A 144179-nucleotide genomic window follows, 5' to 3' on the forward strand; every position below is an offset into this window, starting at 1 on the left:
AGGGATGAGAGGGTCCGTATCATTGCATGGAGGCAGGATAATGTCCCTATCAACATGATTTGTGAACGTATTGGACGCACAAATTCGACCGTCTTGAAGATTCTTGCTGCAGCACGCGGCCTGCCACCTGATGTTGTACCAGAGCATAAGCATGGCGGTGGAAAGAGGAGGACGATTTCCAGAGGTACAGATATGCTTCTGAAGAGGGAAGTAATCAAGAATCCTCAACTGAGAGCAGCAGAATTGAAGAGAATGCATCCCCAGCCGTTACAAGACATCTCAATTCAAACTATCCAACACTGCTTGCAGAAGGAGCTGGGTTTGCCAAGCCGCACCATAGCCAAGAAACTGCTTCTCACTGACTGCATGAAGAAGCAGCGCATTCAGTTTGCCAAGAAGTTTGTACACTGGACATCGGATGAGTGGAGAAAAGTTATGTTTTCCAATGAAAGACATTTCAAGTGTTCCAGGTGTGTTCTGCCAAGGTTCGTTGCCCTGCCTCCCCTAGTCGATGTGACTCTGCTTACGTGGTGCCGACTGTTAAGCACCAACAATTAGTAATGGTATGGGGGTGTTTCTCAGGTGAAATGGGAAGGGGAGGCCTCTACTTTCTTCCTAAGAACTTGATGATGAATGGTGGCTGGTACATTCAAGTTCTGAAAGATCATTTGTTAAACTTTTTTGCTATTCATGGGTGCGACTTTTTCATGCACAATTCAGCTCCATGTCACAAGGCAAGAAAGGTGACAAAATGGCTTCAGGATAATCGGATTGAGGTCCTCGACTGGCCTGGCAACAGTCTGGATCTAAATTCAATAGAAAACTGCTGGGCAAAGATGAAGAAAATCATGGCAGAGAAGAAGACACCCAATCTGGACAACCTCAAGACTGAACTGACAAATGTTTGATGCAAAGAAATGTCCTTAGATTACTTTACAGATCTAAGAGATTCCATGCCAAAATGCATCCAAGTGGTCCTGAAAAACAAGGGAAACATGATTTCACATTAATGAATGGCATTTCATGAACAAACATTATGATATACTATGATTTCTGTGTTTTTTTAATACCTTGTGGGGGGGAGGTCCTATGTCAATTTGCTGTAGCTGTACAGTATACAGTATATATACAGTACTGGATATGTGTGCATGACATTACAGTACTCTGAATCATGCTCTTTACTTACAGGAACACTTACAAAAGGTGGTACGATGGTGGCGTGAAGAATGTTGGCTAGGAGGACGTGATTCTCGTTTAGCATGTGAGGTGCGGTGGAGTTGTTATGAGAGGCTGAGACTGCTCGACACTTACTGTTGCTACCCCTTGCTGCTGCTTACCTTCGAGCTGCTTTTTTGCCCTGAAGCTGGCCACATCCCAATGGTAATAGCACTGCAACATTGTGACAGTGTTTTCAGTGTTGCATCTCCCACCTTTCACTCCAGTATTATTGTTTCAGCAGTTACTGCTGTTATGAACTTTCTGTTCTAATGCTCCAGTTACTGAGGGCATGCAGCACCCATCAGGTAATACACTTTCCCAGTACTTCACAACATGCGGGTGATCAGCTTTGGAACTGTCTTACCTAATCTATATATCCCTGTGCCTCTGATTTCCATTCTTTTGAATATAATGTGTCCAGGCATCTCATATTAAACAGATATTAATTTTGGTTCCATTATTTAGTTTTTTCATAGAAAAAGATGAGAAACTTTGTGGCATGTACAGTACGGTACCTTTAGTTTTTTTTTTTTTTTCTTTTTTCCCATAATCAGTAGATATACACTCAGACCTCGATTTATGGGACCTCCATTCAAGGGATTTCGGATTTAAGGAACTCCATATTCTACCTGACGGACGGACAAGACCATTCAAAAATGATACGTAATGTCTAGATTTTAGACATTAATATGTTTCTGTATACAGTACCCTTAAAATAATAATCATATAAATAAGTAAGATAAGTGAAACATTCATTGCGTTTCATAATAAGATTTTCTTTACATGTGGTAAAACAATGGACATTTTCAAGTAAGGGACAAGTTGATTCCCCATTTAGTTCCTTAAATCGAGGTTTGAGTGTACTGTATGTATATATATATATATATCTATCTATCTATCTATCTATTGCCAGACGCCTCAATCCCGTTTGGGGTGGCCACAAACAAATCGCCTCCAAGTCGCCCTGTCCCCCGCCATTTCACTACCCTGCTCCCAACTCACACCCCCCTCTCTCATATACCTCTCCACCCCATCCCTCCATCTCATCCTCGGTCTCCCCCTCCCTCTTCCACCCTCCACCTCACTCACATACACTCTCTTCGTCAGTCTTTCACCCTCCATCCTCTCCACATGGCCAAACCACCTCAGTGTGTTCCTCACAACGCTTCCTATCACATCCACATCAACACCACAACGCTCCTTTATATCCTCATTCGTCAGCCTGTCTCTCCACGTGACTCCACAAGCTCCTCTTAAATAACTCATTTCCACTGCTCTCACTCTTGACTTGTGTCCTTCCAACAACGTCCAAGCTTCACTTCCGTAATATATATATATATATATATATATATATATTTATATATATATATATATATATATATACTGTATATATACACACACACACACACACACACACACACACACACACACACACACACACACACACGGAGGTAAAATATAAATGATGACGTTTAGTGCTAGTGGCAGTACTGTCAAAGCAATGGGAGTGTATCCATGTGCAGTTTGCAACAAGGGTGTGGGAAGCAACTCCATCTTGTGCAGTGTTTGTGGTAAGTGGATGCATAAGGAATGTAGCAGTATTAGAGGTAGACTGTGAAATAATGCTGATTTCATATGTGCATTGTGTTGGCAAGAGCATGTAGAGACTCTCAGGCATGAGAAGACTGATCCTGCTGGAGAGTCTCCTGAGTGTGTGAAGGAATTTTTTTATTTGGGGGACATGTTATGTGCTGGAGGTGTGGCTAGGGTAAGGAGTGGTTGGAGGAAGTCCTGGGAGCTGTTGCCTCACCAAACATTGAGAGGGCTCTCCCTCCATGCTAAGGGATCTTTGTATGTGGCATGTGTTAGGAGTGTAATACTGTATGATAGTGAGACCAGGACAGTGAAAGAAGAAGATATCATAGGTTCAAACATACAGAAATAGTAGTGATTATTCAGATGTGCAGTGCATCTTTGAATGTAAAGCCTGTGAGTGGGCTGGAATTATGATTGAAGAGGAGAGGAAGGATGGGACTGGAGTGTATTAGTGTTGTGATGATGAGGGGTAGATTGAGATGGTTTGGGCATGTTGAGAGGATGGAGAATGACATTTGGGTGTAGAAGGTGAGAAGGGTGAACGTTAGGGGTGGGGTTGTGAGAGGCAATCCAAAAAAGAGCCAGGATGAGGCTATAGAGTGTGACCTCTAAGATGAATTTCTGAATAGGGAGGCTGTCATAGATAGAGCAGCATGGAGAGCTATCTATTAGGTGACCAAGGTTGACGCATGCAAGCATGTTGGAGCCTTTATAAATGATACAACATGAACGAATGCCATACTACCCCATAACTCTTGTACAGGGGGTGTAACCCCCTACAAAACACTATACAGTTTCCCTCATTAACGACAGGTTATGTTCCTAAAATGACTGCCCCGCTTGCACACTCTGTTTCCTTTTCCCTCTCCCTCTCTTCCTGCTGTCTCAGTCACCCAGTCTTGAACCCAGGTGTGCTCTTGTGAAAATCCAATGTGGTCCCCATCCTTTTTTTTTTTTTTTTTTTTTTTTTTTCCCCCTGTCCTTGGGTGGGAAAGGAGGTCCAGATGATGATGGTGATTTTTTATTTATTTATTTTTTTATTTATTTATTTTTTTTGAGGAAGAAGGAACCAAAGGTCGGAAGCCCACAAGATTATTCCTTCCAAGAAAAAAATAAAAACAGAATAACAGAGGCAAATTTAAGATCAGACACATTGTGTTTAAAAGACCGAAGGTCATAGGCAGTTGAAAACACAGACAGAGGAAGCCAGTTCCAGAGCTGATGTGTAGTGGCTTCTGCCTGCCCTACACTGGATACTAATGGAGGTAGAGACAGACTTCGGTGGGTTCCCATGTCACTAGAACAAAAAAAAAAAAAAAAGAGAGAAAGAGAGAGATTGTGAAGACTTGACACCAAAGATCATGTGATTTACATAGTTAAGAGGTACAGCATTAATGAGTCTCACTGTCCACACCATACATAAGAACAGAGACAAAATAGAATGATCTGTGCAACTAGCAGGTGGCCAGGATGTTGGGAACCACTCTTAGGTGGAGAATCAAGTGCTGTTGAAAACCAAGAAAGTGATGTACAAGTACTTATGTGCCCAGTGTGAGCTTAATATGGCTGTGGACAGTAGTGCTGTTTGCTGAAAGGCTCCTTAGATCTATGGGAAAATGTCTCAGGTAATGAAAGAAAGGAATCCCCTGCCCTTCATGGCAAGCAAGGGCTGGTTCACTAAGTTCTGTGCCCGTATGGAGCTGCACTATGCATTGCACTGTCCCTTGTCATGGTAGGTGATCACCATGTTGTACACTGTAGTAAACTCATTTTTACACCCAGTGATGTTCCTATAAGATGTGTGTTGACTACATTGAGTGGTAAGTATAATTGTGGGAGTGAGGGGGGGGGAATTTTCATGAGGGCTAAAATGGGGACTTTGGGGAAAATTTTCTATTTCACCATAGCATTTAGACATGTAACAAGAATTTCAGGGGTACCATGTGTTTGGTTCAGTATGCACAGTAAAATTCATTGATGCATTACTCGCTTAAGTGGAGGGGTCGGGTATGTACTGTATATAATGCAATAAATGTAAGTGCTGATGGTTCTAGAGTTCTGAAAAATGTGTGAATATTTGTGTGTCCCTTTTCACTAGGCATGCTGTTGATAGTTCTCCCACTTTTGTGATTTCCATTTTTCTCCTTTGTTTGAGGGTTGTGCCTCACTCCATCTTTGGGTTAGATAAAGGTTGATGTACGGTAATGATGATGGCTCCCACTTCTTTACTATGTCTTTCCTTATTTCAGAATCGTACGTAATTAACGCCATTCCTAGATGAGGAAAATGATGATGATGATGATGATGATTTTCCTACTATTATGAGTTCTCTTTCTTTGTCTCGAGACCAAGAATAATGCTGCTGCTGCTGCTGATAATGATGCCAGAGATGAGAAAAAAAACATAAAATTAATATCCTCATTTTTCCACAGATAATGAGGGATATGTCAGTCCGCCATTGTGCAGCATATGGGCGATTCCTCTCAAAGTTGCAGCCTTTCTCAATCACCAAGCTGTATACAAGTTCCCTCAACTTCAGCTGTCCCTCCATCATTGCAACGATCTGCAAATTCTCCCCAATGCTCAAATTTGTGCACTTGAAGATTGAATTTGCAGTTGGAACTCTTTTGAGGGAAATGGGGAAAGTGACACCAAACCTAGAAACTCTTATTATACTTGTGAAAGAGATTGAGCAGTTCGATTCAACTTCATCAACTGTGAATATTGTGATTTCTGCAGGCCCAGATTTTGAAGATGAATTATTTTTTGGATTCTTTGATGGTCTGAGCAAAAAGGACATTGCAAGGAAGATTGAGCAGGGGGAGATGGAAGATATTCAGCTATCCTTCCCACAGCTAAAGTACCTTGATGTAGGGAGCCATAGAGATGTGAGAGATTTCCTACATTATCTCCTTCACCTATATCCTGATATTCATAGCATTAGTTGTGATGGGGAAGGCTGGAATCTTAGCAAATATTCTATGTCATTTTCTGCTGTGACCCCCTCAACATTAGGGAGTGGCCCAATGGCTCTTAAAGGCAGTAAGAAGGTCTACAATCTACGAGACATGAGTTTCTCCTCTTTTTGTTTGGCTTCACAGCTCACAGCAATCATGGAAAGGTATAAGAATCTGGAGCACATTAATTTACATCTCCTAAAGGGTCCTTGGAGGATAGAGAGCACGGGGCAGTTGGCACGGGATCTTTTAGTTTCTACCAGGTGTCGTTGCCTCACAGTATGTGTTGATGTGTACATGAGTAGAAGTGAGTTAGTCAGCCTTTACCGACCAACACTAAGAGCCATCGGATCTCTCGTGACAGTTCTGCAATTCCATTTAACAAATGAGGTAACATCTGCCGCTATTCGTCAGCTTATCAACATGTGCCACTCACTTCAGGAGCTTGCCATTGTGTCCTCCACTGAGCGGTGTGAGGTGGCTGAGTATGATGAGGGAGAGAAGATTGTATCGCTAAACCAATTGCTAGACTTGAAATGCCTTGGAATATCTAGTCAGTACAATGTAACTATGTCTCTCTTTAATCTGATCATGGACCTGTTATCAGTTTCACCCAACCTAACAACTTTGGACCTTGAGTTTGGTGGTCGGAAATCCATAGAGTGGCTGTTGGACACTGGGGTGGCCCAAAAGTTCACCAAACTCAAATGCCTCCGCTTGAGCTTAGTGCATTGTGTCCCTAGTATGGATTATGTGAAGGAACTCAACAAGCATGATGTGAGCACAGTTTTTGAGCCAGTCATTGCCACCGCCCCAAGGCTGACACAGTTGTTGCTTGGGAAAGGCTGTAAGTGCTTATTAAAGGCCCTTCAAGAGAGGTACAGTAATTCGAGACTCCAGATCATTGCAAGAGATCAGCCTTATGTGGCATTCAGAACTTTATCCACAAGGTGTTACTGACTGTGAGAGGAATTACCCACTGAGTCCAGAATGTCTTCCCCCCCCCCCAAACTGGAGGCCAGAATATTCCCAGTCAAAGAGAGAGAGAGGTCCTAAGGTGAATAAAGTAGTGTGGTAGTAGCAGGAGTAAACTAACAGGGCATCATAAGAATTCAACAAGTCATTGGTAACTGTTTAAACACTCAGGCTCCTTTGACTTATTCTCCACTAAATACAACCATCTGGTGTTAGTTGGAATAGAATAATGTACTTGATTTGTCTTAGCCAGGAGAGGTTTTGTGGTATCGTGATTTACACTCAGAATCCTTTGACTCACGCTTGAGCAAAATAATCTGATGTAAGGTAGAACTGAATACTAGAATTGTCTGAACTTGAGAGAATTATGATACCAGTATTATCTCTCTGGCTTCTGCAACTCATATTCAAGTCAGTAAAATCATCTGACATTAGGTATCATGGAATACAGTAGTAGATTTGTCTTGACCAAGAGAGGGCTGATCCATCCATCCATCCATCATCCAATCCTACATTGCCCCATGAGGAGCGTAGGAGCGCGGGCTAGGCAGTAGGTCTCGACATTTAAGATGAGAGTGACCAGACTTACTCATCCCTGAGTGGCATTACATGAGCAATCAACCCCAACCATCTCTTGGATATAAACCTTCACCGGCTCAATCCGACTGGAGCGCAATAATTACCCACTAAACCACCAGGTGCCAAAATTTGGCTATATGATTACCACCCAGCATAGTAAATAGTTTCCTGGTGTACAGGAAACCATTTGACTTGTCACTCACTGTAGAGTCACCCACAGGCAGAAGGAAAAGGAAAGAATGAAGGAAAGAAAGACTGAAGAGGGCTGGTAATAGTAGTATTAATCCCTGTAACCTGAGTAATGTCCTTAGTTTATTCCTGCTGCAACAGAACAGTTTTATTTTGCTTAGGAAGGGCCTTTTATTGAAGTTAATAATGAAGGGTATATCTAACCCCTCCATCTCAAAGGTCTCCCTGAACTTGAATAAAGTCATCTGTGGATAAAATGAATAAATTTTAAAATACATCGCCAGATTGAAGGGGTTACCATTCAGGCTTATATGACTGATTGAGCTGAATAAAACTGTGTGACAGAACACAGGCCACAAAGTATTGCTAAGTTGATCAAGTAGATATATAATCTTGGTAATTTTTTTTTTTTTTTTTTTTTTTTTTTTTTTTTTGACACCTCGTGGTTTAGTGGTTAAAATGCCACAGTCAGATTGACATCTTGCATGGATCTAATCCACAAGAGGTGACTGAAGGTTATTTGATCATATAGTGCCACCAAGGAAAGTGAGCTGGTCATCTGTCCTCAAATGTAGCTTAAGGACTGCAATAGACTAGGCTGCAGCTCCAACGCCTTGAAAGGGGTGATATGGGATTGCTTGCTGCTGTTCCCATTTTTATCATTTAAGTTCACAGGAAATTATGAAAGAATTGCTTATGAAGGTTCCATTGTTATCCTGTAAAATTGATTTACAAGTTTTCCCCAATTACAGTACAGTATGAATTGTATTGTTACTACAGTAAGCCCTTGTTTTGGAGGGTTTCATTCATATGTACCATGATTTGCACAATACTGGAGCCATTCTCATGGCAACCAGCTCAATTTGTTTGATGACAGAGGTTGAAAATTTTATACTAATTTTCACCTCCTCTACTGACATTCAAATTTCCTGTAGGTTGATGTGGCACCATTATCATGACCAAAACTCCCTCACCCTCACCTGTGTCCCTCCATGATTGCTGTGGCCTTGAGCTGCCCACATGTTTCTGTCCTGTATAATCCAGTCACTGTGCAAGGAAACCACTGATCTTGTTCAGCATGCCTTCTCCAGGCACCAGCCCATCCCACCTCTGTTAATAGAGGCAAGAAAGTTGTTGTCACCCTTGATAATAAATAAAATATATATAAATAAATAAGATGGAGAGATATGGTGGATGAATGTGTGAGGAAGAGAGGTTTGAAAGTCGGTGAGACTAGGGAACTGACAGGAGATCGAGTTGGCTGGATGAATTTTGTGAGGAGATATGCATGATCAGGGATTTTTGGCACCCTTTTTTAACGTGGCAGCGTCTGGATTGACACTGTCGGATACGATATATGAAGCTACAGAACGTGGTGAATGTTTTTGGCGTATCCGATAGAGCCAGGATTCCGGGGGCTTGAATGATGAGTGAATGGAAGCGTGACCCATTGGATTGGGCAATTTTGGGCTGTCTGGACATCGCTACTCCTTACCCTGCCCTTGAATGGGAAAGGAGGTCCGGATGATGATGATGATGATGATAAATATATATATATATATATATATATATATATATATACAGTAAAATCTCGAATTTCGACAGTTTAGAATTCGATGATTCAAATTTAGATGCATTTTGGAGTGGTCTGCCTACTTCACTTTTCGATGGAAAATCACGAATTTCGATGCTGTCACGGGCTTCATAAGCAGAAACAGTCAAAGATTATCACCTTCTTCAGGCCAATTACTAGGGTATTGCAAGATATAAGGATCCAAGGTGAGGATGATGATGTTGACACTGCAGATGTCCAGATACTCAAGGATGATTTTCATTTTGAGGAATTTGGGTTGGATACCTCCACAGAGGAGGCTACTTCAACTAAGTGGTCCACCCCTGCCACACACCACCAACACCAACCAGCCAAGTGATAATATTCCATAACCTAAGGTTAATACTGTACTGTACAGTATGTTGTAACTACTGTAATAAAAACTGTGATAGGATACTGGCGAACTGTAACAATTTTGCTGTATTCTGCACTACAGTACAGTATGGCAATACAGTGCAGAACTACAGTTACTTAACCACGTTTATAGTTCATAAAGTTTACAGGGAGTGTGGGCAAAAAATCATGATTGTACGTAGAGAACTTGGGAGGCCCTGGACCCAAATTGATTTTTCCCATAAGAAGTTCAGTTTAAATTTTGATGTTTTGAATTTAAATGCAGTTTTTTGGTACATATGTCCATTGAAATATGAGATTTTACTGTATATACTGTATATATATATATATATATATATATATATATATATATATATATATATATATATATGCAGAGACTTCACTTCACCATGAAGATATGTATGCAAACTAACCACAGGAGAAATGAAAGGAGCGACAGTGAGTACTTTCGTATATTACATCTTCAGACAGAGTGAGACAGAAACGTAAAGGGTAGAGGTGATCACCATATTGACTGGACAGGCTCCAAGATTCTAGCAAGATCAAAAAGCTTAGATGAAAGAAATGTAATAGAATCTTGTCTAATTTCTGGCACATATGAAAAGAATGCAAACATGAGCTATGGTTATTTTAAGTGTGATAAATTGTTAACTGAATTAATTTTAAAGCAGTATCCCCCAGACTAACACGTGATTGTTCCCTGTCATCTCCTGGTGGTGTAGTCACACCTGTGTAGGACACACCAAGCATTAATCCTCTAGGTCTTAAGTTAAGCAGCAGTATTTATCCCCTCCTCCCTCCCCCCTTCCCCCTCCCCCTTCCTCCTCCCTCCCACTCCCCTTTCCTCCCCTCCTAATCCCTTCTCCTTTGTCACATGCATTTTTAGATTCAGGTCATCCTTTGTTGTGTTCCACTCCCTGCTGCAGGTGACCATAAGTTAAGCTGCAGGAAAAAACTCAGGTCATCCATTGTTCTGTGTGCCACTACCTGCTGCGGGTATGCATAAAAGACCTCTACCCTTTACGTTTCTGTCTCACTCTGTCTGAAGATGTAATATACGAAAGTACTCACTGTCGCTCCTTTCATTTCTCCTGTGGTTAGTTTGCATATATATATATATTTGGTAGGTGGGGGTGCTCACCATCCACTCACTCGATGTAGTGCTGCTCTCGGGTGTCTGTCCTTTCCTCTCTTCCATCCTTCTTTCCTTCCATCCTCTCTTTCTCTCCTTCATTCTTTCCTTGTCCTTCTGCCTACGGGTGACTTTACACTCCCTCTTCTGTCTTTCTTTCCTTTATTCTTTCCACTTCCTTCAGCCTGTGGGTGACTCTACACTGAGTGACAAGCCAAATGGTTTCCTGTGCACCAAGAAACCATTTACTACGCTGGGTGGTAACCTTATAACCAAATTTTGGCGCCTGGTGGTTTAGTGGGTAATTATGGCGCTCCAATCGGATTGAGCTGGTGAAGGTTTATATGCAAGGGGTGGTTGGCGTTGATTGCTCATGTAATGCCACTCAGGGATGAGTGAGGCTGGTCACGCTCATCTTAAATGTCGGGACCAACTGCCTAGCCCCGGGCTCATACGCTCCTCATGGGGCAATGTAGGATTGGATGATGGATGGATATATATATATATATATATATATATATATATATATTCTTTATATACATTTGTATATACCTGGTATATATATATATATGTATGTATGTATTTAAATATACATGTATTGTGTAAATATATATACGATTATGTGAAGCTACAGAAGGTGATGAATGTTTTTGGTGTATCTGATAGAGCCAGGATTCTGGGGGCTTGAATGATGAGCAAATGGAAGCGTGGCCTATTGGATTGGGCAAATTTGGGCTGTCTTGACGTTGCTACTCCTCACCCTGCCCTGGGGTGAGAAAGAAGGTCTGGACGATTATGATATAAATATACTATATATATATATATATATATATTTATATATATTTATATTTATTTACAGTATATGGAGCCTCTGTGGTACGGTGGTAGAGTGTGCTTCTTGCACACTGGCTTGCCTCCCGCCAGAGTTGTAAAAACTTTGAGAAGCGTTCACTGAGCTACTTACTGCTTTGGCAGACATAACAGGTGCCATGGTTGAACCAGTGTTGCATACTACAGTAATATGCTTGCATCCAGTCAGCTTAAGGCAGGCCGATTACCCGTGGTTCACAGACTACATTCACATCCAAAGCCACTCCAACATTACAATCACACTCACAAGCACTTCTCACCCTACATACAGTCTCTACCAGACAGCCTAAGCCACTGGGTAGAGATACATTGGCTGTATCATCCCTGCTTCAGTAGGGATAGGCCGGTCCTGCAGTGGACCCTCAACAGCTGATGATGATGATGATATTTTCAGTATATACAGTATACTGTATATATATATATATATATATATATATATATATATATATATATATATATATATGTATATATATATATATATATATATATATATATATATGTATATATATATATATATATATATATATAACAGGGATGTGTCATGTCCCCATGGTTGTTCAATCTGTACATGGATGGGGTAATAAAAGAGGTACAAGGTAGGGTAGTGGATGTTGGAGTGGCCCTGGTGAGAGAGGATAGTGTTTGGAAACTCCCTGTACTGTTGTTTGCAGATGATACTGTGTTGTTGAGTGAAGACGAAGGGGAGCTGCAAGGCTTGGTGGATGAGTTTGAGAGAGTGTGTAAGAAACGGAATCTAAAGGTGAATGTAGGGAAGAGAAAAGTGATGGTCTTTGAGAGAGGTGAAGTCAGTGAATGTACAGCGAGGTTGGATGGTGAGGAATTGGAAAATGTGAGTACGTTTAAGTACGTGGGTAGTGTGATGAGTAAGGATGGAGGTTTGGAGGGTGAAGTGCTTGAAAGGGTACAGCAGGGAAGAAAGGTTGCTGGTTCTTTGAAAGCAGTGATAAGAAACAGGGAAGTGAGCATGGAAGTGAAAAGTTACTACATGACAGTATTGTGATACCAACTCTAACGTACGGAAGTGAAGCTTGGACATTGTTGGAAGGACACAAGTCAAGAGTGAGAGCAGTGGAAATGAGTTATTTAAGAGGAGCCTGTGGAGTCACATGGAGAGACAGGCTGACGAATGAGGATATAAAGGAGCGTTGTGGTGTGGATGTGGATGTGATAGGAAGCGTTATGAGGAACACACTGAGGTGGTTTGGCCATGTGGAGAGGATGGAGGGTGAAAGACTGATGAAGAGAGTGTATGTGAGTGTGGTGGAGGGTGGAAGAGGGAGGGGGAGACCGAGGATGAGATGGAGGGATGGAGTGGAGAGGTATATGAGAGAGGGGGGTGTGAGTTGGGAGCAGGGCAGTGAGATGGCGTGGGACAGGGCGACTTGGAGGCGATTTGTTTGTGGCCACCCCAAATGGGATTGAGGCGTCTGGCAATAGATAGATAGATAGATATATATATATATATATATATATATATGGAGGGTGAGAGACTGACAAGGAGAGTGTATGTGAGTGATGTGGAGGGGGGGAGAGGAAGGGGGAGGCCAAGGATGAGATGGAGGGATGAGGTGGAGAGGTATGTGAGTTGGGAGCAGGGCAGTGAAATGGCAGGGGACAGGGCAACGTGGAGGCGATTTGTTTGTGGGCACCCTGTATGGGATTGAGGTGTCTGGCAATAGATAGAAATATATATATATATAGGTATACTGTATATATACACCTGGATGTGAAGAAACAAGTGATAGACATTGCCAAGAGTTTAAACTTGACCTAATCAACAGTGTTCTGGGAGTGGTGTAATAGTGTGATATCAAGAATGCTGTCATCAACATTATATCTACCTGGAGAAGTGTTACCAAGCAAGCCATTCAATGTACTGTAGTTGGAGGAAGTGCCTCCCCATGTCTACCTTGCTGTCTTGGCCATTCCATTCTCAAATGTTCGTAAAGAAACAGCCAAGATACCCAGACAGTTCCCAGTGAAGGCCCTGCAGATGTTGCCAGGGAGGACATCATAAGACTCATTGACAAAGGACCTGAGATTTGCAGATGTAACCAGGGAGGACATAATACTCATTGACAAAGGACATGAGATTTCATTTGATGAACTGATTCACGAGGTTGAGGAAGAGGAACATCAAGCACCACCAGAAAAGAGGAGACATTGGCAACACTAGTTGGACAAGTAGGACAGGACCAACATGGGAGCTCAGTGTGGCGTTAGAGTTGGGTATTTTATCAGTTGAAGGAAGCATTGCTTAAAATTATCCTGAACACATACTTCAGGCATTGCATTCAGTTATCAGTCAAGCAGTTATTGACCAAAAATTGCAGTTAATAAAGTAAATCAGTGAGTCTACCCAACAGTTGATCACTGCTTTCATGATTCTGACTCCTCCCCTGCCATCTCTGTCCTCCCATCCTGACACACTCACACCACCAGTCTCCCCCCCAAAAAGCCTCTGACAGCTCCATGGGGAGTGCAGTTAAGGACTTTGAAGATTAATATCAACCCACGAAGAGCTAGCGGCACAGCTCACTCCCCTTCCTTTGACCACTCAGCCTCGAATTCAGCTCCCTTGCAAAACAGTCAAACGGCACTTCTTCACCTATGAAGGTAAATGAGAAATCCCACTTATGTGCCATTTAATATCATTATATTTTTGTTCATTCACTGTTTTCTTATGTCAAATGATAATGATTGGGTTTTATTATGTACAGTTTATCATCCAGCTCTCTTCAGTTACTAGTACACTACCAACTTTATTTGGGTTTGATGGAATAACTTGACGACATGTGCCCTGCTTGTAAAATAGACCCATACAGTACAAGACACATAATGGAACACTGCACAGCACATGCCATAGCAGGTGCAGACACAGTATAAGTGGTATAGGGAGCCAATGGAATGACCCCTTAGGGGCAGTTAATAACTCAGTCGATGATCTGCTGGGCCAGGCATGACCAGTGCTGTGCATCAACAACAACCACACACCACACTATATATCATGCGTGATATGTACTGTGTGGGAACATTTTTCAAGAGACCAAAATAGAGACTTTGGGGAAAACTTTTAAAGCCCTTAGCCACAGTGGCCAAATAATGGTGGTTCTAATGGGGGAGCCTAATTTATGCAATGCTGTGTGTGTTATATTAATTATTTATGTATTATTGTTTTTAAATTACATTTCTACTACACAGAATGAGGATCCACTCTGTAGTGATATTTGAAACCCATTCCTTACTTCTAGTGAGGACTGCCTGTGAACCTTGAGTAAGGGATATACTGTGCTATAATATTCTGTGGTAAAATTTTGCACACACTAGTGGACAAAAGTGTATGTAGGAGATGCTGACCATAAATATCCTCATGTACTGAAAACCAAAATTCAGCGAGTCCTTGTTATAGGTTGCATTTATTTTATCCTCTTGCTTGGTATTAAGTTCACAGTAAATTACAGAGAAATTACCTGTCACAGTTCCATATGTAGCTCTAAAACTGATTGGCCAATTCTTCCACATTTATAGTACCTGTCATGTGAGTAAAATTGTATATTTTTATTTTACCTTGGTCTACATTTGCTGGTTAGTACTTGGATGGGTGACCGCCTGGGAACACCAGATGCTGTTGGCATCCCTACGTCAAGTGGGGTTGGTGGAGGATTAGTGCCCCTCCCTGTAAAACAACTAACTCTAAGCCCTTGGCCACCCTGTCTGGGATACATGGCGTCTGGCAATGAATGAATGAATGAAACATTTGCCATCTCCATCATGAATGTTGAGTTGTAACAATAGATTAACAGAAATGACAATGATTAGATGGATGTGCAGTGCGTTTGTGTGTGCAAGACCTGGGAGGGCTGGGTTTACAATGGAAGAGTTGAGAGGTAGGATGGGACTAGAGTGTATTGGCATTGTAATGAGGAGAGGTAGATTGAGGTGGTTTAGGCATGTGGAGAGGATGGTGGATGATAATTGTGTGCAGAAAGTGAGAAAAGTTAATTTTGGGGGTGGGGTTGCGAGGGGTAGACCGAAAAAGACGTGGGACAATGTCATTAAGTGTGACCTCTGGGTTATGGGACTGAACAGGGAGGCTGCCATAGATTGAGCAGCATGAAGAGCTGTCATTAGATGATGAAAACCGATGCATGCAAGCATGTTGGAGCCTTCAGAAACGAAATGATGGTGCTAGTTATGAAGAAATGTTGTCCACCAAGTTATTTGAAAAAAATCAGTAAAAGAAAAAAAATTTGGTCCAAGTTGAGGAGAAAGAACTGCAGGAGAATATACAGTACCTGGTATCCTGAACAGCATATGGATGAAGTAGAGGGGAGGAGACAGGATGTGGTGGAGTGATAGGATGGAGAGGTATGCAAATAAATGTTGTGTAGAATGGAGGAAGAGAAAGAAAGATTGGAACTGAGAATGAAATGGAATGACTGGGTGAAGAGATATATGAATGAGGATGGTGTGAAATGAAGAGAGGACTACCTGATGGCAGAGAACAATGTGATATGGAAGGGTTTTGTGGTCACATCCTTATTGAATAAGATATCTGGCTATACCCTAGATAGATAGATTCACAAACAGGAAAATTCAAGCATTCTTGTGGTTGCTTAAGATAGTCTTCAACATCCTAAGAGTAAGAGCTGAATTATCTCATACCACAAACAGCATAAAAAGGCTGCAACAAGCCTGAGTAACTAATTTAATAAATGAAATATCCTTATAAGCATGATTATTATTTTGCAAAATTGGTGGAATCCGCTATGTTAGAAAGCATCCTGAGTTTGGGAATGGGGAGACTGGGCATGCTGATGGCTGCTGGGCTTGGCTGACCACTGGCATCACTGCTCACTGCACTCTGAGATATGGGACATGCACTTTAGCTTGTATCTCCATGGTTTTATCTTCAGCAATTTTTTTTTCTTCAACCTCTTATCTATCCGCCATGTATTGTCAAAGTTTCATCTTGTACTGCTCAGTAGTATATCCTCCATCCTGCATCTCATATAATTTCTCTTGTTAAATTCTAACACACTTTCATAAATAATTATTTTCTCTTCATTTTGTGTACTAGCTTTATAAAAAGAGCCACAGCATAGAACTCATAACATGAACTGTAGGTCTATATAGGCCAACAGGATGATGTAGAGCTTTCTGGTGCTCTTGACTCCGTAGTGCTGATTTTGGGTTGCTAAGATTTTTATAAATTATATCTATCAATCTATAGCCCGACGCCCTAATCCCGCAAAGGGTGGCCGCAGACAAAACGCCTCCAAGTCGCTCTGTCACCCACCATTTGACTACCCTCCCCCCAACTCACCCCCCCCTCCCTCATATACCTCTCAACTCCATCCCTCCACCTCATCCTCGGTCTACTCCTCCCTCTCCCTCCCTCCACCTCACCTACATACACCCTCTTAGTCAGTCTTTCATTCTCCATTCTTTCCATGTGTCCACGTGCTTTTGAAAACTAAGATCATACTATCTAAATTTTTGTTGGCAGTCAGGGACCTCTATAGGAATTACTGTCTGATATTCCCACAAACTGTGATGTAGTCAATATTTCTATCAGCATCCAGTGTACTGAAAGCACAATTAATAAAGTCCACTTGACATGGATTCCTGCCCATGTTGGATTGCCCCTCAGTGAAAAGGCTAACTATTTAGCTCATATAGCTCACTTCTCTATTTGTTTTCATTTTCATTTATAAAGGCTCCAAAATGCTTGCATGGATCAGTCTTTGTTGTCTAATGGCGACTCTCCGAGCTGCCTGATCTATGGCAGTCTCCCTGTTCAGTCCATTATCTTTGAGGTCACAAACTATGACCTCGTCCCAGGTCTTTTTCGGTCTGCCTCTTGCAACCCTACCCCTGGCATTCACACTTCTCACTTTCTGCACCCAACTGTCATTCCCCATCCACTCAACTTGCCCAAATATCTGTCTATCCCACCTCGTCACAACACCAATACACTCCAGTCCCATCCTTCCTCTCAACTCTTCAATCTTAAACCTAGTGCATTCAAGGATGCACTACACATCCACCTAATCATTGTCATTTCTGTGTGTTTGAGCCTATGAATATCCTCTTTTTTTTTACTGCCTAGGTCTCATTACCATACAGCATTTCACTCCTAACACGTGCTGCATACAAAGATCCCATATCACAAAAGGAGAGCATTCTCAATGTCGGGAGAGGCAACAGCTCCCTGAACTTCTTCCAACCACTCCTCATTCCAGCCACAGAGCTACCTCCACCCCCATCTCCAGCACATAACATGTTTCCCAAGTAACAGAACTCTTCCACACACTCAAGAGACTCACCAGCAGGATCAATCCTTTCATGCTTGACATTTTCCACATGCTTTTCCCGACACACCGCACACACAAAATCAGCATTATCTCACACTCAGGCTCTAATACCACTACCGTACATCTCTTATGCACCTGTTATCACAAATATTGCACAAGCTGGAAATATTTCCTCATGCCCCTGTAGCAAATTGATCATGGCCACTCTCCCTCATTTTTTACTGTACTGCCACCAGCCCTATATATCATCACTTGTTTTGTTTGTGCCCCATACCATCTCTCCTCATCCTAAATCTTTCTTGTGCCTCTCTTTCATTCTCTGCAATCAGCACCAGGTTAGCATCACACAGCATCTCCCATGGGAGTCCATTTCTGAAATTCCACGAGAGGCTTGAAGCACCATGAAAAACATGAAAAACAATAAAGGGCTCAAGACTGAACCCTGATGGATGGCAGTATTCACGGAAAACTCATTACTCAATCTCCCTTCACTCTCACATGGGTACAAGCACCCACATAGATAGCCATAACCACTCTGACCAGCCACTCCTCGATCCCTAGCTTCCTTATGGTCCACTTCACCAGCTACCTTGAGACTTTGTCAAAGCCCTTCTCCAGATCAATAAAAACAAAGTACAGATCCCTTTATAATTTTCCTGAAACTGTCGAACAATGAATATAGCATCAGTGGTCCCTTTGCCTGGCATAAACCCAAAATGGATCGCATCAATACAGTATTCACTCTTTCTCTAATCACACCTATCCATTACCTTCATTATCTGGTCCAAAAGTTTTATGCCTGTATAGTTTTCTCTTTCTAGGGCATCACCCTTCCTCTTTTACATATTTACAGTCACGCTTTTCAGTCATCTAGTACAACACGCTCATGTAAAATTGTATTTATGAAATCAGTAACTAAACCCACTCCTGTATCATCTAAGGCCTTCAGCATTTCAGCAGTCAACCCAGACACACCTACCTCCTTCCCCAACTGCATCCTGCCCATGGTCCTGCTTACAGTAGCAGCATCAATCAAAGGCCAAGGGCTAAACGTTGGATCTGCTGACCCTTGCCTTCCCTGTTCCCGTCATACTTCTCATTCAGGAACTGGTTATAATGCTTTTTCCCGGCATCTTTCATATCCTCACTGTTCACCACTACCTTTCCTTCATCATTCTTCACACACGGCTCCCCTACAATATCCCTTTTTTCCTTCTTCATCAGATTTGCCACCTTAAATGTTATATTCTTCCATTCAGTGCTATTTAGGTCATCCAGTAAAAGTCTCTGAGACTCAGATTTTGCCCTGTATTTCTAGCTCTATGCATGGCAGCCAAGTACAGTATTACCTTTTGTTACCACCCCTTTTCCATTCCTGGAAAAGCTTTCTTTCCTCCTTAACTGCAACGTGTGCACCCTCATCCCACCACCATGGTACCTTATGTTTTGGAGGGCCCCTTTTCCATCCACTCTCTGAATCAGTAGCTCTCAGTGTTATGGTAGGGCAGTCCTGGTCTAGTGGGGTTCTTCTAAACTGGTAGGAACACAAAGCAAGATTCAACACACCTTAAGAGTACAAGGTAGGCATGTAAACTCGAGATAACTCTCCAATTATTTTACTCTATTGTTACAGTTGATCTGTGCACTCCCTTCATACAACAGGGGGAGAGTTATGTATATATAGGAAATGCATGGTCAGTCAGGGGACATGGGACCTGGGACATGAGTCTGGAGGTAGATGTCCCTGGTGGAGTACGAGTGATTGCCACTGGAGTACACTCTGGAAAGGAAGGGGCTGGGATTCGATGCCACATCTGTAAGGGGTGTTGCGATGTGTGTGAATAAATTAAGGTAGGACTAAGGGGGAGATAGGCTATGACTCTGGCTCCTAAAAGCAGAGGCCTTGTGACTGGCTCTTTCTCTCTCCCAGTGTGGGGATAGAGGTAAGTATGGTATGTGCCTCGAGTGGGTCTGTCAGGGAAGTTGGAAAGGATCCAGGATAGCTGGGACAGCAAGACTGGTCTGTTCTGTTAGTCCCAGGATTCCTTTCCTGGGGTAGGAGGGTGATATCTAAGAATGTGAGGGGAGATCAACTCCAGAGGCTGTGACAAGGTGGGGTAGACAGCCCGGTTCAGGGGAGCGTTGTGGCCCTTGGCTCCCTGGACTAGCCTCAGTGAGTCCTCGGGTTGAGGATGAGGTTAGGAACTCCTTCTGCATTGCCGAGCCACTTCTAACAAGCTCAGTTGTGCCGCCTCTAGCAGGCACGGGAGGGTACAGGAACTCCTTCTGCGTTGCCGAGCCGCCTCTAGCAGACACGTGAGGGTACAGGAACTCCTTCTTCATTGCTGAGCTGCCTCTAGCAAGCTTGGTTGTGCCATCTCTAGCAGACACAGGAGGGAATGGGAACTCCTGCGTTGCCAAGCTGCCTCTAGCAAGCTCGGTTGTGCCACCCCTAGGAGACACAAGGGGATCCTTCTGCATTGCCAGCCGCATCTAGCAAGCTCAGTTGTGCCGCTTAGAGTAGGCACTAGATTGACGAGCTCCTACTGTCGGTGGTGGCTAGGTGGTGACTCTGGGCTAGAGAGTCTTCGCACATGGGCTTCTTGTGTCCCTCTGGTTCTGACACACGTACTGTGGCTATCCAGTGGTGCCTTCTTGTAGCGCACTGAATTTCTGTGGTCGCAGTTGGAGCAGGGACTGAGGTACATCTCGTCATTATTATCCCGGGCATTTTACCACCCACACCGTCTTTCAAGCCGCGTCCTCCTGGCAGGAGGTCGAATACTTGTTCTTGGCTAGGAACAGTGGGTGGTTTGAGGTCTTTGAGGAGGTGGTACCAGGAAATAAATCATTCATCGGGTTCCCTGGTGGGGTCCCTGATGAGGATCAAGGAGCTGGAGTGAGGGTAACTGGTTAGTAGATTGAGTAGATAGTGAGGTTTCTGGGTCCTCATTTGTTGTCCGGCATGGGAGATCCAAAATGCGCAGTGGATGAACATGCTGACTTGGGTCGGTTGCGGTTGAAGAGAGGAGATGGTGGCGATGGTGGTGGTTGCAAGGGTGGCAGGAAGGTGGATGGTGACCTTGGACCCTGGGGCAGGCTTGAAGTAGGTCGGTGCAGACGCAACAGTACTGCTGGGAGGGGTGGAGGCAGGAGTGTGGCTGGATGGGTAGGATTTTGTGTTTGTGAGGGATCTGATTTTGGGATGTTTTGGCATTGTGTGTGGAGTGGGGATGGTAGTTGGGGTTAGAGGAGGTGCAAAGAGGTGGTGTGACATGATCTGATGATAGTGGGGCGCTATATCTATTTGGTGGTCATGATTGCCTGCCTGATCTAGTAAAGACTGGGATACAACTCTTCCTGTTAACCAGGTGCGAGAAGGAGAATGTGGAGCTGATGGCTGACTTAGTGCTATGGGGTGATGTGGAAGGAGTCAGGGAGGGTTGTGGGGATGGTAGGGATGCAGGTGAGGTGATATTGCAGGTGAGAGATGAGTGAGAACATCCAGGTGAAAGCACAGCATGGGGTGGAGTGGCAGCGGGTTGGGAAGGGGATGAAGCTGTGTGCTGTGATGCCATTATCTTAGGCTGTTGGCAAGTGCGGCTGTGCTGTGCTTCTATACTGCTTTGGCGCTACTTCTCTCTCCTGTATGTAATAAATTATATCTTATAAATTCCTTTACATTTAATAGCATATGTCATACCTACAATTTGCTAAAGGGCATGTGGTTACACCCACAATTTTAACCAGTGACTGTATATATCTGTATTTTTTGAAGAAGGTTTTTGGCAAGAACCACCACCTTCTTTTGTTGTATATGTGCTTTGTATACCTTTACAACAATATATATTTCAGATTAAAATACCCTGGGGCCCCAGCATGACAGGTTGAAAGATCTACCACAGTTCCGGCTTAAAAGGGGGCAGGAGAAAATGTGTACAGCCACCCCTGAGTTGCGGGGATATGAGTGTCCATCCAGGACACAGGGAGCCGGCACACCTCGAGGCCAGAAGTCTCTCTAGCCCGTAGCCGCCACACCGCCCATATCACTGATCGAGCCACCAGGACCAGTAGTGACAAGGGCTTGTCAACTTAGTGCTTGCTAGAGGTGGACAACTGGGCTTGCTAGAGGTGACTTGGCAATACAAAAGGAGTTCCAATGTTCCAGTGTGCATGCTAGATGCAGCACCCCCGAGCTTGCTATAGGAGGCTTGGCAATGCAGAAGGAGTTCCAGTGTTCCAGTGTGCTTGCTAGATGTGGCACCCCCTAGCTTGCTAGAGGTGGCTTGGCAATGCAGAAGGAGTTCCAATGTTCTTGCCAGATGCAGCACCCCCAATTTGCTAGAGGCAGCTTGGCAATGCAGAAGGTGTTCCAGTGTTCTCATGTGCTTGCTAGAGGCTGTTTGGCAACGCAGGAGTTCCAGACCACATGCTCCCCGGAGCCTGGCAGGCTTCCTTAACGTGACGTTGAAGTTGGAGCAAGCCCCCCACACACTCTCACATCCCCTCCCACAGGTAGAGAGTGCACTCTTACCCCTGGAAAAGGAATCCCGGGCTTGGTAACATAAATTTATTGTCCTGACTGTCTTGGGTCCCTTCTAACATCACCGCTAGATCTACTCTGGGCACAAACCATGTAATGGTGCCAGTAGGGGTCATTTATAAGTTCTGAGTAAAACTTTTCCCTTCACTCACTTCTTGCTTAAAATAGGCATAATAATATTTGCACTTTAATATTAAGGTTCCATGAATGTAATCGGCGTGAGATTGGATTCGAACTGCCCGCCATCCTTAACTCAAATACCCGTGAACCTGACGTCACTGTTCTTCCGGTGTGACGTAACTTTGCGCTTTCCCCTCATTTCCCTAAAATCCTAATAAAACTGAATTATTAAAAGCAGACGAGAGCTATTTGGTGTCTCTGAAAGAGATGTTTATAACATTTTTGTTACCTGGGTCAGATTTATGTCATTACAGTGGGGGGAGATAAACTTATGGCCAAAGAAGGATATTGTTCAGTTTTATGCACCACATGATTTTGGTAATAAGTTCCCTGGAACAAGAGTTATTCTTGATGCAACTGAGATCCCTGTCAGGAAACCAGAGCTTCCTTTAGCACAACAGGCAACTTTCTCTAATTATAAGAACAGAAACACACTAAAAGCTGTTGTTGGATGTACACCAGGTGGTATGATTTCCTATGTATCACCAGCTTATGGTGGAGCTGCTAGTGATCGCAGCATCATAGAGAGGAGTAATATACCACAATTGTGTGATAAGGGTGACAGCATTATGGCTGACAAAGGTTTTGAAGTTCAAGATTTGTTTGCACCATATGATGTGATGGTTAATATTCCTACTATGTTCAAGAAGACAAACAGATTATGTGCCAATAGTGTCCTGAAAGACAGAAAGATTGCCAGTAAAAGAGTCCATGTTGAAAGAGTTATTGGTTTGGGCAAAACATTTAAGATACTTACAGATCCACTTAATAACGCAGAGGCACAATTAGGTTCAGATATTATATTTATTTGTTATATGTTATGCAATTTTCGAAAATGTATTGTTCCATCACATGCCTGAGAAATTTTCCACACTCCTATTTATCCATCTTTTGCCTCAGTGAGTGTAGGTGGTGGCGACCATCATCCACTCACTTGATGCAGAGCTGCCTACTTCTTCCTTAGCCTTTATCATTCTTTTGCTGTGTCTGCTCTTCTCTCTTCATATTTCTCCCATCTTTCCTGTCACTTCTTATTGCTCTTCTTTCCTTTACAGGTGGCTTTACATTGAGTGACAAGCCAAATGGTTTCCTGTAAGCCAAGAAACCATTTACTACGCTGGGTGGTAACCATATAACCAAACCATACGTGCTCCCTACGTGTCAACAAGTGGGTTGGTGGAGGATTAGTGCCCCTCCCCGTAAAACAACTAACTCAAAGTTAAATGGCCACCCCTTACGGGATTGTGGCGTCTGGCAATAGATAGATAGATAGACGAGTGCACGATAACAGTTCCAGGTAGAAGCGCGACGGCAGGCACCGTCCTCATCAGGGAGAAGATGGCCACTGTACTCCTTTCTTCTACCACTCTCTGTAGGACCGCGGCAGCGTCCACTGTACCCGCCAGGGAGGGAACAGCCACGTCCCTCCCTCACCTGCAGCCTCCACTGGGAGCAGAACCATGGCGACAGCCACTGTCCTTGCTGGGGAGAGAATGGCCACCGTCTTTCTCTCACCTACCGTCCCAGGGCATGGCAGAACCACGGTGGTGTCCACTGTACCCGTCGGGGAGGGAACGGCCACTATCCTTCCCTCATCTGCCGTCCCCACAGGCACAAGCAGAACCACGACGGCGCCCCCTGTGCCTGTCGGGGAGGGAATAACCACTGTCCTTCCCTAATCTGCCGCCTCTACAGGGAGCAGGACCACGGTGATTGCCATTGTCCTCGCCAGGGAGAGAACAGCCACCGTCCTTCTCTCGCCTGCTGTTCCAGGGTCCAGCAGAACCGCGGCGGCACCCTCTGTGCCTGTCGGGGAGGGAACGGCCACCGTCCTTCTCTCGTCCGCTTCCCCTGTGATGCCCCTCAAGGGTAACGTCCCTTGCTCACCTCACCCCTCCAGAGGCCGAGTGGGACACCCCTCTTACTCTCCCCACAGAGCTAACCCCCCAGCAGAGTTGCAGCTGGAGAGGATCTGGAGCAGCACCGTAGTGTGCCTGGGGATACGCTCACTGCAGCCAGTGCCCCTACATCACCCCTCGCTGTCCATCTGGAGGAAGAGACGCTGCAGGCAGCCCCTGATGGCCTCCCAACCAAAGCGAGGCAGCAGCCCCCAGCCACTCAGGGGCGTCCCCAGGACTCCAGGACGAGACCTCCCCAGCCCCACCGACGAGCAGTCCTCTTCCAGGATCAGGTGCAGGGAAGCGCACCTGCTCGCTCTGTTCGGCCCCAGTCCTGAGGGCTGACCTACCCACCGAGGCTCCACCAGGGAAAGGCCTCCCTCTGCACTGCCCAGCAGGCCACATCGGACGACCCGGCCCCTGACGGTGGTCCCGTGCCTCCTGTGAGAGAGCATGCCTGACGGGACCCCTCCCACACCTGGTCGACACCTGCAGTTGCCCATTCACCGGTAGCCCAACCCGGGTCCTCTGTGTCTCTGAGAGTGTATTTAATCTGTACATTGTATTGTATCCAGCATTGTATATCTTTGTGGTTGGTTGGTTGACCCGAGTTTTTATGCCCTGTTCCTCTAGTTGCATGCTCTAGACCCGGTCTTGAAGGGAACCCCAAACCAGTCGCTCGTGCAGAGAGAGCAAGGAGTTGAGCTCTGAACACGTAGCATAACAACATCCATCCTCCACCGATGTGGAGAGGATGGAGAGCGAGAGACTAACGAGGAGAGTGTATGCGAGTGAGGTGGAGGGGGGGAGAGGGAAGGGGAGGCCGAGGATGAGATAGAGGGATGGAGCGGAGAGGTACGTGAGAGAGGGGAGTGTGAGCTGGGAGCAGGGCAGTGAAATGGTGTTGGGACATGGCGACATGGAGGCGCTTTGTCTGTGGCCACCCCTTACGCGATTGAGGCGTCTGGCAAGAGACGTACCGATGGTAAATTTACGTATGTGTACGATAATTATCGTACACATCGCAACACTGCTGTGGCATTTAAGAGCAGCTGTGCTATTACTTCTATCATTCTATGCTATTCTGATGCTACTTTTTCTCTTCCTACTGACTGTGTATAACCACTGACTGTATGTCTGCTGAAGACTGTGGCAAGACCACTGGGCAAAACCCACCACTTCCTTTGGCTGGATGTGTATTGTAAATATTTCAGTCAATCTGTGTATCTTTTTTTTCTATTCCTTTAGATTTCAAGGCAAGACCCACCACCTCCTTCTATTGTATATGTATTTTGTAAATCTTTACAAAGGCTCCTGTCAGATGAGTAGGAGGGTCGCTCAGTGGTGTCATCAGTGAAAATAATACTTTCTCATCATAAACATACCCCAGATTAATCGGATATTTCCTTGTGTTTCATATTATTGATACTTTATTTTAGAATATAAAATTCGATTAACAGTAAGAGTATAGTGAAATAGGGAACTATATAATAATGGTGAACCTCATTTGATCCCAGAGTATTGTTTTGTTTACCTTTACCGCTTGCTGTCAGCTGTAATTATAAACATGTAATTAACGTTATAACTAGTGAACACCAGCCAGTCCACCATGGTAAGATATAAATTAACGTTTTTTAAGCACTGTCGGGGATAATAAAATATTGTTTAATATTATATAACACGAAAATATACATTACTGCGGTAGCCATTGAACCCAGACTTTTTTTTTTTTTTTTCCCTTTAACTATGTGATTCGTTTATTCAGCCATGGTTACACATTTCGAAATGGCAGGGTCAGATACAGCCCTGATGCCCGTATGTATAATTTTTTTTTTAAAGTTGGATAAACTATTAATACATTACCCTATGGACACAGGTCTTCCCAATTTCCATTTCAGATGAGTTTCATAGGTTGATTAGGAGAGGTTAGGTTCGAAATTTTGGGCAGATATGAATTTGAGGCTTCTGTTAGATTTCATAGCAATCCTAGATGGTTAAAATTGTAGGGGCTGGGGGGCAAAGCCTCCAGTTAGGGTGTTAGGTTAGATTGACGAGACCATTAGTAAAGAGACTTCTTCGTGCATCCAGGTGGCCTCCTTAAATACCCTAAAATAGGTAAAATTAGTTATTCTTACATTTTGCTTCTAAATTCAACAAGCAGTTGTTGATGTTGCATATTCTACAATGGTATGAAATTACTTTCCTTAAGAATGTGAGAATGTAAAAGGACAGATGGAATTGCCACACCTGTGTGGTAAAGTTTACCAAACTATTTTGGTAGAAACAGTATACCAGGTACAGTAAACCCTCGATATACCAAACCCTCCTTTAGGCTACCTGGTAATGAATTTTGGTTTTAACAACCACCTTGAGCTGGCTGTGTTTTGTTCCTTTAACAAATTTTGTGTGATAAAAGAATGGGCATGTGGGAAACATTGACCAGTGTTGCGTCCCTACACACACCTGCTCTCCTTCACATCCCGCAGAATGCTGCATCAGTCTCTGGGTGGCCAGCATCATGAGAGGAGCGATAAATAGAGCATTTAATGAGAAAAAGAGCCATGTAGACCTCCCTTAGCTGTATGTTATTGTGTATGACAGTACAGCCAAGCAATAGTATATTTGTTTGGTAAAAGCCACGACGCCTGGGAAATTACCGAACAGCATGTTGTTTGGCTTTAACAAACTATTGGCCTTTCTGTCAAGTGTTTGATACCAATTACTGTAGTTTGATATATCAAGGGTGTACCATACAGTGCTGTACAAGAAAATTATTTCATCATGATTCTTAGGGTTTTTGCCATCATACCATAAGTCAATCTCATAAGATGTGCCTTCTGGCATTCCTGGTTTTCCTAGTTGTATGTACACGTCTGTCGTGAAAACTTTTACCGGCAGTGAGTTTAGTGACTTGTGATGAAGTGTAATGCATGTGTGTATTGTGTGTTCTAATGTTACAGTTGTTGGGAGTTCAGTAAATGATTTTGTAATCGCTTGTGTTGCTTAGTGTGTGAGGTATATTTATGAATTTGTATTACCCCTTGTGTGATTTCTGTGCATGTTGGCTTCCTCTACTGAGAGTTGTATCTCTGCTGCAAATTTTTAGAAGGATTACATTAAGTTAAAGGAAGAATTTCTCAGATTAAAATGGGAGGTACAAGTTCTCAGACAGAAATCACAAATGAGGGAATTGTTGGAGATGTTGAAGGAGAGAGAGAAGAAGGTTGAAGGTTAGACATTTGCTCACAAGGGTGCAATAGAGTCCACCCTAAAGAAACAAGCAGAGATAAAAAACACAAATGCATTCGACTCGTTACATGACGAATGTGATGGGGAGACATAAAGGGCAATAGAGGTGGAGGAGAGCAAGATTGCCATTGTAAAGGTATATATACAGAAGTAGCTACATTTTAGAGCATTTAGAAGATGTGTTAGTAAACAAGGAAAATACTACACCCAGTGATACAGTATGAAGGATAGAGGGACCAGGCCTTCTGCAGTGCAGTATGATGGCATCAGAAATTTATAAATGCTGAAACCAGCAGGTTAGGTCAGATTGCAAATTAGGTTAGGTTGGGATGAGTTTGATTGGGTAAGGTTAGGCTAAGGTAAAATAGGTTAGGTTAGGTATGGGATAAATTAGGTTAGATAAGGTTTGGCATAGATTTAATAGGTTAAGTTATGAAAATTCAGGTTAGGTACTGTACCTACATCAAACTGTCAATTGAAATGAAAAAGTAATCTGCAGGTAGACATGGGACCACTGTATTTTGTAGTTTTCTTCAGTTTTTCATTACAAAGTCCTTCATGTGATTTTTTTAGTTATGTTTCTGAGTGTTTTCAAGTTTTAAATGTTTTTTATTTCATTTATGAATAGTGAATACCTTTTATAACAATAATTTGTTTACAGTTGAATTGACATTAAAGACAGGCAAATAACATCTTGTGTGCGAAAGACAGTCGAGGGCTATCTTGGAATGCTGCTTCGGCACTTACCTACATAACTTCATCAGTGCTGATTTATCCAAACCTAATCCCAATTACGCTAACAGTTTCCAACAACTGTTGGGAAATAATTGCATGGTTTTGGCACTTGGTATAGTTTCCAGTCCATAGAAAACATCATGTGTACCATGACCAATCTCATCGGAGATATTCTTGAAAAGGAAACTTGGCATTATTTTTGTGTTTCGCATTTACAGTATGTATGTATGTATGTATTCCCAGACAACACTGGTGTCCATCCGTAGTGGTCGGAAGTATCGCAACCTATACATCTCCTTCATAATTGTCTTGGTGGTGGTGGTGGCTCTGCTGGGATGTCTGCAGGTAAGAGGGTAGTTCACTGACAAACATATTATTAGCCTGATGTCATAACTATAATTTGCTATTGCTGGAAGAACATAAATTGCTGTTGATATCAAACTTGCTGGTAGCAGATCACAGGAATGATGGACTATGGTTAATTTTTTTATGTGATGTATGTGACAATAATAATATGCTGAATGGATGTGGAGAGAATGGACAGTGAGAGGTTAAGTATAGTGCTGTAGCCAAATTGATCTGCTGAACCAATATACTGCAGATTTCTGCATTTTTGCTGATACCAAACTGATACAAATACCGTGTTATTTCATTGTATCAGCAGCTTGGATATAAGAAAGAGTGCTAATGTACATTTTTTTATGGATTTTGACAATTGTTTATTGTAACCTGTCTGGATGCTGTTGCTGATTATTTGCTCACTACATTATTGATTAGTTTTATTAATGACCAGTATGCTACTCTTAAGAGTGTGTGTTGTGATGTCTTCCTGCCAAATCACATGACACTATGGCTAGAAGGCAGTAAGTCAGTTGCTGAGAAAGCTTGTGTATTTTGTTACATGAATCATCAATTGATAACTAAATCTAGTAAATATGTCAATATTCAAGCATATAGTAAGACAAAAAAAGACAGATTGTGTAAAAAATACAGATAGCTTATAGATTACAGATGAACAAATTACAGTAAATATTGCTTAGAGTCAACTGATAACTAAATCTAGTAAATATGTCAATATTCAAGCATTTAGTAAGACAAAAAAAGACAGATTGTGTAAAAAAATGCAGGTAGCTTATAGGGTACAGATGAACAAATTACAGTAAATATTGCTTAGAGTCAGATTGAAGTTATTCACAGTAGTTGTTTCCATATCCATAAATGTAAGTGCTAGAGTTTTTAAAAGGTTTCTTGCATTAGAAAACTTGCTTCAGGTAGTCCAATATTAATGATATTAAAATAAATACAGTAATTCATTTCTGATGTATCAGTACAAGTGCTATCCACAGTATAAATTTTCCCATGATCTACCATCCAGCTTAAAAGGAGGAAGTTGAGGATGTTTGATATCACTGAAATTTAAGTATTTATAATGGTCATCATTAAAGCTAGCACTCAGACCTCAAATGCTCTCATTCATTCATTCATTCATCATCTAATCCTGTGTTGCCCCATGAGGAGCTTAGAAGCCCGGGGCAAGGCAAGTTGGTCCGGACATTAAAGATGAGTGACCAGCCTCACTCATCCCTGAGTGGCATTAAATGGGCAAGAAACCCCAACCATTCCTTGGATATAAACCTGCTCAGGCTCAATTCGACTGGAGAGCCTTAATTACCCACTAAACCATCAGGCGCCATTATTTGGTTATATGGTTACCACCAGGTGCCAAAATTTGTTTATATGGCTAATAACCAGTGTAGTAAATGGTTACCTGGTATACAGGAAACCATTTGGCTTGTCACTCAGAGTCTCTTGCAGACAGAAGGAAGAGGAGTGTATTTAGTTCATTGACTTCTAGTTAGTGGTAGGTGGAGGTGACCATCATCCACTCACTTGATGTAGTGATTCCTACTTCTTCCTTAGCCTTTATCACTCTTTTTCTGTGTCTGCCTTCCTCTCTCCCTATTTCTGCCATCTTTCCTGGCACCTCTTATTGTTTTTCTTTCCTTTACAGGTGGTTTTACATTGAGTGGCAAGCCGGATGGTTTCCTGTAAGCCAAGAAACCATTTGCAACGCTTGGGGGTAACCATATAACCAAACCATACATGCTCCCTACATGTCAGCAAGTGGGTTGGTGGAGGGTTAGTGTCCCTCCCTGTAAAACAAATAACTCAGAGTCAAATGGCCACCCCATATGGGATTATGGCATCTGGCAATAGATAGACTTCCAGTTTCATAAAATAATGAATGTACACCTAATAATTACAGTGAAAAGAGTAATATATACAACAATCAGTGGTGTAAGGATGATTGAGATTTTTCATCATATCAAGCCAAGATCTTCTTTCAACCCCAATCTGCTGGTATTTTATGTGTAGCTTCTCATGATTATTGGTCATTATCACTTGCTGGATGTTTGCTGGGACTGAACAGAAGAGGGTAACAGCCAGTGGTTTGGAGTAGAAAAAGTTGGGAGTGGCCTTTCTTCAATAGTGGGCTGATGATGATGATGATTTCAGCCACCATGATGTCACAGCAGTCAGAAAGGGGAAGAAGAAACTACTAAAAAGCCCAACATATATAAACAGACTTCACCTGTAATGATTTAATGAAGCATCAGCTGCACCTTACCTGTTGTGTATTGCCAGTCTTTATGTTACACTGATAATTGATAGCAAATTATAAGAAATTGTGGTATGGCAAGAGAATATATGTATGGTTAAAATTTATCTGAAATGTACACACAGCTCTTACACCACCAACTTCAAAAGTGACAGGGGATGGGAGAAATAAAAAGGGATGACAGCAGACACAAAAAGAATGATAAAGGTGAAGGAAGAAGTAGGCATCACTATATTATCAAGTGAGTGGATAATAGTTGCCACAGCCTACCATCAGTTCAATTTGTTAATATCAGATAAAACTCTTGTTTACCATCAACAATAATGGACATATTTGGTACGCTGGAAAACAGTATTACAGTTCATACTGGTTTGTGTATGTTGTAGTCTACAGAAAGAACCACATAAGAAGCCTATACCAGTTATCAGCAAACTTTACCACTCTGATTCTGATGTTATTATTCAGTCATCCTCTGCATGCTGATTTATAGCTCTGATTAAGTAGGAGAATGTATGTCAGTGGAGAGGACGAGGGAAACTGAAAATGGGATGGAGGGATAGGGTGAAGAGGTATATGAATGAGGGTGGTGTTAGTTGAAGAGAAAGAGGAGAGGGTGACTGAGGATGAGGTGAGGGATTGAGTGGACAGACATGTGAATGGGGGATCTGTGTCAGTTGGAAGGAGGGCAGCATAATGGCAGAGACAATGGAGGCAATTTGTTTCTAGCCACCCCATCTGGGATCATGGTGTCTGGCTGTAGATAGATCAATAGCTAGATGATGATTATGTTGGTGACAAGCATGTTGATGATGATGTTTTTTCAGATGGCAGGAATAACTTTAGGTGGAGGAGTGTCAGGTGAGGCACGATTGAGTCTGATGGCTGCGGGAGGGTGGGAGGAGGTGGTTGTGGGAGGGGATCAGCCCACACCACTACCCACACCAACACGACCAGATTGCCACTACTACAACTGTTTCAATGTTTATCGCTGTGGCAGGAGTGGAAACCAACGACTCTCTGTGTGAGTAATTAAGCCCCTAGCGTTATTGGTGGTGGTGTTATGGTCCTAGGAGTATATGAAGGTGACAGACTAAAGTCTGTTGTCCTTCTCCTGCAACCCACCATTGTTTTTTCACGAGATACCGGTAGGGAAGGAGTTGAGGGATGCTTGTACAGTATGTGTGTGGTGGAATTGCTCATTTATATCAGTACCATTGCAATAAGTCATCCCTCACCAGCACCACATACACTTAACCCGCCCTGTCCCGTCGACGTATGGGTACGTTGCAACATTTTGCATTTGCCAGTCCCGACGATGTACTGGTACATCGTGCAATTGCAAGGTCCCTAATTTGCACAATTTTCAACTTTCGCGCGTGATTTTTCTTACGTATACATGGGACACCTTCCTCTTTTCCTCTACAAGATGCCAAGCAGGTACAATGCCTTACACCGCATAACCTCCCCCCCTCCCCGCACGCCATTGTCTCGGCAATTCACCTGTTACCAGTGACCTGGCCAATAAAAACATTCAGGGCCAGAGTGATTCCTCAGTCGATGACAGTGTGGGGGACAAAGTTTACATAGGATTAGAGGAAGAAACAGTCAGAAATGATGATCAGGTAATGTGGCAAAAGAAGGTCAGGTATGGTGATGAGTTAGTGAGTGAAACAATGCTTATAATGCCTATGTTACTGTTTGAAAACCAATATACTCTCGTACTACATATAAATTCGTACCAAGTAAATAAATAAATACCGTTTATGAGTGGTGTGAAATAGTTACCCTCCCATAGAACTCGTTTTCTTTGGTGCCAGCTTGTTAGAAAACCCAGTCAGGTAAGGAGGTACTGCTACCTGGATCAAGTATTTTAAACCTCAGGTGAGCGATTTCTCTATGAAATTTAAATGTTTCTCACCAAAAGCGGAAGTTTTAGCCAAAATTTTTTTTTTCGAAAATACCTCGGGATTGGGGGGTGTCGGAGGTGTGAAATAGCTCGGAACGTGATGGGTTAAAGTTCAGTAACATCTTACTTTATTCTTATTACCTTATGATGGTTATTTTTTTCAGGTATCTTTGTATTTTTGGTGTTAATGTAGGCATTATAGGCACAAGTATATATCTCATATCACAATGTGCAGTATGTAGTCTCTGCTGGAGACGTACAAAGCTTCACACTAGGAGTTTCAATCCACATGTTGTATATCCACAATCCTGTTGTCCCAGACCATCGAGAATGTCTTAACACATGATGTATTTCAAACAATCTCTAGTCCAGACGACCAAGAATTTCACGACGTATTCAAACACGTGGGGTACCAACTCTAGTCGGTTAGTTCATGCTAATGGAAATTTACCAAACTCTGTCGGATAGATTCCCCTCAGGTCAGAAGGAGTCAGAGAGAGCCTGAGAATACGATCCAGGGCAGAAGGCAGGAGATAGGGTCAGCAAGGAGGTTTGCTGTCATGCTATGTTAAGCTGTCAATTACTTTTCGATAAAACTGTACAATAAACTTCGTAACCAAGGAGTGCTCTGTGACTCACCTCATTTATGATACACAAAAGGGGAAGGTGAGAAAGAGAGGGACCTACCTATTCACTCTGCTCGACGATGCACCACTTTACTAAGCAGTGGCTCACGTAACACTCCACTGTAAGTATGGCAACTGTGCGGGAGTGGCGGGCAGCGCCGGCGAGCTGGCAACTCACCCAGATGCCACCTGCCGGGCTAGGCCACGTAGGTGTTCATGGGCAGATTTGCATTTGCAGAAGTGCTTCTGCAAATGCAAAACCGGAAATTTGCATAGAATTTGTCACAAATGCAAATCCGGAAACGAAATCACACTTCCACAGTTGCGGAATTTGCTCTTTGCAGGAGTGATTGTGTAAGTGCCTAACTCTGAAATACAGTCCATGAACTTTCCACTCTACATTTCAGGTAACGCTGCCCCTAACACCTCAGTTCACTTCATGCACCTCACCCTCGCAACAGAGACAATAACTACAGCAGAACTTTAGCAGAAAAATTTCTGAGAGTGCCTGGTTGAAGTATCTGGTTTCCCACAGTCTGCAGAGTTGTTCATGTACAAATCAATCTGAGGCCACAACAAAAACAGCAATAACATATGCTACTGGTACACGTTGGTATTTTTTTCAGGCCAGCACCTGATAGTTTTTCCAGCTTGGGAAAAATTGTAGGAGATAGCAAGGATAATACAAGTCCCATTTCCTTCTTTCCTCATTATTGTATTTGTGCCCCTTCATTTTTTTTTTTTTTTTAATCTTTTTTTTCTTACCTATTTCCCTGGATATGCTGTTGATTGTTCTCCCACCTTTGTACACATTTTAATCCTGTCTCATTTCATCTGGAAGTGGTGAGGGGAAAAAAGTTACAGTGATGATGGTGATGATGATGAGGAAAAAAAAAAATGGTGTGGATGATGATGAGGTGGAAAAAAATGGTATGGATGATGATGATGATGATGATTATTTAGATGCACATTACAAACATCTAGCATGTTATTCAGTTATACTGTACTGTAGCCATTACTGGTACTGTACCATTCTCCTTCCAGGTATGTATGCCTGTTAAAGCATGATGATAATGATAGCTCTTCCACCTGTATGCCTTCTTTCATGCTTCTGGATCATACCTCACCCCAGCTCTAGATGGGAATAAGGATAATGATGTTGATGTTAATGTTATAGCTAGGTGCAGTTTACAGGTACTTATTTAGTTATATGATATTACCTCCCCTCCTTCCAGCTATGTGTACCCATTGAAACGCTACGTTGACGAAGATCGTGTTGAAATCAAACCAATGTCTCGGGAATTCTATGAGATTCTGGATACAATACTGAATTCTGAATACTACACATCAGACCCCCAGGATGCTTGTCTTTTCATCCCACCCATTGACACCCTGAATGAAAGCAACCTCAGGAAGGATAAAATTGCCCAGTCCCTGGCAACCCTGCCATAGTGAGTTTGAGCTTTTTGTTTGGTACCATTTAATCTCTTGAATTCAAGTGATTTCATTTTTAGTCTATTCTTGCTGCTGCCAGGCAGTTGTATTCAGTTTGTGAGAACCCTCTGGTTGTGAAGGAGTTAATTTAGTTCTATCTAATTTCCACTTTGAAAAATCTCTCATAACCAACAAAATCACCTGGTGAGAGCAAGAATGAAATTTAAAATATACCACTGGATTGAAAGGTTCAATAAATTCATTATTGTACCCATACTTTGGTTTTTAAGTGTTTAGGACAAGGAGCTACTGAAGAAAACTGTCATCCTCAAGGCTAGTTGTTTGTCATCATGTGGCACAGATTTTTGTCGTTTTGCAGTATATTTCTCCAAAGTCATTGGCAGAATATGAGTGCTATGGCTATTCATTTTCTCGGTAGCACTTCTTTTGTGATTGCTGTAGCACCATTTTGTAATTGATAGGAAACTATATTAGAAAGATGTGTGAAAATGTAAAAATGAGGGTGAGAAAAAGTAAGAAAGTGAGAAATGAAAATGAAAGAATAATAACAAATGGAAATGTAGTAAGGTGCAAATGGAGAGAATATTTTGAAAGGCTGATGAATGGGAATTGTGAGAGCAGAACTGTACTAAACATGATTGGGTTTGGTGGTGTGCAAGGAAGGAATGTGGGGCTGAAAAGTGTGACATTGGCAGAGGTGAAGATGTGTGATATTGAAGAATGGGAAGATATTGGGTGCTGATGAGATGTAGAAATACTGGAGAGAGTGGAATGAAGTGTTTGTTAGTGATACATAAGAAAGCTTGGATCAGTGGAACTGTACCAGTAGAGGGGAAGAGTGTTGTGATTTTGCCATTGTACAAAAATAAAAGTGCTCTAAATGAATGAAAAATTACCAAAGTTAAAGTCTGTTGATTGTTGTAGAATGGCATATGGAGATATTATCATAGAAAAGCAGTTGAGTATATCAGTAGGCCTGGTGAGAGATGAGCAGGGTGACTTTAGGAGTGGTATAGGAAATATGGATCAGATATCTACAATGATGCAGATAGTGGAGAAGGCTTGTGATAAGGACTCTTGGGTTTTTATGGCTTCATGAGTAAGAACAGGGGCATTTGTCTTCTTAGTATAATAGGAAAAGTGTATGGTAGGATACTTATTGACAGAGTTAGAGAAAGAACAGAGAAATTAGTTGGAGAAGAACAGGGAGGCTTTAGGAAGGGAAGAGGTTGTGTAGAGCAGATATTCATCCTTAGATCTTTAGTGGAAAAGTTTCTAGAGAAGGGAAAGAAGTTGTATGCGGCTTTCATGGATTTGGAGAAAGCATATGGCAGGGTGGATAGACAAGGATTGTGGAAGTGTTAAGAATATATGGAGTAGATGGGAAGCTGTTGAATGCTGTGAAGAGTATGTACGATGGTACGAAGGCTGCAGTGCGTGTGGATGGTGATCTAAGTGAATTTTTCTCTTTGAAAGTTGGGTTGAAACAGGGATGTGTCATGTCTCCATGGTTGTTCAATCTGTACATGGATGGGGTAGTAAAAGAGGTACAAGGTAGGGTAGTGGATGTTGGAGTGGCCCTGGTGAGAGAGGATAGTGTTAGGAAACTCCCTGTACTGTTGTTTGCAGATGATACTGTGTTATTGAGTGAAGACGAAGGGGAGCTGCAAGGCTTGGTGGATGAGTTTGGGAGAGTGTGTAAGAAACGGAATCTAAAGGTGAATGTAAGGAAGAGTAAAGTGATGGTCTTTGAGAGAGGTGAAGTCGGTGAATGTACAGCAGGTTAGATGGTGAGGAATTGGAAAATGTTAGTACGTTAAAGTACTTGGGTAGTGTGATGAGTAAGGATGGAGGTTTGGAGGGTGAAGTGCTTGAAAGGATACAGCAGGGAAGAAAGATTGCTGGTTCTTTGAAAGCAGTGATAAGAAACAGGGAAGTGAGCATGGAAGTGAAAAAGTTACTACATGACAGTATTGTGATACCAACTCTAACGTATGGAAGTGAAGCTTGGACGTTGTTGGAAGGACACAAGTCAAGAGTGAGAGCAGTGGAAATGAGTTATTTAAGAGGACCCTGTGGAGTCACATGGAGAGACAGGCTGACGAATGAGGATATAAAGGAGCGTTGTGGTGTGGATGTGGATGTGATAGGAAGCGTTATGAGGAACACACTGAGATGGTTTGGCCATGTGGAGAGGATGGAGGGTGAGAGACTGACGAAGAGAGTGTATGTGAGTGAGGTGGAGGGGGGAAGAGGGAGGGGGAGGCCAAGGATGAGATGGAGGAATGGGGTGGAGAGGTATATGAGAGAGGGGGGTGTGAGTTGGGAACAGGGCAGTGAAATGGCGGGGGACAGGGCGACTTGGAGGCGATATGTTTGTGGCCACCTCAAATGGGATTGAGGCGTCTGGCAATAGATGAGTAAGAAAATAGCGTATGACAGTAAGTAGCGGGATTGTGGAAAATTTTGCGTATTTACAGTATGGTGTGGTTGGAAAGGTACTAAATGATGTTTTTTTTTTTTTTCTCCTGTACAGTACACAGGTTAGAGGGTATCTAAATGAGTGGTAAATTATCAGTGTTGGCGTGATACAGGGATGCGTGATGTCCTCATGGCTATTCAGTATATAGAGGACTGGAAAGAGAAGTAAGGAATAGAGTTTTGGTGAGAGAGATGTTGTTAGTAATGGATGATGAAGGATAGAATGTGTTAAGGTTGTTGCATGCAGATGATGATGTGCTACCTGACCATAATGAAAAAGAGTTTTGCAGACTGACACTTTTTTGAGTGTGTCAGTGAATGTTGGGCTTTGAAAGTACTGTACAGTATATTTAGATAAGAGTAAAGGATGGTTTTTGAGAGAGGAGGGTACACCCAGTGTGATGTGCTGGTAAATGGAGACCTGAACTGATGAGGGAGTTTAAGTACTTGTGTGGGAACAAAGATAACGCAGCCAGTGATAGTTAGAGTGCTACTTGCATCAGCCAATGACGTATGGCTGTCACGTGTTTGTGTGAGGTGTTGTCACGGTCCATTGAACATTCCTGTCCCAGTTGAGCCTACCCTCTCCACTCGGTCTGGCTGCACATGTGCTGTGTGTGATCTTTGCTCCTTTTTTTTGGCCACGGAACTCCATTCCACCTCCCCCCAGCAAGTCTACAACCTCTTTCATTCAAGGTGGGGAATCCACTACTGTTTCTGTGTGATGAAGCCTTTATTAAGTAGGTAAATGTCCTGGAAGAATAATCTGAAAAATGCCCCAGAAGGTGAACTTGAGGCTGGCTTGGGTACCATGAAACCCTTTAACATGTAAACATATGGCCCTATAACGCGGAATTTTCATGAAAGAAAGAGAGAAGAGGAAGGAAGGAAAGATGGATGGAGAAGAGGAAAGGGCAGACATCTGAGAGCAGCATATATATATATATATATATATATATATATATGTAGCAGCCTTGGCTCAGTGGGTTAGAGTGCTTCGCTCTGACCGAAGGGTTGGAGGATCGAGTCCACCCAAGGGTCATTGGTAGACATCAGGAAGGGCATCTGGTCATAAAATGCTACACGCTCCAGTCCAAAAGTCTTCTACCCAGGGGCAACGCCTTAGCCCTTCGGGGATACCTGGCGTAAAACCAAATTATTATTATTTTTTTATTATATATGTATGTATGTATGTATATATGTTTTTCTTTGCTCATGTGACTACTGAAATCTTCACAAGCAAATTAGAATGAATAGTATAGTGTCAAATACAAAAAAGCAAAACAATCCACAACAGTAATCAAATGTTGTGGAGAGTTGTTTTTTCCCTTAATTTAGTTAGGATCCTTTAATAGCACAGCCTTTAGGTGCTTTATTCATTGTAGGGGAGCATCCCAATAGTGACAGGAGCATTGATGGTTATAGTCAACCCCTCCAGCTTGAAAAGTTTGTCCTGACCTAAAGAAAGTCATCTGACATTTGCTAGAACAAAACTGAACTGACTTCCACACACAAGAATGAGAGTTGATTGTACCAATCCACCTTTCATTAGCAGAAGATTGACTAGGAGACTGTATGTGAGTGAGGTGGAGGGAGAGAGTAGGAGGAGGGATGAAGGGATGGGATGGAAATGTATATGAATGAGGACTGTATGAGACTGCAATGGTGAAGAACAAGGCGTGATTTAGGTACAGTAGAACCTCTTTAGTCCGGACCCCTTTAATCCGGACTTCTGTTAATCCGGACAAAATTTAAAAATAATAAGCTCCAAAAATATGTTGAAAGTAATTCTAAAGGCATTTTCAGTATCGGCGCGGAAAGCGATCGTCATTCGTTTAGTCTCAGATCACTCTAGGTCGGTACATGGGCGCCTGTTTAAACACAAGCTAGCATTCGTTCCATCAACTAGTTCACCAACCATTTATATTTTTACGCTGTATTTCAAAAGTTAATCCTCCTTACCATGCCCCTTAATGCAAGTGTAGCTTCTGTAATGAATAAAGTTGTTAAAAGGAGGAGTTTGCTTACACAAAAATGGGTCAGAATATTCTGCAGCGTTTAATGACTACTGTAGGTTATTTTTTGTACTTAAATGTGCTTTACTTGTACATCAAACATTAGCTTCTTGCCCATATGGGTGTTATCAATATGCCAAAGACGACAATGTATTTTTTGCCTACGTAAGTTTTATTTTTATTCCAAATATTAGTTAATTAATTAATTTATTTTTTTGCCTACACGGGCCTTAGTCACTTACTACAATTTAAAATGTAAGCTGGTTTCTTGTCATGGCCTTACCTGTAAATTATGCAATACAAAACTATCTTACATGATTAGTTTTGTTATTTTAGTACCGGTAGCCTTTCATCTTTTGCAGTTACGTAGGGTTGACATATGCCACATATGTTAATAATTAACAAACATACCATATGTAGATAGAGTTTGTATGAACTGAAGATTACCCTGATGGTCCGGACAATCTGCTAATTCAGACAACCCTTCCCCCCATATAGTCCGAATGAGAGAGGTTCTACTGTACTTTGTTTGTGGTCACCTTCTCTGGAATGTAGATATCTAGCTGTAAGTAGATAAATAGGCCAGAGGCAGTTTGTTTGCTGCCACCCCTTCCTAGATTAGGGTGTCTAGTTGTAAATAGATGAATAGATCTCTTTTCTAACCTCTTCCACACATTTCAACAGCTGGAATGAAGGAGAAAATCATCTCCTATTCAACATGCTCCCCGGAACCGCCCCACTGTTTGATACTGAGTTGGGGGTGATGCGAGGGAAGGCTTTAGTTGCGGGAGGTGGCTTTTCCGCACTAACATACCGACGTGGGTTTGATATATCTCTGCCTGTATACAACCCAGCGCACCAGGATGCCCCACTTGGGACAAAATCAGCGTGAGTATAGATCAGTGTCATCATCACCACCACTACCATTACCTCCTATCATCATCATGCCTGAGGAATTTTGAGAAGTACTGTACCAGTAGAAAAGAAACTAGAGACTGATCTAGAGAGAAGGATGTAGTGTTTTAAATGTAGAAGAGGCAGAGAAGGATTTGTTAACCACTACACTCCAGTGATATGTTTTTCTTTTTCATAGTGTTCTTGCTGCCTCCAGACAGTTTTATTCAGATCAGAAGAAATTTCTAATACTTGAGAGTTGAGAGATTACATGCTTACCGTAAACTCTTCACTAAAAGAGATCTCATTTAAGGCTAAATGAGATTATTTGGAAGTGGCCAAATTTACTCCTTCTGTACCAAGAAGCCCCCTTGAAAGTAAATATACCAGTCTTCATCCATGCCAACTGGATCCAGATTCTGGTGGGGATACAATAATCTCTGGATCAATGTCCATCACATTGTGTCACATCTTTTTTTCTGCTGTCAGTAAAATGAACATTAAGTAGCATTTACCCACTTCCTGATGAAACCATCCCAGTCACTGAGCTCCATAATCTCCAGTCATATCACTTGTTTTCAGGGTTGAAATTGGTATTATAATCATGTATAGAGACTGTGCACATCACTGTATCACTGTGTATGAGAAAGATGCTCTGTATCACTGTCTGTTGGAGTATTTTATGCCATGTTAGTCTCACACTGGTACAGACATAACTGGCTATAGTGGTGGGTATTTTAGCAAGGATTAATGAGTCAGCAGGTGGTTCCCCCCCCTTCCAAAATAAAAAGATAATGATAAAAGATGGGGCAATGAGGATTACCTGTATCTCATAGACATTGAGAAAACCTTTGATGAAAGTACAGTATAAGACATTTCATGTTTAATTTTGTGATTATGATGACATCACAACCTGTTGTATCCACAACAAATGACCAGATACCATTACATGGGACTAAACCAAGTTCAAGTATCTGTTTCCAGTGTACTGGTACTTCCATTCATTACAGTACAGTATCTTATATACGATACCAGTCTTGCATAGGATGGACCCAGTAGAACTTTGTTGTTGGCATTTTTCATCTTCCTGATGCATGCATGACAAAAATATTTTTGATGCAGAAGGGGTTAAGGTGAAAAATACATAAGATTTAAGGGGTTTAATGCCTGCTGTATGCAAGGCACCCCCCAGCCAAAATATAAAGAATATGATTATCAGACAGTAGTCAGAAGGAAATACTAGAACATAGGACATGGTGTATCAAGCTATCTGTAGTCATACATAATCCCAGAAGGTATGGGCACAAAAAATTGCCTCCTTATCATCCTGTCCTCCACTTTCAGGCCATCATCCCTCCAACTCGTACCACCCTCATTCATATACGTACTCCATCCCTCCACTGGCATGTTGTATATTTTATACTGTTGTATTTGTCTTTCTTTGTTTTCCATTGCTTTTTATTGGAAATAGAGTTATGATACTTATGGTAATGATAATTGTGTGGTCCATTCTGCTGGGCATGCTGAATGATAGTACTCTTACTCCATGCATTGTCTCATCTTTGTGTCTGAATCCCACTGCACCCCATCCTTTAGTTTGGAAGTGGGGGTGATGGCGATGGTAATGATGATGATAGCACTCTTATGGCTATGCTCGCTCATCCATGGTTTCTGAATCCCACCTCACCCCATACTTTAGTTAGGAAGCAGGGGTGGGATGATTTTTTTTGGTAGTGTTAGGCAGGGGTGCTCACCATCCACTCACTCAATGTACTGCTGCTTTGGGTGTCTGCCCTTTCCTCTCTTCCCTCCATCCTTCCTCTTCTGTCTTTCTTTCCTTCATTCTTTCTTCTCCTTTCTGTCTGTGGGTGACTTTACACTCCTTCTGTCTTTCATTCCTTCATTCTTTCTTCTTCCTTCTGCCTATGGGTTGACCTTATACGGATTGACAAGCCAAATGGTTTCTTGTCCATCCATCCATGCATCGTCCAATCCTACATTGCCTCATGAGGAGGGTAGGAGTCTGGGGCTAGGCAAGTTGGTCCTGACATTTAAGATGAGAGTGACCAGCCTCACTCATCCCTGAGTGGAATTATGTGAGCAGTAAACCCTAACCACCCCTTGGATACAAACTTACATTGGCTCAATCCATTTCGAGCGCCATAATTATCCACTAAACCACCAGGCACCATAATTTGGTTATATGGTTACCACCCAGCATAGTAAATGGTTTCCTGGTGTACAGGTAACCATTTGGCTTGTCACACTCAGTGTAGAGTCACCCATAGGCAGAAGGAAGAGGGAAGAATGAAGGAAAGAAAGACAGAGGAGGAAGTATAAAGTCACCCATAAGCAGAAGGATGAGGAAAGAATGAAGTAAAGAAAGACAGAAGAGGAAGGAAGGAAAGAAAGTAGGAGGAGAGGAAAGGGCAGACACCCGAGAGCAGCACTACATTGAGTGAGTGGATGGCTAGTGCACCCACATACCAGGAAACCATTTTCTACACTGGGTGGTAACCTTATACCCAAATTTTGACACCTGGTGGTTTAGTGGGTAATTAACGTGCTCCGGTCGGATTGAGCCTGTGTAGGTTTATATTCAAGGAGAGGTTGGGGTTTATTGCTCACATTATGCCATTCAGGGATGAGCAAGGCTGGTCACTGTCATCTTAAATGTCATGACCAACTTGCCTAGCCCCGGGCTCCTACGCTCCTCATGGGGCGACATAGGATTGGATGATGGATGGATGGAATGATCACAAGTCAACTTCCACTATGAACACCTTTTTAGTTATGAACTAGATGGGAGTATAGGTTGGGATGATGATGATGATGATGATGATGATACTTATCCATCTCTTATACCTTACTTTCGTATACTCTGTTTCTGGATCATATTACACTCCATCTTTAGGTATGAATAAGGATGACAGTGATCCATCTGTTTATCATCTAGTCCTTTTTTGCCTCATGTGGAGCACAGGGGTTGGGGCTAGGTCACTCAGGCCCAACATTTGAGGCAGTTCTCTTGTTTCCTGTTTCTTTCCAGGTCGTTGCGTCAATGGCTGCTAGTCTCATCACAAGTCAACCTCCATCGTGAACACCTTGAAGACCTTGAGGCTCAACTGTCAGACCCTTCAGTGCGACCCAATGATCTACTGGTGCTGTCAAAGTGTCATGATCATGCAAATTTGACGCGTCGTTGCAGAGGATCACATTTCTATTATTATCCTGCCGTACTTGGAGTGAGTTCTATGCTGCCTTTGAAATTGTTTGTTACTTATGCCTGGTTGTCTAGTGGTTAGAGTGCCCTAGTCAGAATGATGGACTTGTGTAGGATTGATCCCAAAGAGATGGGTGATGGCTTTTCATTTTCAGTCATGTAACCTAATGTCATCGATTGAAGTGGGACTACAGTCAGCTTTCAGAAATCCAACATACTTAGGATGAAGATCTTCCCAGATTATTAAAAAATTGAGATTCTTAGTTTGTAAATTAAGGAATCATAATGCTATATTTATGATGGATCCTAACCAATTTTTATGATGGAGAAGCCTCCAGGAGTTGCTTTGTTTGGTCTGTTTCTTAATGTTATTCACTCTAGTGAGACTAAGATGTGTTTGACACATGTATGAGTGAGGGTAGAAGCATGAACAAATGTAGCTTAGCTGTGGTTATTGAAATGGACACTCATATAGGGCTACTGGTAGTAAATGAAGGAAAGTACTGTATGGTGTTCAGAAATTGCAGTCTTTTATTAGTTGATAGAAGTTAAGTCTGTAAAAGGAATATTTGAGTTTCCATTATATTCCCTTGCCACCCACACTCATTCAGGTGGTCATAGAGGATGCAGTGTATTCCCAGTGTATGTATGCATGGACCCAGGTACACAGACTTATGATTAGTTCACTAAACCAACTCATTTTTGTTTTTGTTGTTAGGACAAGGAAAGGAAAACACTGAATCACCTCATGTCAGTCACGGTTGTCAAAAGAGATTGATCATATGGTTGTTGGTGAATCTGTTCCCTGCCCATGCACTAGCCACCACTGCCCTTTATTCTGACCCCACATACGCACACCCTGCTGTGATCACTTACTGCACTTTTTCTGCATGTAATTTTGTAAAAAGCTGACAGACACGTGTTGAAAATCGTGACCAGGATCATTTCCAGCACAAAGCTTCAAAATGTTACCTTGCTGCATCTTGATGTAATAACACTGTAGAATTCATAATGCTATGTCTATCGCAGTTTGTGCACGAAAATACTTTTGTCTAATTTTCTCACGATTTCAGCCTTTTGCAAAAATTAATAGTAATAGCTATGCTTTACAAAGAAACCTCATTTTATGATCAACCATCATGCAGCTATTTGCTTATATGAACTTAAGATTTTAGCAGCATTTTGAACGATTGCCATTTTCAGTTATACATTTTGCTGTGATTCCCTGCAGAGGCCCAACAGTTGTTGCCACCCAAACCTACAGTCATTTGTCTGTTCTGAGATGGCCTTTGAACTTGGTCAGTCTCAGGTGTGTTTATATCAGTGATTGAACTATAATGTGGTGTTGGAGTTCAAGCAACGTAATGAACCACACGTGATGTGTGTTAGCAGGCTTGATGATGATGATGATGACTTCTTAACTGAGACTGGTATGCTTCCCATTATTTTTCTCCAGGATGCTAAGTTCTGCCTGGTTGTGCGTGGTGGTAGACTAGGCCAGACAGCACTCTATGATACCATGAGAGCAGGCTGCATCCCAGTTGTGGCTGCTGACCAGTATGTTATGCCATTTTCTGAGGTAAACTATCTAGTTATCTGTCTGTCTTCTGAATTAAAGTATTTTATTGACAATATATCTACGACCAGACACCATAATCCTAGAGGGAGTGGCCACAAACAAATCACCTCTGTGTCACCCGTTCCTTCTCTGTCAGGCTTCTGTCCCTTCAATTCATACCACTGTCATTCATATACCTCTCAGTATTTCAACCTCATCCACAATCTCTCTCCTGTCTCCCCTTCCACCACACTCACAAACACTGTCCAACTCAGTCCTTCAGTCACCATTTTCTCCCATATGGGTGAACCATCTCAGGGTGAAGAGAATAATGTGACCCCAGGGATAAGGGACTGAATAGGGAGGCTGCCAGAGATCAGGCAGCATGAAAAGCCGCCACTGGATGACCAAGACCGACACGTGCAAAGCATGTTGGAGCCATTATAAACAATTCTATATAGTACTTCATCGTAGTAGTGGCAGACTTAGTTGGACAGCAGTCTGTAGTCAGTATGTGATGCTTTCCTCAGGAAGCAAGTTTCATATTCTTAACCCTTTCAGGAGGAGAGATGGCCTAACAGTAGTTCATTCACCCTAACCTGGCAGAGGTTTGTTATTTTACAGCTTATTTCTTGTAGCACACTGTCAGAATCAGACAGTACTATGGCACTGCATTATTTTCACAGGACTTCAACATGATACAGTGGTTATGCATCCATTCCATACCATTTTTCACAACAGGTACCGTATTGTAGTGTTTATCTCGTTAGCTATAGCTCAAGAGTCAGCACAGAGAGATGGCAATGTTAGACCAGATTAAAGTAGACTGAGTATATATTTAATTTGGCATTTGTTTAGTATATATGAATTGATGCTAGTCACTTTAGAATGGTTAGGTGTTCATATAGCTACATAAATTTGTGGCTAAATGTATGTACAGACAGAAAGTTTCATTTACTCTTAAGCTTTAGGATATCTAAATGTTGTGCCACCTATGCACCTAGGTACAAATGCTTGCTGAGTAGTCATTCCCGTCTGCTTCACACTTAGGGCACACCTGTTACTTTCCTCCCTGATGCATCATATCAGTGAGCATCATCTATAGCCAGAGAAACATACCACGCCCCTCTCTGCTTAGGAGTGTTAGCTAGCCGGAAAAATGACAAGAAGTAGGGTTGAGTCATTATGCAGAGTTCAGTATATGTAATAAGAAAAACATACCAAGCCTGTCTCTGTAGTTATACTGTATTAATAAAGGAAAGTAAGAGGGAGAGATGTTTTGTAGGAATAGGCAAACATTTGTAATTTTATTGTCAATAGAATTAGATGTACAAGCGACAACAAATGGAGAGTTTTGAAATACCATTCTGAATATCCTATATCCATATCCATTTCCTTCTCTCCACGTCCTCCCTGTCTTCCTCCTCCTCCTTATCATCTTTTCCGTACCCCTCCTTATCCCCCCTTGTCCTTCTTTCACATCCCTTCTCCCTCCTCCATTTCTGCATTCTTCTTCTCCATTTTCACTTTCTTCCCCTCTTTCATTTCTGCTTTCTTCCCCTCTTCCATTTCCACCATCTTCCCCTTCCCTCTCCCACCTTTCCCTTCCTCTTCCCATCTTTCCTTTCCTCTCTTGCTTCTCTCCTTCCCTCCCTTTCCCTCTCTTCTCTTCCCTTCCTCTCCTCCATTTCTCTTCTTCCCACCCTTTTCATCCCCCTCACAAAGTGCTTTTCCCTCCCACAGGTTATTGACTGGACTGAGGCATCAGTGAGGATATATGAAGAAGATCTTCCCTCGGTTTTGGAGATTCTTAAGCGGGATGTTTCACAAGAACGTATTTTGGCACTGCAGCAACAGGTGAGAGAGAAAGGGAGGAGGGGCAAGAGAGAGAGAGTCACACATCTTTAACTGCATTTTTTTTTACTTTTGTTATAGTATGCTGTTCACTCATTTACTAGGGGCCTTGTACATGCAGTAGTGGGTAATTAATCACAGTGCTTGTAAAATGTGAGGATTAATGATTTTTAACCATGCAAACATGAAGAAAACATTTAGCTATGTATGAAGACGTAGGGATGGCCATGCACCCAAAATCATGGGAACAAGGTCTAAGCTGTAAAATGACAAAGTAATCTCTTCCCAACATTTTTTTTTTTTTTTTTTTTTTTAGTAACATACTGTATTTTCGTGTACTGCATGATTGGTTAATAGTTATATTGTACCACTATTGTGACACTTTGCAGGTGCGCTTATGGTACACGATAATAGCTTGTATCTGTACTAATTTACCATCCATCTTTTCCTTGTTGTATGTGGACCCATGTGTTTGACCAGTTTTTGCCACATGGCTTGGTCCTGTGGTTTTGGCCATTTTTTACGGCTTTACACCCTCACACGTGTGTCGAAGGGGAGGGGGAATGTAGGGTTGGGATTACTCGTCGTTTTGGTGGCTCAACCTTGATCCATTGGTTTTGGGCCCACTGCCATCCCTGCATAATAAACCCTATTAAATGTTTTTTTAATTGCTTTACTGATATTTTTAAGAGACTGTAATTAAACTCTCAAGGTTTTTGTAAGTTTTTCAGTTTAAGAGTGTCATAGTATTGAGGGGAATAAAGAAGGCTCTAACTAATCTGCTCCAGTTTGAGAAGACTCTCGAGCTTAGTAAAATTTTTTGGAGAAAATAATGAGAAGGAGCATTGATGACAGTGCAATACCCATGCCATGTGATCGGTATATGACCGAACTTTGTACCTGGCTCTGTGACCTTGATCTTTAACCGATTGTTCTCAGACTTAAATTGCTTCATTATAGTGTTGCCACGAACCTCATCATTAAGTTTGGTTCAAATTGGATAAGAAGTTAAGTTGGCCTTGACCTTTGTCCTTTTGTTAAAAAAATTGAACAGTTTAATCTGTGTCTGACCCTAAATCATTTCATCAGCTATTGTCTTAGTTAAAGTGCCAAAAGTTCAGCACTGTCCAGTGACCTTAAGTTTTGACTGATTGTTCCTTAAAATTGAAACACTTAACCCTTTATTCACCCTCTACCTTTCTAGCAAGTTTTGTCCAAGTAAGATCAAAACTGCACAAGTTGACTTTTTCCCAGTCAGTTACCCTTTACCCTTTGGGGGCCATACCCACCGTGCTTCAGACCTAGTGCAAAGTGAAACCTCTGTGTGAAAAAATCATGATGATCAACACAACCATTTTTGAGCTATGGGAGTGTATGAAAGAAGAAGAAAAATGTGGAGAAATTAGGATTTTTGCTGATTGTTTCTTAGCAGAATGTTTTAGCTGCTTTATGGTGTGTTTTAGGTATAGGCAGTCATGAGGATTAAGGTTTGGTGCTTTTAAAAATACTGTACCTAATTGTATGAGAGTTAAGAAGGATTAAATTTGTTAAGGCTTAAAGGCATCTCAGTGCCATAACTACAAAGAGTATCTTCAGACACTGATAATTAAGTGGATTAACATATGGTATGTTTATTCAGTGCTGTTAACAGATGCACACTTATAGATGAGAATTTTCCTCACATAATGCCACTCAAGGAGGAGTGAGACTGGTCACTTATCTTAAATGTCAGGACCAGCTTGCCTAGTCCGGGGCTCCTACACTTCTTGTGGGGCAACACAGGATTAGATGATGATGATGATGATGATGATAATGAATGAATCCTTCATTGTAAAACAAGTAATTATTCTTTACATAATTTGTATAGTGCTAAGAATTTGATTGTTTATGACACTGATGCTAGCAGAATTAGAATACTATATGTTTGGAATAGTAAGCCATCTTTATGCTAAGCTCTGAGTACACACTTAACTGTTATGTAAGTTTGCATTCTGAAACTTTTACAGAATATGAATGACTGACTGACTGAATGACTGACAGTCTATCTGTCTGTCAGTCTGTCTATGTATCTGTGTATGTATCTGTTTGTCTGTCTGTCTCTGTCTGCTTGTCTGTCTCTCTGTCTATCTGTCTAAGTCTCTCTCCCTCTCTCTCTTTCTCTCTTTCTCTGTCTATCTGACTGTCTATCTGTCTTTCTATCTGTCAATCTATCTGTCTATCTTCACAGGTATTATTCATCTACAAGGAGTACTTCTCAACAATGCACAAGATCACAACCACCACCTTCCGAATCCTAGCCGACCGTGTCTTTCCTGCCCACGCCCGGTCTCTTGCCCAGTGGAACGCCCCACCCCGCCCCACTGTCCCTCACAACCCCCTCTTCTTGCCCCTTACTGCCCCGGCCTCCGAAGGATTTACAGCAGTAATTCTCACGTATGATCGTTTAGAGTCGCTATTTCAGGTTAGTTAAAGTAAAATAGCTAGTGTGACAGTGAGACAGGCTTGGTGTGAGTGAGGGAGTGTAAGAAAGTGAGAGAGAGAATATGAGACAGCGAGGAAAGGTTTTACAGTGGTTTTACGTAAGTTTGATCATTTGGGTGTAATAGGGAGTGGGGAGTGACTTTAATTAGTGAGAGAGTTTAAGTACCTGGGTGCAGTGATAGAAATCAGAGTTAAAATGCAAAAGAAGTGGAGAATACAATGGTGATAAAAATGTAATAGAAGTGAAGACTAGAATGCACAAGAAAGGAAAGTAGCTGGTGCTGTGAAGGCCATGATATGAAGCAGAGGTCTGAGTGTGGCAACTGCAACAGGCTTGCATGAAGGAGTTTCATTACCTACTCAAATATGTATGGGTATCTGACTATGGAGTGGCATGAATAAGTCAGAAGTAAGATTAGTGGAGATGGGACTGTTCAGGAATGGGTATGGAGTGCAGAGAGTGGACAGAATAAGGAATAATGTGATTTTTGAAAGATGTAGAGTACGGAAGTCTGTGGACACCAGAAATTAAGAGAATGTATAGATGGTATGGGCATGTGCAGAAAGTGAGAGTGAATAGAGTGATGAAAAGGGTATATCTGAGCAAATTTAAAGGTGGGATGAGCTATCATAGGCCTAGAAGAAGATGGATAGATATGGTAGATGTGTGTGTGGGAGTGATATAGGAAGTAACAAGGTTAGGGGACAGACAAGCGATTGAACTGTCTGGATGATTTTTGTGCGGAGGAGTGTATGATAAGGGTTTGGAACCCCCTTTTATACTTGACAGTCATAGGACTGACTCTGTCAGATAAGTGAGTGTAAGGTTTTGTTCAGAATGTTTTTTGACCTCTCAGGTGGAGCCAGGGTTCCAGGGGCATAAATGGTGAATCAAGAAGAGTGTGGCAAATTCAGTTGGCCAAACTTTGGGTAGTATCTTCTTCCGTCAAGATTTTTTTTTTCTGGCAGTCTAAACCTTACTTCACCCTACCGTTGAGTAAGAAGGAGGTGTGGACGATGATGATGATGATGATGATGATGATGATGATGATGATGACCTGTAGAAATACTTGGATACTGTAGAAGAGCAATGTTATGTTACAATTCCCAGGTGATTCAGACAATGGTACAAGTTCCATCACTGGCCAAGGTTCTGGTGGTCTGGAATAATCAGAAGAAGGCTCCACCACAAGGTAGGTTGTATAGATTATTTTTCTGTCAACCAAACAACCTGACGATGTCCTTATTTTGTTCTTGCTATACTGTATCCAGACAGTTTTATTTAGTTCAAGTACAGGAGGTGATGTTTATGACTATATTTAGCCCTTGCAATTTACCACGTTGAGTACACCGCTTCCCGTCCGATCAGCGAAGTTAAGCAACGTTGGGTCTGGTTAGTACTTGGATGGGTGACCGCCGGGGAACACCAGATGCTGTTGGCATCCCTACATGTCAGGTGGGGTTGGTGGAGGATTAGTGCCCCTCCCTGTAAAACAATTAACTCTAAGCCCTTGGCCACCCCGTTTGGGATACATGGCGTCTGGCAATGAATGAATGAATGAATTTGAAAATTCCCTGTACATAGCCTATCTGTCTTCCATTCTGTTTTTGCCCTGTCAGGAGTGTAGGGGTCCATGGCAAGGCTACCTTTTCCAAACATTTTAATCTTTACTGATGCGAGATGCAGGAGAAGGACACCTTTATGTTCTGGCACCATTATAACCAGGCAGTTCCTATGCCTGGCTGTACAAACATCCCTCATCTCCATCCCTTTCCCCCCAAAGGAGGATGGTGAACTTAAGAAGGGTAACCACCATGTTCATGTCCTGATGAGCCTGAGACAGCAGCAACAAAAGTAACGGCAACTTCAACAACAATAAAAATAACATTCCACTTATGTGTTTCCCACTTTGTTCTTGCTACAATCAGATTATTTGGTTAATTTTGAAATGGATTGGTTAGATATTGCCTTCACTAGCACTTCATAACAAGCAGTCTACCTTAAAGTTAATTAAATAAGTTGGAGGTAGCATTGGTACTCTAGATTGCAAGATTTCAGGTGGGTGACCATTCAATCATCCCTGAGTGGCTTTGTGTGTGCTGTAAGTCCCGATCAACTCATTCAGTATGATGACTCTCCTTCAGTCCAGTGACATATTTATTATATTCTTAGTGCCACCAGTCAGTTTTATGCAGTTTAGCAGACTTTTTTTTTAACTGAAGGAATTAAATACATCCTTCCTTAATACCATCACTTTTGGGCATGTTTTTGTCAGATGGTCAGGTGGTAGAAGTCTCAGGTTTGCCATAGCCATGCATTTGTGTGCAACTGTTAGAATCCAAGTGATGTGTGGAGGTTCTCCTATCATCTAATTTGGCCTGTTGGTCTAGTGAGGTCAGGTGCTTCAAGTGAATGTTGCCCATAAGGGTCCACTTCCGAGAGGTGGTTGGGGTTTATTTGCTCATGTAAAACCACTGAGGGGAAAGCAGCTGGTCTCTCTCATCCTAAATGAGAGGTAGATTTTAAAAGAAATGAGGTGAGATCCTATAGAATAATCTTAACAATCAAAGATGAAAGATGGTGTCAGATTATGTAGCATGGAGAGTTGACAGCTGCAGTCATGTAGAAAGACTTTCAAAATGAAACCATTGCCATTATTTTTGTGTAATGTGATCTTTCATCGAACAGCATCTATGTGGCCCAAAATCAGTGTTCCTCTGAAGGTGGTACAGACGAGGGAGAACAAACTCAGCAACCGTTTCTACCCTTACGAGGAGATAGAGTCTGAGTGTATCCTGGCTATTGATGATGACATAAACATGATGACAGCAGATGAGCTAGAATTTGGATACCAGGTATGAACTTAATTCTCTCTCTCTCTCTCTCTCTCTCTCTCAACCAGCGTAGGAGACTCTGCGAGGCTGGAGGAGTAGGATAGAACCATTATTAATCTCTTGTTTATGATGCTGTATGTAATTTATTCCCGTGGTAGGAAAGGAAGCAGCAGGAATAAGAAGGACATTGTTGGTAAATACTTTATTTGATCAAGTTAATGGATGTGTGGAATTTTTTTGGCTGTGGGATGGAGCTGAAAATGTAAAAAATTTGAGTGATGGATTTAATTTCCAGCTTGTATTGTCATGTATTAATCAATTCCTTGGTGGTGTAGTGGTTAGAACTCCCCATTTGGATTGACAATCTTGCATAGATTTGATCCCCAAGAGGTGACTGGAAGTATTTACCATTCTGTCATTCTTACAATCACTCAGCCACTCACACTTACTCATTTTGTCATTCTCTGTCACTCCAGCAATTGCACACTCATTCATTCTATACCATTCTCTGTCACTTGTGAACAGTTGCTCGCTCTTACACTTGCTCAGTCATTCTCTGTCATTGTCTTTCACTCTCCTTCAGTTTTTCATTCATGTTCATCCACTCATCGTCTGTCACTTTCTTACAATTGGTCATGCTCTCATATGCATTAAATCACTTTGTCTGCTCCTCCAGTTGCCCACTGTCATGCACTCACTTACTCTTCTCAGGTATGGCGAGAATTTCCTGATCGTATCGTAGGCTTTCCCCCGCGCAATGTCCTGTGGAATAACGACACTCAAAGTTGGAAGTATGACTCAGAATGGACCAATGAGGTGAGTCTTAGCATATGGCTGGTGTAAGATGAGAGCATATGTGTAATAATACCTTAACTCTTGAGTTGCAGTAGAGAAGGAATTCTTCACTAGTGGTACCAGCATTTCACACTCGTTTGTTTTGTTTCATTTCTCAAGGCTCCAACGTGCTTGCATGCATCGGTCTTGGTCACCTGTTGGTGGCTCTTCATGCTGCTTGATCTGTGGCAGCCTCCCTATTCAGTCCCTTATCCCTGAGGCCACACTCAGTGACCTCGTCCTAGGCCTTTTTCGGCCTGTCTCTCGCAACTCTACCCTTAAAGTTAACACTTCTCACTCTTTGCACCCAGTTATCATTCCCCATCCTCTCATCATGCCAAAACCACCTCAGTCTACCTCTCCTCCTCACAACACTAATACACACAAGTCCCATCCTACCTCTTAACTCTTCCATTATAAACCTAGCCCTCCCCAGGCCTTGCACTCAAGGATGTGCTGCACATCCACCTAATCATTGTCATTTCTGTACATTTGAGCCTGCAGATATTCTCTTCCTCTACTGCCCAGGTCTCACAGCCGTACAGCATTACACTCATATCACATGCGGCATTCAAAGCTCCTTTAGTACGGAGGGTGAGCTCTCTCAGTGTCAGGAGAGGCAACAGCTCCTTGAACTTCTTCCAACCACTTCTCATCCAAGCCATAGAGGTAGCTCCAGCCCCACTTCCAGCACATAACATGTTTCCCAAATAATAAAACTCTTTCACACACTTGAGAGGCTCACCAGTAAGATCAGTCCTTTCAAGCTTGACAATATCCACATGCTTTCCTCAGTGCATTGCACACATGGAATCAGCATTATCTCACTGTCTACCTCTAATACCACCACATCTCATATTCACCCACATATCACAAACACTACACAAGATGGAATTATTCCCATGCTGTAGTGGCAGATTGCACATGGCCACTTTCCCTCTTCTTTGACAGTACAGTACTGCCACCAGCCCTAGAAACCATCATCTTTGTTTTATTTGCATTTACTATCAAGCCCTTGTGTCCCACATGGTGTCCTTACTTCCTAAATCTTTCCTCTGCCTCCCTCTCATTCTCTGCAATCGGTACCAAATCATTGGCATGCAACATCTCCCATGGGAGTCCAGTTCAGAAGTTATGTGAGAAGGCTTCAAGTACCACGATAGACAGCAAGGGGCCCAAGGCTGACCCCTGATGCACACCAACATTCACGGAAAACTCATCACGCAAATCTCCATTCATTCTTACCTGTGTGTGAGCACCCACATACATAGCCATAACCATTCTAACTAGCCGCTTCTCGATCCCAAGCTTTCTCATTGCCCACTTCACCACCTCCCTAGGGACTCTGTCAAAGGCCTTTTCCAAATCTATAAAAACAAAATACAGATCCCTTTTCTATCCATCTATCTATCTATTGCCAGATGCCTTAATCCCGGAAGGGGTGGTCACAAACAAGTAGACTCCATGTCACCCTGTCCCCTGCCATTTCACTGCTCTCCCCCAGCTCACATCCCCTTCTCTCATATTCCTCTCCACTCCATCTGTTCATCTTTTCCTCGGCCTCTCCCTCCCACTCCTCCCATCCACCTCACTCATGTACACCCTATAAAAAAAGAATCGGGACCCCACGAGCTGATGCGTCTCGCAATGACCACTGATACGAAAGCATAACTTATTTCATGACGCACAGTCTCCATACTGAGACATTATAAAACAGTTTAAATTGCACAAGGTTGTTACCGCAGATAACTGGCAGCCCAGTAGACCAGGGATACCAACCACGCACCAGAACTCAGTTGGGGCTTCAAATTCCTTCGTGTGGTGTGGCATATTGTATCGTGCAGTAAGGGTCCCGATTCTTTTTTTATAGGGTGTACATTCTCCTCATTAGTCTCTTACCCTCCATCCTCCCCACATGGCCAAATGCCTTAGTGTACTGTATTTCTCCTAATGTTTTTTGTCACATCCACATAAACACCACAATGCTCCTTTGGATCCCAATTTGTCAGTCAGTCCGTGTGTAACTCCACATGGTCCTCTCAAATAACATATTTCAACTGCTCCCACTCTTAACTTGTATCCTTCCAACAAGGTCCAAGCTTCACTTCCATACATCAGAGTCCTTAGCCATCACTTGTTGGTCAGTCCTGGTCTGAGGCTTCTTTTTCATATTTTTAGTTAGTTGTTTTCCAGGGAGGGGCACTAACCCTCCCCCAAACCACTTGTTGTCATGTAGGGAACACGTGTTGGTTGGTTATAAGGTTACCACTCAGCGTTGTAAATGATTTCCTGGTTTACAGGAAATCATTTGGCTTGCCACTGAGTGTAGAGCTACCCTAAATAGAGTACCACTACACCATGTGGGTGGATATTGGCGCCCCCACCTACCACACTCATATATAATCGTATTTATCAAATCATTAACTAACCCCACTCCTATATCTCCGGAGACCTTCAGCATTTCAGCAGTCAACCCAGACTCACTCGCTGCCGTCCCCATCTGCATCTTGCCTATTACCCTGCTCTTAGTAGCTGTGTCAATCATAGGCCAAGGGCCAAACACAGGATCTGTTGGCTGCAAACCACTGCAGGAGTCTAACAGTTTTACCATTAGAGGTTTCCCTAAGGTTGATAATTTTTATAATTATATGGAGTAAGCAAAAATAAATGTAAAAGGATGTTAACCAGATTGAAGGGATTATTGTTGTTGATGCCCCAGGCTTATCTGGATATGAACCTGGTGAATTGGAGGCTGAAATTCCCCTTTTCCTGCAGTCCATCCCCCTCCTTTGGGAGATTGGGTGGAAACTGAGGGACAGTTGTATAATAAGACAGTGGAGCCACCCAGTTATTAAGTAACTAGGATTTCTTCAAGTTCTAGGTATCTAAGTTTCTGATTTGAGATGCAGTCTACCACTAGTACTAATCCTGTCATCATTACATGATTTGATGTCAGACAGTAGGTGGATGACAGTATGATCTGTTATGATGTCTTTTCTTCTTGATTTGTGGTGTCTCTTGACAACTTTATTCATTTTTAGGAAAGGCTGTCAGAAGAGGAAGAGTTAAATTTAGTCTTCATTAACCCCTTCTTTACTGGAGGTCCCTCCTTAACTGACTAAAATCATGAACAGCATCCAGAAATGAGGAGAGAGAGAGAGAGAGAGAGAGAGAGAGAGAGAGAGAGAGAGAGAGAGAGAGAGAGAGAGAGAGAGAGAACATTAAAAAAGACTGTTGATTAGGTCTTTGTCTATTGTTTTTTTTTTTTTTTTTTTTTTTACCCTATCCTTAGGTTTAAAAAAAAAAAAAAAAAAATCACTGTAATGATTTTGGTGCAGCACTGATTTCTTATAATTTCAGGTATCCATGGTTCTGACTGGAGTTGCATTCTACCACAAGTACTGGTCTTACGTCTACACTACACAGCTGCCTGGTGATGTCAAACAGTGGGTGGATGACAACATGAACTGTGAAGATATTGCCATGAACTTCCTTGTGGCTAACCTAACTGGAAAAGCTCCCATTAAGGTTAGCAGTGTGCTGGTTGAACCTATTTAGTCTGATGCTGTGTTTTTTAATTATATTCTTGTTAACTTAGTGATTATTTTATCCACCAAAGGGAGACTATTTTAAACTGAATAGGTTAATAAATGATATTTCAAGCTCCTCCAGTTGCAAAAATCTCTCGTAAGTTGAGTAAAGCTGTCTAGGGATAACAAAAATAAAATAAGACTTCATTGGAGTGAGCGAATGAGTGCAAGAATTATCATGGCATAAGTTTATTGAGTGTTGTAGGGAAGGTAAATGGCAGAATTATTATAGAGAAAGTAAGAGAGATATCAGAAGTCCTAGTGAGTGATGAACAGGGTGGCTTTAGGACTGGTAAAAGATGTGTGGATCAAATATTTGCAGTGAGACAGATAGTGGAGAAGGCATGTGAGAAGGACAATAAGGCGTTTATGGCATTTTTGGATCTGGAAAAAGCATATGACATAGTACACAGAGAAGGATTGTGGAAGGTTTTGCATATGTGTGGTGTAGATGGTAAGCTGCTAGGTTCCGTCAAAAGTTTTTGTGATGCTAGTGAGGCATGTATAAGGGTAAATGGACATCTAAGTGAATGGATTCATGATCACTGTAGGCGTGCGACAAGGTTGTGTTATGTTTCTGTGGTTGTTCAATATATATGCATGGATGGGGCAATGAGAAAAGTATAAACATGAATAATGGAGAGAGAGATGGCATTGGTAATGAATGGTGATGGATGGAATATCTCAAATTTGTTGTATGCTGATGATGCTGTGTTACTTTCAGATATCAAACAAGAGATTAGTAGACTAGTACATAGTTTTGTGAATGCCTGTGAGTGTTGTGGCTTGAGGGTAAATGTAGAAAACAGTAAAGTGATGGTTATTGAGAAAGAAGGTGACTCCCAGTGTGATGTTACAGTGAATGGAGAGAGACTGGAATTGATGAGAGAGTTCAAATACCAGAGTTCAGTGATAGAAAAGAGAGGAAAATATGCAAAAGAAGTGGAAAATAAAGTGACACAAGGAAGGAAAGTAGCTGGTGCAATGAAGGCTTTGATAAAAAACAAAGGCTTGAGTGTTGCAGGTGCACGAGGCTTGCATGAAGGAGTGTTAGTGCCAACTTTAACATACAGATGTGAGACTGTGCTGTGGCATGAAAATGAAAGTCAAGAGTAAAAGCAGTGGAGATGGGACTGCTGAGGAATGTATGTGGAATACAGAGGGTGGGTACGATATGAAATAATGTGATTCGTGAAAAATGTGGAGTGAGGAAGTCGGTGGACACCAGAATTGAAGACAGTGTACTGAGATGGTATGGTCATGTGGAGAGAATGGATAACAACAGAGTGGTGAAAAAGGTACGTCTGAGTGAATTTGAAGGAGGGAGGAGGTGAAGTAGGCCGAGGAGAAGGTGGAGAGATATGGTGGATGAGTGTGTGAGGAAGTGAGGTCTGGAAGTTGTTGAGACTAGGGAACTGACGAGATCAAGCTGGCTGGATAAATGTTGTGAGAAGTGCATGATTAGGGATTTGGCACCCCTTTTTAACTTGGCAGCGTCTGGATTGACTCAGTCGGATATGTTTATGTGAAGCAACAGAATGTGGTGAATGTTTTAGGTGTATCTGATAGAGCCAGGATTCCAGGGGCTTGAATGATGAGTGAATGGAAGCGTGGCCCATTGGATTGGGCAAATTTGGGCTGTCTGGACATTGCTACACCTCATCTTGCTGTAGGGTGGGAAAGGAGGTTCGGATGATAATGGTATCTATTATGTGTTCATCCATATTTCTGTGTACCAGCGGGTGATCCCATGCAAAGTGGCCCCCACAAGTTCAAATATGGAGAGTGTAAAAGTGGAGACCTGTTAGCTGATGTAAAAGTGGAGCTGTATTAGCTAATAAAGCAGATCTGTATCACTAAATTTGTCTACTGTATATCTGTATTATGTGTTCATCCATATATCTGTGTATCAACAGGTGACCCCACGCAAGAAGTTCAAGTGCGGAGAGTGTACAAGTGGAGATCTGTCAGCTAATGAGGCACATCTGGTCGAACGATCCCAGTGTGTTCGTCACTTCACTCGAGTGTTTGGTACCATGCCACTCAAGACTGTTGAATTCCGAGCAGACCCAGTTCTCTTCATGGACAACTTCCCAGAAAAGCTTAAGCTGTATGATGACATGGGTAGCCTATAAAGGAAACGTTTTACTGTACTCTTTTTTTCACCTTAACGTGGCCTAAAATTGCTATCTCTTCCTCTTGAATGACAAGGTGTGGTAAAAGATTAATACGAGAATTGGTGTTGATCACAAGGAAGTGCTATGGAAATGATGTACTGTGATAGCACTATCTTTTCCTACTATTAAGCTGAGTGCAGTAAGCTGCAAAAGGATTAGAACATGGCCATCAGAGTAACATAAGTCATTGGTATCATGTCACTCAAGATCCATGAATTCAGAGCAGACCTTCTCTTCATGGACAGCTTCCCAGAGAAACTTAAACTATATGTTGATATGGATAGCCTGCACCAAAACTGTTTTATTGTACCATAGTTCATTCACATTTACTTGGCCCCATATATTTGTGATTTTGTAGCTTTTTTCACATAGCTCAGTGACAGAAAAAGACAATGCTACAACTCTACTTTTCATAGCACTGTATGTGACTACTGTAGCATGATATGCTAATGTTAATCATTTGTTACAACTAGTATTCAAGATGGAGAAAGAATGATAAAGATAAGATGAAGAAAGAGTAATAAAATTTAGAGAATAATCTAGAATTGTACAAGTGTTTGGTACCATGCCTGTCAAAACATCAATTCAGAGCAGATTCAGTTCTCTTCATGGACAGCTTCTCAGAAAAAAGTCCAGTGATATAATGACATGAATAGTCTGCAGATGAAATTTTGTTAGATTCACCTACTGAGCCTGGAGACATATTTTTATTATATTTCTGCCATTTCTTAATGATTTCATTCACCTAAGGATAGACAATTTGAATTGGAAAGGTTGGATACAAGCTTAGTAATGACTTTTTAAGCTGAAAGTCTCAGTATACCCCCATTAAATATGAGCAATCTTTCCTAAGTTGAAGTAAATCATCTGGTTGCTGCAGGAATAAATGCAATAGATGTCACCCAGATGCAAAGGGTTAAGGAAATGTGGAATTACATGGAGAGACACACAGGCAAATGAGTAAGTATAGGAGCATTGCGGTGTTGATGTGAAAGTACTGAAAATTGTTATAAGTACCCTAAGATTGTTTGACCACGTGGAGAGAATGGAGGATAAGATTTTTAAAACAACTCCTGATTTTGTTTGTAGTGATGCCACTTAATCGACAAAGTTCGGCAGTAATCTACAGTCATCCAAGCTAAACTAATGATGTATGAGGTTAATTCCTTCATTTTATGTTCTGTGATGCTTTCTGCATGAACAATATGCTTGCCATAGTTTATTGGTAAATTTTCACATATAAACAGCCATTTTCATGATTGTGCGGTAAATTTTAACGTGGATACAGTGCTTACCAAAGGGAATGCCAAGCAGGTGTGTCTATGCATATAACAGATAATAATGACAGAGAATTCCAGTTTTCTGAAAAATTCAAAGCTCGAAAAGCCTCGTGATCCCGACTGTTTCAGATTTTAGAAACTGAGCTGTACTGTATATGTATGAGGGTGGTGTGAGTTGTATGGAGAGCAGCCTGATGGCAGAGAACTGGATGATCATTCCCTATTCAGTCCCTTATCCCTGAGGTCACACTCAGTGACCTCATCCCAGGTCTTTTTCAGTCTGCCTCCTGCAACCCTACCCCCAACAATAACACTTCTCACTTGCTGCACCCAATTACCATCCACCATCCTTTTGTCCATGATATGGAGATGATTTGTTTGTAGCCACCCCTTCCAGAATGAAGGCATTTGGTTATAAACATATAGATAAATGGTAGATTTTATTTTCCAGAGCAAACTCAGTCCATCACTTGACAAACCAGTGCTCCTGTCATTCCGTGGTTAAACGTCTTGTAGTGTTTTCATTACAATTATTTTCAGCCATTATGGTGTGCTCAGTGTATGTAAACATTATTAGATGGCATGGACAGATACAGAAAATGCACCTACAGTGTCAAAGAAAGTTGTTGAAAAAGAGGTTGAAGGTAATGTTGGCAGTGACAGAATTATATGTCAAGGAAGAAGAGTGGTTCAGTATGTGGGTGTGAGAAAATGATGAGGAAGAGATGTATTAGGGAGAGTGAGAGAGATGTGTAGAGATTAGATAACCTGGTGGGAGTTCTGTCATGGCCATCCCTTGTCTGAGGTTCCAAGGAGTAAGCAAGGCATTGGTGTTGATATTTTACAGTATGTATGCATACGAGGTGTGGCAAAAAAGAAATGGGACTTTTGCTGCTAATCACACGATTCAGCAGCCACAGAGTAATGAAGTACATCATAGTGTTGCCCAACATCTCAGCCCTGTATGAGAAGAGCAGCACTTCAATTAACCCATTATCTTTCTTTTCACAGGTAGTTTTGTAGCCCCTGTCAGATGCCCTCTGTCACAGAATCAGCCTTGAGCAAAGAATTAACATCAAATTCTTGGCTAACTTGGGAAAAACTCCAGCAGAAACCCTTGCCATGCTGAAGGATGTGTAAGGGGAGGAAACAATGTCCCATACATGTGTGTATGAGTGGCACAAGAGGTTCAGGATGGGGTGGGGTGATGCTCCAAAATGTCCCATGACACATCCACACGGTGGGTCTTTTGGTTGATGGAGAGCATTTTGGGCACCAATTTTTCACAAATCTTCTGCATGCCCAAATCTTCCAATAAGATGGACCTCACTGACTCCCTATTCAACCCTAGTTGCTCAGCCTCATTCTGATCGTCAGTCTGCGATCACTCTGCACCAGTTCACTGATCATCTGGATGTTGGCATCATTTCTTGTTGTTGACGGATGTCCTGGTTTTGGGTCATCCTCCACACCACCCCGCCCCATCCTGAACCTCTAATGCCACTCACAGACACATATACGGGACATCATTTCCTCTCCGTACACATCCTTCAGCATGCCAAGGGTTTCTGCTGGAGTGTTTTCCAAGTTAGCCGAGAACTTAATGTTAATCCTTTGCTCAAGGTTTGTTCTGTGACAGAGGGCACATGACAGGAGCTATAAAACCACCTGTGGAAAGAAAAGAAAAATAATGGGTTAATTGAAGTGCTGCTTTTCTCACACAGTGCTGAGATGTTGGGCAACACCATGATGTACTTAATAGCAGCCAAAGTCCGGTTTCTTTTTTGTCACACCTCGTATGTTCGCTAATTTGGTGTATGTATCAAAAGATAGGATGAATCAGACTTTCACAAATCGCAACTTCTGCAAGGGCTTCCAAATCCTTGCTTAACCTTGGGAGTGTCTGTATTACAGTATACCTGAAGCTAAAGGTGCTGTTATCGTGCTCTGAAGTTATGACTCATATTCCTAGTGGCATAGGAGACTTCATAACACCTACTTCTTTCTAAATTATCTTGTCCATTACATATCAGTATCATGTACAGTATAGTATTGATGTGTATGTTGATAGCTGAACAGTGTGAACAACATACAAGAGAGTATGCATAATATATTGCTAAGGAAGAGGTGCTTTGAATCTTGCTATGCCACCAAGTATACAGCCTTAACTTTATTTCACATTCCCTAGTTTGGTTCTGAAAATAAAATGGTAACTTTAAGGGAAATTCTGTATAGTATACTCATTATTGTTTACATTTGTGGACATTATGATACCCAAGATCAATGTGTAAATTATATGATCCAGTAAGCTAATTTTATATCATTAGTATTAAATATTAACATGTCTGCCCAAAGACATCTTTTTCAATTCTTTCAGACTAATGTCAGAGTTTTATTCAGCATAGGAGAAGCCATTTGTTAAGAAATTACCTCTTCAGTCTGATGATGTCCTTTTCATATTATTTATGATACCTTTGTTTAGTGGGAAGTTAAGGTGCTCCAGTCGGATTAAGCCAGTGCAGGTTTATATCCATGGGGTGGTTGGGGTTTATTATTCACATAATGCCACTCAGGGATAAATGAGGCTGGTCACTCTCATCTTAAATGTCAGGACCAACTTGCCTAGCCCCGGGTTCCTATGCTCCTCATGGAGCAGCACTGGATTAGATGGTGAATGAATGAACCACACACAAATTTATTCACTGCAGGAATGTCATCTGATTTGAAGGGTTACAGTATATTGATTATAACTTTCAAGAGCTCCTTCTGCACTCTGATCCTAGCCTAAGCATAATAAAATACTGTGGAAAGAACACAAATGAAGCAGAAAACTTCAACATCAGATTAAAGGGATTAATGAAAGCTTGGTACCTACATTTAATTCAGAAGTCTATTGCAAGCCTAATAAAAATATTGGGTCATTGTACATGCATACATACATACATCATCTAACCCTTTGTTACCCCATGAGGAGCATAGGTTTCCAGGGCTAGGCAAGTTGGTCCTGACATTTAAGGTGAGAATGACCAGCCTTACTCATCTCTGAGTGGCAGTACATGAGCAAGAAACCCCAAGCACCCTTTGGATATAAACTTACATCAGCTCAATCCAATTAGAGCACCATAGTCACCAGGCGCCATAACTGGGTTATACGGTTACCGCCCAGCATAGTAAATGGTTTCGTGGTGTACAGGAAACTATTTGGCATGTCACACAGTGTAGAGTCACCCATAGAGAGAAGGAAGAGGAAAGTATGAAGGAAAGAAAGAAGAGGAAGGATGGAAAGAAGGATGGAAGAGAGGAAAGGACAGCCACCTGAGAGCAGCACTACATCAAGTGAGTGGTTGGTGAGTGCCCCCACCTACCACCTAGGTCATTGCAACAGTGTAGAAATATAGAAGTGATGACCTTGAGTCAAAAGGTCTAAACAAATCTATCTATCTTTCTGTCTATTGCCAGACACTTTAGTCCCATACGGGGTTGCCACAAACAAATCACCTCCATATCGGCCTGTCCCCCACCATTTCACTGCCCTGCTTCCAGCTCACACCCCCCTCCCTCATATACCTCTCCACTCCATCTGTATTCATCTGTCCCTTCATCATCCAACTCAGCTTTGCCCCTTCAGAAGCACTGGGGCCTGGGGCAAGGTTAATTAGTCCAGATATTTATGGACAGAGGGTCAATTGTTCACCTCCTAGTGGCTTTACATGAGCAGTAAGCCTCAACCCCCCATGTAATTAAACCCCGTGTTGTCTCCTTGGCTCACTGGACCACTAGGAATCCATTTGATAATGTGATTGCCATTTGTTTTAGTCACCTGAAAGTAGCTGTGCATCCACGGAGTGGATGTTTGATGCTCCCATCCACAAAACTGGTTAGATGAGATTTTTCAAGAGAAGTGCATGATGAGAGCTGTAACACTTTTTTTTTTTTCTCCCACCAGTATCATAAAAGTGGCAATTCTGTTAGGAGGCAACAGATTGGCTATATCTGGCAGGTAATGTGAAGCACACTTATAAAGAGAATACTCTAAGAAATGATGTGTGGAAGGTTTGGCTTGGAAGGTTGAACTAGGATTGTAGGAACTTGAATGATGTATGACTGATAGTGTGGTCCATTTCACTGGGTATGCTGTCGATAATTCCACCATTTTTCTTGCTTTCCCTTACCTTGTTTAATTTCTGGGGATTGAAGGTAATTAAGAAACCCATGTTTCCCAGCAGTCAAGATTTTTTATTTTTTTTATTTTTCTTATTGAGTGCCTGCAAAAAATGTTCTTACTTATTCCATCTTGACTGTTTGAAATGGAGGGTGAAGTTTTGAAAATATTCTCCACATTTGCCCATCATCTTCTCTGAAAGCAGTTTAGTATCTTTTGTCAGATCAGAGGAATGCACTGTAGTCAGATTCACCCTCCAATCTGCCTACACTTTGCCATTCAGCTGAACTTAAGGGCTTAGAGATTTTTGCCAGGTTAAATGTAAAGAAGAGAAGCTTTTGCCCATGATTTTAAATGCCATAAAAGTGAAGTAGACTTATGTGGAACTTGTGGAATAGTGAAGTTTTGACCCTAACTGTATGTTTGCCCAGTGTTATCAGTTTCTTGTGTGCCATATTAGATTCTATGTTTTATTTACATATGTAACCCTCCATGACTGTATTCTTTACCTCTTTGGCCTGAGTACATCATTTTATTCTTGCTGCCTCAGGTGATATTATTCACTGTATACAGACCTCTCGAATCTGAAGAATTGGAGATGCACTACATTGGTTCCATTACTACTGGAGTTCTGAGTTGAGTGAAATCAAGTAATAGGAAGAATAAAACATAATGAAAGGCTGAACCTCTGCAAAATGAGTACTGTATGTCCTTCGTATTTTATCTGTGCAATCACCAGACAGTATAAATCAGCTTAGCAGAGTTCACTAGCAGCGAAGGAACTAACCAAGGTGACCCCAAAAGTTAAGAATTTATCTAAAAAACAGGAAAATCATCGGGTGACAGCAAGAGTAAGATAAAGAAGACTGATTCCTCGTAATGTCATTTGTCTGTCTTTTTATAAAAATTATGATTGGTGAATGTGTTTTATTGACACAAGAATTAATATCAGAAGTGCTTGAAAAGGTACAACACGGAAGGAAGAAAGGTTGCTATTTCTTTGAAAGCAGTGATAAGAAACAGGGAAGTGAGCATGGAAGCGAAAAAGTCATTGCATGACAGTATTGTGATACCAGCTCTAATGTATGTAAGTGAAGCTTGGACCTTGTTGGAAGGACACAAGTCAAGAGTGAGTGCAGTGAAAATGAGTTATTTGAGAGAAACATGTGGAGTTACATGGAGAGACAGGTTGACAAATGAGGATGTGAAGGAATGCTGTGGCGTGGCTGTGGATGTGATAGAAAACAACGGAGAAATACACTGGGGTGGTTTGGCCATGTAGAGAAGACGGAGAGTGAGAGACTAACGAGAACGTGAGTGTAGTGGAGGGGGGGAGAGGGACCAATGATGAGATGGAGGGATAGAGTGGAGAAGTATCTTAGAGAGGGAGTTGTGAGCTGGGAGCTGGGCAGTGAAATAGCGAGGGACCGGGCGACATGGAGGCGATTTGTTTGTGGTCACCCATTACGGGATTATAAAATTGCTGGTTTATTTTTTAGTTTCACGCAACCAAGCTACTATATACTGTATATATATACTGTATATATATATATATATATATATTGTTACATAGCCTATGATTTCATCATCCTTTGTGTAATTCTAACGTACAGTGTGCTGCCTGTTTGATCACGAGCGTGTTCTGCCTCAGTTCCCCCCTTCTACCGTTATAGTAGAGTAAGTCGTCCTTTCTGTTGTTCAGAGCGGGATTCTCAGCTCTTTGTCCCCATGGCTTCATTTGCGCGTCCTTCTTACAAGTTGTATCAAGCTCTGCTGGCCCTTATATAATGAGCTCAGTCTCTACATTAATTGCCACTTAGATCTGCTCCTCATTTTGTTCACATCTCTGTCCTCCCCTGTACAGTTATTGTTGTGAGTGCTCAAGAAGTCTCCAACCATCTAGCAGCTGTGTAATTTGAGTATAACTGTTGTTGCATTTTTTCTTGTGCTGTGTAGCATAGGGTTAATTCTTAGGCCTAGTGAGTTTTTTTTGTGATTTATGTAAAGGTTCTTTTTGTCAGTCATTTTTGATAATATTTTGGATCTGTAATAATTTATCTTGCATTAACTGAGCATTACCCAGTGTATTTTCATTTTATCAGGGCTGACTTAGGTAAATTTACTCTTGCTAATTTCATGTTAATAGAGGCTATTGCAGTTAACCATATATTTAACCTGTTTTTTGCCATTACATTATCCTTATGAGTCCTGAATGCTTTGTTGTTAGTTTGAGCATTAAACTTTAACTTGTAATTTTACCTAACTCTTTTGTTTTGAACCTGGAACTTTACGGGACAGTAGTGATTTTTAGTATTCTCACTTAAAGTGTACATCATCTTTCTCTGTTCCATAACAATGTGTATATACATATACTGTATATATATATATATATATATATATATATATATATATATATATATATATTTGTGTGTGTGTGTGTGTAAAAACGGAAAAAATCAACCGAGCAAAACTGTTCCTAATGCTTTTAAAATGCTGTGAAGGCATATTAAATCGTGGAAATTGGTTTACGATCTTCTATGAATACTTTCGAGATTGGCGTTGCGAGTGTACCGATTACCAAGGTCTTCTTCAGACCTTACCGATTGCCATCCTTCAAGAGAGCGTGTGGAGTGACGTGGTGAGTATCCTGCCTTAATTCCACTTTTTCAACCAGTTTCTGGTAATTTACTTGTACTATTCTGCACGCGAAAATTTGATAAGGCATTTCTAGTGAGTATCGTTTCGTGTTCATAAAGGACGGCAAAGTCCGAGCAGACGCTCAAGAAAGCCGGCTTCCTGTGTATCCTGTTACAAACAAGTTTACCACTAGCATCTGATTTACGTGCATAAATTTGCTTGTTAATATTAAATAGGTTAATGGAGATTATTAGGGTATAAATATGCGAAGGAAATATTCGTGTTTTGAGATGGTTAAAGGAATGGTGGTGTAAATGGAAGAACAGACGCCTAAGAAGGCCGGCTTCGTAAGTATCCTGCTCTTGATTGTTTTTTCGGCAGCTTCCATTTAATTTACTTACATAATTCTATTTACCAATTTAGATAAGTGAAGAAAGATTACTATGGTGTACGTGTGTGAGGGGAAGTGGGTGAATTAAGACGATAATTGGTATTCTTGTGACAGCAGACGTTGAAAGTGGCTGGCTTCATAGGTATCCTGCTCTGCCTTCACATTTTCCTTACAACTAATATACTCGCTTCATTCTGCTTACTATTGTTATACAAGGTAATGGAGATCACAAATTGTGAGTTTGGTGAGGGAGTAATGGTGTTTGGAGATGGTTTAAAGAAAGTCGGCTTTTTTGGTGTCCTTGCCGAGATTTTGTACCTTCTGTCCCAAGTTTGAAAATATCGTTCATACGATATGTCCACTGATTTATTGGTTATTGTAGGCTTATTTTTAATGATTTTTTTTTTTTTTTTTTTTAAGGATACCGCTTAACTATTCCCATCAAGCCGATGACGTGTTGGAGAGGGACACCCGCACATGGTGGCACTGATATAACCACGCCAGTAACTATCTATCTATCTATCTATCTATTGCCAGACGCCTTAATCCCATACGGGGTGGCCACAAACAAATCGCCTCCACGTCGCCCTGTCCCCCGCCATTTCACTGCCCTGCTCCTAGCTCAAACCCCCCTCTCTCATATACCTCTCCACTCCATTCCTCCATCTCATCCTAGGCCGCCCCCTCCTTCTCTCCCCCTCCACCTCACTCACAGACACTCCTCGTCAGTCTCTCATTCTCCATCCTCTCCACATGGCCAAACCACCTCAGTGTGTTTCTAAAGCTTCCTATCACATCCACATCCACACCACAACGCTGCTTCACTTCCTCATTTGTCAGTCTGTCTTTCCGTGTGACTCCACATGTTCCTCTCAAATAACTCATTTCCACTGCTCTCACTCTTGACTTGTGTCCCTCCAACAAGGTCCAAGATTCACTTCCATACGTCAGAGTTGGTATCACAATACTGTCATGTAGTAACTTTTTCACTTCCATGCTCGCTTCCCTGTTTCTTATCACTGCTTTCAAGGAACCAGCAACCTTTCTTCCTTGTTGTACCCTTTCAAGCACTTCACCCTCCAAACTTCCATCATTAACTCAATATAACCGTTCCTCATCCCTCCCTGTCACATGAAGGGAGGATGAGGGGGGGGGGTAACTTCATCGTAGTCCACCGGGTTCACGTGTAGATGAGCAGGGAGTCAGTAACATTTTTACTGCAGCTGTCTGCTGACGATTTTAACTTTGTACGTTTAGATTAACATGGAGTCACAATAACACTTTACTGCTGCTGTCTACTGACGATTTTAACTTTATTTTTAACTTTAGCAAAGGCTAGGGTTTTCGAACTGAAAGGGTTAAATACGGTACAGTCTTCACATGCCTATAATGAGGCGCCACTGGATTTTTACACTGAGACATAGTCTCCCAAAAGAGGAAATTCATCAGGAGATAGCATAAAAAAAAAAAAAAATGAAGGTAATCAGGGGCTAATGATGTGAACTGAAGGGTGAAAAGGGAAACTGTGGAACTGGAGCTGGATGGGGATAATTATTACCAGCATCCACATAAGATCTGGTCATAATATCAGGCCAATGACTTTCAACAGTGCATGGTTGGGGCAGAAATGGCCTATTGCAGCACTGTATACTCCAATATTGAAGTTGTGTTGCATACAGGATGGTCCATTTATAACACTGCTCTTCTACTCCACCCGGCTATTTCTTGTGTGTTGCAACGACGGCTCAGTCAGTGTCAGTTCTGTAACATGTACTGTGTATTCCTTTCCTACTCCCACTGGCACACCCACCCACCCACCCACCCACACACACACCCACACCCACACACACACCCACACACACACACACACACACACCATTACACTGAGCTGTCCCCTTAGCACAGTAATATATTATCTGGTGAGTTTCTAGTACTATTTACAGTCCACCCTGTAAAGCAATTTTGGCCCCTCTTGGACTCTCTTCATGGGGTAGAGGCTCAAAGTCAGCCCAGAAAAAAAATAAACTGAGTGTATTTTCTTTGATAATAGTAAAAGTAATATTGGTCACTTTCTCCCCCCACCTCCAACTAATATTTCCATTCACTTGCAGGTACGATGTTACTTGTTAATAGTGCGTTACTCGAGTTACTTGGAAGATGGGAACATGAACATAGAGTCAGAAAGCTACATGGGGGCCTAAGTGACGCAACCAGTGTGCCCAAGTGTAGTGTCTGTCAAGTTAAGGTGAGTCTCTTCAGCCTTCTTAGTACAGGGACATCTTAATTTATTCCGGCAATATTCAAGTGATTTTATTCAGTAGGTAACTGCATGAAAGGAGCGTTGTGGTATGGGTGTGATAGAAAGCGTCAGGAGAAATACATTGAGGTGGTTTGGCCTTGTGGAGAGGATAGAGAGCGAGAGACTGACGAGGAGAGTGTATGTGAGGAGGGTAGAGGGGGGAAGAGGAAGAAGGAGGCCGAGGATAAGATGGAGGGATGTGTATGAGAGAGGGCCGGGGATGTAAGCTGGGAGCAGGGCAGTGAGGTGGAGGGTGACAGGGCGACATGGAAGCGACTTGTTTATGGCCACCCCTTACGGGATTAAGGTGTCTGGCAATAGATAGACAGATAGACCTGCTTGAAAATTTCAGCTTGGTTATGAGATAGATTATAATTTAGAGAGAGAGAGTGAGAGTGCCCATGAATTAGAGAGAGCAGAAGAAGAAACTGCAGCATGATTACGAGATATGATTGAGAGAGAGAGAGAGAGAGAGAGAGAGAGAGAGAGAGAGAGAGAGAGAGAGAGAGAGAGAGAGAGAGAGAGAGAGAGAGCAGAAGAAGAAACTTGCAATATGGTTAAGTGATATGATTGATGGAGAAGTGACGATGGCAGGCCCAGATGTTACCATGGCAACCACTTCACGGTAAAATTGAGCCTGTTGGTGTTTATATATCATGTTGGTGTTGTCACTGACCATACTCTTATGTCTAGTGTTTAAAGATATAGTTGTCAACAGAATACCGGATATTTCTACTAGCTCGATTTCTGTTTAAGTACCATTATCATTATTATTACCGCCTCCATCACCACCACCACCATTATCATCATCATCATCATCATCTTCCTCCACCGTCATCATCTCCTCCTTCTCCTACTCCTTCTCCTCCTCGTCCTCCTCCAACACCATCATCATCATCCCCGATGGCTTGTTCCCCCTGGCTATTTGAATCTGGCATAAATGTTTCTGGATACTACCTCATCCTATGGCTAAGTAGGATAGTTAGGATGATGGTAATAGTATAGTATAAGCTAATTTTCATAGTTAATGTGTCGTGCAGTATTTATCATTATTATTATTATTATTATTACTATATCAGTTTGTTTTCATCTGGGGAACAGCTTGAATACTTATGATAAACCTTAGTAATGAAGTAGGAATGAATCTCCATGGTTACTAGTCATCTCCACCCTCCTATCTTACCACATTTGGCCATTTCCTGAGCTAAAAGAGGTTAGGGATCTCTGTCAGGTGAAAGCAGACTGACTGTATTAGATATTTTACTTAGCATGGGAGGCTGTTCTAAATCTTTCACTGCCATATTCATTATTTCATCTTCGATCTCCATCTCATTCTTGGCCTCCCCCTCCTCTACCTCACTTATATACATAAGGTACTCTTATAGTCCTTTTCTTATTTTCCATTCTCTCCACATAGCCAATCCATCTCAGGATACTTCTAGCACACACACACACACACACACACACACACACACACACACACACACACACACACACCAATACCGCAACGCACCTTTATTTCCTTATACTAATGTCTGCCTGTCGGTACATGTCATTCTACATATACTGTAACTCATTTCCACTTCTTACACTGTTGGCTTGTCGTTCCAGCAGAGTCCAAATTTTACCGTCATATGTTAAAATGGGCGGCACAGTAGTCATTATTATTATTTTTTATATTCACTGTTCCATTCATACACATGGAAAGGATGAAGAGCGAGAGACTGACGAGGAGAGTGTATGTGAGTGAGGTGGACGAGAGAGAGAGGGAGGGGGAAACCAAGGATGAGATGGAGAGATGGAATGGAGAGGTACATGAGAGACGGGGGTGTGAGCTGGGAGCAGGGCAGTGAAATGGCGGGGGACAGGGCGACATGGAGGCGATTTGTTTGTGGCCACCCCTTACGGGATTAAGGCGTCTGGCAATAAATAGACAAATAACCTTCTGCATTCCTTGTCAGTGTTTTCAGGGCATCTGCCAGCTTCCTTCCCCGCTGTACTCTTTCTTACACTTCGTCACCTAAACCTGCGTCCTTGTTCCTTCATGTCATCTGTCCATCATGCAGTGCTGCCTCATCAGGAACGTAGGGCCCGGGGGCTGGTCTACTCAGTTCTGACATTTAAGGCGAGGCTGACCCACCTCACTGGCCCCTGAGTGGCATTGTGAACACAATAACCCCTAACCTTGCCTTGGATGTAAACCCATGCAGCCCCAGCCAGTTGCTGTGCCCTAACCCACTAACCACCAGGAGTCATTTATGGTTACCACCCAGCGTAGTAAAGGATTTCTAGGGTTTCAGTACACTAGCTAACTTTTTGAAGGCACTTACGTTCTGTTTCCTGACCAGTCATCGTCTCTGTAGTTCTTTCACCTTAACGTAGGTTAACTTTTCGTCCTTGTGTTTATGTGAAGCTGCAGAAAGTGGTGAAATTTTTTTTTAGCCTAATTGATGGGGCCAGGATTCCGAGGGCTTGAATGATGAGTGAATGGAAGCGTGGCCCATTGAACTGGGCAAACTTAGGCTGTCTGGACGTTGCTACTCCTCACCCTGCCTTAGGGTGGGAAAGGAGGTCTGTATGATGATGATGATGATGTATCTTATTTCACACAGCTCAGTGGCTGAGGAACACCTTCAGTCATTCCATAGCACTTATTCGTGACTGGCATCATACTCTAGTGTTAATCTCTGCCTACAACTCAGCATTCAAATTAGAATGATGGCAGTTTTAGGGCAAGTTAGCGTAGAATCGGTATAGCAACCATTGACTTCATTCCTCTCAAAGACGTAACTTTAGTCTTTGGTGTATGTAGTTTCAGATTTCGTCTCATACATTCACTTCCAAACTCATTAACTAGGTCTACTATGCTGAGTAATCGCTAAGCAAGATGTGTTAGGAATTCACAAGTGTTCGTTGCAATAAGACCGGGAGCCTGCGTTGACATGGAGCTATTTGCTTTCCCGTCAACTTCCTCTATCCTTACTGGCGAGAGAGAGAGAGAGAGAGAGAGAGAGAGAGAGAGAGAGAGAGAGAGAGAGGAGCGACGTCGCTATCATCCACACTCCGCTGTGACCAGCATAAAAATGACGATATTTCAATAATTACCCCTTCTTGGTGTGTCTTTTTGATACAGTTGGGTGTGTATTTGGTTATTACAACACTGGATCACTTATGTATCGCCTGTGTACCTGAACAACATTATTAAAGCCAAAAATATTGTTCTTTCAGTATTGCCAATATAAGGAGGAAACTTACCATCCCGGTTACACTTTAAGACAGATAAAAACAGCTTTACTTCCTAGTTTGTAATAAAGTGATGGTTTGTATGGTGTTAATATTAGAAGTAACTATATTTCCTATGGTATATTTCCTTTATTTTCTTATTATCCTCGTGTTAAAATCCAGACTTGGTCAACAAGTAATCCAGTCATGATGTGGGAACTGTTGTGTGTCGGTCTGTGCTAGAAAAGGTTCAAGGTTTTGGTTGAACTGCTTCCCTCACGACAGGTAATGTGTGTTTAAGCTGCAGATATAATTGATGCGGCTGTGTAGCCGAACCTAAGTGAACACATGCCAGGGAACAATATTAATTTGAACATCAGTTGGGTAAATTAAATCCGAGTATTTAAGAAAATGCTGGAGCACTGGCAGGTTCGAAGCAAGGTTGGTCTGAAGTGGTTGGTGTGGTGGATGAAAGGGGGGCATAGTGCAGAAAGGGAAAATAGGAGAGGATAAGCAAAGACTGATACTGTGTGGGAACAGAACATTTGTTAGGGTAGGACAAGACAGGCCAGACGTCAGGCTAAGTTTTACTGTTAAGAATATACCAGGTAAAGTGATTTGAAAGGCTCAGGTAAACTTATACCTCATGTTTCCCATCTTGGTATTAACACCTGACAGTCTTTACTACAGCACCGCCAAGCAATGGAACTTACGATTTTAATGGTAATATTATTTTAACGACGTTGGTTTATTTCTGTACCACTGCTGTCAACTGTGTAACAGCACATTAGGATAACCCGCTGATTTAGTTCAACCAAAACCTTTGGTGTATTTATAAACTGTTCTAAACATAAACTGTGTATATAACTGCCTGTTTATACGATTATTATCACTCAGGCAACTAACAAACACTTTATAAACTAATTACCCAATATTGCAGTGACAGAATGTGAAAAACAAAATCACTTGTCATACTTGATAACTTATGGCGTTTGATTTATCCTGCATGTTAGTTAGGATCCTTTATAAATGCCAGCCTGAAGCTCTCACAACACCCGCAGCCCATAGTTATAAATTATCCCAGGCCTTAGTTCCGTATAGGATTCTTTGAGTTTTATTATTTTTATTTCCATTCATAATGCTACCAAACAATTCACAACGGAACTAAGAGTGAATATTACAGTGAAAAAGATAACACACGATTGTACGTATTATAATTCACTGCTACAGGTACGTGTATATCGTAAGAAATGCCTAGGATGTCTAGTGAATACGGCTGGCACATTTCCCAAATCACAGTCTATTATGGGTGGATCAGTTTACCAGATTTACGGCACCAGTGGCCATGTGGTAAAGACAATAACATAAGAATTAAATAGTTTACGTATTACTAAGAGAATATGATGCCTTAATTTACTACAGACTTGAAACCTGAGTTGTGTTAGTTTGCCTCTGAGACCACGTGGGATGATGGTATTGTTCTTTAACTTGGCACCACTGTAAGAGTAATATTTTTGCCATAAATAATCTTGCTCAGGTATGCACTCGATATATAAACAGTGTCAGTGTTGTAATATACTTGTACCCACCCGCCTGTACCAAAGAAACAGGTATGGATGTTACGTTTGTGGAAATATCGTCATTTTTATGTGGGCCACCGGGGAGACAGGACGAGGGGCACGTCTCTCTCTCTCTCTCTCTCTCTCTCTCTCTCATATCAGCAAGGAGAGGTGATCTCCTTGGTAACGCAGACTCACTGTCTTATTCCAACTTTTATTTCATAACACCTCTGCCTTGGCGATTTATTCTGCTCAGTACACCTCATTTATGTTATTGATGAAAATGTCGATGTTAGGGATGTGAATGATAAATATTAAGGTGTAATATGGGAAATAAATCGCTTAGGAGCAGGCGTTAAGGAGTGTCCTGTGTTCCCTATAGAATTCGGTCTCGTCACATCAAGCTGAGTAAAATCGTCTGGAGGTGGCAGGAATAATAATAATAAATAAATAAATAAATAAATAAATATATATATATATATATATATATATAACTTGCAATACTTTGGTGATAGAAACTCCGTGTACAAACAGCTAGATAAGGAGTTTATTACGAGCTCACAGTAAAATAGTCTGCCCGTCTTGGCTGCCTGCTATGAACTGATGCAATAACGCCTTCGTTCAGGCGTGGGGCCCTGGGAAAGCGTGCTAGGTCAGCAAGTTTAGTGGGGGCATGTATGAATTGGGGGGGGGGGGACATATACACATCGGGGGGTAGACATATTGTGGAGGGGGTATAGTCATACATCTCGACAATCCTGTCTCTACTGTGTAACTATAGTATCCCTTACCTTTCTATAGAGATTATCCTCGATTTTCTCTGCGGATTGGATATTGTAAATATTCCATCTCATTTCCATTACCCCGTTTTCATCTTCACCTACGTTATTTATAATCCATCTCATCCTTCGCTTTTTATTTAAACCATCCATCCCCGCGCCTTCATTCATTTTCACACCTACTCGTGTATTCCATTCTCTCATTGTTATATTATACATTTTCATCTACGTATCTATCTTCATCCTTTCATCTTCCATTGCCGCATTAAATGCCATACTTTCCACGTCAACCGCTTAACACCAGCCCTCTCGACCCGGAAACATCACCTAATCATACACCGTCTGCCGACTCTAACACAATCACTCATTTACGAAGTGGCAAAGAGTACCACCGCCCTGTACCTGAGACTCCCGTTTCACTTCCCGCAGAATCACTTACTACCCATCCTACACTCGTAAATCCAGATACCTCCTCCTCTACTCCTGCCTCTACACTCCCTTCTTCTTCCTCTACTCCTTCCCCTGTCATTCCCTCTCCTGCCTCCCTTCATACCCCGTCTTGCTCGCCCTTAACTGCCACTACCTTCTCTCTCTCCCACACCTCTCCTGCCGCCACTTCTGCACTTCCAGCCATGGCCAACCCTCCACAGTCTATCTATCTCGACGATGCCAATCGTCCCAAATTTACCGGCCAGGACCCAACTTGGTCTGTCTATGATTTCCTCAGAGAAGTCGAAACAGAAATCCACAATAGACAGATCACCGATGAATCGCTCAAAGTAGCCTACCTTATGCGTCGCTTGCACCACGGCAAATCGGACATCGGATCCGCGATCTGTGCAGGACATTTCGATAGCATTCATACCTTTGCTGATTTTCACACGGAACTCATCAACCTTTGTTGCCAGCATTCAAATACCGCGTCTCTCATGGGATTCATTAATCTCCTAAACCAACTAGATGAGGACTTGCGAGTCCCAGCGCAATATGCCAAGCTCCGCGAAGCTGCCGCCGCCATGAAAGCAACTAGTAGCGAGATGCTCCAATTACTGGTAGGCATGAAATGGTTAGAAGACAAGAATGGCGTTCCAATGCTTTCATTCACCAACTTTGCTGACTTAATTGGTTACCTGAGATTCCTTCACTGGCTTACTCCTAAACAGCGAGAGCTATCCTTGGAAATCGGTTTCAATCCAGGAGATAAAATTATTCAGGTCACTAAAGCCATTCATGAAAGAACAGGTTCGAACTACACGCGTCAGGGCACCACCCAACCCTTGGCCTCCGCAGTCTGTCACACCTCCGCTACCCCAGACCAATCTCGCTCCCGTCCCACCACACGCGGCAGACCTGCCACAAATCGTTCTCCTACCGCAGGTCGTGATCAATCTAGCGCCCGACGGAACAGACAATCTTCGATTCTTTGCTGGCACTGTGGTCATCCTGGACATCGAGCATCCAGTTGCGACCGTACATACAGACGTCCTCACTCCCAAACCAGACAGCGTACGCCTTCCAGCTCACGTCGTCCACACTGCAAATACCACAAATCAAGCACGACTCACGCCACTGAGGAATGTCGTTACCTCAACCGCCAACAATCGGGGGAAGCGCCGCGCCCGTATCGGACCAATATCACGTAGAACCAGACACCCAACTCCCTATCCGCCATGTAGGTCCCATAACATCCTCGGGTTTAGTCATTCTCGGATGCAGTCATGACATACCAACGTCATTCTTCTTGGACACAGGATCTATAGTAAATCTCATCTCCGACAATTCCTTACAAATTATTCATCGACATCACAACCACGTCAGAGTCCTAGAACCACCAGACATTCGCCTATGTGGTGTCGAAGGCTCAGAGTTTAAGGTTAAGGGAAGAGTCACCCTTGAAGTCAAACTCCACAGAGATTTGCCCCCTATCCCCATTGAATTTCATGTCACTAATGACTTGCAGTATCCCGCAGATGCCCTTATTGGTTTCTCCACCATGGCACAACACTCCATTGCATTATTACCTGCTTGTGGTAGTATAGACATTTCTGGATTCCCGGTTTACACTATGGAATGTCCCCGTCCTGTTCTTACGATCAAATCAGTCCTTCAATTACCTCTGTCCCTATCACTACCAAAACGTCCAACCCAGCCCAAATCACCACTATCATCATCTGCGAATACAGAGATCATTCCTTTACTGACTGCGAGCAAGGACATAAATTCCTCATTGTCTACTGATACATTATCTCAGCCTTCGGACATGGCTCTTACCTCCTCTCCCGACAACACTATCGCTGACTCAGACATGTCTCAGTTACCTACCTCACACAGTCTGAATGATCTTCTCCAACACGCAGAGACGAAACGTGCAGTAACGAATACGTGCACAATTTTGTTACCGCATGAGTTCACCAAAGTCTCTGTTTGTGTTGCCGGTGCGAAAGGAGTGGATGTACTAACACTACCTGAGACGTGTTGTGTGAATGGCTTGACTTATGAGTCAGCGTGGTGTACAGTCTTAGAGGACAGTTTATGCTACCTGTAGTTGCTCAATGTCACAAATGCTCCACTAAAACTTAAAAGTGGTGTAAAGATTGGAGACTTCCTAGTATACCCAGCGGCCGTAAAGGTGTGCCAGGATTCCTCAATTCCTACTATTCAGACTGATGATAGTACGCCAATCGGTGTATGTACTATTAACTCTACGGGATCTGAGCCGACATATATACATCGGGGGGTAGACATATTGTGGAGGGGGTACATATATATCTATCTATCTATCTATCTATCTATCTATCTATCTATATATATATATATATATATATATATATATATATATATATATATATATATATATATATATATATATTCTTTCTACTCAAACTTGGCCTAAAATTGTCATCTGTCCACCTTCAGCGCTGAGTTATAAGACTAGGTCAGCATTAAAATATGATGCTAGTCACGAAGAAATGCTGTGGCAAGGATGTAGAGGCGCAGTATTGTCTTTTTCTGCCACCTAACTTCATGAAATAAGCCGTGAAAGACAGACCACCTGGGCCATCAGTCAATCAAATAGGCTTAGTGACACCCATCCTTTAGCGATTTATTCTGCCTACAACACCTCAGTATTGTCTTGTTTAGTATTTATATGGTTTTAATATAAATATAGTGTGCATCAATAACATGCATAAAGATACTGAGGCGTGGAGTGCAGAATAAGTTGCCAAGGCAGAGGTGTTACGAAATAAAGCCAGTTGGAATACCACCGTCAATGTGCGTTGCCATGGAGATAATGCCAGCGTCAGTGTGCGTTGTTATGGAGATAATACCAGCATCAATGTGTGTTGCCATGGAGATAATACCAGCATCAGTGTGCGTTACCATGGAGATAATACCAGCTTCAATTTGCGTTGCCATGGAGATAATAGGACAGTGAGTGATGGCCATGTTAGAGTACTGTACAAAACATGTTAGTTCAGGTATTACTCAGCATTCTATGTAGATCTTGTACAAGCCTTCATTTTCAGCCCCTACAACGAGTCAGCCCGATGTCCTGTGTTTCCTTCTTGCTGTTTGCACACGATTTCTCATCTTAGGAGAGACTTGGCACTGGAGGGGTTATATGCAGCCTTCATTAACCACACTTGGCACTGGAGGGGTTATATACAGCCTTCATTAACCACACTTGGCACTGGAGGGGTTATATACAGCCTTCATTAACCACACTTGGCACTGGAGGGGTTATATACAGCCTTCATTAACCACGCTTGGCACTGGAGGGGTTATATGCAGCCTTCATTAACCACACTTGGCACTGGAGGGGTTATATACAGCCTTCATTAACCACACTTGGCACTGGAGGGGTTATATACAGCCTTCATTAACCACACTTGGCACTGGAGGGGTTATATACAGCCTTCATTAACCACACTTGGGACTGGAGGGGTTATATACAGCCTTCATTAACCACACTTGGCACTGGAGGGGTTATATACAGCCTTCATTAACCACACTTGGCACTGGAGGGGTTATATACAGCCTTCATTAACCACACTTGGCACTGGAGGGGTTATATACAGCCTTCATTAACCACACTTGGCACTGGAGGGGTTATATACAGCCTTCATTAACCACACTTGGCACTGGAGGGGTTATATACAGCCTTCATTAACCACACTTGGCACTGGAGGGGTTATATACAGCCTTCATTAACCACACTTGGCACTGGAGGGGTTATATGCAGCCTTCATTAACCACACGTGGCACTGGAGGGGTTATATGCAGCCTTCATTAACCACACGTGGCACTGGAGGGGTTATATACAGCCTTCATTAATGCATATGCAGCCCCACCCATCCAAGTGCAACCTCAGTCACCCACAATTGCCCACACCCACTCAGTCCCACCAACACCAAATTATACTTACATACACTTAACAGATACCACCTTCACCCACTTACACCCACCTAAACTCACCCACAATTATCTACACCCAAGTACTGCATAACCACTCACACTAAACCTCACCAACCTACACCCACCCACTCTTACCTGCACCATCCAACACCGACTTAAATAAAAAATACACCTATCCACTCCCACCTACACTGACTTACACCCATAACTCTCTTCTCTCGCACCTCTTCCTTAGCAATATATTTCTCTCATTTCAGCTCATTATTCTCTTCCATGACATTAATATCATTTGGACACCGGGATCATTTGTATCAATATCACACAAGCAAATACGAGTAGAATTAATCTCTAGAGAAAATGTATACCAATAATACAATCCAGCGTCTGCGTTGCCATGGAGACCATTTGTTTCCTTGCCAAGAGGAGCAATATCCAGCCACCCTTTGGCCTCGGTGGCCGACGTATAAATGACGATATTTCCACTATTATATCGGTTAGGACTGTTTCCTTGGTGCAGACGGGTGGGTGTACCGATATTTCAATTCCGACATTGCTTATTTCTCGCCTGTATAGTCGAATAATTGTATTTAAAGCTAAAATGATGTGCATACCAATGTTACCAACAGTGAAAGTACCCTTGTCCTCTGATTCCGGTTCGAGATCTAAGGAATATTATAAAGATTGGTTGTTTCTTTTACATATATCGTCCTTGCAGTCATAGCGGTCATTATTCAAAATCATTCTGTGAGATATTCGTGTCTCTCTGTTAACTAGATTTATGACATGCAACTTCCGGAGACACCCTGTGATCTGACAACTGCGTGGGGGAATTCAAGGGTGCAATGGCTGTAGGACCGTATTCGTAAATGACCTTAACCATTCCTGACGATAAATATTCCTTTACAAAAGTAAATCGGTATCAGAAATCGGTCTGTATGGACGTATTTCAAGCTAAATATTCACCCTGGATTGGTTGTGGAATGTTTGGGAGATATACGAATGAAAACAAAAGGTTCCTGTACAGAGGTAAAGGTCAAGAAATTTTATGAATATTATGTCATATTTTGATAGAACTTAATTAGTCAAGTCACCTAGTGTGGTCCTAATGTGCACGTGATGTCTTGCTTAACTTCACTAGATAACTACACCCAAATTGGCGCGTTTCTCAGTCACATAGGTTGATAATAATAATACAAAATGGATCAGTGGCGCTAAGGTAAAATTATTTAAATTCTGACGTCATTTTTAAGGTGTTCTTGGTGAGACTGTCAAGTTCTAACACTAAGAAGAGAAACCCTTACAAGTAACTAATTCGCTGATCTAAGTTTAGCGGCTGTCTCTTGTATCATTATTAGGTCATTCTGGAGGCTGGTATTCCGCCTGAAGATGGTATAGACTGGGCCCTTTGCGTATACAAGGAATATGACAAAATTATCTCTTAAATGAAAGAAATCGCAAAGATATCACTCCTGTAATTTCTGTGTTGCGTTTGTCTCCCTGGCCCAACATGGATGCCAAAGACTGCCAATTCTAGCTTCATAATTTCAGCAGGAAGATCCAGAACAGGGGGTATTTTTTAACTCTCCTTCAGGTGTTTGTTGCTGACAATATATGGTAATTAACCGTACTGATGTGCTGTTGTGGCTGTGTTAGTGAAAATAAAGTCATATGAGAGTGTAGTTCAAACAAGGAGGTTATCTAACCTCGCTGAATTGATTCAATGAATCAGCTCGACCAAAGACATTTATTTTAGATCAACCAACAGCTCGAGGTCTCACAACATCACACAGTTCCCAGATCTAGGTGTACTAGCGATTTACGAAGTTATGTTTTATTATAATATGAGTAGCCATAAAATCAAGGGTAATGGCACAAAAATATATGTTATTGCAAATATTAAACCTTCATGAACTCTATCCTGACTAAAAACAAGAATCCTCAGTAATTTTGTTATTAATTAAGATTGAATAGGCAGGATAATGGTCTTATTATACTTGAGAACACTGTGTAGCATATTATTTTGCTTTAAATAATCTTTATGCGAAACGTCTGCAATAAGTAAGTGGTGTAAGTATTGTACTATCCATACACCCACCCTTCTGCCCCAAAGAAACAGTCAAAAAAGATAAAATAATGGAAATATCGTCATTTTTATGTTGGCCAGCGAGGAGAGAGGATGGCAGGGAGTCGCTCCTTTTGGAGGGAAAACGAGTGGTTTCCATGGCAACGCAGACTCAACTTGCACATTAAAAATGTTTGCTGTTTTAGAAGTGTGTGGGTATGGGTAGGTGTGAATGGGAGTTGATGGGTGTATGTCAGTGGGGGTGGGGGTAAATGGGTGTGAGTGGATGTATGAGTGCTGGGATTGGCGTTGATGAATGTGGGTGTTTGTGGGTGGGTGTGAGTGGTTGTTGGTGGGCGTGGGTGGATGGAGATTGGTGGGAATTGGTGTAGGTAGGTGTAGCTGGTACAGTTGCATATGTGGACGCGTGTAGGGAGTCTACACGGATGAAGGCAGGTGTAGGTGAGTATGGGGGATGTAGGTCGGTGTGGGAAGGCATAGGTGGATGTAGGTTGGTGTGTGTAGTTATTGGTTGTAGGTGGGTATGGGTGTGGAATGGTGGGTATGGCTTGGTGTAGTTGCGAGTGGGTGCGCAGGCTAGTTTACAGAATGGGGTGTTTGGGAGGAGAAGAGGGAGCCCAAGAACAATGTATATATGACAAACTGACTAGGAGTGTACTGTACTAAAGCAAGATGTTTGGGTGAAAAATGAAAAGAAGAGCGAGAACGAGATGGAGAAACAAGATGCGGGAGAACTGATGAGAGGGGCTTAAAAGAAAAAAAAATATGAGAGGGAGATGGTAAGCCGTGGGAAGCAGGGTCGTTACTGGGTAGGGACAAAAGTTTCTGAAAGTCGTTTAGCTGAGGCAACTGCTGACAGAGTGCAGCGTCAGACCAGTGGCGTTGCAAGTCTTCAGCGTTGGGAGGGCCAAGGTGGGGCCAAGTCCTAATCTGGTGGGCCCACGGTGGGGCCAAGTCCTAATCTGGGGGGGCAAGGTGTGGTCAAGTCCTAATCTGGGGGGCAAGGTGGGGCTAAGTCCTAATCTGTGGGGCAAGGTGGGGCCAAGTCCTAATCTGGGGGGGCAAGGTGTGGCTAAGTCCTAATGTTATGAGTCCATATTATATTTACAAATCATAATAAGTAGATAGATAAATAGACAGATAGACAGCTCTATGCGAACCTGAGAAAGGGAAATGATCTTGCAAGTTAACTGAGGAAATGCTGACGACAGATTAGGAAGTAGCAATGTCAGGAGATGAGTCAGGTAGTGTGTCAGCGAGATAGCAGGGGAACAAAGCCTAGTGACATACACACATACTCACACACAGGTTTCTGGAACTTTCCAACCACAGTGTAACACACGTGACACGACCCCTGTTTCACTAGAATTTAGGAAAGAGAGCTCAGAAGGAGGCTAGCGATTGAACCGACAGGAAGTGGAGAGAGTGAACAAGAAAAGAGGGGCTCAACTAGACATACTTATTATATTGTCTCTGTAAGACATACCCTGCTCAACTTAGATTTCTCTGAAGATAATAAATGAAGATCAACTCCTTGTATTCATCTTTAATTCCTACTACAAGAAATCGAGAGTGAGAACTAAACCACAAACTTCTCTACAAGTAAATACAAAGTCCCTTTTTGTGACATTTGGTGGCAGCGAAAGTTCGGACCTCGTCTTCAAATCAACAGTGAATTTCTACAAAAGCAGGCGACACTCTACAAGATTAGCTTCAGTTCTACAGTGAATTCCTACAAAATACGGCCTACAATGCAAATAGCCTACAAGTCTACAAAACAACTCTATAATCTTCACGTAACTTGAAGAAGCAGCAAGAAGAATAAAAAACAATGCAAGTAAAGAAGAGGAAACATTAAAGCAACAAGCAAACATACCCCTACCACTCTCTCCTGACTACCTCCATCGCTGACGCAGAGGTCAAGACACGCAGCAAAACACCAGAGCCACATTTATAATGCGACTTACTCACCTTTCTTCACCCAGCTTAAGCATCACTACTCAGTATTCACCACAGCTACCAGTGTGGGAAGCCAACGTCACCATGTGCTGAGATGACATCACAACGCGAGTTTGCCACGCCAAGCAACGTGTGGCTGACACTAGGCACTTCTCACCCACTACTCATTACTCATTATTCACATAGCTCATACTCATACTCATTTATTTCCACGGTATTGCGTTGGAAATTCGACGTTCTATGCTGAGGTTTGCCTGTGACAGCTGTTAACCACCACAAGCACCAGGCCATGGAATTTCCTGAGTAATATCGTCCATCAACACAGCACTAGAATTAAAAAGAGATCTTCAATCAACCCTGCAGTTTTCTTCCGAGATCGACTTTTGTGTCGACACACCTCTACGATCTGTATCAAGTGGGTAAAATTATACTTACTCATTTCTTCTCAGTACTAAAATTAGCTACATTCAACGTTTTTAGTTATTTCCATATATACACTTATACACTCACTATCTATCATTTATTTCAACTTATTTACTCATCTATTTTATTAGGACATAAATAAACAAAAGGCGTATTTCATAACACCATATCTTAATGACAGGAATATTTTCGCCACCACCCACGTTAATACCAGATGACACACAATTAGCCACAACAACAGCTCACAATTAGGAGAGCACCAAGGCAACACACCCCTTGTACAAACCTCACTACAAATTAAAGACCAAGAAATAAATACGGCAGTTTCAGATGACCATACCACGTTGAGTACACCGCTTCCCGTTCGATCAGCGAAGTTAAGCAACGTTGGGTCTGGTTAGTACTTGGACGGGTGACCGCCTGGGAACACTAGACGCTGTTGGCATCCCTACGTCAAGTGGGGTTGGTGGAGGATTAGTGCCCCTCCCTGTAAAACAATTAACTCTAAGCCCTTGGCCACCCTGTCTGGGATACATGGCGTCTGGTAATGAATGAATGAAGTTTCAGATGATGAGTGGGAAACCTCCTCTGACGTAGCAAGTGAGGACTTTGTCGCTGACTTGCACACGTATGCCAATACACTTAACAGGGTTCACCGGTCGAATATATTCCACCATTCCCTCACACAACGATAAACAAGTCCAAGTTAAGTTAACAGAACAAACAGTGAAAATGAATCAAGAAACAAATGCCGCAGATCTAACAACCACACCCCATGTGTTCGTGTACCATGAAGATAAAACTTCCCCAAAATTCTCTGGCACAGAAAAAGATCGCATTGATGTCATTTCATTAGTCAGTCAGTGCGAACAAATGTTCATCAAGCGCCACATACTAGATGAACAAGAGAAAATTGCTATTTTTTCATCTTGCATAAGCCAGGAAAGATGTCCAGCAAGCAATTTATTGCGATCAGATAAGCTCCATAAAGCTAGGACATATGATGAATTTAAAACTGAATTTTTGAAGAAATTTTCTGGAGGTATGAACTTCTTGCCAGGTATAATTCCAGAATTACATAAAATTGCAGATCTTGTAAGCGAGCACACTACAAACCATGTGCTCAGTGAAATAACTGCTGATGTCCCCACAATCAAAAGAACATTGTTAGTTACTTTGGAAAACTCAAATTGGATAACAGATGATGGAAAGTTGTCCCCAGACCTCGTCGTGGACATCATTGGTTATGTAGCTGCCTTGTGTAAATTACCTGATAGGACCCTTAAGATCGCCAAGACGATCGCGTACACCCCAGGCATGTGCTTACTAGACTTAATGAACGAGGTAGAGATGCAGTGCAGTAAAGCAGGTATGATCGACACACCCGCACATTCTAGTAGAATGAGGGTACCTGAGACAGTATCAGCTGTGAAAACATCTACACCGACCCCAAACAGAGAACAAAATCGATCGCGACCCGAAAGCAGGCAGAGCAAACAACCAAATCTGACGAGGGCTCGATCACAGACACCAGGCTACAGGCAGTTTCATAAGTTTTCGCGCAGCCCGAGCAGGTCTCGCGCCATAAACAACACTACTTATGGGAAGTCACCTCGTAGGTCACAGTCAAGGGATAGGTCCATTCTATGTCATTATTGTGCAAAACCAGGACACACAAGGTATGAATGCTTTATCAAAGCAAAAGAGGACAAACAAAAGACACAAGGATTTGGTCCTTACTGTAGGCATCATAGATACCAAGGGCACTGGACCAGTGATTGCAAAACAGTAGAAAAAATTGTGTCTATGTTCAAATAGGGGGAAGACCAAGTCATGACAAAAAACGAACAAACGTAATGAAAAACAAGTCTAAAATTCACATAGGAGGCATGTTGGGAAATGAGTGTATCTTGATACCAGCGGTATGTGAGGATCAAAACGTTTCCTTATTTTTAGATACAGGCTCTCCAGTGAACTTAATAACACATGAAGAAATAAATAGAATTCTTAAAAACAAGAAGAAAGTAACTTTTCTGGATGAAGCTGATTTAGATTTATACACGGTAGATGGAAAACAAAGTAGGCTACAGTGAAAGGTATGATAAGATTAAATATCAGTTTCACAGAGACTACAAGACCATTCTCTGCATTTTTCTATATCGTTGAAAACTTAGCAATTAAAGCTCATATGTTACTGGGCTTAAGATCCATGAGAGCAGAGAACATAACTATACTCCCACAAATGAATGGAATAGACTGTGACAATGAATTCATAGAGGAAATACCTTCAGAGCCCTCACCGATTGGTAAAAGAGAGCCAAAAAGAATTGGTAATATTAAAGGCTTAAACAAACATACACAAACAGATGAGTGTATAGATCCACTCCCACCACCAGCCCCATCCTCCAGAATTAGTGACCCAGATAACAGTACTGATTTATCAATTTTTCTAGCCCATCTCACTAATGATTTAGTTATACCACCTAATTCCTACATGAAAGTTACCATAAAGAGCAAATTACGGAATAGTACTGTTCTTGTCTTAGAAGAATTATGTAAAGGGATTGTCAGTAGAAAACGCATTATGTCATACGAACGACGAAGGGCAAACTCAGATATTCATAATTAATCACATGAATGGGGAAGTTCAGTTGAAAAAAGGGACTTGCATAGTTAATACTGAAAAATGTCCTGCCCCTGTGAAGGAAATAGTTATAGCTGGAGTGACAAGTGAGATAAAATCTACGGATAGAGAAAGAATAAAGAGAATTTAATTCACTCAGGTGAATTTGATGAAGAAAATGATTTGTTAACCCTGCTGGAAACACACAGGGACACCGTAGCATTGCCCGGAGAACAATTAGGGTGTACTAACTTGATTAATCACATGATTAATGTGCACCCAGAAACACCACCAATTTTCGTACCAGCTTACCGCATACCACACTCCCAACCTACACTTGCAAATCAGTATGTCGATGAAATGTTAAAACTTGGAATTATTGAGCCTTCAGTCTCCCCGTGGAATGCCCCATTATTCTTCGTGCCCAAACGAAATGGAGAAATGCGTGCGGTAGTAGATTACCGTAAACTAAATAATCACACAATCTCAGACAGATTTTTCATGCCATTGCTAAGCGACGTTCTACAGAATATTGGTCCTGAGAATAACATATTCTCAACCATCGATCTCCTAAACGGCTATTATCAAATCCCGGTTTCAGAGGAGTCATGTAAATACACTGCCTTTTCCACAAACAGAGTCCATTATCAATATACAAGAATGCCAATGGGACTGAGGACAGCCCCAGGCACATTCCAGCGTCTTATGAATTACGTATTGCCCGGAATTTTAGGACAAGGAATATTTGTTTATCTTGACGATATTATAATCGCAACGAAGAATATTAAAGATCATCTCAAGAAATTAGACTTACTCTTCAAAAGCTTAGTGATGCTGGTTTAAAAATTAAACTTTCTAAATGCAAAGTTTGCTTTAAGGAAATAAATTTCTTAGGCCACAAATTAAGTTCTAATGGTATTCACACCACTGATGACAAAATACAGGCAGTGAGAGATTTTCCTGAACCCACTACGACTGACGAAGTTAGACAATTTTTAGGTCTTGCTGGGTACTATAGGTCATTCGTACCACAGTTCTCTCATATAGCCTTTCCTCTATTCCAACTACTCAAAAAAGATGCTGTATTCCAATGGAAAGAAGAACAAAAAAGGGCATTTAACAATCTACAAATTAAACTAACAAATGCTCCTTGTTTAGCATATCCAGATTACACAAAATCATTTCTTATTTGTACAGACGCATCAGTTAAAGGATTAGGGGCTGTACTGATGCAGGAAGATAAAAGAGGAAAAAAATCAACCAATTGCATTTGCCAGTAGACAAACAAGAGGTGCAGAGAAAAATTATTGCACTACAGACTTAGAGGCACTTGCAGTGGTTTTTGCATTACAAAAGTTTCGAGATTTGGTATATGGTTACGAAATCCACTTATGCACCGACCATAAACCACTGGTGGGTATGTTCAAAGAAAAACTCCTTTCTGGGAGGAGAGCAAGATGGAAATGTACAGTTGAAAACTACAATGTACAAATTCATTATATACAAGGTAAAATGAACATAGTAGCTGACGCATTATCTAGGAACCCGAACACAATTCAGGTCGCGGCATTAGATCTCAAAGGAAATATCCCAAACCACGATGATATCGCAAAGGCACAAAGACTTGACCCAATATGGTCTAAAGTTATACAAGTTAGAAAGTGGAGATGACATACAATTACCCAAACTGCATGTCCCACTCGAACAATTCACAATGGTCAATAATACATTATACAAGATTAACTCTAAACAACCAAAACGCCAAAGAAATACTAACCAGTTGGTAGTACCTAATGACATGATACCCCAAGTATTACGAACGATACACGATAGCCCACATGCAGAACATCCTGGAAAGGATAAGACATTCAACCAAGCCCAGCTGTTATATTACTGGCCTTCATTACGAAAAGATATAAACAATCATATAGACAGATGCAAATCATGTGCGAAACACAAAGGATACCCAATCACACCTGCACCGATGGGTAATTACCCTGTACCACATCAACCATGGGACGTTGTCGCTGTTGATTTACTCAAGATGCCATTATCATACAATAATAACCTATACTTATTCGTAGCAACGGATCATTTTTCCCGTTATGTCATTTTATCTCCAATTAAAAATAAGACAGCAGGGACAGTAGCAAAGGCAATAACAGATAATGTAATATGTCGCTTTACTACCCCAAATGTACTAATAAGTGATAATGGAGGAGAATTTAATTCTGAGATCTTACAAGAAATATGTAAACAATACATCAAAAAGGTTAACGTTTTAGCCTATCACCCAGCATCGAATGGGTTGGTAGAGAGACAAAATAAAAAAGTATTAGATGTGCTACGACACATTCTCAGTTAAAATTATGCAAGCTGGGATGATTGGATTCCCAGAGTAGAAGCCTCAATTAATGGATCTATAAATAAATCCATAGGTGACACACCACATTTCATTATATATGGAACAGATAAAAAACTACCATATGAGCTCCTAGAGGGTGACAGTATGCCCATATACAATTACGATGATTACTCTAAACTCCGTTTACGTGAATTCCAGGACATACACAAGAGAGTCAAAAGACAATTAACGATGTCCAAGGAAGAAATAACGGAGGCATTTAACAAGAAGGCAAGAGATTCACCTATCAGCTTAGGAGACATTGTTTATGGTATCATTCATACGAGAGAATAAATTATCCTCAAAATTTGAGGGCCCATACAGAGTAATTAACATAAAAGCAAACAAAGTTTTAATTAAGTCACTGTCAAGTGGCGAAGAGAAACAAGTTCCCCTGTTTCACCAGAATTTAGGAAAGAGAGCTCAGAAGGAGGCTAGAGATTGAACCGGCAGGTAGTGGAGAGAGTGAACAAGAAAAGAGGGGCTCAACTAGACTTACTTATTATATTGTCTCTGTAAGACATACCCTGCTCAACTTAGATTTCTCTGAAGATAATAAATGAAGATCAACTCCTTGTATTTATCTTTAATTCCTACTACAAGAAATTGAGAGTGAGAACTAAACCACAAACTTCTCTACAAGTAAATACAAAGTCCCTTTTTGTGGCACTAATCTGGGGGGCAAGGTGGGGCTAAGTCCTAATCTGGGGGGCAAGGTGGGGTCAAGTCCTAATCTGGGGGGCAAGGTGGGGCCAAGTCCTAATCTGGGGGGGTCACGGTGGGGCCAAGTCCTAATCTGGGGGGCAAGGTGGGGCCAAGTCCTAATCTCTGGAGGAGGGGGGGCAAGGTGGGGCCATCACCTACACCCAGTCACACCGACATATTAGCCATCCTCACCCACTTAATGCATATGCAGCCCCACCCATCCAAGTGCAACCTCAGTCACCCACAATTGCCCACACCCACTCAGTCCCACCAACACCAAATTATAGTTATATACACTTAACAGATACCACCTTCACCCACTTATACCCACCTAAACTCACCCACAATTATCTACACCCAAGTACTGCATAACCACTCACACTAAACCTCACCAACCTACACCCACCCACTCTTACCTGCACCATCCAACACCGACTTAAATAAAAAATACACCTATCCACTCCCACCTACACCGACTTACACCCATAACTCTCTTCTCTCGCACCTCTTCCTTAGCAATATATTTCTCTCATTTCAGCTCATTATTCTCTTCCATGACATTAATATCATTTGGATACCGGAATCATTTGTATCAATATCACACAAGCAAATACGTGTAGAATTAATCTCTAGAGAAAATGTATACCAATAATACAATCCAGCGTCTGCGTTGCCATGGAGACCATTTGTTTCTTTGCCAAGAGGAGCGATATCCAGCCACCCTTTGGCCTCGGTGGCCGACATATAAATGACGATATTTCCACTATTTTATCAGTTAGGACTGTTTCCTTGGTGCAGATGGGTAGGTGTACCGATATTTCAATTCCGACATTGCTTATTTCTCGCCTGTATAGTCGAATAATTGTATTTAAAGCTAAAATGATGTGCATACCAATGTTACCAACAGTGAAAGTACCCTTGTCCTCTGATTCCGGTTCGAGATCTAAGGAATATTATAAAGATTGCTTGTTTCTTTTACATATATCGTCCTTGCAGTCATAGCGGTCATTATTCAAAACCATTCTGTGAGATATTCGTGTCTCTCTGTTAACTGGATTTATGACATGCAATTTCCGGAGACACCCTGTGATCTGACAACTGTGTGGGGGGATTCAAGGGTGCGATGGCTGTAGGACCGTATTCGTAAATGATCTTAACCATTCCTGTCGATAAATATTCCTTTACAAAAGTAAATTGTATCAGAAATCGGTCTGTATGGACGTATTTCAAGCTAAATATTCACCCTGGATTGGTTGTGGAATGTTTGGGAGATATACGAGTGAAAACAAAAGGTTCCTGTACACAGGTAAAGGTCGATAAATTTTATGAATATTACGTCATATTTTGATAGAACTTAATTAGTCAAGTCACCTAGTGTGGTCCTAATGTGCACGTGATGTCTGACTTAACTTCACTAGATAACTACACCCAAATTGGCGCGTTTCTCAGTCACATAGGTTGATAATAATAATACAAAATGGATCAGTGGCGCTAAGGTAAAATTACTTAAATTCTGACGTCATTTTTAGGGTGTTCTCGGTGAGACTGTCAAGTTCTAACACTAAGAAGAGAAACCCTTACAAGTAACTAATTCGCTGATCTAAGTTTAGCGGCTGTCTCTTGTATCATTATTATGTCATTCTGGAGGCTGGTATTCCGCCTGAAGATGGTATACAGTAGACTGGGCTTTTTACGTATACAAGGAATATGAGAAAATTATCTCTTAAATGAAAGAAATCGCAAAGATATCACTCTTGTAATTTCTGTGTTGCGTTTGTCTCCCTGGCCCAACATGGATGCCAAAGACTGCCAATTCTAGCTTCATAATTTCAGTAGCAAGATCCAGAACAGGGGATGTTTTTTTACTCTCCTTCAGGTGTTTGTTGCTGACAATATATGGTAATTAACCGTACTGATGTGCTGTTGTGGCTATGTTAGTGATAATAAAGTCATATGAGAGTGTAGTTCAAACAAGGAGGTTATCTAATCTCGTTGAATTGATTCAATGAATCAGCTCGACCAAAGACATTTTTTAGTTCAACCAACACCTCGAGGTCTCACAACACCACACAGTTCCCAGATCTAAGTGTGCTAGCAATTTACGAAATTAGATTTTATTATAATATGAGTAGTTACACAATTAAAGGAAATGGGATAAATATAGTCGTTATTGAAAATATTAAACTTTCATGAACTCTATCCTGACTAAAAACTAGAAGCCTTAGTAATTTTGCTATGAGTTAAGATTGAATCGGCAGGATAATGGGCTTATTGTATTTGAGAACACTGTGTAGCATTTTATTTTGCTTTCCATAATCTTTATACGCAACGCCTGCAATAAATAAGTGGTGTAAGTATTGTACTATTCATACACCCACCGTTCTGCCCCAGAGAAACAGTCAAAAAAGATAAAATAATGGAAATATCGTCATTTTTATGTTGGCCAGCGAGGAGAGAGGATGACAGGGAAGTCTCTCCTTTTGGCGGGATGACGAGTGGTTTCCATGGTAACGCAGACTCAACTCTCACATTAGAAATTTTTCTGTTTTAGGAGTGTGTGCTTGATTTACGACATAAGTAGCTTAGTAGTAAAGACAGTAACATAATAATTCAATGTTTTACGCATTACTTTGACAATATAAGCGTTCAATATCCCTTGAAACCAGAAGCCTGAGTTGCTTTCATTTGTTTTTCAGACCGATGTGGGATGACAGTATTCCTGCTTAATTTGGCACCAATGTAAAGCCAAAATATTTGCCTTTACTAATCTTAATTAGGTATAAACGCGATACATAAATGACGTCAGTGTTGTAATGACTCTGTACCCACTCCCCTGTACCAAACAAACATACATGGAAGTTACATTTGTGGAAATATCGTCATTTTTATGTGGTCCACTGTGGAGACAGGACGACGAGGACATTGCGCTCTCTCTCTCTCTCTCTCTCTCTCTCTCTCTCTCTCTCTCTCAGAGATTCCTGGATGGGAGAGGGGGAGAGGGGAATCTGGATATTCCATGGGGTGATTAATCATATAAGGCCAATATGGCCAAAGTATCCCTTCTGGTGTGCTGTTGGTTATACAGTATATATATGATACATTTACTGACCAAATGCTTGGATTTTAAGATGGGCTTATTGGGAATAATGATTTTCTTTGAGGTCTTAAATAATACATAATACATAATCATGCTACATGAAAATACAATACCGGTATGTACAACATCCCTGAACCTTTATAAAAATATCTATAGCACCGCTAGTTTCCTTGCCGTTACCCTTTACAAAGAACTGCTAAATGGAGCCAGAGAACTTTAGAACTGAATTACTGAAAATAGTTCCCACGGAAAAGTTGTCCCCTCCCCCCCGAAGAATTGATGACATGGACGGTCCTGTTGGCGGGAAAGCCTGTGATCTCCATGGCAACGCATACTCACGTTGGTATTATCTTCATGGCAACGCAGACTCACGGTGGTATCATCTCCATGGCAACGCATACTCACGTTGGTATTATCTTCATGGCAACGCAGACTCACGGTGGTATTATCTCCATGGCAACGCAGACTCACGGTGGTATTATCTTCATGGCAACGCAGACTCACGGTGGTATTATCTCCACGGTAAAGCAGACTCACGGTGGTATTATCTTCATGGCAACGCAGACTCACGTTGGTATTATCTCCATGGCAACGCAGACTCACGGTGGTATTATCTCCATGGCAACGCAGACTCACGGTGGTATTATCTCCATGGCAACGCAGACTCACGGTGGTATTATCTTCATGGCAACGCAGACTGACGGTGGTATTATCTCCATGACAACGTAGACTGACGGTGGTATTATCTTATGGCAACGCAGACTGACGGTGGTATTATCTCCATGGCAACGTAGACTCACGGTGGTATTATCTCTATGGCAATGCAGACTCACGGTGGTATTATCTCCATGGCAACCAGACTCACGGTGGTATTATCTCCATGGCAACGCAGACTCACGGTGGTACTCCAAATGGCTTATATTTCGTAAAGTCTCTACCTTGGCAACTTATTCTGCACTCCACACCTCAGAGTCTTTATTCATGTCACTGATGTAAACTATATTTATATTAAAACCATATAATTAATAAATTAAGGTGTTAAAGGCAGAATGAATCACTAAAGGATAGGTACTACGACGCCTACTATGCCACCTTAGCTAATTACTCATCATATTACACCAGGTTAATGTGTGTGTGTGTGTGTGTGTGTGTGTGTGTGTGTGTGTGTAAGAAACGAAATCATACAGTAAGTGTGGAAAAGAGTAGAAATGGTGGTGTTTGAGAGGAATGACAAGTTGAAGTGTTTGTGATGCTGCAGGATTAGGAAATGCATTAGGTGTGTGTGCCTTTAATACACTGCTGACTCACCTGGAGGCCCTTGTGTGTTGCGGAGACGGCTCAGGCTGCTGGTGAGGGCGTGGGGATGACAGTGAGTGTGCTGAAATGAGACAGAGGAAATAAGCATGTATACCTATTAAATAATCATGGAGTTAATTATCGCACGCGTGTATACTGGCATTTATTAATTCAACACACACACACACACACACACACACACACACACACACACACACACACACACACACACACACACACGCTCAAACTAGCAGGCATACTCTAAACACTTAGAATTACTACTATTTCACTTTATTAATGCCACCACCTCCTCAACCATTAATTACAAATACTTCACATTTATTGTTGTTCCTGTTACTCTATCCCGGTGTGTGTGTGGAGGGGAACAGACCCATCAAGCACAAGCAAGCAGGTGCCTTGCTGTGACAGACAGCACCTGGCCAGGGTGAGAACAGGGTCCTTTCACAAGGCGAGATGCAGGTAAAATGGAGGAAGCATAGCCCCCAAGAGGATGAGCTGTGTATAGGAGATATGTGTGGGTAGTAGTATCAGGCCGGACTTTGACTACTTGGTAAATGTGGCTGAGTTCCCCGTCCGGGAGTGTTGAGCAAGGCCAGCTACAACGTCACTGCCATGGTAGTACCTCCCGGGACGATGGTAACCATCCACCTGCTACCTTTTTGGTGGGCTAACGGGTGTTACACCTTGGCCAAAGGTGACCCGGGACTATGCAGGGCAGGGGCGTCCATTTTCCCTGAGCCGGACACATCATCCAGCTGCAGAGCCAAGTATTTCCCACTGAAATAGTAAACGCACGAGTTTGCGTCCAACTGGCCTAATGTAAACCCCTCCACGCCATGACGTTTAACTCTTACTACCCGTATACGACTTTATTTCACACAGGTGGTGAAGGGGTTAATGAAGGCTGTATATAACCCCTCCAGTGTCACGTGTGGTTAAGTGGGTGTGGATGGCTATTATGTCGGTGCGATTGGGTGTAGGTGATGGCCCCACCTTGCCCCCCCTCCTCCAGAGATTAGGACTTGGCCCCAACTTGCCCCCCCAGATTAGGACTTAGCCACACCTTGACCCCCAGATTAGGACTTGGCCCCACCTTGCCCCCCAGATTAGGACTTGGCCCCACCTTGCCCCCCAGATTAGGACTTGGCCCCACCTTGCCCCCCAGATTAGGACTTGGCCCCACCTTGCCCCCCAGATTAGGACTTGGCCCCACCTTGCCCCCCAGATTAGGACTTGGCCCCACCTTGCCCCCCAGATTAGGACTTGGCCCCACCTTGCCCCCCAGATTAGGACTTAGCCCCACCTTGCCCCCCAGATTAGGACTTGGCCATACCTTGCCCCCCCAGATTAGGACTTGGCCCCACCGTGGGCCCACCAGATTAGGACTTGGCCCCACCTTGGCCCTCCCAACGCTGAAGACTTGCAACGCCACTGGTCTGACGCTGCACTCTGTCAGCAGTTGCCTCAGCTAAACGACTTTCAGAAGCTTTTGTCCCTACCTAGTAACGACCCTGCTTCCCACGGCTTACCATCTCCCTCTCATATTTTTTTTTTTTTTTAAAGCCCCTCACATCAGTTCTCCCGCATCTTGTTTCTCCATCTCGTTCTCGCTCTTCTTTTCATTTTCCCCCCAAACATCTCGCTTTAGTACAGTACACTCCTAGTCAGTTTGTCATATATACATTGTTCTTGGGCTCCCTCTCCTTCTCCTCCCAAACACCCCATTCTGTAAACTCGCCTATGCACCCACTCGCAACTACACCCAGCCATACCCACCATTCCACACCCATACCCACCTACAACCAATAACTACACACACCAACCTACATCCACCTATGTCTTCCCACACCGACCTACATCCCCCATACTCACCTACACCTGCCTTCATCCGTGTAGACTCCCTACACGCGTCCACATATGCAACTGTACCAGCTACACCTACCTACACCAATTCCCACCAATCTCCATCCACCCACGCCCATCAACAACCACTCACACCCACCCACAAACACCCACATCCATCAACGCCCATCCCAGCACTCCTACACCCACTCACACCCATTTACCCCCACTCCCACTGACATACACCCATCAACTCCCATTCACACATACCCATACCCACACACTCCTAAAACAGCAAACATTTTTAATGTGCAAGTTGAGTCTGCGTTACCATGGAAACCACTCGTTTTCCCTCGAAAAGGAGCGACTCCCTGCCATCCTCTCTCCTCGCTGGCCAATATAAAAATGACGATATTTCCATTATTTTATCTTTTTTTTACTGTTTCTTTGGGGGAAAAGGGTGGGTGTATGGATAGTACAATACTTACACCACTTACTTATTGCAGACGTTTCGCATAAAGATTATTTAAAGCAAAATAATATGCTACACAATGTTCTCAAGTATAATAAGACCTTTATCCTGCCTATTCAATCTTAATTAATAGCAAAATTACTTAGGATTCTTGTTTTTAGTCAGGATAGAGTTCATGAAGGTTTAATATTTGCAATAACATATATTTTTGTGCCATTACCCTTGATGTTATGGCTACTCATATTATAATAAAACATAACTTCGTAAATCGCTAGCACACCTAAATCTGGAAACTGTGTGATGTTGTGAGACCTCCGAGGTGTTGGTTGAACTAAAAAATGTCTTTGGTCGAGCTGATTCATTGAATCAATTCAGCGAGGTTAGATAACCTCCTTGTTTGAACTACACTCTCATATGACTTTATTTTCACTAACACAGCCACAACAGCACATCAGTACGGTTAATTACCATATATTGTCAGCAACAAACACCTGAAGGAGAGTTAAAAAATACCCCCTGTTCTGGATCTTGCTGCTGAAATTATGAAGCTAGAATTGGCAGTCTTTGGCATCCATGTTGGGCGAGGGAGACAAACGCAACACAGAAATTACAAGAGTGATATCTTTGCGATTTCTTTCATTTAAGAGATAATTTTGTCGTATTCCTTGTATACGGAAAGAGCCCAGTCTATACCATCTTCAGGCGGAATACCAGCCTCCAGACTGACCTAATAATGATACAAGAGACAGCCGCTAAACTTAGATCAGCGAATTAGTTACGTGTAAGGGTTTCTCTTCTTAGTGTTAGAACTTGACAGTCTCACCAAGAACACCTTAAAAATGACGTCAGAATTTAAATAATTTTACCTTAGCGTCACTGATCCATTTTGTATTATTATTATCAACCTATGTGACTGAGAAACGCGCCAATTTGGGTGTAGTTATCTAGTGAAGTTAAGCCAGACATCACATGCACATTAGGACCACACTAGGTGACTTGACTAATTAAATTCTATCAAACTATGACGTAATATTCATAAAGTTTCTCGACCTTTACTTGTGTACAGGAACCTTTTGTTTTCACTCGTATATCTCCCAAACATTCCACAAACAATCCAGGGTGAATATTTAGCTTGAAATACGTCCATACAGACCGATTTCTGATACCGATTTACTTTTGTAAAGGAATATTTATCGTCAGGAATGGTTAAGATCATTTACGAATACGGTCCTACAGCCATCGCACCCTTGAATCCCCCCACGCAGTTGTCAGATCACAGGGTGTCTCCGGAAGTTGCATGTCATAAATCTAGTTAACAGAGAGACACGAATATCTCACAGAATGATTTTGAATAATGACCGCTATGACTGCAAGGACGATATATGTAAAAGAAACAAGCAATCTTTATAATATTCCTTAGATCTCGAACCGGAATCAGAGGACAAGGGTACTTTCACTGTTGGTAACATTGGTATGCACATCATTTTAGCTTTAAATACAATTATTCGACTATACAGGCGAGAAATAAGCAATATCGGAATTGAAATATCGGTACACCCACCCGTCTGAACGAAGGAAACAGTCCTAACCGATAAAATAGTGGAAATATCGTCATTTCTATGTCGGCCACCGAGGCCAAAGGGTGGCTGGATATCGCTCCTCTTGGCAAGGAAACAAATGGTCTCCATGGCAACGCAGACGCTGGATTGTATTATTGGTATACATTTTCTCTAGAGATTAATTCTACACGTATTTGCTTGTGTGATATTGATACAAATGATTCCGGTATCCAAATGATATTAATGTCATGGAAGAGAATAATGAGCTGAAATGAGAGAAATATATTGCTAAGGAAGAGGTGCGAGAGAAGAGAGTTATGGGTGTAAGTCGGTGTAGGTGGGAGTGGATAGGTGTATTTTTTTTTTTTAAGTCGGTGTTGGATGGTGCAGGTAAGAGTGGGTGGGTGTAGGTTGGTGAGGTTTAGTGTGAGTGGTTATGCAGTACTTGGGTGTAGATAATTGTGGGTGAGTTTAGGTGGGTGTAAGTGGGTGAAGGTGGTATGTGTTAAGTGTATGTAACTATAATTTGGTGTTGGTGGGACTGAGTGGGTGTGGGCAATTGTGGGTGACTGAGGTTGCACTTGGATGGGTGGGGCTGCATATGCATTAAGTGGGTGAGGATGGCTAATATGTCGGTGTGATTGGGTGTAGGTGATGGCCCCACCTTGCCCCCCCTCCTCCAGAGATTAGGACTTGGCCCCACCTTGCCCCCCAGATTAGGACTTGGCCCCACCGTGACCCCCCCAGATTAGGACTTGGCCCCACCTTGCCCCCATGATTAGGACTTGGCCCCACCTTGCTCCTCAGATTAGGACTTGGCCCCACCTTGCCCCCCAGATTAGGACTTAGCCCCACCTTGCCCCCCACACCTTGGCCACACCTTGCCACACCTTGCCCCCCCAGATCAGGACTTGGCCCCACCGTGGGCCCACCAGATTAGGACTTGGCCCCACCTTGGCCCTCCCAACGCTGAAGACTTGCAACGCCACTGGTCTGACGCTGCACTCTGTCAGCAGTTGCCTCAGCTAAACGACTTTCAGAAGCTTTTGTTCCTACCCAGTAACGACCCTGCTTCCCACGGCTTACCATCTCCCTCTCATCATTTTTTTTTTTTTAAAGCCCCTCACATCAGTTCTCCCGCATCTTGTTTCTCCATCTCGTTCTCGCTCTTCTTTTCATTTTTCCCCCAAACATCTCGCTTTAGTGCAGTACACTCCTAGTCAGTTTGTCATTTATACATTGTTCTTGGGCTCCCTCTCCTTCTCCTCCCAAACACCACATTCTGTTAACTCGCCTACGCACCCACTCGCAACTACACCCAGCCATACCCACCATTCCACACCCATACCCACCTACAACCAATAACTACACACACCAACCTACATCCACCTATGCCTTCCCACACCGACCTACATCCCCCATACTCACCTACACCTGCCTTCATCCGTGTAGACTCCCTACGCGCGTCCACATATGCAACTGTACCAGCTACACCTACCTACACCAATTCCCACCAATCTCCATCCACCCACGCCCATCAACAACCACTCACACCCACCCACAAACACCCACATTCATCAACGCCCATCCCAGCACTCCTACACCCACTCACATCCATTTACCCCCACCCCCACTGACATACACCCATCAACTCCCATTCACATCTACCCATACCCACACACTCCTAAAACAGCAAACATTTTTAATGTGCAAGTTGAGTCTGCGTTGCCATGGAAACCACTCGTTTTCCCTCCAAAAGGAGCGACTCCCTGCCATCCTCTCTCCTCGCTGGCCAACATAAAAATGACGATATTTCCATTATTTTATATTTTTTGACTGTTTCTTTGGGGCAGAAGGGTGGGTGTATGGATAGTACAATACTTACACCACTTACTTATTGGAGACGTTTCGCATAAAGATTATTTTTTAAAGCAAAATAATATGCTACACAGTGTTCTCAAGTATAATAAGACCATTATCCTGCCTATTCAATCTTAATTAATAGCAAAATTACTGAGGATTCTTGTTTTTAGTCAGGATAGAGTTCATGAAGGTTTAATATTTGCAATAACATATATTTTTGTGCCATTACCCTTGATTTTATGGCTACTCATATTATAATAAAATATAACTTCGTAACTCGCTAGTACACCTAGATCTGGGAACTGTGTGATGTTGTGAGACCTCGAGGTGTTGGTTGAACTAAAAAATGTCTTTGGTCGAGCTGATTCATTGAATCAATTCAGCGAGGTTAGATAACCTCCTTGTTTGAACTACACTCTCATATGACTTTATTTTCACTAATATAGCCACAACAGCACATCAGTACGGTTAATTACCATATATTGTCAGCAAGAAACACCTGAAGGAGAGTTAAAAAATACCCCCTGTTCTGGATCTTGCTGCTGAAATTATGAAGCTAGAATTGGCAGTCTTTGGCATCCATGTTGGGCCAGGGAGACAAACGCAACACAGAAATTACAAGAGTGATATCTTTGCGATTTTTTTCATTTAAGAGATAATTTTGTCATATTCCTTGTATACGCAAAGAGCCCAGTCTATACCATCTTCAGGCGGAATACCAGCCTCCAGACTGACCTAATAATGATACAAGAGACAGCCGCTAAACTTAGATCAGCGAATTAGTTACGTGTAAGGGTTTCTCTTCTTAGTGTTTGAAGTTGACAGTCTCACCAAGAACACCTTAAAAATGACGTCAGAATTTAAATAATTTTACCTTAGCGTCACTGATCCATTTTGTATTATTATTATCAACCTATGTGACTGAGAAACGCGCCAATTTGGGTGTAGTTATGTAGTGAAGTTAAGCCAGACATCAAGTGCACATTAGGACCACACTAGGTGACTTGACTAATTAAATTCTATCAAAATATGACGTAATATTCATAAAATTTCTCGACCTTTATCCGTGTACAGGAGCCTTTTGTTTTCACTCGTACATCTCCCAAACACTTCACAACGAAACCAGGGTGAATATTTAGCTTGAAATACGTCCATACACACCGATTTGTGATACCGATTTACTTTTGCAAAGGAATATTTATCGTAAGAAAAGGTTAAGATCATTTACTACTACGGTCCTTCGGCCATCGCACCCTCGCATCCCCCCACACAGTTGCCAGATCACAGGGTGTCTCCGGAAATTGCATGTCATAAATTTAATCAACCGAGAAACACGAGGATCTCACAGAACGGTTTTGAATTATGACCACTAAGACATCAAGGACGAGATATGTAAGACTAAACTCTCAATCTTTATAGTATCAGTTTAATCTCGTACCGAAATCAGAGAACAAGAGTACTTGAAGGGTTGGTAATATTGGTAAGCACATCATTTTAGCTTTCTATAGTGTTATTCAACTATACAAGCGAGATGAAAGCGATACTGGTATTATGATATAGGTACACCCACCCATCTGGACCAGAGAAATAGTCCTAAACGACAAAATAGTGGAAATATCATCATTTTTATTTCGGCCACTAAGGCCAGAGGTTGGCCGAGACGTCGCGACGCTCTCGTGAAGGGAGTAACAAGTGGTCTCCATGGCAACGCAGACGCTGGCTATGTTTTGGCCGGCCAGTGCACATGCTGCCACCGCAGCCCGTGAATTTATGACAGACATGAACTGCAGGTGTGAGGGTTATAGCTACCAATACTTGATGTTAATCTATGCAAAACTAGCTAAAGGTGAGTGTTGTCGTGTTGAACATCAAGTTTTCACTTACAAAGCTAAGGGTTCTACAGTATTCATGGCCTTATAAAGAAGAAGAATTAGGAAAAAAAATAGTAATCAAACGTACGTTCTACTCCTTCCTATCAGGTGATTTCTAGGAAGGTACTAGAGAGGGTTTATATGGAAATATTGCTTTCATGCATGTAGCCTATTTCGACAGTAAATCATTCGAATAAGGGTAATAGGATTTCCATTTCTTTAAAACGATGATGAGAGACAGATAATTTCGCCATGCGACATTTCCATTTACTTCAGCCATTTTTTCTGCACAGCACACTTCAGTAACTGCTTGTATGATATTGATACAAATAATATGAGTGTCAATCGATATTACTGTCAATGAAGAGAATACTAAGCTGAAAGATGAGAGATGTATCGCTAAGGAAGAGGTGCGAGCGATGAGGGTGGGTGCAAGTGGGTGTAAGTGGGAGTAAGCAGGTGTAGGGGTTTTTCAGTGGGTGTTGGATGGTGTAGGCAGGAATGGATGGGTGTTGGTGGGTGCGGTTTAGTGTGAATGGTTATGCAGTTAATGGGTATAAGTAATTGTGGTGAGTTTAAGTGGGTGTAGGTGATTTCTGTTTGTCATTTACACTTTATTCCTGGGTTCCCTCTCCTTCTCCCAAATACCCCCCTCTATAAACACGCCTACACACCCACCCTCAACTACACCCAGCCATATCCACCTACCCTCACCCATACCCACCTACAACCTATAACTACCCACACCAACCTACATCCACCTATGCCCTCCCACACCGACCTACATCCCCCATAATCACCTACACCTGCCTTCATTCATCTACATTCCCTACACGCGTCCACATAATTATGCAACTGTACCCAGCTACACACATTTACACCTACCTACATCAATTTCCACCAATCTCCATCCACCCACGCCCACAAACAACCACACACACTAACCCACAAACACCCACATCCATCAATGCCTATCACAGCACTCCTACACCCACTTACACCCATCTACCCCTACATCCATCATTGCCCATCCCAGCACTTTTACACCCACTCATACCCATCTACCCCCACCCACATTGACATACACCCATCATCTCCCATCTACGCCTACCCCTACCCACACACTCCTAAAGGAGCAAATACTTTTGATGTGCGAGTTGAGTCTGCGTTGCCATGGAGACCACAGGAGTTCCCGCCAACAGTAGCGACGACCTGTCAGTGGCCAACATAAAAATGACGATATTTCTATTATTTTATCTTTTTTTCGACTGTTACTTTGGGGAAGAAGGGTGGCTATATGGTTAGCACAATACTTACACCACTTATTTATTGCAGACTTTGAGGATAAAAATTATTTAAAGCAAAATAATATGCTACACAGTATTCTCAAGTATAATAAGACCATTATCCTGCCGATTCAGTCTGAACTCATAGTAGAATTACTGAAGCTTCTTGTTTTTAGTCAACTTACAGTTCATGAAGGTTTAACATTTGTTATAACGATTATTTTTATGCCATTGCCCTCACTTTTATGACTTCTCATGCTATAAAAAAGTCTAGTGACTTCTGGCAACTTTACCGTCCAGTGATGAGCTGCCCAGGCCGTAGGGTGCACGATAACTACGTCTATATATCGTGGTAGGGTGTTCTCACATATTTAACAGCAAATACTTATTTTATATAAGCATTTTACCACGGTGTGCGGTATTCAGTGTTAATAAAATATGCGAATGAACTTCCCTGCTTTGTTAATGGGCCGATATTAGTGACAAAATTGATCATGAAAACTTCAGACTTCAGTTTCGAGCGGTGAGTGGTGAGGAGAGGATTGCTTCCGGCCGTCTTTGTTGAATGTTTTTATAGTGATTTTGCCTGTCTAGGAAGAGCTTCTAACAATCTAAAGGTAACAAGTTATTAGCATTTTTGGTACACGTACAGGTGAGGAAATGTACGCGCGAAGGAAGAAAATGCTGGTGACATGAGCCACAAGACACCACCTTGGCTGCCACTCTGTATCTGTGGTTACCGTATCTCATTTCTTCCAGAGTATAATAGCGTTTATTATTTAGGTGAACATACGCTTTATTTGAGTCAGTAGAAGCACCTTACTAAATCTGTTCTTCATGACAGTCTGTTATACCTTTTTATCATTTCTGGGGCGGTAAATAAACGTTCCATGCGAATTTTGTCCCGTTGTTTTTAAGTGTTCCGCTGTCATCTCGTTTGATTTATTAAGCGTAATTGAAGGGACTGTTTAACTGATCCCAACCTAACCTAGCTTAACTGTACCTAGTAATTTAACATAACCTAGCATCCAGTTGGGAAACGATAACCACCTTTCAGTACGTTGAGTAAGATTCTTCCATTATTCTGTGAACAACAGTCATAGGTACGGCTTAAGAAAAAAGTGCAGAGTACAGTATGGTCAGAATTCATTGGCCCTCGATGGTAGAGGCTTTCTTAGTAGTAAGCATCCCAGGCTCATTGGAACAGAACTAGATGGAGTGCAGGCTGAAGTTGCCCTCCTGCAGCTCACCATCCCCCTTTTAGGAAATACCGGGTATAGAGGGAGCTGAGGGAAGTTTATTTGGCTTGGCAGTGGAGCATTGCAGTTACATTGGTGCAACATAATGGAGGCACTGCTCTCCAGCACTGGTTTCTGTAATGCTGTGTTTTTAAGGCGACTTCTCGTCGTAAAAACACGAGCACTGGGACGGGGTCCTTTGGCTAGACCGGATGTAATGCACTAACAAAGGAACAGGGCATAAAAAGAGACAGTACACCGAATCACATTTATTGCTTAAATTCTATCCCTTACAGTGCTACATACACAATATTTGATACACAATAACACAGAGATACAATAATACACTTATAATTGGATCCAATCTACTTTTGCACAGGGCACAAGGCAGTCAGGGATATGGGTTACTGTTATTGAGGAGAGATATCACTTCACTGCGATGGTCAATCGAGAACATTTGTCGTGTCACTGGTGGATAATAATAAACGGGGGAGTTTCACTTATATTCACTGTTATCGGGAGTCTGTGGGGGATATGATACTATAATAAAGGTAGGGTGCGTGTGGCGACATCCGACACCGTCACCTAGTCGCAGGGGAGCACTTCACTAGCCTTTCGGCTCACTCACACACCTACCTTCGACTCCACAGAAAACTCCCCGCTTCCTTTCTGAGAGGGGGAACTGAACTGTTTAACGTTCAAGCACGACTTGCTCCGATATCACTGTTTAACATAACTTTTATTTGTCACTGCCACTATGCATTGGATCACTGTCACTGTATTAAGGGTCACTGTCACTATCACTGTTCTACCCGTGTTTCTTGGGTAGTTGGGTCACTAGTACTTACTGTCAGGGAGGCTCCCTTGTTTAGGGCCTCGACCTGAGGGGCGGCTCCTTCCTAGGGCCGCGCTGGTGGGGTGCAGGGAGGCCCTGTAGTCTGGGGCCTCGACCTGATCGGGGGCCCTTGGGACTAGGGCCGAACAGTCGGAGGGTTCGGGCCTGCTTCCTCTGCTGCCGGGGCGTGAGGGAGCCTAAATATAGGTCGCCGTTGTCGGGGACCGTGGTGGAAGGCCTGGGCGTCCGGGGGCTGCAGGTGCTCAGGGGGAGAGGCGCCGTCAGGGCTGGGCTGCGGCAGCGTCTCCTGTAGGGCTCCAACAGTGCTAAGGAGCGTCCGGGTGTGGGTGGTAACTCCGCAATCGGGCCTTGCCACCACTCTAACGCCTCCGCTTGTCCAAGAAGCCTGGATGGCGACGAAGGGCTCCCCGAAGGGAAAGAGGCTTGAGGGAGACTCACGCTCTTCGTGGTTCCCTGAGTGTGTTCATTGGGCTGAGGTGGGGCTCTACTTCCCCTAGTGTGGACTTTGACTGGAGCCATGAACTTGCCCGGCGTGCGAGGGACACCAGTAGGGTGATCGGGGTCGCCCTTTCGCTGAGGCAAGAGGCCGTCAACGTGGTGTTCCTCCCGCAGTAGGGGACAAGCCGGAGTGAGGGGCCCAAGGGCCGCACTCTCTCCAATACGGACAGATCCTACCGTCAGGGAATTCTCTCCACCCTGGTACGTGCCCCAGCCGTAGCCGAGTGTCTGCCCGTACGGGAAACGACTAACGGAGAAACGGGATCACCCGTCTGCTCCGGCGAGAGGCCGGCCCCGAGTCGCCGCTTCCGTAATTGGGTAGCGCTACACATACGGTAGCAGGGTCTCTCTACCCTGGACCGTATTCTGGCCGTAGCCAAAGTACAACTGGAGAGGGATGCACACAGGCAACTCTCCTCAGCGTGTTAAGGCCGGAGCCTGGGGTCACCTTCCCCTTTACACACTTTGTCAGGCCGTAGCCTGTGTCTATTTCTCTTTTAAGGCCGTAGCCTTGGGCCTCTTCCTGCCCTTGGGCCTCTTCCTGCCCTAGAGGGTGTAGCAAGACCGTCAAGACGGTGTTACTTGGGACTGACCTCTTTTCAGTCCCACCCCTGGTCTGACGGTCACTACCCCGCCCGCACAGTAGTTCAGTTTGCCTGAACGCCAGGGGTTGGGGCACTTGGAGGGAATAGGGGCTCAGGGTCGGGATGCCCCGATGACCCTCTTGTCCAGGGCCACTAACCTCACCGGTGTGTCCTCCCGGGGTGGTGGTGGGGTGGCGGCTCGGTGGTGGTGTGGGGGGTGGTGAGGTGGGAGGTCCTGCGGCGGGCATTTTAGTTTCCGTAGCAACAAACTTCCAGTGACTTGACTAATATTATTATCAGCTGTTGCTATCTGTGGACCATTTTTTTTTTTTTGACAGTTTATTAGTGAAGAGGTTATTGGAGGTTGTCTAACCCTTCCAGTTGACAAATTCTGCCCATAGATAAACATAGTAAGAAACAGCAAACATAAAATGAAAGACTATTCAGTTCAAGGGGCATCTGGTTACATTAAGCTTGTGGTTTGGCACATGTAAAATCTCAACTGTTTATCGTCACAGTAGGTAGGGAAACTTGATAACAATGGGTACCGGTATATCGTTGCGGAGTTGTCGTCACTTCGTTGATAAAGACTCCAACATTCTTGCATGCATCAGCCTTGTTCTCCTAAAGCCCCTGTCTGTAACACATACGCGACTCAAGGGCCGACCGTGGCGCAACTCAAGGTTGTAACACATTTTTTTCATAGATCGTCCCTTGATTTGCCTACGAAGCCTGGACTTTTTAGGGTGCTCGTGAGCTGCTGGGACGACTTGTCGTGCCTCACGATTTGCCAAAAGTTGTGTCGCAGTCGGGAGTGTTGTACGTCGGTCCTGAAGCAGTCTTAGCTCAATCGGATGCGTCGTGATGTGGTTGTTGTGTGTTGTGATGCTGTCGCCGACAAAAACAAAAAAACGCCCACCTGCCACCACCCTTCCTTCTCACACCTGCCTCCACTCACCTGCCGCCACCCACCTGCCATCTGCCACCAGCCACCTGCCACCACCCACCTGCCTCCACCAACTTGCCTCCTGCCTCCACCCACCACCCACTTACCCACCTGCCACCATATTACTCACCTACCATTTAACCACCTACCATTCACCACCCACCTACCACCCAACCACCCACCTGCCCACCGACCCACTAGGACCTTCCTGATCGCTGACATCTCTACTGATGAAGCCAACTCTAAATAAAACCTACTTTTGTTTAATAAATTCAGGAAATCTATTACTATACATCAACACACAACAACCACATCAGCCTTGTTCTCCTAAAGCCCCTGTCTGTAACACATACGCGACTCAAGGGCCGACCGTGGCGCAACTCAAGGTTGTAACACATTTTTTCATAGATCGTCCCTTGATTTGCCTACGAAGCCTGGACTTTTTAGGGTGCTCGTGAGCTGCTGGGACGACTTGTCGTGCCTCACGATTTGCCAAAAGTTGTGTCGCAGTCGGGAGCGTTGTACGTCGGTCCTGAAGCAGTCTTAGCTCAATCGGATGCGTCGTGATGTGGTTGTTGTGTGTTGTGATGCTGTCGCCGACAAAAACAAAAAAACGCCCACCTGCCACCACCCTTCCTTCTCACACCTGCCTCCACTCACCTGCCACCACCCACCTGCCATCTGCCACCAGCCACCTGCCACCACCCACCTGCCTCCACCAACTTGCCTCCTGCCTCCACCCACCACCCACTTACCCACCTGCCACCATATTACTCACCTACCATTTAACCACCTACCATTCACCACCCACCTACCACCCAACCACCCACCTGCCCACCGACCCACTAGGGCCTTCCTGATCGCTGACATCTCTACTGATGAAGCCAACTCTAAATAAAACCTACTTTTGTTTAATAAATTCAGGAAATCTATTACTATACATCAATTACCTCTGTGTTTATACCTGTTAGCTATTTGATGTGGGGTTGGTGTGGATATTGTGGGGTTGGGATGGTTATATAAGGTGGGGTTGGATGTCATTGGTGCTCCAGGTGTGATGCTCTGCCCCACGCTGGTTGTCATTGGTGGTCCAGGTGTGATGCCCTGCCCCACGCTGGGTGTCATTGGTGGTCCAGGTGTGATGCCCCGCCCCATGGGTCAGTCGTGGGGGGGTTGGGGTGCATTCCCCAAATGTATCACGCAGTCGTGTTGCGTTCATAGACGGTTGTGGCTGACAAAAATCCATTAAATTTAAAATTTGAAGACTCATAGTTCTGTCGCCTCGTGGTCACCTCACATCTTGTGGCATTCTTGAGGACGTCATGACCGGTTGTCAGGTAGCTGTGACGTGGTCATGAGGCAGTCGTGAGCAGAGCAGACTCGGGGCCAGTTGGGAGGCGAGAGTCAACTAGGACACAACCTTGAGTCGCGCTGCGGTTGGCCCTTGAGTCATGTATGTGTGACGGGCTTAATGGCAGCTCAGTCTCAGTTCCTAGATAATTTCCTTATTGTATAAATGTTGCTAGGCCGTGGTAACTATCATCCACTCACTTGATGTAATGCCACCTACTTCTTCCTTCACCTTCATCATTCTCTTTCTGTGTCAGCACTCCTCTCTTCCTAATTCACCCATTCTTCCTGTTCTTTTCAGGTGGCTGTACATTGAGTGATAAGCCTAACGGTTTCCTGTAAGCCAGGAAACAGTTTACAGCGCTGGATGGTAACCATACAACTAACCCATATGTGTTCCCTACGTGTCAACAAGTGGGTTGGTGGAGGGTTAGTGCCCCTCCCTTTAAAATAACCAACTCAAGACAAAAGGCCACCCGTTACGGGATTATGGCGTCTGGCTATACTGTAGATAGATAGGTAAATGTTGCTAGGGTCCCATAATGATTTAAATCAAAGAGTTGGTTGGGGTTAGTGCTCACATGATGTCTTTATGGCAAGCAAAGCTGGCCACCCTTCTCATAAATGTCGGGATTCAATAGCTGAGTCCTGAACCCCTGTGCTGCTGATGGGACAAAAAAAGATTAGATTATTGATGGTGAATCTTGCTCCATTCATTTCATTCAGTCACCTGTATCTGACCTTTTTTTTTTTTTTTTTCATCTGGCTCTAACAATTTGGGAAACTGGCAGATCAGCTGTATAGTTGGTATTGGAACTTTATTAGGGCATTGTTCTTTAATATAGAGTATTATGGAGTTTAGTTGCAGAAAGTGAAAACTGGCAACATTACGAGAATTTCTGTTCGGAGTCGTGCATTGTATAGTTAGCTACCCTCTTTACAGTATTTCTTGCTGTCTTGATCATATCTCATCCCATGCTAAGGTGGAAAAATAAGTTGAAATTAATGATGGTGATGATGACAACAACGATATTTCACTTACCAAATTGACTAAAGAAGTTGAGATATATATTAGTAATGATGATGATGATGCTGTAGTTTTTCACTTAACTGAATCACTGTTATATTGACTTCATGTTTCACTCCATCATTTCATAAAATATTTTCTAATGGTGTCTCCAAACGATTACTTTTACCATTTAAACTTGAGGTATTAGGTATGACCAAAATCCATTGACTACTGTGGTGTTGTCCTCTGCTGTATACCGGGTAACAGACTGGCAGCGACAAGAATACAGTTAGTTATCGTAATGAGTTGAATTGTTGAGCATGGGGAAACCTTTTTCAAAGTATTCCTGCCATCTAGTAATTTTATATAGCTAGCAGTGGTCACACTTTTCAAAATGTTAGGGTTAGATGTAGCCAAATAAACCCCTTCAGTACCAGAGGCCTTTCTTTAAGTTTAATAAATCATCAGGTAGCAGCAGGATTAAACTGATAATGAGATCACCCATATTCAAGGGGTTAACCTCAGTATTGACTCATCTAAAACAGAATTGTGCCATAGGTATAGTAGTGGGCACAGGAGGTTACCAGCAGATTGGTTTCTCTTAACTTGAATCTAGTTGTACAATCTAGGTGAAGCTGTGGCTATAATGGACTGCCATTCCATTATGTAAGTTAGATGGAGGGGAAGGGGAAAGAGGAAGACCAATGATGAGATGGAGAGATGAGGTGCAGGGTATATGAGGGTGGTGTGAGCAGGTGAGAGCCTGATGATGGAGGTTAGGAAGACAAGGAGGTGATATCTTAATGGCCAGCCTTTCTGGGATTAAAGTACAGTATCTGGCTATAGATAAAGATATTTTAGTGATAGTAATGTAGCTACTACAATATAGTTTTGTTTTAAGCTGCCATGCCGAAGGATGGTTGTGACCTAAAAACACAGTGCAGATATTTGCCATGTAAAGTGCCACCAGGGATATAGGTAATTTTTTTTAATGTACTGCAGCAGCAGCAGCCATGTAGTGTAGTTAGCGTTGCTTGGTACAGAACTGCCAGACTGTTAGTAGTGGTGTTCAGTTATGCTGCAGACAGTTGGTGCCACTCCAGCTGGGTGTCCATCCACATGTTGTGAATTGATAGGGAAACTGAGTAGTTAGGGTAACATCTTGAGATGCCAACTATGGTAATCTGTTGATGCAGTTGTCCCTCATCCCAAGAGAAAACCTATCAAATCTCAAAGACCCAAGTTATGGAGATGAGCACTTCAGTTAGCTAAGTGCCTTACGGTGCCTGCCTCAGCCTGTGCCATGGCTACCTGAAATAACCTACATGAATGGTGCACAGTACAGTAACCTTTCATTAATGACTTAATTGGTGTGGGTCTGTCAGTTTTCTGTTAAATATTTACTCTGTTTATTTCCACAGGCTGTGCTCTTATACTGGGAACTCACCAGTATCTCACTGGTTCAAGAGAGATTTCTCAGGATCCCAGGAGATAGTGCCAGGGTTTGAATTATGAAGCAGACACCTGGCACCACTCAGCACAGGTGTTGATCCATTCTTCATGGGCTGGTGAGATAAGTGAGTACCTAGGGTAACACTTATGGGAGGTAACTATGGTAACATGGCTGATGCTGTGGCTTTTTGTCCCTGGCTAACTAATCACCACAGTCTCAGTGTCCCAAAATTACAGAGTTGGGCACAGACAGCCCTCATTGTAGTAGCAGTGGTGAACCTGGTGGACTGCGGGGTGAAGGTGCCCTTCTCTGGCGGTCCACCATCCACCTTTTGAGGATAGGGAGAGAGTTGAGGGATGTTTGTATAACTAGGCAGAGGAGCCAGTAGGCTATATCAGTGCCACCACTTGAAGGCATCCCTCTCCAGCACCAGTCCTCTTTGTAAGTCAGGGATGTGTTGCTAAATGTTACAGCTCCTTCCAGAAATGAACTGTAATTTGAGAGAAGGTCATGTAAATTGAGGGAAGGACATTGGAAACCTTTAAAGTCAAGTTTTGTTTAATTTACCATGGACTTAATTGCAGAACAAAAAATTAGCAGATGCTAATGAAAACTAATTGCACTGTATTAGGACAATAGATGATTAGAGCTCATTGAAAACAGGAGACAAGAAAGTTTTATGCAGTGCAGGTGTACTTAGTATATGAAATAATGTCATTTACTGAGCCTCATGTTGATAGTTCTCCCACTTGTACTTCCTCTTTCAGTATATCTAGATTCAACTTCATGCCACTTCATGCCAGTTTTGGAAGTGAAATTGGGTCAGGATGGTGATGATACTGATATGGAAATACTGTACAAGAAACGAATGAAATACCGGTAGCTAATATTTTTGGCCCATCCCTATGTGGATCTATTTGATCAGAATGAGGATGAAGGGTGTGAATAAAGTTGTTTCGTTAGGGATGCTCTTTATTATTTAAGCAACGTTGGGTCTGGTTAGTACTTGGATGGGTGACCGCCTGGGAACACCAGATGCTGTTGGCATAACTCCCTACGTGTCAAGTGGGGTTGGTGGAGGATTAGTGCCCCTCCCTGTAAAACAATTAACTCTAAGCCCTTGGCCACCCTGTTTGGGATACATGGCGTCTGGCAATGAATGAATGAATGAATGAATGTTATTTTTACCACATCCGCAGATGGTAGGTGGGGGCACTAACCATCCATTCACTTGATGTAGTGCTGCTCTCAAGTGCCTGTCCTTGCCTCTCTTCCTGCCCTCTTTCCTTCCTTCCTCACCTGTCTTTCTTTCCTTCATTCTTTCTTCTTCTGTCTACAGGTAACTCTACACTGAGTGACAAGCCAGTTAGTTTCCCGTACACCAGGAAACCATTTACTTTGCTGGGTGGTAACCATACTGCATAACAAAATTCTGGTGCCTGGTGGTTTAGTGGGTAATTAAGGCACTCCAATCAGATTAAGCTGGGGCAGTTTATATCCAAGGGGTGGTTGGGGTTTATTGCTCATTGAATACCACTCAGGGATGAGTGAGGCTGGTCACTCTCATCATAAATGTCAGGACCAACTTGCTGAGCCATGGGCTCCTATGCTTCTGATGGGGCAACACTGATTAGATGATAAATGAATGAATACATCATCCCAGATTTAGGTGGTAATTAGAATTGGGATGAAGAGTACTACTGTAATTTTTTTTTGCCAGTATTAGGCTTAGATATGAAGTAGGGAGTTATGTACAGTACTTGTAATTTATATACTGTATATACATAAGTAATACCTCGATATACGATACCCCTAGATGCGATATCTAGGCTTAACGATGTGGGTAGAAATATCACCATACCCCGCCTAACGATGGCCAAACCCTGGTTTAACGATGTTTTTTTTTTTTTTTTTTTTTTTACCGATTTTGATGATATTTTAGTTTAAAATTGTGTGTTTAGGTTGGTTTATAAACTGTTTTTAGACCTAGATTAATGTGTTTTAGCCATAGGTGGGGTGAACTTTGTCATTTTAGGGTACAGTTTACTAAGCTTGATTTTTTTGCAGACTTATGTTTGACAATTTTCAGATTTTATTTGTTGGTTTTAGTGAGTTATTTACAGGTGTTAGGCTTAGGTTAGCTTCCTGACAGCTGTTAGGCTTTAAACCTATTTTTGGGCTCATTTGGGTGGGTTTTGGGCTTGGTTTGGGGGGAAACCCAAGGCTGTTAAACCTCCGCATTGCTTTACATGTTAAAAAGTACCCTGATATACGATACCCCGCCTAGTGATGGGGTTTTACCTAAGCAATTACATCATTAAACAAGAGTATTCCTTATATATATATATATATATATATATATATATATTCATCATCACCCAGTCCTATGTCACCCCATGAGGAGTGTATATATATTCATCATCATCTGTCATCCAATCCTATGTCGCCCCATGAGGAGTGTAGGAACCTGGGGCTAGGCAAATTGGTCCTGACATTTAAGATGAGATATGACCAGTCTCACTCATCCCTGAGTGGCATTATGTGAACAATAAACCCCACCCACCCCATGGATATAAACCTGCACCAGGTTAATTCGACTGGAGCGCCTTTATTACTCACTAAACCACCAGGCGCCATAATTTGGTATGGTTACCACCCAGTTTAGTAAATGGTTTCCTGGTGTGCAGGAAACTATTTTCCTTTTCACTCAGTGTATAGTCACCCATTATGGGTACAGTATCGTAGGTCTCAGTATGGAACTATGTAGGCAATGAACTGGGGACTGGGTGAGTTTTTAATTTTGATGAAGAACAAGGATCAACTTGCTTGAGGGTTGGAAGCCCTGATGTGTGGATGAAATATGTATGGAACTGTGCATGACAAGGCTTGCACCTTATTTATTTATTTATTTTCTTAAAAAGTACTTGATGGAATGACTCTATGCACAAAGAGTATAATTATGATCTGAAGCATTTATATGTGTATGTGCTGATAAATTTCCTTGTGAATTGTAGCCAGCATTTTATAATAATGAGTGACCTGCAAATAATTGTCTGGTTCATGCTTCTGAACATGCTGTTGATAGTGTTATCACTATTGTATTTTCCCTTTCCTTGTCTTTGTATGCTGCTTTACCCCATCTTCTGTCTATCTATTTATCTATTGCCAGACGCCTCAATCCCGTTTGGGGTGGCCACAAACAAATCGCCTCCACATCATCCTGTCCCCCGCCATTTCGCTGCCCTGCTCCCAACTCACACTCCCCTCTCTCATATACCTCTCTCCACCCCGTCCCTCCATCTCATCCTCGGCCTCCCCCTCCCTCTTCCCCCCTCCACCTCACTCACATACACTCTCTTCGTCAGTCTTTCACCCTCCATCCTCTCCATATGGCCAAACCACCTCAGTGTGTTCCTCATAACACTTCCTATCACATCCACATCCACACCACAACGCTCCTTTATATCCTCATTCATCAGCCTGTCTCTCCATGTGACTCCACAGGCTCCTCTTAAATAACTCATTTCCACTGCTCTCACTCTTGACTTGTGTCCCCATCTTCAGGTGGGAATAAAAATTATGATGATGGTAGACAAAATCACATTCTAAATTCATCTTATTTCCACAGCTTGGAGAAATGTGGGTCTCATCTTTATGGTAGAATAAGGATGACTGAAGACGTCACATGTAAACTCATCACCTTATCCCCTCAACTTTGGAGAAACTTGAGAATATTGCTGTTGTGATGAAATGCGCTTCAGGAAGACTGGGGGAGGGGCCATCGTTCACACATACCGGTACAAGCATGATTCTTACTAAGGTCATGGGAGTATAGGACAAAGTTAGAGATATCAGTTAAGGTAAGAGATGGCTATTGTTTGGCCATGTTAAGAGCGAGAGACTAATGAGAGTGTATGTGAGTGAGGTGGTGGGGGGAGAGGGAGGGCAAGGATGAGATGGAGGAATGAAGTGGAGAGGTACTGTATATGAGAGAGGAATGTGTGAGCTGGGGGGAGGCCAATGAAATGGTGGGGGACAGAGTGACATGGAGGCAGTTTGTTTGTGGCCACCCCTTACAGGATTAAGGCATCTGGTAATAGATGGATAGCTAAAGTATGTTTGTTTCACCTGACAGAGATCTATAACCCATTCTCAGCTTAGTTGATGGCCGGATGTTGTTTGTGAGTGTAATTCAGTTCTGTTAGATGAAAATAGACCAGCAGTAGAAAGACTGGAGATGGTAAGGTTAGAAATAGCTTATAAGATCAGAGATAGCAGATAGGTCAGGGATAGTAGGTAATGTCAGGGATAGCAGGTAAGGTCAGTGAAATCAAATGAGGTTTGGGATTGCTAGTAAGGTCAGGAATAGCAAGGGAGGTCAGATGGATAGGTAACAAGGTTAGGAATGAAAGTAAGGTGAGGGATAGGAAATAAGTTCAAGGTAAAATTATTGCAGGAGGTAAGTCAAGCTAAATTTAAAGTTTGGTATGCAGGCAGCAGGGATTGATACACAACAGTTCAGAACACAAGTAACACACAGAACAACCACAGAATCACAGGTATTTGGTTCTTCAAAAAGTCTAAACCCTTATAGTTCTGAAAACCACAATTCTCCTGATGGACCCACATTTATTCTTCATGAACCTTAATTTACTTGTAACAAATGAATCTAACTCAAGAATTTACTTTTAATAGAAGCCATTCCCAGTCGTTATTTTAAACACAGTATATGTTAAAAAAAAAAAAAAAAAACGGCTTAAAAGCTCTCATTGAACATAAATAAACACGATACAATGCAGAATAAATAATAAAGTAATAAGTAAGTTCATTCATTCATCTAATCCAGTGTTGCCCCATGAGGAGCGTAGGAGCCTGGGGCTAGGCAAGTTGGTCCTGACATTTATGATGAGAGTGAACAGCCTCACTCATCCCTGAGTGGCATTACATGAACAATAAAGCCCAACCAGCCCTTGGATATAAACCTGCACCAGCTCAGTTCAGTTGGGGTGCCTTAATTACCCACTTAACCACCAGGTGCCATAATTTGGTTATATGGTTACCTCCCAGTGTAGTAAATTGTTTTCTGGTGTGTAGGAAACCATTTGGCATTTCACACAGTGTAGAGTCACCTGTAGACAGAAGGAAGAGGAAAGAATGAAGGAAAGATGAAAAAGGAAGGAAGAAAGAAAGGAAAAGGCAGGCACCAGAGAGCAGCACTACTTTGAGTGAGTGGATGGTGAGTGCCCCCACCTTCCACCAAATAGCCTAAGTACCAAGTAAAATTAAAATTTATATTAAATTCCTTATGTACTTTACTCATCATTCCACACTTGTATATGGTAAATACAAACATACAGCATCAGCAGATGCTCACACAACACAAATGCTCACTCATTAGAATTTAACTGATAGAGTGAAAACAACAATTGCATTGTCAGAATTGCAGTTACATTATCCTTATTCTTGCTGTCCTGGATGACTTTACTTGTATTCAGTTTTGGAGAGGTACGCTGTTGTAAGGAGGTTGTTTCTGACCCATTCATTGTGAGACCCTTTCTGAGTGTTGCAGATGAGGAGCCACACATGTGGTGCTATGCAATTTGGTTGGAGCAGCTGTGGCATCCACCTGAGAGCTAGACCTCCCATTATATCCCTGAACCTCATTGTGGGAAAGATCCTGGTCTGATCCTACTGTGGCACTGTCTGTCACAAGAGGGCACCACGTACCAGTACCGTGTATGTGCGTATTGCACTAGTAGGACAGCCCCACAAAAGCAGTTACTTATCTGTGGTTGATGGGCCTGCTCAGCCAGCTTGACCAAGGGTAAGCAACAACAATCTAAGGTGAATAAGATTGTTTAGTGGTAACAAAAATATATTGGAATAATCAGCATAGTGAAAGAGTTAAATTCCCCATCTAAACATACAGGCATTAAATATAAGTGTAGTTATTGTGAGATAAATAGGAGTGAGAATAAGCCATTTTATGTGTTTGGTTTCAGTGCTATGAATAGTTCAAATGAGAGAATAATACTCACTTACTGAAGCTGTGTTAAACATAATTTTCATCTTGTTCGTCTTCAATTTCAAGCCTGTCTTAAGATTTTACCTGTCCAGATCAGATACCATTTCATGTACTGTTGTAGCTCCTTTACATACATGCTATACTTATATACATGAAAGTGATGCCATGTTTCCTCCTAAGAAATTCCTATATGGGGGATGGCCATGGTAGAGCCAATGTCTTCTACGGACTGGAAGCTATCTTCTGAGTCACGGAAATCTTTATTCCCACCTAAAGATGGTGTAAAGGGCATCATTATCATCATGATCCAGATCCTGAAACCACCCTAAAGAGCAGAAGTGGCATCATCATAATTGTTGTCTTGACATCTTGTTTTTTTTTACTTCAAGCCCATGAACCTAGTGGACTACAGGAATTCAGCCACATCAACAGAGCACTCCTATAGATCTTTTTGAGAGTATGTTAAAGGACAGTTTGTGTTGTGATAATGGGGAGCAAGAGTTAAGTGTCTTGTGGTGTGGGTGGGCTGCATTGCATGGGGACAGTGGAGTGTCAGAGTTTTTTGTGCTGATACGGAAGCAGGGATGGATGGTGGCTGTATCATAGTCAGGCCATCTGTACGTATCTCTCTTGATAGGAGAGTTTCTAAGGGGTAGAGGTATGATGGTGGTTCATCAAGGATGCTATCTGGCTGGAGGTTTTTGCTGGTGGTGGTTGTGTTTTAAGTGATGAGCTGTAAGGATCCTCTGAAATCTGATGTATATGAATTTTACTTAACAGGAAGAAGGCTGACATCTGACAGTCTAATGAAATATACAAAACAAACACATCACTAAAGTACAAACACTAAAGAAATAGATATATAACATACACAGTACATAATTCAACACATTTTTCTCTTCAATAAACTAGCAGATTATTTCTAAATCGGTGACACTTACAAAGGGTAAATGGTATATCCATTTAGTGGAATTGTTTTATATTCATAATTATCAGCATCCTTGATTTTGGGGGGGGGGGGGAAATATCATTTTCCTCTCCTCTTTCAGTCCCCAGTCAATTCATTAGGCTCATACCATACTTCATATTCTTAACAGATGTGTGCAGCCCCTTCCAATGAGAATAGGAGTTAGAGAACCAAATGTGTTGAGGAATACTGTATCTAGGGCAGGCAATTCATGTAGACCCAATTCATGACCGAAATCTAGGGAAGAGTAGGAATGGAATGGATGGCTTTTCTGAGTTGGTGCATGAATGATAAGCAATACCCTTATGTCAGAATAAACATGGAGTCTAAGGAATATAAACTTAGAGTGCTCAGAGAGGAATGAAAAGGATCATGTTTAAAGTAGGTATTACAGTACTTGCAGAGATAAAAAGAGAGTTTCCTTGATCCAGGAACATGAAAGCAGAAAATATAATTGCTACAGACAGCAGATGCTGAAAGATAATCAGAAGAGTAGATTTGCAACCCAGAGAGTGAGTGGGGGGGGAAAAAAAAAAAAGCCAGACAGAGCAAGATGGTGAGGTGAGATAAAGATATCTGTTGGGATTGGATGGAACAGGCTTACAGCCAGTAGGTCGTAATGGAAAAGGTTAGGGAGGCCTTTGCCCAGAAGTAGACTGATTCAAGCTAGAGATGATGAAGGTTCTGCATGGTGATGATGATGATTATGATGATGCCACTTCACACTATCCTCAGATTGGAATAAGGGTAAGATTGATGATGGTGGTGGTGGCAGAAAAGTGTAAGTGTGCAAATGAATTGGAGTGGCTCAAGAGGAAAAAAATAGTGGCCAGTACTGTGTAGGCCTTGTTACAAGACAAAAAGGACTTAACACAGAGGCTGCAAGAGGACTGCATGAAAGAAGCACAGGAGACCAAGAAGATATAACATTACAACTCTGCTGTATATGGTAAATGTGTTGCAAGCAGGCTCATTACTTGTACAGAATGGCAGGTAGTCATTTACAAAGGTCGTGTCGATCCTGGCTGCACTTTCACCTTAAATGCCAAGCTCTCCTCACCTTTGGGTCATCACTCATAGGGTCATAGTTTGGATAGCGCAGGGGACTTCAGTTCCTAGTTATAAATTTTGCACACACTAACATTTTCTCCTGTGGTGTTATTGTAATGTAATTGGCATCAGCAACATACAAGAGAGTAATAAAATGTAATATGCAGAATAAATTGCAAAGGATTAAATGTTACCAAATCTCTAGAGTAGCCTGGGAAACCCATACCCCATGTTTATGCTGTTACCAGAAGTTACACACTTTACAGTTTCGTGTTAATGGTTTTAAATATGTCCCAGTCAGAGTTGTGGCCTTGCATGGGTCTTCAGAAGTGACTGGTGGAGGTTTTTCAGTCATGTAGTGCCATTAATGGAAGTAGACTGGTTATCTATCTATCTATCTCTATCTATAGATACAGAAATATGGTAGCCTAACCTTGGACTCCTAACTACACATCAGAGGAGGTGTTACGACACTGGATGTTGCTGTTTACGTTGTTTCAGTTCATGGCAGCAAGGATTGATATAACTTTGTGGATGACTGCTTTCCCCTTTATACCACATTGTGTTCATTTAATTTTGCTTGTCATTGGCGACCTCTGAATTCTCTCCCCATCCCATCCCTCTCTCCTTCATTTTCACATACAGTATTTATTTTTGTTCCTAGTACCCTTTTTTTTACATCACTAACCTTTATGTTGCTCTTTCTCCTCCTCATTCCTCCCCTCCTTGTTTTCATGTCATCTTGTCTTTCTTCTCCTTTCATATCTTTTCTCTTCTCCCTTATTTCCCCCCCCCTCCTCCTCCTCCCTTTCATAATGTCATACCTCTCCTCTTCCACCTTCTCCTCCTCCTTCTCTTCCTCTTGCCACAGGGCCTCACCTTTCCCCACTTTATCGTCTCATGTCATTCCTCCCCCTCCTCTCATTCCCTTCCTCCTCCTCCTCTTCCTCTGCCTCCTCCTCCTCTTGTTAAATATCTTCCTCTACTCCTCCTCTATATCTTCCTCACACTTCCTCCCCCTCCTACACCACCTTCCTTTCATGCTTCACCCCCTCTCAAAATCATCATATTACCCCCTTTCTCATCCACCAATCATTTCACCATTCTAATCTTCCCTTACCCCCACTTGCTAACCATGAAGCCTTTCTTTGCCCTCCCCCACATATCTTGCTATTCTCTCGCTTTCCAGTCTGCTATGTTTTTTTTTTTTCCATTGTCTTCCGCTATTCATCTGCATTTCGTCATTACTCCTGTATTTTTAACCTCCATATTTTCCTCTCACACCCGGCTTCCTCCTCCCCATTTCCCTCGGTATCTTTTTCACACAAAACACTGCATACCTCTTCTGCAGCATTTTTTTTTTTTTTCTAGTTTATTCTTGCTGCCATTCGTTTTGTTCAGCTTAGGAAAAACTATTGTTGTTATTTTTAAGCACTCCCAAATAAAAGTTACGCATCTACAACAGTTTTCTTTTCCTCTGTTATGTAATTTTCGGGTAAAAGAAAATATAAAGGCCCTCTGGAAATCAAGAGGTTATTGAAGGTTGTCTTAACCTTTCGTTTTGGAAAAGTACAAACATACATGGTTGTAGTGCAGTAGGGGCACCATGTACCAGGCTTGTTTATCAAAGGGTTCCTCCCGGCAGGAAAACATAAGATAGGTGAACTACAGCTCTATTTTTCCTGTTCATGATTCTGCACAAGGTGTAGTTCACATATTTGCTACCAGATGGCAGCACCAGTCTTCTCAGGAACAGCAAAACATAAGCCCCCTTCCCTGTGCAACCAAGGATGGTTCAAAGAATGACCAATAGATGGCAGCACTTACAATGGTGCTACCATCTATTGGTCATTCTTTTAACTATCCTTGGTTGCACAGGGAAGGGGGCTTATGTTTTGCTGTTCCTGAAAAGACTGGTGCTGCCATCTGGTGGCAAATCTGTGAACCACGCTTGTCTGCACAGGGAAGTGTAGTTTACATATTTGCCACCAGATGGCAGCACCAGTCTTCTCAGGAACAGCAAAACATAAGCCCTCTTCCCTGTGCAACCAAGGATAGTTCAAACAATGACCAATAGATGGCAGCACTAACAATGACTGGTCCTGCCATCTATTGTTCATTCTTTAAACTATTTTTCGTTGCACAGGGAAGGGGGCTTATGTTTTGCTGTTCGTGAGAAGACTGGTGCTGCCATCTGGTGGCAAATATGTGAACTACAGCTTGTCTGCACAGACTCCTTCCCTTTGCAGACGGGCTGTAGTTCACATATCTTGTGTTTCCTAGCCGGGAGGAACCTTCTGATAAAACATTTTTCAAATGAAAGTCGTTATGGATTAAAATAAAGGATTGCTACTGAAATTATTTATTTATTTATTTTTTTTCACAAACAGGACAGTTGAAAACCTTTCTTGTGTGCCACATCACGCTGAACTGAACTCAGTACACGTTAGTAAAAAAAAAAAAAAGGTTACAGGTTATGAGGGAAAAAGGATGGAGGGATTAGGGGGAAGGATCGAGGGTTGGGGGAGGAGGATAAGGGGAAGATGGGGAGGGTAGGATGATAAGGGGAAGATGGGGAGGGTAGGATGATAGGGGGAAGATGGGGAGGGGGGGAGGATTAGGGGAAGATGGGGAGGGGAGGAACTCTGGGGAAAATAAAAATAATAAAACCAAGGCATGGGGAGGCAGAGGGGGATAAGGGAAATAGGAAGAGCATAGGGAGGAGATGGGGGGGAGGATGTGGGGAAAAAAATGAGGAAGGCAGGCAAGAATGGGGAGGTAGGAGACGAAATAATGGGCATGGGGTTTGAGCCTCCTTAACCAATAACACAGCCCTAAGGATTATATGCTTAAACCTTTAATTGTCAAGCAGAAGACAAGCCCCCAATTATTTTCCCACAAAGTTGTGGGCCTTGCACACCTGAGCTGGAATGAGTCCTCAGTCTATTTGTTCACATTCTACTGGCCTCAATAATGGAACTATTTTGACAACAGGTGTTGAACGAATCCCCTCCACCTGACAACATGCTAGGGTTAACCTGAAGATCACAATAACCAAAGTGTTATTTACAGGAGTAGAAGCATAAAATTGGTATCACTGGAATGGGTATCCAAACACAGTTCAAAATTTTTATACAACTCACAGGAAATTGGCAACTGCCAAAAAAATCTTAAGTACACACCTGTGTCGCTACCTCATAAAGTGTGGAAAAGCAATAAATGGGGGTGCTGATGTGCGTGTGGGTGTGGGAGAGGATGTGTATGAGTAAGGATTATGTGGGATTTTACTTTTTTCAACTTTTTCAATGTCTACGGCATTTTAAATACAGTATGGGAGTACATTAACCCGTACAGCGTCGGCCGATTTGGCTTATATGTACACGCCCAGCGTCGGGACTATGGAAAAAATTTTTATTGGCTAGATGGGTCAGAAATGCTGAAAAAACATGAGCTTCATTCATGAAAACGTTCGTTTTCAACTCGAAGATTGTTGTTTTTCCCCCCATGTCGGGCATTGCCGAAAATTACGTTTTCCCCCCCATAGAGTTTTACAGCCCTTACGTAATTCGGTCGCGGCTAGTCAACAACGATTTTCGTAAGCCTTATCCATTTACTACACATGTCTAAGATACCAAAATACTTACAATAGACTAAACTATTCACAAAATATACATATCTTGATATATTATATATTGTAGGCATAAAAATGTAACATAAAATGCAGATGAAAGGTATAGAAATTAGAGAAAAGTTACTGTAACAGAAAAGTAAGGTATTTGGAAAAAAGGAATACAAATAAATAGGTAAAATAAATATAAAAAACAATGAGTTTCACAGATCAAGTCACTCAAATCCACAAGGAAATACTTTTTTTTTTTCGTATATAAGAATGTTTACTTTTCATTCCCATCCCGTAGACTTCAGAGATTTTACGTATATTTGGTGGGGGAAAATAAAAATGCAGTTATGACAATTCTAGGCTTACATTTTCGTATTCAATGCTTACATAAACAACCTAAACGCTTGAAGTACAGTATACTATTCAAAAAATGTACTTATTGTGATTAATAATAATACTCATCATCACTATCACTATCCACTAATGATGCATCACTATCAGCATATACCACACTTTCACTCATCTTAGACGATACAGTATCGTCTAGAGCTTTGTCTATTTCTTCTTGGGAGAGACCGGAATGACGAGCTTGAGACATCTTGACAGCGTAAAAGCTCAACTCAGAGTGATGGCCTAGGTAGGCCAAGGAGGGGGTAAGGGAGGCCTGGAGGGGTCAGGTTGTACAGTGAGACAGTGGAATGAAACAATGGTGTTCATAGAAGGTCGCGTTCACACTGTCACGACATGTAAAGACTTACTACAAGTGCGCGAATATGAGGTGGTATATATACCACCGCGACGCTCTAGTCACTGGGAGCTCAGGTGGTATATATACCACCGCGACGCTGTACGGGTTAATCTTTAAAACATCCATTTTTTTATCATTTAAGATAACATATACAGTACTCCCCTCTACATACCCCCTGGAAGTTCGGTACCGTCTTGTATACTGTATGCAAATATTGAAAAATGTGGACACTATTTGAGAGTACTGTCAACATTTTCATCACTTCACAGTAAACTGTGTATTAGTTATGTTAATTTGTCTCTTCTTATACAATCTAGCTACATTTATGTGCCTTGATCATGGCTGATTCAGTACAAAAGTTATAATATGCCCACATTTTACTGCTTGTTGTGACCTTATCAGGACCATAATAATATCTGTTATTTTTTTTACATCATGTTTTTCTTGGCATTTCTCATTTACACATTGTCAGCTGTGCCAAAAGGTATACAGCCATTACATGTGATGTCTTGCTGAAGTAATAATTATTGCATGCCTCATATCAGTTCTATGCTAAATTGTACTGCTTCTGCCACCGTTGCAGTTCATGCTGAGACATACATAAAACTTATCTCCACATCTGCAAAATGGAAGAATTTGATTGGTAACTGCATATTATTAGTATTTTTCATGAAATACAGTAGGTACATTTTAAGAAATTTAACTGTTTTTGGAAACAAGAACATAAAATTTTATTTCATTGTAAATTGACTTCTTTGTTAAATTCATATGGGCCACTGAAGCTATGCTTTACTGATGTTGGTTGCTATCATTTCCAAAAACATTTGTATCCTGACTGTAGGTGAGCATTATGCCAGGGACAAGCTCCAAAGCTAAACGACTGTTACTGGAGATGAGTACAAGGAGGAAGCAGAGTTTCCCAAAGGTCTACTGCCAACTAAGAAAAATGTGATACAAAACATGATGTACCTTTTACAACCAAAGAAAGCTGGTTAAGCACAAAGATTAAAAGATAAGGCTGCACTTCTTTTGGCTGAGCTTTTGCAAGAACATTGGCTGTTTTGTAATTTATATACCACCTCCACTAACAATTTAAGAAAGTGTTCTAAGACTGAATGCTTTTACAAGACTTATGGGAAAAAAAAAAAAAAAAAAAAAAAAAAAAAAAAAACGTTCTGAGGGCATCAGAGTTCAACTGTAATGCCAACAAACACCTTTATGAGGATATTTCTTCCTTTCTCCAAAATTTTGAACATGTAACAAATTAACTGGTATGCACAGTAAGAGTTTTCTTGATTTGGACTTCTTGAGAGTTATGTATTGTGTCAGTACATTTGTGGCCTGCATTTGGTGGAACCATTTCTATCACTTATCATCATCATCATCATCTGGACCTCCTTTCCCACCCTAGGGCAGGGTGAGGAGTAGCAACGTCCAGACAACCCAAATTTGCACAATATTCATCCAGCCAGCTCAATCTCTTGTCAGTCACCTAGCCTCACCAACTTCCAAACCTTGTATATTCTATATATCATTCATCATCAACATCCAGACCTCCTTTTCCACCCTAGAGCAGGGTGAGGAGTAGCAATGTCCACACAGCCCAAATTTGCCCAATCCAATGGGCCAAGCTTCCATTCAGTCACCATTCAAATCTCCGGAATCCTTGCTCTATCTGATATGCCAAAAACATCACCACGTTCTGTAGCTTCACATAAATGTATCTGATAGAGTCAATTCGGATGCTGTCACATTAAAAAGGAGTGCCAAATCCCTGATTATGCACTTCTCCTCACAACATTCATCTAGCCAGCTCGAACCCTTTTCAGTCCCCTAGCCTCACCGATTTCCAAACCTCTCTTTCTCATACACTCATCCACCATATCCCTCCTCCTTCTCCTTGGCCTACCTCGCCTCCTCCCTCCTTCAAATTCGCTCAGATATACCTTTTTCACCACTCTATTGTTATCCTTTCTCGCCACATAACCATACCATCTCAGTACACTTTCTTTGATTCTGGTGACCTACAATAATGCATATCTATAGTAATGGGTGCATAAAGATCCCAAGATAAGCTACTGGAATTGAAACCACATCCTCAAACTTCTGACTCTGGTTACTGATTGCATACAACAATCGTAAACACAAGTGAAGTAACCTTAAAGGTTTGAGGCTGCAGGCAATACACAGGAATACTATAACTTACTATTGCCAGAAGCCTTAATTCTGTAGGGGTGACCAGAAACAAACTGCTTCCACATTACCCTGTCCTTTGGCTACCATCTGGCTGCTGCTCCAAGTCATATCCTCCTCTCTCATTTATCTTTACAGTTCATCCTCCCATCTTACTCTCGGTCTCCACCTCCTACACACACACTTTCCTGTCTGGTCTTTCATTCTTCATCCTCCTCACATGGCTAGTAATTTATGCTCTTGATTAATCCACCAGTTCACAGAAAACTATTCCTAGCATGTTACCAAACTCCAGGATATTTGATAACTTAATCTTGTCCCAATTGTTGTAATGTCTGAGGTGATACACTGGCAAGTATTTTTAATGGTCTCCACCCAAATAACAGCATGAACAAGCCTCCATGAGTTTACTATTAAAAACGGTTTACTTTCTGTTACTTTGATATTCCATCTAAATGACTTCATTGTGAAGTGTTTGTTGACACTGGGTGAAGGCAGATGTAGTACACAAGCCATTGTACAAACAATACAAACTTAATAAAGTATATAAAGAGGGATGCCTTCATGTGGTGTACTGGTCAGCTCCACTGTCAGGTTTGACAAACATTCCTCAGCTCCCTCCCTATCCCCAGAAAAGTGAATGGTGAACTGCAGGAGGAGGGCAGCTTGAGTCCACAGTTCTCTGGGTTCGCATTTCAGATGTGCTTGAGGACACTACTACATGTGTTGCTGGTGCAGGATTTGTGCATTACACTGACATAATAAATATCACCTGTAGTGCTGCCAACCAGTTGGGTATGGCATGGGGCATTCCAACAGACAGGCACTTGTATACAATTGTCGTAAGTGCTGGCGTGAACCCATATTCATTTTCCTCTTCTCACTGCTGCAGCCTTCAGATGACCCCAATGACCTGGATGATGCCGAAGATGGTTTGGTTAATGACGAGGATGACGTATTTGTTGATGCTGCCAACGATGAGGGTGATGTTCTGCCAACTAGGGCATGTACCAGCTGAGCAGAGCAGCCACGGACCTCACTAAGAAGTGCGGGAAAAGATATAGTGTATGACAAATAAATAAATACAGTATATCAATTCATCCCAACTCTTATTCACCAATCAAGTTAAATAAGAAAACTGAAGTGTCAAAGAAAGTGTCAAGTGATGCATACAAGTACATAAAGGATTTTCAGGTTAGGAAAAAAATGAATGAACACCAAGATTATTAAAATGAATGAACACCAAGATTATAAACATGAATGTATGCCAATATTATTAAAATGAATGAACACCAAAATTATTAACATGCATGAACAACACGATTATTAACATGAATGAACACCAAGATTATTAACATGAATGAACACCAAGATTATTAACATGAATGAACACCAAGATTATTAACATGAATGAACACCAAGATTATTAACATGAATGAACACCAAGATTATTAACATAAATGTCAATCAATCAATCAATCATTTCCTGTGGCACCCCATGGGATGCATAGGGCCTCAATGAACTCTCCACCAATATTTGTCTCTTGCCATCTCCTTCAGGTCCCACCAACACTCCTCTCCTGCTTCTTTTTTCATTGTCCTCAACCAGGTTTCCCTCAGCCTACCTCTATCTCTTCTTCCTCTAGCAGCCCACTCTGGCACATCCTGTATTAAACTACCTTCTTTTCTGTATATGTGCCCCAGCCACTTCCAGCGAGACAGTCTCACATATTCATTAACTGGTTCCACTCTCGTAATATCCCTTATTCTTGCATTTGTAACTTTGTCTTGCCACTTTACCCCAAGAATCCTTCTCAGTATTTTATTCTCAAATCCTAATACTTTCTGATCTGTTGCAATTGTACTGTACCATGACTCATGCCCGTAAATTAAAATTGGTCTAACCATGGACTTGTAAATTTTCACTTTAGTATGTACCGAAAGCATATTATTATTCCAAACAGATTTCAACATTCCAACAGCTCGCCAAGCCTGTCTAATCCTCTCCTCAGTTTCATTGTTTAATGATCCAATAGATGATGCAATCGTTCCCAGATATTTAAAGTTTTCTACATTCTTCACCACATTATTCCCAATTACACAATCGATTTGGTTCTCCACGTTCATATTAATAATTTCAGTCTTTCCACAATTTACTACCAATCCCACTTTTTCTCCATCCTCCACCAGACAATCAAGCACCCTCTGCATCTCGTAAATCTGTCTATCTATCTATCTATAGCCCGACGCCCTAATCCCGCAAAGGGTGGCCGCAGACAAAGCGCCTCCAAGTCGCTCTGTCACCCACCATTTGACTACCCTCCCCCCAACTCACCCCCCCCTCCCTCATATACCTCTCAACTCCATCCCTCCACCTCATCCTCGGTCTACCTCTCCCTCTCCCTCCCTCCACCTCACCTACATACACCATCTTAGTCAGTCTTTCATTCTCCATTCTCTTCACATGTCCAAACCACCTCAGTGTATTTCTCCTAATCTTCTTAACCACATCCACATCCACCCCACAGCGTTCCTTCACTTCTTCATTCGTCAACCTGTCCCTCCATGTCACTCCACACGCTCCTCTCAAGTAACTCATTTCCACTGCTCTCACTCTTGACTTGTTCCCCTCTTGCAAGGTCCATGCCTCGCATCCATACGTCAGGGTAGGGATCACAATGCTATCATGCAGTGACTTCTTAACTTCCATACTCACCTCCCTATTTCTCTGTGACATTCCTCTCAAACACCATAACTTTACTTTTGTTTACATTAACTTTCGGATTCCTCCTCCTACACACTGTCCCAAATTCATTCACCAAAACTTGCAAGTCCCATTCATCTTCACTCAACAGCACTGTATCATCAGCAAACAGCAACACCGGAAGCTTCCAAATCTCACCCTCATTCATTAGAGCCACCCCCACATCCACTGCCCTACCCTGCACCTCCTTTACAACCCCATCCATGTATATATTAAACAGCCATGGAGACATCACACAACCCTGTTTCAGTCCCACAATGAGATCAAAGAACTCACTCAGCTCACCATCCACTCGCACCGTAGCCCTAGCTCCCTCGTACATACTCTTCACAGCACTCAACAATTTCCCCTCCACTCCATATAGTCTTAATACCTTCCACATACCTTGCCTATCTATTCTGTCATAAGCTTTCTCCAAGTCCATGAAGGCAGCATACACTTTCCTTCCCTTCTCTAGATACTTCTCCACTAAACATCTTAGAACAAATATCTGATCTACACACCCTTTTCCCTTCCTAAATCCCCCTTGTTCTTCTCCAACTAGCTCCTTTGTCATATGCCTAACCCTATCAATGAGTATTCTACCATATATTTTACCAGTCACACTAAGTAGGCAAATACCCCTATGGTTACCACATACTTCTCTCTCCCCTTTTCCTTTGTATAAAGGAACAATTATACCTGATTTCCAGTCCTCTGGAACCCTTCCCTCTTCCCAAGCCAATCTACACAACTTCCACATCCACTCCACAACAATCTCACCCCCATACCTAAGCATTTCACCACACACTCCATCAATTCCTGGGGCTTTTCCCAACTTAATCTTCTTCATAGCTTCCACTATTTCTGCCCTACTGATCTCTTCCTCCCTCCTTTCATCTCTTCTTCTCCCAGCCATGCCCCAACCACTTATACTCGCACTGCTCTCACTCTCTACATTCAACAAATCCTCAAAGTGCTCCTTCCATCTCCTCAGTTTCTCTCTCTTCTCCACCAACAATCTATTATTCCTATCTTTCACTCCCCTACTATTTCCCCTTTCACACTGCCTTACTTTCTTTACCTCCTTCCAAAACAATTTCTTACTCTCCCTCCATTTCACACTCAGATTCCTCCCAAACTCTTCATTCACTTTCTTTTTACTCTCCTTCACCAGTCTCTTAACCTCCCTTCTCCTGCTCACATATACCTCTCTCTTCTCTCTCTCATCTTCTCCCCTACCTCTACACGCTAACCATTCACTATATGCCTTCTTCTTTTGTTCCACAGCTTGTTTCACCTCATCATTCCACCATGCTGTCCCTTGCACACCCTTGCATCTCCTCCTCACTCCACAAACCGCCTCACACGCTGCGCCTATCTCTTCCGTGAATATCTTACATACGTCTTCCACCCCTTCCATCTGCTCTAGCTCATACCTTCCCAATCTTTCTTCCACTATGCTCTTATACTCTGTCATTTTCTCACTATCTTGCAATTTCTCCACTCTTCTCACAGGAGTTGCTTCCTCCTGTCTTCCCCTTCGTCTCCTCAACCACTTTCTTTGCAGCTCTACCTTGGCCATCACTAAGTGATGGTCCGAGACTCCATTCCCCCACCCTCTCCACACTCTTGCATCCAACACTTGTCTTCTCATTCGCTCATCCACACACACGTAGTCTATCATTGCCTTCCGTTCAACAAGTTCACCATCCATCCTCCTCATTACTCTCCATGCATACCGGTGGATCATCTTATGCCGAAAGTAGGTGTTGGCTATTGCCAACCCCTTACAAGCACAAATGTCCACCAAAGCACTTCCATTCCCATGTACGTCAGCTGGCACACCCCACTGACCAACCACTCCATCCACTCGTACATTCCCAACTTTGCCATTCATGTCTCCAATCAACAGCACTCTCTCGCTCCTCTCAAACTTGTCCATACATGCTTCTACGCTCGCCCAAAACTCATCTTTCACTCTTGCCACTCGATCCTCTGTTGGGGCATACACACATACAATCGCCCATGCTTGTATACCTACTTTCTTCCTCACCCATACAATCCTTGCACCCACTGTTCCATACTCTCTTATATTCTCCTTCCACTTCTTGTTTATCATCAGACATACTCCCTCTCTTGCCCTCTCATTTTCATTGACTCCCGCACATATACAGTACCTAAACCATATTCCCATTCTCTCACCCTTTCAACTTTCCATTTAGTTTCAGTCAATCCACTTTTGCATTCTCAAGCACCTGAACAATCTCTCTCTCTTTCACTTCATCATTCAGTCCTCTCACATTCCACGTTCCCACCCTAAGAATGTCCTTTGTCCGTTCCTTAGTCGTCAACGTATGGTCCGTCCGGGTCCGAGGCGCTTTATTCGCTTTTTTAGTTAGTTCTTTTTACGGGGTGGGGCACTAACCCACCACCAACCCTTTTAGTCGCCTCGTACGACAAGCAGGGATACTGGGGGAGTATTCTTGAACCCCCCCCTACCCCCAGGGGGGGTAAAACAAATATCTAATCTATACACCCTTTTCCCTTCCTAATCCCCCTTGTTCTTCTCCAACTAGCTCCTCTGTCATATGCCTAACCCTATCAATGAGTATTCTACCATATATTTTACCAGTCACACTAAGTAGGCAAATACCCCTATGGTTACCACATACTTCTCTCTCCCCTTTTCCTTTGTATAAAGGAACAATTATACCTGATTTCCAGTCCTCAGGAACCCTTCCCTCTTCTCAAAATCAGTACAATATCATCAGCATAGTCCAAATCCATCAGCTTCTTATTTTCTTTCCAGTTAATTCCTTCACCCGTTCTCCTTACAACCTTTTTCATAACATAATCCATAACCAAAACAAACAACAATGGCGAAAGAACTCCTCCTTGAATCACTCCTGCCCTAACTTGAAATGGATCACTCAAAGAACCATCCACCATTACCTTACAGAAAGTGCCTTCATGCAGGCTTCTAATAATATTTACAAACTTTTCAGGTATACCATAGAATCTCATAATTTTCAACATAGCTCCACGTGAAACACTATCAAACGCCTTTTCAAAATCCACAAAACACATACTGAGTGGCATTTTCATCTCATTAGTTTGTTGCATTAGATGCCTTACAATAAAAATCTGATCATTACAACCTCGACCCTTTCTAAATCCCACTTGTTCTTCTCTTAAAATTTTATCAATTACTGGCTCTATTCTGTTCAACAAGATTTTGGAAAAGACTTTTGCAACTACAGGTGTCAAAGTTATCCCCCTCCAATTGCCACACACACTTAAATCTCCCTTTTTTGGTATTTTTATAATCACTCAATTTTTCCACTCTTCTGGAATTCCACCATTATCCGAAGCCATATTAAAAAGTTTCAAAAGCGCATTCATCAACTCGTCATTTTCCACCTTAAGCATTTCAGGGAATATTCCATCCTCTCCTGGGGCCTTAAAATTCTTTAACTTCTTTATAGATTTTACTACCTCTTTCAAAGTTATATCCTGTTTCTATCTGCAGATCTCTCTCGGCTGGCAAAATATCCTCTTCAGCTGGGATTGGTCTATTTAGAACAGATTTAAAGTGCTCTTTCCACCTTCCTTTTATATCCAAATCTTTAGTCATCAAATTACCATTTCTATCTCGTACAGGTATTTCCTTCCTTCTCTTTTCAGTCCCAGTTAACTCCTTTATGGCCTGATACGCTGCTCTTGTGCTCTGACCGTCATTTTTACTTAATTTATTTTCTGAATGTACACCAAGATTATCAAAATGAATGAACACCAAGATTATTAGCATGAACACCAAAATTATTAACATGAATGAACACCAAGATTATTAATAATGAGTGCATATAAATATATACAAGATTTTCACATAAGGGTAGGAAATGGATGACAAACTGAACAGACTGAATATGCATGGGACAACCTCTGTGGGAAGACCAAATTTGTCTGCCACAGTTTATGAACAAACATACCTTACTGACCCAATAAGCAACTGGATCAGTTGTAAATAAAGGTGCTGGCAGGTGAGCAGCAGCAGCAGCAGCAGGGTGAGGGTGTCGGTTCTGGTATAGGGGTGGCGGTCATCTCAAAGTTTAACTGCTACACCTGCCCCAGATCTCAGCAGTCAAGCCAGGACATCCCAGCTGGTGTGGCCTCAGATGAAGGTGACAGGACAGTACTGGTGGTCAGGGGTGTCTGCTTCCAGAGTCACCGTGGATAGTGTACTCAATTCAGGAAGCAGCGTTGGTGCCACTACCTCGTACTTCACCCCAGGATACATACTCCTTGAAATCTGGATAGGATGGTAGTGGAGTCTGAATGTTGTAAACAGCAGGCTGTTTGTGTGTCAACTTTCCTGACAGCACAACAAGAAAGGTTGCTGCTAGTGTGTGTTTCTCAAAAAAACCATACAGTACATGATTGCTTAAAAACTCAACTGTCACAATGAAAATCTTCAGACTCTGAGGTAAATCGAGAGGAGAAAAAGTTTTGGCATAAAAATAAATTGCAGTGTTTCCTCTCAATTTTTTTTTTTTTTTACCTCTAGAATGTAAACCTGTCCAGACAACCAATTCATCACCAAAACATCAACCAGTACTAACATTCTCTGCCAATTTTGTCAATTCCAGGGACTTTGGCCAAGAGGAAAATACAGTACAAACAGTCCTCATTAGCAAATTGGTGTAAGGCAAGGTCCAGAAATATGGAAAAAAAAAAGTACAGTAAAAGTCCATTAATCCGAATGGCAGTGGACCGAGAACCATTCGGATTATCAGAATTTTCGGATTTTTGGGTGGGACCCCTAAAACACTTAATTCCATCTTTAAACTAAAATTTTACCAAATGAATCACTTTTCATTCATTCATAATACAATAAGGCACATATTAACATTACGTACTACACAAATTTTTTACTTAATAATGTACGGTAATACCTCGATATACGATACCCCTAGATGCCATACCCCAGCTTAACGATGAGGGTAGAAATTGCACCATATCCCGCCTAACAATGGCCAAACCCCGGTTTAACGATGGGTTTTGATTATTCTTACTGATTTCAATGATATTTTAGACTAAAATTGTGTGTTTAGGTTGATTTATAAACTGTTTTTAGACTTAGATTAATATGTTTTAGTCATAGGTGGGGTGAACACTGTCATTTTGGAGTACAGATTACTAAGCTTGATTTTCTTCCAGACTTATATTTGATGATATTCACATCTGATTTGTTGGTTTTAGTAAGTTATTTACATGTGTCATGCTTAGGTTAGTTTCCTTGACAGCTGTTAGGCCACCTAGATTGCCCTTAAACCTGTTTGGGGCTCACCTGGGTGGGTTTTGGACTTGGTTTGGGGAAACCCAAGGCTGGTAAATGGTCCACAATGAAATACATGTTAAAAGAACCCTGATATACGACACCCTGCCTAATGATGGGGTTTTATCTAACCAATTAGATCGTTAAACCGGGGTATGCCTGTGTTGCTGAAGACACGAACTGTAATTGGTAAATGAAGAGATGTTATAGGTTGTTTAACTCACCAGTAATGCGTAGTGTTGAAAACAGCAGTAGAAGGCAGGTAAATCCAATTAGGGAGAGTAAGTCCAGGGTTAATAATAATATGCAAGTAAATGCAGAAAAACTTAATATGTATTACTTTGGAAAATTCCTTAAACCTACGGTACAGATCCAAAAGGTTCCAAGACAATGCACCGTCAAAATATGGATGATTCCCCGTCAGGACAATTCTCCATCATTCTATAAATATACTTATTATTGGTTAACTGATACTTTCATAACTCAATTTTCAGGGGGATCTAAGTATGTTCATTCAATAGTGTAGGCTCTGGATATCATTTATAAGTTGCACTTTTAGACAATAATTAACTTGTTTCTGCCTCGCTGTAGTTGTCTTTGAATTATAGTCTAGTGTCACCGTCAAAATATAGACGATTCCCCATCAGGTCCCATCATTCTATACATATATCTACTGATTATAATAACTCAATTTTCAGGGGGATCTCTCAAAGTCTACATTCATTCAATAGCGCAGGCTTTGGATATCATTTATAAGTTGCACTTTTTCTAATTAACTTGTTTCTGCCTTGCTGTAGTTGACTTTGAATTATAGTCTAGTGTCACCCATAGCTGTCTTCATTAATTTCCACTGATACTAGAATATCCTGGGTGTATTTTAAAACAACTTTGAAGAGGTACAAGTGTTCAAAAACTAACGTACTTGCTAAATAAACTGATATATAAAGAAATGATGGGGAATCGTCCTGATGGCGAATTGGCTTGTTACTGTTGTGACGGCGAATTGACTTGAGGGTGAATTGTCCTGAAACCATCCAAAAGTGGTCGGTTGTTTATGAGGAGTTGCTAATCCATGCATTACCTGATCCACGCCAACACCACTCGGCACTTTGGCGCATTTAGCGCCCAGTTTGAATTTTTTAATTTTTATTTTTTTTTTTTTTTTTTTTTTTTTTTTTTTTTTTTGTCAGCCTTCTTCAAAAATTTGGATTACTGGGATTTTCGGGTTATTAGTGTTCGGATTAATGGACTTTTACTGTGCAACAGGTTATGCAGGATTCAGAAACAAAGAAGTAAAAAGGTCACTGTGTGACAGTATTGTGATACCAACTCAAAAGTACGGAAGTGAAGCTTGGACCTTGTTGGAAAAGTCAAGAGTAAGAGCAGTGGAAATTAGTTATCTGAGTGAAGCATGTGGAGTTACACAGACAGACAGACTGACAAATGATGAAGTGAAGGAGCATTGTGGTGTGGATGTGGATGTGACAGAAAGCATTAGGAAAAATACACTGAGGTGGTTTGGTCATGTGGCGAGGATGGAGAGTAAGAGACTAACAAGCGTCTCTTATTAAAGGAAACTCATTGGGCTTAATTTCCTTAAATGGCTGCGTTCAAGAGTGTATGCGAGTGAAATGGAAGGGGGGAGAGGGAGAGGGAGGGTGAGGATGAGATGGAGGGATGGAGTGGGGAGGTATATGAGAAGGGGGTGTGAGCTGGGAGCAGGGCAGTGAAATGGTGAGGGACAGGGCACCATAGGGGCGATTTGTTTATGGCCACCCTTTCCGGGATTAAGGCATCTGGCAATAGATAGATAGACAGAAACATAGAAAGAGGGAAAATGAAAGTAGCATGATGGTGTGCCTTACCCAGCCAACAACTTAACCTGACAGAGGTGACAGGTGTCAACGTCTACCAGCATGACTGGTTAAGGCTCAGCAGCCAACACACACAGATGATGCAGCGCCTGTTAGTACATCACACATTACACGAACATTACACCACAAAGAATCACCATCATCGTCATCATTTATGCCTCTTTGCCACTCTTGGAAGGGATGAGTAAAAAAAATAATAATCATCCATCCATCCATCATTCAATCCTATGTTGCCCCATGAGGAGTGTAGAAGCCCCAGGCTAGGCAAGTTGGTCCTGATATTTAAGATTAAAGTGACCAGCCTCACTCATCCCTGAGTGGCATTATGTGAGCAATAAACCCCAACCATCCCTTGGATATAAACCTGCATAGGCTCAATCCGACTGAAGCACCTTAATTACCCATTAAATCACCAGGTGCCATAATTTGGTTATATGGTTACCCCCAATGTAGCAAAATGGTTGCCTAGTGTACAGGAATTCATTTGGCTTGTCACTTGGTGTAGAGTCACCCATAGGCAGAAAGAAGAGGAATGAATGAGGGAAAGAAAAACAGAAGATGGAGTGTAAGGTCACCTGTAGGCATAAGGAAGAGGAAGAATGAAGGAAAGAAAGAAAGAAGAGGAAAGGAGGATGGAAGGAAGAGAGGAAAGGGCAGACACTCATAGCAGAACTACATCGAGTGAGTGGATGGTGAGCACCCCCACCTAACACCAATGTTTAGCAATAATAATAATAATCCATCCATTCATCATCCAATCCTATGTTGCCCCATGAGGAGCGTACGAGCCCGGGACTAGGCAAGTTGGTCCTGACATTTAAGATGAGAGTGACCAGCCTCCCTCATCCCTGAGTGGCATTATATGAGCAATAAACCCCAACCACCCCTTGGATATAAACCTTCACCAGCTCAATCCAATTGAAGCACCATAATTACCCAATAAACAACCAGGTGCCAAAATAATAAAAATAAAATAAAATAAAAAGTCAGGCAAAATGAATGAATCCCACACATTCATGCAAGCACTATTCAAGCTCTGGGAATCCTGACTACACCTCTCAGACACAGGCATTCACACTGACATACTGTAATGGGATGGGCCAGGGTTCAGCTAAGTAATTCAATGGACTGAAAGTTAGCCACAGGACAAACCAGCCAACTGCTTCACAGCAGTAGCTGAATAATGTTGGGAGAAAAATATGAGATTTCTTCTGCATAATATTACAAATGAAAATTTTATCATGTTACTAACACAACTATGTTGATATAATTTAAACATTGTACAGGAGAATGTTAATGTATTAGTAGTAGTAGTCGTAGTAGTAGGCCCAATTTCATCTGAAATGTGAACCCAATGGACTGCAGGCTAAAGTACCCCGTCTTCAGTAGTCCAACATCCTTCTTTTGGGAAACAGGGAGGGAGGTGGGGGAAACAGCATAACCAGGCAGTTGAGCAGACCAGTTATATCAGTGCCACCACATGAAGGCATTCCTCTATAGCACCTGTGTCAATATGAAGATGAGATGCTAAGAATGCCATTCAGAACACTGCCCATTATTTCACACATCAATCAAACCTTTGAAATATGTAACAAAGTCAGTGGTGTGACCTGGAGATGGTAGCAATTGTTGTTGGAGTGTGTGGGGAACTTGAGGAGGCAGGCCATGAGAAGGGAAGCCATGGCCATGTTGGTGGTGGCCAGGCTGAACCTCCCACCACCAAAGAACAGGAACCCCAGGGCCAGGTGAATTACCAGGTGGGAGCCATACCTGAAAAGAGGAGAAGAATGGGTTTTCAAGTTAACTCTTTGACTGTCAGGGTTAAATTTAGTGGTAGCCAAAACACTAACATATAAACAAGGCTGTATATGGTAGCCAAAATACTGTATATCTAAACAAGGCTGTATGTGGTAGCCAAAATACTGTATACCTAAACACGGCTGTATGTGGTAGCCAGAATACTGTATATCTAAACACGGCTGTATGTGGTAGCCAAAATACTGTATATCTAAACAAGGCTGTATATGCTAACCAAAATACTGTATATCTAAACAAGGCTCTATGTGCTAGCCAAAATACTGTACATCTAAACAAGGCTCCATCCTCTAATAAATTAACTGAGTGCACCCAAGCTGAATTATCAAGATTTCAAATTTTCAGGCATATATCCACTGGCGATGCCAACCACATATACAAATCATTCTTATATTTTAAAAACATATTCCATTTTTGCATTGGTCAGCCTTGTTTACCAGACTGCTGCTCTTTGGCAATCTCTCCTAACATGAATAAAATTATGTAGTGGTTACCAAAATATCCTCAAGACCACGGGTTAAGGCAACACATAAAACCCAACAGCAGAATTAGCGGGACCAACATGTGACTGGAGATGTCAGATGACAGGCACAACATCCAGATCACCCACACCAGCTATCACCAGGGACAGTGCCAGTAGGGTTATGTTCAGACAGGTTTAAAAAGTTGATGGTCCTGCCAGCTAAGTAACATTCCTGAGAAAATGACAGATCTGTTAGTTGGTCTATGTCACCCTTTCTCACTCATTAATAATAACAAATGACTTGAGAAGAGAGTAATGATGAGGATTTGTGGGGTGGGCTCAAACAGCCAACATATATACTCAGGCTAATACACAATTTCACTCACAATGAAGGCACTAGAGAAGGATGTCTTCACGTGATCTGGGCGGCTCAACTGCCTGGTTCTACAAACAACCCTCAACTACTTCCCTATCCTCTCAAAATGACGAAGGTGGACTGTATGAGAAAGGGAACTTAAGCCTGCAGTCCACTGGATTCACATGTCAGAAGAACATGGGGCTAGAACTACTGCAACTACTAATACCCACAAGAAAATTCCCCATCAACTACTGCCTCATAAGTAAATTAAATGAATAGCAACTGATTTTTACCTCTTAGTGAAGTTTGTGAACATAGTGGTGTATTTTCCTAGCACATCAAAGGTCTGGTTATTACTGGACCCAGCCAACCTAAGGCCCAGCACCAGACCAGCCCCCTGCCAGGATGTTGTAGTTAAACTTGAGACCCAGCACCAGACCAGCTCCTGCCAGGATGTTATGGTAGGCCTGTCAATGCAACCACAAGGTAAAATATATAAGAATACCTACATCCAAACAAAAACACACACAACCAACATTGCATATATTTCACCTGATACATAATGTTAAATATAGCCCATTTTGTACACCATATAAACACTGCTGCTATTTTGTTACATTACACTAAACATGGCAGTATGTGCAGGTGCCCATCATCCACTCACTTGATGAAGTGCTGCCTATCTATCATTCTTGTTCTGTGTCTGTCCTCCTCTCTTCATATTTCTCTCATCTCTGCCACGACTATTTATTATTATTCCTTCCACTTCACATGGCTTTGCAATGAGTGATAAGTAAAATGGTTTCCTGTTACTCAGGGAAACACAATGTTGGGTGGTAACCATATACCAATAATCAGGGTGATGTAGAGAGTATTATGGTGCCCCTGTTAACTGGGTGGAGATGTAAATGCAGTGTCCGTCCAGGAACTAAACCTCCTGTCTGTCATATAAGAACACTGACTCAATGCATGGGATGGCCTAGGTCTTTACTTGCAGTTATTAATGGGATAGGATTTTTACCTATACAATATAGGCCATTAGGCTCAGGGACAATCCAGTTCCTGCCAAACCTAAGTGTACCACACTTATCTGGGTGAAGGCGTACGCCCCAAGACTCGGCAATACTATTCACGATTTCTATATCATGCTGACAATTGGTAAAACCACAGAGAATACACACACACTACCGTACTGTTATTGTTAACTTTTAAATGTATTTTTAAGTCATTTGCAAAACTTTTGTATCGGCAGTTCAAAGATGAAGTCAAGTGGTTGATGTACGGCATATAAAAACCAATACAGGGCCCAACGCTGACCCCTGGGATTCTCTACTTAACACAGCTCGGGAGGAACTCGACCTACCATCCGCCACAGCACACATTTGAACTGGTGAAGCATGCGAGGACATTTCCAGAAATACCCAAGCATTGTTGTTTTGTGATAAAGTTATCCAAGCGTTGTTGTTCTGTGATAAAGTTAATCAACATAATGGGCACCTTTCCCTGCACTTCACAACAAACCTGCAGACGACGATGGAACGTTGTGTTTACGTCGCTTAGAGCAACAAGCTTACCTTGTTCAAATACATGAGAGTTTTTTTTTTTTTTTTTTTTTTTTTTTTTTTTAGGGCTCCCATCTATCGATCACTCTTGAATGCGGTTTCAACAAAGACATCTTTCAATGATACATCAATAAAGTTACGAGTTCACAAAAAATTTACATACCTTTACACTAAAAGAATTTGCTCTGATTTATGTTCTCCAGTAACCTCTCTTTTTCAGCTTACATGTGTTCGATCTAGTACTGCCTTCAATATATTCAAAGAAAACATTATAGTCAAGCTTTCTATCCCTTTCAGGATTTTATGTTTCTATTAAGGGTGTTTTCTTTGTCCCAGCGTTATCGTTCATATCGTTCTTCATACTCGAGGTCTTGTAGCAGTTTGGTCATTCTTCCTTGTACTTTCTCTAGTTCCTAAATGTCCATTCTAGTCCTGAATGGCCAGCTTTGCACTGCATACTGTAAATGAGGTCTTACTAAGGAAAAATACAAGGTTCTGCACATATCTAAATCCATATTAGGAAAATTTCTTCTAATAAGGCCAATCATTCTGTTGCCTTTGTTGGCACCTTTGCTACTTGTTCTGGTTTAAGATCCGATGACATTAACACTCAGAGATCTTTTTCTGCATCGGAAGACTTGCGTTCTCCATTTAGTTCACAAACAAATTTAAGATTTCTATGCCCTACAAGCAGTCTCGCATCTGCCAGCAGTGAACCATATTTTACTCCACTCTTGAAGTCTACCCAAGTTTCTTTGCATAGACTGAATATATTGAGGTGGTTTGGCCATGTGGAGAGGATAAGAGAGAGGCTTACGAGGAGGGTGTATGTGAGTGAGGTGGAGGGGGGGAGGGTGAGGTAGGCCGAGTGTGAGATGCAGGGATGGAGTCACTTGGAATGGAGAGCTATATTAGAGAGGGGATGTGTAGGTTGAGAGGGGGCAGTAAAATGACGGGGGAGAGTGCGATATGGAGGCGATTTGCTTGTAGCCACCTCTCACAGGAGTATGGTGTCTGGCAATAAATAGATACATAGGTAATTCGGGTATGATAAAAATTAAAATTCTTTCCCAGCCTCCAGGTACTTTCGGTTATATTTTCGTTGCTTTTGCTCCTTAATGGCACATCCTAGTTGGTGACGCCATTGCAAACCCTAAATACTGACTTCTCAATGATTCTGGACTATCTTCGGAAACATATTTTGTATCATGACAGCAGTGGGCGCTGCAAGAAAATACCATTTTTCACGCGGAGAGTGAAAGGCAACTAGCTTTGCCAGCTGTTTACTCCTTTTTATCATAGTGGACAACAGGTTTGATGACATCACCTGAAAAAATCCCTGTAGATAACGTGGGTCATAGATAAAAATAATTTAGCTATCCATATCTACCATACGTTTTCTTTGTTAGAGACAAAAACGAAAACGGTAATATGAAATGGTAAGCTAAACTACTTTCTAAAAAAACTCGATCGCAAGCAGATTTACGATGAACCTCGTCTCTCAAATCATGTCCATTTTTTACAGAAAGAACAACAGGCATGGAATAAATTTCCTTTCACCCCTTGCCACTCTGCACAAGCCTTTATACTGCCCTCTGTGATCCCTATTTTGCGGATCAAGATAATTTTGTCCTCCGTGTAGTACTATATGTGAGTTTAGATAGATGCTCGCATGGTTGTTTGTGATTCCCAACCACGAATAATAAGAAAATGGCATTAGTATATCATTTATTTACTTACGTATTCTCTGGAGTCAACAACAAAGTAAACATTATTGAATAACCCACGGTACCACGCCACGGTCAGCACCCCAACCTCAACAACTCCAGTCGCACCCCAACCCTCACAACTCCACAGTCAGCACCCCAACCCTCACAACCCCACAGTCAGCCCCCTAACCCCCACAACTCCACAGTCAGCACCCCAACCCCCACAACCCCAGTCAGTCCCCCTATCCCCACAACTCGACCAGTCAGCACCCCAACCCTCACAACCCCAGTCAGTCCCCCTACCCCCACAACTCCACAGTCAGCACCACAATCCTCAACTCTACAGTCAGCACCACAATCCCCACAACTTCACAGCCAGCACCACAACTCTCACAACTCCACAGTCAGCACCACAACCCTTACAACTCCAGACCCCCACAATCCCACAGCCAGCACCACAATTCCCACAACCCCACAGTCAACACCACAACCCTCACAACTCCACAGTCAGCACCCTAACCCTCACAGCTCCACAGTCAGCAACACAACCCTCACAGCTCCACGGTCAGCACCACAACCCCCATAATCCCACAGTTAGCACCCTAACTCTCACAACCCCACAGTCAGCACCCCAACTCTCTCAACCCAACAGTGCAGCACCCCAATCCTCTCAACCCCACAGTCAGCACCACAATCCCACAGCCAGCGCCACAACCCCATCAGTCCCACACCCCCACAATACCACAGTCAACTCCACTACCCCACAGTCAGCACCAACACCCAACCCAGCGAAAACTAGCTTAACGAAACCCAGCCTAGATTAACCTTAACCTGATGTAACCTAACCTAAATCAATCTATTCCAGTCTAACTCGGCATAACGCAGTCCAGTCCAAATTAACGTAACTTAACCTAACATAAGCCAACATATCCCAACTTAACCTAGCTTAATTTAACCCAGCTTAATCCAAACCTAACCTAACTTGACCCGAATCGTCCTTCTCTTCCATCTTCCCCTCTCCTTCCAAGCACCTTCCAACTCCTTATCCCTCTGGTTTTATTTTCCTAAAGTCTAAACACACACACACACACACACACACACACACACACACACACACACACACACACACACACACACACACACACACACACACACACACACACACAAATATAGTCCCCTTATTCAAGAAAGGAAATAGACAAAATCCTCTCAACTACCGACCAGTATCACTGACCAGTGTTGTAAGCAAGGTATTAGAAAAACTTATAAGAAAAGCTTGGGTAAAGCATCTAGAAGAACACAGTATGATAGCAGAAAGACAGTTTGGTTTCAGAAAAGGAAAATCATGTGTTACTAATCTGTTGAGCTACTATGACAGAGTAACAAACACAATACAGGAAAGGGAAGGATGGGTGGACAGTATCTATTTAGATTTCAAGAAAGCTTTTGACACAGTACCACACCAAAGACTTTTATGGAAACTGTACCATCAAGGAGGAATTCGAGGCAAACTGTTTTGTTGGATGCAAGACTCTCATAAAAAGAGAAATGAGGACAGTACGAAGAGGAAACTACTCATCATGGAAAGAAGTGACTAGTGGAGTACCACAGGGTTCGGTGCTGGCACCAGTCATGTTTTTAGTGTATATAAATGATATAAACAGTAACACTGGAAATGAGAGCTATCTGAATATGTTTGCAGATGATGCAAAAATACAAAGGAGAATTACCAGCACAGACTCTTGTAGGAAGCTACAAGAAGAATTAAATAAACTTCATGAATGGAGTAGTACATGGCAAATGGAATTCAATGTGGACAAGTGTCACGTAATCAAGTTTGGTAAAAGTGGAAAAAGACCTGATTTTGATTATAAGTTAGGAAATAAAACCCTATACACATCAGAAAGAGAGAAAGACCTAGGTGTGATTATCAATAACAGACTATCTCCGGCTGACCACATCAGCGAGAAGGTACGGAACATGTATACACTGCTTGCAAATATGAGAATAGCATTCACATACATAAATGAAGACATGCTAAGAAGGATAATAACATCATTCATTAGACCAACCTTGGAATATGCATCAGTAGTCTGGAGTCCTCATCTCAAAAAGCATATAGACAAGACTGAAAAAGTTCAAAGGGCCGCTACAAGATGGATACCAAGCTTAAGGGACCTAAGCTACGAAGAAAGACTAAATAAACTGACTACCAACACTACAGGAGAGAAGGAAAAGAGGTGACATGATAATGCTATATAAGTGCATAGCAGGAAAGGAGAAAATAGACATAAATGATTACTTAACATATGGAGAAGCATCAGCAAGAGGATACTGCAAAAAACTGCATAAGAAGAGAGGTGATAAAGACGTAAGGAAATTCAGTTTCCCAAACAGAGCAACTGATCAATGGAATGCACTACCGAATGAAATAGTGTGTGCCAAAACAATTCACAAATTTAAGGATATGTACGATAAATATGGTTTAAGACACGGGACAGTACGAGCTTGACTCATTCCTGTAAAGATACAATTAGGTAAGAACAATTAGGTAAGGT

At 42.3% G+C, this 144179-nt stretch overlaps 2 protein-coding genes and 2 pseudogenes across 2 annotated transcripts in view; all 4 read left to right on the forward strand.

Moving 5' to 3' along the window:
- Positions 1-6731, forward strand: part of LOC145404707 (uncharacterized) — a 23402-nt gene extending 16671 nt beyond the window's left edge. The window contains exons 3-4 of the mRNA XM_080276258.1: positions 1189-1380; positions 5247-6731. Coding sequence (XP_080132384.1) covers positions 1189-1380; positions 5247-6731 — 1677 coding nt within the window. The remainder of the gene's footprint in view (positions 1-1188; positions 1381-5246) is intronic.
- A 19228-nt stretch (positions 6732-25959) lies between these two features.
- sotv (exostosin glycosyltransferase sotv) lies at positions 25960-61108 on the forward strand. Its single transcript, XM_080276220.1, has 14 exons — positions 25960-26053; positions 28669-28770; positions 31870-32066; positions 34813-35028; positions 40213-40416; positions 43472-43667; positions 45102-45224; positions 46947-47060; positions 49285-49518; positions 50650-50731; positions 52228-52394; positions 53085-53189; positions 56568-56735; positions 58714-61108. The coding sequence occupies exons 1-14, from the start codon at positions 26051-26053 to the stop codon at positions 58930-58932; spliced, it is 2130 nt and encodes a 709-aa protein (XP_080132346.1). The 5' UTR covers positions 25960-26050; the 3' UTR covers positions 58933-61108.
- On the forward strand, positions 50863-50980 carry LOC145404748 (5S ribosomal RNA; annotated as a pseudogene).
- A 23402-nt stretch (positions 61109-84510) lies between the features above and the next one.
- Positions 84511-84629, forward strand: LOC145404800 (5S ribosomal RNA; annotated as a pseudogene).
- The last annotated feature ends 59550 nt before the right edge of the window (positions 84630-144179 follow it).

The sequence above is a fragment of the Coenobita brevimanus genome, chromosome 64 (assembly GCF_032717465.1).
Source record: "Coenobita brevimanus isolate Jiangsu-jjx chromosome 64, ASM3271746v2, whole genome shotgun sequence".
NCBI lineage: Eukaryota > Metazoa > Arthropoda > Malacostraca > Decapoda > Coenobitidae > Coenobita > Coenobita brevimanus.

Bases quoted from the DNA above. Each gene is read 5' to 3' on its own strand.
- sotv (XM_080276220.1), top strand. The intron at 43,668-45,101 runs GTGAGTTCTATG...ATTTTTCTCCAG, and splicing joins ATTATCCTGCCGTACTTGGA to GATGCTAAGTTCTGCCTGGT. The intron at 50,732-52,227 runs GTAGGTTGTATA...TTCATCGAACAG, and splicing joins GAAGAAGGCTCCACCACAAG to CATCTATGTGGCCCAAAATC.